The 144,179-nt window shown below is 37.0% G+C and overlaps 4 protein-coding genes, 3 long non-coding RNA genes and 4 pseudogenes across 8 annotated transcripts; 5 read left to right on the top strand and 6 right to left on the bottom strand.

The window, feature by feature from the left end:
• The first annotated feature begins 7,198 nt into the window (after positions 1-7,198).
• LOC147493307 (Zn-dependent exopeptidases superfamily protein) lies at positions 7,199-28,106 on the top strand. Its single transcript, XM_086563988.1, is given in 22 exon segments — positions 7,199-7,517; positions 7,586-7,671; positions 7,748-7,849; positions 9,435-9,541; positions 9,631-9,731; positions 10,591-10,678; positions 12,950-13,038; positions 13,731-13,870; positions 13,989-14,154; positions 14,300-14,435; positions 14,613-14,709; positions 15,210-15,339; positions 16,891-16,950; positions 17,806-17,924; positions 18,721-18,845; positions 20,336-20,560; positions 21,785-21,945; positions 24,502-24,665; positions 26,901-26,983; positions 27,070-27,155; positions 27,850-27,933; positions 27,935-28,106. Coding segments are annotated over 22 exon segments (2,631 nt in total). The 5' UTR covers positions 7,199-7,295; the 3' UTR covers positions 27,995-28,106.
• Positions 28,107-40,386: 12,280 nt separating this feature from the next.
• On the bottom strand, positions 40,387-40,481 carry LOC147493306 (small nucleolar RNA R71; annotated as a pseudogene).
• Positions 40,482-67,487: 27,006 nt separating this feature from the next.
• LOC147493305 (uncharacterized) lies at positions 67,488-67,934 on the bottom strand. The gene has a single exon (XM_086567811.1). It carries the CDS (start codon positions 67,932-67,934, stop codon positions 67,488-67,490), a length of 447 nt encoding a protein of 148 aa, XP_086423937.1.
• Positions 67,935-74,603: 6,669 nt separating this feature from the next.
• LOC147493304 (uncharacterized) lies at positions 74,604-77,321 on the top strand. The gene is made up of 2 exons (XR_015199392.1): positions 74,604-74,681; positions 77,104-77,321. It is a non-coding gene; the product is annotated as an uncharacterized LOC147493304 (long non-coding RNA).
• A 1,555-nt stretch (positions 77,322-78,876) lies between these two features.
• On the top strand, positions 78,877-81,549 carry LOC147493303 (uncharacterized). Its single transcript, XR_015197368.1, has 2 exons — positions 78,877-78,955; positions 81,332-81,549. It is a non-coding gene; the product is annotated as an uncharacterized LOC147493303 (long non-coding RNA).
• A 501-nt stretch (positions 81,550-82,050) lies between these two features.
• LOC147493302 (uncharacterized) lies at positions 82,051-82,692 on the bottom strand (annotated as a pseudogene).
• Positions 82,693-106,125: 23,433 nt separating this feature from the next.
• Positions 106,126-107,683, top strand: LOC147493301 (uncharacterized). The gene is made up of 3 exons (XR_015198979.1): positions 106,126-106,499; positions 107,048-107,156; positions 107,494-107,683. It is a non-coding gene; the product is annotated as an uncharacterized LOC147493301 (long non-coding RNA).
• Positions 107,684-114,893: 7,210 nt separating this feature from the next.
• LOC147493300 (protein MODIFIED TRANSPORT TO THE VACUOLE 1-like) lies at positions 114,894-117,355 on the bottom strand. Of its 2 annotated transcripts, none has more exons than XM_086567105.1 (3): positions 116,780-117,355; positions 116,569-116,621; positions 114,894-116,476 (listed from the first exon to the last, which is right to left on the bottom strand). In XM_086567105.1, the coding sequence occupies exons 1-3, from the start codon at positions 116,990-116,992 to the stop codon at positions 116,431-116,433; spliced, it is 312 nt and encodes a 103-aa protein (XP_086423231.1). In that variant the 5' UTR covers positions 116,993-117,355; the 3' UTR covers positions 114,894-116,430. The 2 variants fall into 2 exon arrangements, with proteins under 2 accessions (XP_086423231.1, XP_086423232.1); XM_086567106.1 differs by having other exon boundaries at positions 114,894-116,460.
• A 154-nt stretch (positions 117,356-117,509) lies between these two features.
• LOC147493299 (putative polyamine transporter At3g13620 pseudogene) lies at positions 117,510-119,047 on the bottom strand (annotated as a pseudogene).
• A 10,073-nt stretch (positions 119,048-129,120) lies between these two features.
• LOC147493298 (protein CLAVATA3 INSENSITIVE RECEPTOR KINASE 5-like) lies at positions 129,121-131,086 on the bottom strand (annotated as a pseudogene).
• A 2,618-nt stretch (positions 131,087-133,704) lies between these two features.
• LOC147493297 (uncharacterized) lies at positions 133,705-134,319 on the top strand. The gene has a single exon (XM_086567810.1). It carries the CDS (start codon positions 133,705-133,707, stop codon positions 134,317-134,319), a length of 615 nt encoding a protein of 204 aa, XP_086423936.1.
• The last annotated feature ends 9,860 nt before the right edge of the window (positions 134,320-144,179 follow it).

Below are 144,179 nucleotides of genomic sequence, written 5' to 3'. Positions count from 1 at the left end.
TCTCAACCAATCACTCTCACTCCTTCAATCCCGGTAGCGGTGCCATTTGAAGCTTTAATATTGTAGTGAGTATACTTCAAAAGAGTTTAGATTAAGAGTTGAGGTTCATCCTAAATTTTTTAGAGTTTGAATGAGAAAGATAGAAGAAGAAAGGTAGACTCTTGAATATTAGAATGGTTCTAAGCTAATGAACTTGAAACCTTTGATTGTTGATTGAAATAACTTGAAAACATGAAAGGAAGATTGATTAAAACATTGAAATGAAACAAGCAAACAAGATGAAGATTAAAACAAAGAACAAGTAACAAGTTGATTAAAATAAAGGAATTGAAATAACAAGTTGATTGAAATAAAATGAAATAAAACGACAAGAAATTAAAAACATGAATTGAAAAACAAGACAAGAAAATAAACAAACTAAATGGTTTTGATCCTAAGACAATGGATGAGTTCTCTCTCCTTTGCTTTTTGATTATATACCCCTACTTTTGCCATTTACAGATTTGCCCTCATTCATTTTAAACTTGACATCTCACCCCTTTCACTTTTGCTTTTGCTTTTTGGTGCCTTCTTGACCAAAATAGGTTTAGGGATAAGTCTTCATAATTTGAAATAAGGGCATCCATCTTTGATCATCTAGTTTAAGTCATTTGACTGTTAACTTTGACTTTTCAACACTTTTCCACAACAACTATTGGTCTTCATAATAAGCATGATTAATGCCCTTTTTGGTGCTAAGACGCAGCTTTTATGATAAGTGGTTTGAAATACTCCTTCACTTGAAAAATGCAGTAAAAGTTATGAGTTAAGCGTAAGAGGGACTGTAATGCAGCAATATACGAGTAATAAAATGCACATTTGGAAGTTGATCAATGATGTTGATGGTTCTGTCGTTGTCTCTATCGGAGGAATGTTTGCGGTGCTCATGGCGGGATCGATCCCTTGAACGTCCTCGGGGTTGAGAGCAAGCTCGGTTATTGTTGGCGCGAGTTAGAGTTCGGCTTCACTCTCTGCGAGCCATCAGTTTGAGGCGTAGATCGCCATTGGCAATATTAGTGTAATGTTTGATATGCCCTACTTCAATGAGGTCCTGAAGGTAATGCTTCAGCACCCGACATTCGTTGGTCTCGTGACACTTTGCTTTATGGAAAGCGCAGTACGGCCTTCCTGGAGTGTCTTATGGCTACTTCACCTCAGGTTGGTAATAAGCAGCTTTCCTGATCTTCTCTAGTATGTAACTGGGAGATCGTGTGAGCACAACGAACTCTCGCTTGGTGTGTTGTTTGAATCCAGGCTTTTGTCCTTGTTGCCTGGACCGCTTCTGAGAGGGCGGGGCATCATCTGAGATCGCTGCGACCTCTTGTTCTTCTATGAGGCCTTGGCATTTTAGGCCTTCCTGCAGTTTGATGTACTTGTCCACTCGAGCGTACAACTCTGTCAGCATTTCAAGATGCTCTTTCATGAGTGACCTGGATGGCCATGTGGGCTTTCAAGTCGCGTTGATAAAAGCCACTATGGCGAATGACTCCTTGAGGCCGCTCTCCATACACAGAAGATCTGTCTTGAACCTTCCTAAAAAAGAGCGGATGTCTTCATCTTTCCCCTGGGACAGCTGGAAGAGAGAGTCGAGGTCGGCCTTCTTATGTCTGTTGTGGACGTATTGGCAGCAGAACTGGTCATTGAGTTTTTCATAGCTCTGTATCGAGTTTGACTCTAGCGAGTAGAACCAATCGAGAGCTCCATCTTTCAGGCTTGCTAGGAACAAGTGGCAATGCTGATGGTCGAACTCCTGAGTGTTGTAGAGTGTGAGGCTCTAGAGGTAGCGAGCTATGTGCTGACCAAGACATGTACTACATTCATACATCGCGAACCTGGGTTGTATGAAATCCTAGGGAGAGGATTTGCTGAGCACATCAACAGTGAATGGGGATGCTCGGGCTTCAACATCTTTTGGACGATCTGAGAGGTGTCTCTCTTCACAGTATTTGGATCAATTTTCTGGGATAGTTCATTGATATGTTGGTTGACTTCGTTGATACCGTCCTCTGCGGTGGTACCATTTAGGTTATGGGTTGCGACCTGATTCTTCAGTGCAACGTTTTCTTGCCAGAGTAGGGTGATGTTGTCGCTCATCATACCAAGCTGGATGACAAGGTTCTTGACTTGCTCTTGTAGGTTTTCCATGCTCATGGGCTTGAGGTGTTTTTGTTTTGAAGATTTGTGGTTTCTCAAGATATCGAGCCACAGACGGCGCCATTGTAAAGGTTAAGATTCGTTTAGCCTTACAAATGTAGGCAATTTGGGGGAGAAAGGGTTGGTAGATTGGATTTGACCGAGTTCATGTGGATGAACTGCCTACGTATCAAGCTCTCTCAGGGGGAACTTGAATCAAGTCAGACGTAGTTCATCATCCTCTTTATATAAGTAAGGTGCCCACGCCTATTGCTCTCCCGCATCAGGTCAGATCCAGGTCTTCAGGTCACTTGCGAGCCATGATGGCAAGTTAAGGACATTTATTGTGAAGTGTGCTTGAATCTTCGGCCTTGATGGCTGTAATAAAGAAGTACGTTACGAGCCGTTGTGGAACGAGAGGAGTGAGCGCTATGGAGATCGCTTCTGGGCGAGATCGTCTACTTGACTCGAGTCACTTCGAAGCGAGCTCGCAAGACGAGTACGTGAGATCGGTTGGTGGTGACATCACTCTAGGCACGAGTTGAATAGGTTGCTTGCCTAAGTCGAGTCACTATGAAGTGAGATCAGAGGACGAGGACTTGAGATTGGTTGGTAGTTCTGTTTATGCTGGACACGTGTTAGATATTCATTGGATGTGAATATTATTACTCCCTCACAGTCGCGGCATCGATCTACTTTGGAGTCTGTGCTGCCTCCTTGTCCTGAGTAGGCTGGCCGACCTCTGAGGTCTTGGCCTCTGTGGTTGTTGTGTCTGTGCCCTGAACGGAGCCCCTTGCTATTTCCTTCACTAGATCGATACGAGGGGCATTGGTAAGAGTTTTGACTTCGGAAATGAAGTTTTTTGCCAGTTTGCTTTTGGCGATCTCTCCCTTGCTCTTGGCTAAAGCCCCAGTGGGCTTGTCTAATGAGAGTATCTAGTTACATTTGTGAGTATCGAGCTAGTTGCTCTGAAGCTCCATCATCCATCTAGGGCCAGGGAAGTGTAAGACCTGATGGAGTGTTGATAGTACTGCTTGCATCTTGTGGATTCAACGTCTTCCTAGAATGGTAGTGTAGGACGAGGTGACATCCAGAACACTGAAGCGCGTGTTGATGCTAACCTTGTCTTCACGCACTCCCACAGAGACAGGTAGAATGATGTCACCAATTGGGTAAGCTCTAAATCTGTTGAAGCCATATAGAGGGGCTATTGGATCTATCAAAATTGATTTGGGCAGGTGCATTTTTTTGACGGTCTAGTAGAACAGGATATCGCATGAACTGCCGTGGTTGATCAAGACGCGTTTGACTATCCAGTCGCTTGTTTTGACATGGACAACCAGAGCATCATTGTGTGGCAAACAAACTTTATTGAGGTTGGCCTCAGTGAAAGTTATGTCTCCTGAGCTATGGCTGGCCGTGGGACAAGGGTTGCTTGAGAAGATAACTGATAAACTTCTTGGAGAGTGCCTACTCTTTGCCTTTTCTCCCTAGAAGAAGCGATGGAATCGTCTTGGAATGTGATCATGTTGAAAGTTCGGTTGTTGTCTCTGTCAGATGAATGCTGGCGGTGTTCATGTCGAGATCCTTCCCTAGAGCACCCTCGAGCCTGAGAGCAACCTCAATGGTTGTTATCGTGAGCTGGGCTTCGACTTCGCTCTCTGCGAGCCATCAACTTATGGTGAAGGTCGCCATCTGCGATATCAGTGTAGTGCTTGATATGACCTGCGTCGATGAGGTCTTGGAGATAATGTTTTAGCCCCCAGCACTCATTGGTCTCATGACATTTGGCTTTATGAAAAGCGCATAACAGCTTGCTTGAGGTATCATTAGGCTGATTTACTTCAGGTCGGAAATAAGAAGCTTTCTTGATCTTTTCCACTATGTAACTGGGAGATTTGGTGAGCACTACGAACTCTTGCTTGGTGTGCGTTCTAGTGTTGGGCTTCTCTCCTTGTTGTCTAGGTCGATTCTTGGAGGATGGGATGGCATCTGAGATTGTCAAGATTTCTTTTTTTTCTTTCTCCCGATCTAGTACGTCCTTCCTGTAGCTTGATGTATTTATCTACCCAGATGTACAAGTCTTCCAGTTTCTTAGGACACTCTTTCATTATCGACCTGGCCAACAATGTGTATTTCTAAATGGCATTGGTGAAGGCTAAGGTGGCAAATGACTCTTTGAGACCACTTTCCATCAACAGTAACTCCGTCTTGAATCGTCCTAAGAAGGAGCGGATTGATTCATCACTTTTCTGGGATTGTTGAAATAGTGAATCGAGGTTGGCTTGTTTGCAACGGTTGTGAACGTACTGGCCTGGGAACTGATCTGTGAGTTTCTCAAAGTTTTCTATGCAGTTTGGTTCGAGGGTGTAGAACCAGTTGAGTGCTCCGTCCTTTAGGCTTGTAGGAAAAAGGCGACATTGTAGGTGGTCCCATTCTTGAGCACTATAAAGTGCAAGACTTTGGATGTAGTGAGCTATATACTGATCAGGGCACGTACTTCCGTCGTACATTGCAAACCTTGGCTGGATGAAGTCTTGGGGGGACGGTTTGCTGAGCACGTCAGCTGTGAATGGGGAAGCTCGGTATGTTTTTAGCATTTTCTGCACTATTTGAGTAGTGTCCCGTTTCATGGTACTCTGATCAATTTGTTGTGAGAGCTCATTGATCTGCTGGTTCACCTTGTTAAAGTCGTCCTCAACAGTGATGCCATTCGGGTTTTGAGTCGCGACATGGTTTTTCAATGCCAGGTTCTCCTATCGGAGGAGGGTGATGCTATCGTTCATCGTTCCAATATGGTTGACCATATTTTTTACTTGCTCTTATAGGTTTTCCATGCTTCGTGGGCTTAAGGGAAACTAGTTGGAAGAATGTGGTTTTTCTGAAGAGATTTGGACACCACAGACGATGCCAATGTAAAGGTACATTTTAGACACGACCTTACAATCTAGTAGATTTTGGTTTATGAGAGAAATTGGGGGATTGGTATAGGATTGACTGAGTTCGCTTGGATCTGCGAGCTGCCTACGTATCAAGTTCGTGGATGCAACTTGAATCAAGTCAAATGTAGTTCCTCTTCTATTTTGTAGAAATATATAAAGCGGAAATATTATTATACTTTAGTGTCATTACAAAGGGAATCACTCTCCTTATATAAGGAGAGAACACATATATACTTAGAATACTACCTACTTAATGTGGGACTAAACCACATACTAAAACTTATATATATCTCAACACTCCTCCTCAAGCTGAAATATACAGACTCTGTATATTTTAGGCTTGCAATTACAATGCCAACCCTAAAGAAATGATCCCCCTTAAGCAAATACAAAGATAAGAGTTAGATAGATTCTTCATCTCCAAGCTCCAGCCGCAAGAACAAAGGCTCCACGCACTTTATGCCTCGGTAGCTAGCTCTACAAATAAATGCTCCACAACTATAGGTAGCTCCACAAACAAATGCACCTCAACTAAAGGTAGCTCGAGAACCAGGGCAACGCACAATGGAAAAGCTTGACCAATAATATGACAAAAAATTGCTGAGTTGGATCCAAGAATCAATAACAAAGATCAATCATAACATTAAGGGAGATGTATCCAAACAATTCATAAACAACTAGGGGAGATGCAACCAAACCAACTAGAAACTCCCCTTCAAATCCAAAGACATATATCGCAAGTAACTCCCTATAAGCATCTTGTCACAACAAATAATGGCAATATAAAAAAAAAACAACGAATTACCTCAACAAGAGATAGTAAAAGTCTGTGAAACACCTGAATACTCAGCACCACTACGACATAAAAACGGGAATCAAACCCTGAAAAGTTTAACCATCAGCATACGATAAGCTCCTCAATCAGAGGGCTAAAACAAAAAATTAAAGTCGGTGAAATACCAGAGAAGTGGTCACCATGACATAAAAGGGAGTCAATCCCGACCCTAACAAGACATAAAAGGGAGTCAAACCCTTTAAAGTTGAACCATATGTCTATGAAAGTGCTTACCAACTAAACAACATAGTCAAATACCATCTTCAAGCGTCAAGTAACAACCACAACGAACCACGAGCTCTAGCACCCAACAACACACAAATAGCCTCAGACACATTTGCCTCGGGCAAACAATAGACCACTAGTATCATGTACTAGGGCAAACACAACCGATAACATTACTTACTAGGGCAGAAAAATGGCCCTCAATTTGATGAACCACTATGGTGCATAGAGAACATCGTGGAGATGAGACTTGATCAAAATATATCTAACATGGTGGTAGCTCCAACTCACTGAAGAAAAAATAACAAGCAAGTACACAATCACTTCGTCTCAATAATGCCGATGCATTAGGGAAGTATACCATAAAAAACCAAATGGATGTCAAAAACAGGTGAGTATCAATAATCACAATACTAACTCGCATAGTCCAGTAGCGCACACAGGTACGTGTCCACAAAGCTATAACTCACGTGTCAACAAAGCTCAACAAAGGCACACAAGAATCAATACCGACAGGCAAACTCAGCACCAATCTTTTGTTTTTTTTGTTTTTTTGGCGTTGCTTTCCACTATTCCTGAGACTTTAACCCCATTTGTACTGTCTTTTTTGTTATTCCTGTGATGTGTTTTTCAACTCTTTCTTTGATACTAGTATACTGCTAAGCAGTGGGGGTGAGCGGAGTGGGAGAGGAAGATGGAGGAGTGGAGATTTAGAGTGTCTGGAGAGGAAGAGGAAAATGGAGAGTGAGAGAGACGAAGAGAAAAAACAGAATGGAAGAGATGAGGACAGACAGACACCAACCAAGTTGGTTTTTGTCCGCATAACCCCCCCCCCTCTCCCAAAATGTTCGCATGCTTTGATAGGTCTAGAAATTGGGCTGGGCTCCTCGTTATAAAATGACGTCCAGACACATAGGCCCACAGTGGTGCTGCTGGACAAAGGACGCATTTTATCCGTGTCCGCACAGTTAAGACGACGTTAACGGGTGAATCTTCCAAGTACTTGAAGGTCAGAAGTTTCGATGCCACCTATGTTTCTGTTCCATTGACCAGTTGACCCACCTGACCCTATAAATACGGAAAACAAAAGCTTTCACTCTCTGAGTCCTGAAAACTGAAAAATGAGAATAGGGTTGATAAAATTAAATACCAGCGACATTTCGGCATTCAAATGTCTCATCTCACTTTCCATTCTTTACGGAACTATATCAATTCTAGTCTACTCTATACTTCACATGAACCACATCACTCCATTACTAATCGATGCACCACTTGATCAATTCTCTGAAGCTCGTGCTATCGAACATGTTCGGATTTTAGCTCAACAAATTGATGGTCGTCAAGTAAGTATTAAATGTTCAATTTTGACTTTTTACTTTTGACTTTTGATTGAAATGTTTTTGTTTTATAGGAAGGACGACCAGGTTTAAAGGAGGCAGCTAATTATATTAAGTCACAGCTGGAAATTATTGCAATGCGGGCCGGGTCGAATATTAGGTTGTTATTATTATTATTACTACTACTTATTTTTTAGTTATTTATTGCTGATGTGTTTATGTTTTTGTTGTTGCAGAATTGAGATTGAGGAGTCACTTGTTAGTGGTTCATTTAATATGATGTTTTTGAGACATAGTATATCTCTTGCTTACAGAAATCATACTAATATTCTTATGAGGTACGCGCATTCACTTGCATACATGAATTTGTTTGTTTGTTTGTACGAAATGTTGGAATCGTCTTTATAAATGCAGTGTCATAGTAGCTATTCATAATAATATCATAAAGACAACATTAGTACTATTGTTAGCATGGGCTCGTTTAGTGGGGAAATTTCTGTCTTCTATGACTGTCAAGTGTGGAAAGGTATTCGGAGAGGTTTCATGGAGTTCCAGAGTCGGATTAGATTTGGGAGGATAAGTGATTGGGGGAGAGACCTATTTTTGGAGTTCCTGAGACTAGCCAGCTTAATCATTAAGAATCACCCAATTAGTGATTTCATGTGCTTTGATAATGAACATCTTGGTTGAGGCATTGACATTCATACTACCGAGGCATAGGGGTATTGTGAGCCTTGCTGCACACTTGGGGACGTTCGAGAACATCCCTGCTGTGAGACCTAGTATAGATTGTCGACTTTTGTCTAGTGGCAAGGATGGATACATTTGTTCCAAATCCTTCTAATTTTTTATGTTCTCCCTTCTCCCGGCTACTCAGCAAGTCATTCCTTGTGCAATCATGTGGGGCCTTTGGTTGGAGCAGGACACTTTGATGATAGATCATTGTGTGTAAGAGGTCGTCATCTTGATAAGGGACATATCTTCCTTTGGTCAATGATATGTGAGGACTGGCATGATACTACTTTCGGTCTTTGATGGGACTTGTTTAGCAAGTAGTCAAGTTTTAGTGTACTTGTTTTTGTTTTGAGTTTGCTTTTGTATTCTTCTAATAGGATAATTGGATATGTTATCCTATTACTTTAAAATCCTTTTGATTATATCTTCTATATAATATAAGATGTGGTTTTTTCGTAGCACTAGAAGACAAAATAACAAAGAGGCAAAGACAAAGAATGGTCCAGATTAATTTCTAACACCATTGAATGGCTGATGTGTGTTGATCATCCTCAAGATGCGTGTTTATGGTTGTTTTACTTAATATTTGTCCATAGCATACCATATCACATAACCAGTTTGCCATGCTGGTTAAGCCAGTTGGTTCGTCAACATTTAGTCGTGGGTTCGAATCCTGCTAAAGACTTTCATTTCCTTGATTTTTTTTATTTTTGTTCTCATTAAAATAAAACAAAAAATGGAGGGTGCCACGTTAGTGACTCGAACCCTGAGTACTTCAGCATACTGGGATTATTTATTGTGCGGCGCTCCATTATGCAACTTCTTTTTATTATTTTTGAGACTAACACTATTGAACATACTATGACAGCTAGGTAACTAACAACATTCTGATATGTATTCTAAACGTACTGCCGAAGGCGCTGATGAGTGCCTTTAAGGCACGGGGCATTACCTAGTGTATAGTACAATATACCTTTATGGCTTTAACTTTACCAATAAAAAAAGTATATGCAGATTGGGTTATATACTTGTATTTACGCACTTGTGTGACATATATTCTGCTTTACGTATCAAAAACTATTTTTCTTGAGGAGTTATTTGCTTCCATATTTAATGCTTGTGTTATTACATTTGCTAGGACTTCGAAATACTTGTATTTTTCTTTTTTGAAAATTTATTAAATTACAGGATTTCATCAGCAGATTCAAAAGAAACAGACCCGTCGCTTTTAGTGAATGGACATTTTGATGGTCCACTTGGCTCTCCTGGTGCTGGTGATTGTGCTTCATGTGTGGGTGCGTTTTATGATCCAATTTTAGTCGATGCTCTTGGTTATATCTATTGGTTACTTGTAGCAGCTTCTGAATCACCCCCTTTCGTGCAGCATCAATGCTTGAAGTCGCTAGACTCACAATTGATTCTGAGTGGTCTCCACCTCGTCCAATTATATTTCTTTTCAATGGCGCAGAAGAACTTTTCCTCTTGGTAATAATTCCTTACTCCTCAATATAGAAATGAACTCTGCTCTCATCATTCATTAATATAAATTTGTTGTATACCTTAATCCTGGTCATATGCTCTTTCAGATTTCTTTCTTTCACAAATTTGTGGGTAATCCAGTTTCTTCATTGTACTTGGAAGATCCAAAACTTTCTGTAACATTACCCAATTACCTTTTCCCATTTTTTTTCTCGAGCAGTTGCTACCTTATCATATCTGAGGCACCCAGACCTACTAGTTGTAGTGTATGACATCTCCTATAAGAACTGGCTGCTTTCTTGTCTTGATCAAGTCTCTCTTCCTTTACTCCTCCTGCACTACTTGCATCCCCACTGCTTTCCTTGTGAGTATCTATCACTTTATCAATGTCACCTTTCCAATCACTAAATTGTCTAGAATATGTTTATTATTTTTTGAAAGGCGAAAGATATATTTCATTACTTCCAAAAAGATAAAATTCTCACTTAGCAAGATGCTACGTTCCGAGGTTTGGATTTGAATTTTACATTACAAGAGAATGCGAGCCCAATTGTATGGGGAGTCTTGAGATCTTAAGGCCCTCAAAGCCGCCACTTCCCTAGACCAATCGTAGAGGGTTTCTTTGTTCTCTTACAAGATTTTGAATGTCTCCTTTGTCTTGTTTTCGACATAATACTAAAAAGAATTGGTAGGATTGATATAACCCCTGTGGACTGATATAATTTTGGACATGCATATTGGACTGCTGGATCTATATAACTTTAGGATTAAGAGTTTTACTGTCTAAGCTGATAAGTACCTTTTGTACTTATTTGCTTCTTGAATTTTTCGACGTATTTGCTTCATAGTTATCTGAATATGCCAGGGTTCACATGGATTTATGAAGACAAATAAATGGAATGATACAATTGGAGCTTTTATTAACATTGAAGCATCTGGGACTGGTAGTCTTGGTAGGTTTCTTTCTGAGTTTCTTAATGAATTATATATTTAATTTATAACTGAACCTTTGTAAAAAGGATAAACCTGATTGAACAATAACATATTTAGGATATACCATTGACAAATTCTAATGGCAATGGAATACTTGAAACACTACACTACCCATCACAGGTCATCATATTTTAGACCCAAATATTTGTAATTTTAAAAAAAAATTGTTCTCCTCTTCTTGATTATCAAAATAAATAAATAAAATGTTCTCATCTTCTTTATTTAAAAAGACTCATTTAAAAATGGTGTGGCAGCTTTTGTACCTAGGTCTGTGATAATAACTCCCACAAACTTGACCAACTAAACTGTCTGGCACTTACTATGTTAAGTAAAGACAGTTGATAAGCAGAATGCATGTGAGATGGACACTTAATGTTACACCTGATTTAGGCCTCAATTATTTGATAGTTTGTCCACAAACTTTGCCAACTATACTTTGCTGGCACGTGCTATGTTAAGAAATGACATAGCTGATAAACAGAAGGAAGCCTAAACAGAATGCATGTGAAATATAGATTTAATCTCCCACCTTACTTGGGCCTCAATATTGTGATTGTGGCGAGATTCAGCCATTTGGGAAATATATACAAGTATTTCAATGACAAAAAAGGTAAGGAAGAACGACTAGTATGCATGCATTGTCTAATAGTGCATGTGTGTACATATTTTAGCAAATATAAATGTGGCCACCTTCTTAATGTTCGGATATGGTCTTGGTGTGGGTGGGAAGTAGGGCAGGGAATCAGGTCAGGTTGGACCTGAACCCGAATAGGCTGGGTTCGGGTTGATTTTCATATCAGTTTTTTAATTTGGGTCGAGTTCGGATTCAGGTCTATTGGGTTCGGGTTTGGATACAAGTTTTGGGTTTTTTTTTAAAAATTTTAGTGTTATCCGATCGGGTCTATCAGGTTTGGTTCGGGTTTGGCCATATCCGACCCGTTCCCTTCCCTAGTGGGAAGTACCAGAACACACTCGTGACTAGCCCACTTCCTAGGTACGGAAGTGAAACAAGAAGAGGAAGTGCTAGGTCTTTGGAACTAACTGGAGTAGTAAGTCCGGATGATCATTTCCTAACTAGTAACTCCAAATTCAGAAATCTACTGCCCACTTCGGAACTCCCACTCCTAATCTGAACCAAAGCATGTTTAAGTCAATTTAAAAGTCCTTAGACATATAAAGACCTATTGACTTGGGAATAATTATTCTAGTTAAACACTAATTACTTAGCTCACGAGTCACAAGTAATTATGGGAAACCCTAATCTATTTTGTTGATTCCTCTTCATAGGTTACGTAGCAATATTCTTTTTGGCCCATTGATCCTATACTTCTCTTTGTTCTTTGATCATCAACAAAATTACTTGTGTTTCTAGATTAAGGAAAATCATCACACAATGCATATCTAAGTAGGGAGATTCTTTGACTACCCATATTTAAAATGCCATAGTTATGAATCTGCGCCCTTGCTTTTATGTTGGAAAATGCTTGTTGTGATATTTCAAATGGCATCTATTGGAAAAAAGTGCAAGAAAAGAAAGATTTCAATTTTCTAGAGCCTTGTGCTGATGTGGACAGTAGGTGCGCTAGCAGGGCAATACATGTGTGATGCACGCAGTGCCAGACACCCGAGCAATTACTGAAACTTTTTTGTGCAACACCAACCACATTAAAGCTCGTCGCATGCATGTCAATTTGTGCACTGTGGTTGTACTGGGTGAATCTAGCAAGAATATCATTACGCTTAGGCAGTTACTAGTAACTGCATGAATAGAGAACTCTCCCAAATTTGTGAACATTTCGCCCGTCCGTCCTTCTTTTCATGTCATTGATGACACCATCACTTGTCTGAATTGGCCAACAAAATTAGTTTTTTTTTGTTAGTATCATTAATATTATTTCGTTGTCAACACTTTTGGTAATGATCTGATTTCTATTGAGTTTCAGTAAGTACATCTCTCTCAACCGAGTCTTCTGCCACTTGAAAGTTTAACTCTTGATTATACTTTTGAATGTTACCATTGATATCGGTAGTGGGCTGTGAAACAATCATCACATTATTACATTTGATAGTTCTCTGTCTTATCCATGCAGCTGGCAAACAGAAGGAATATGTGGGGTTAATAAAATTACAACTATGATTTGAAAAATAATGGACACCTTAGTTCTCTATGTAATTTATATGTCATAGGATGCTGTCTTATTCTTGTTTGACTTACATATTTCAAATTGCAGATCTAGTTTGCCAATCTGGACCTGGGTCTTGGCCGTCACTTGTCTATGCTCAGTCTGCCGTACATCCAATGGCACATAGTGCTGCACAGGTTCTCCTTTGGCTTGCTATGTCTTTCATATGCAATATCTCTTTTGACTTCAAGAACTCTTCTTAATATACTTGATCTCTTTTTATGTCTTTTTATCTGTAAAAGCTAAATATTGATATACTTAGAATTACCCAGCAGCTAATACTAGGAGTCTAGGACCAGGATTCGATTTAAAGACCCTCATACACCCGATACCCTACAAAATTACATCTTATATTTTGTGATAAGCAATTGAAGAATAAAGAAATAAGTGAAAGGAAAGGAAAGAGAGAGAGGAGAAGACGAAGGGGATGAGAAAGGAGGGTGCAAGGACGCACACACACACACACACACACACTATGACCACATTATAAGCCAAACAAAAAAATAACAAAATAAAAATAACAAAATGAAAAAACAAACTTGGGTGAGTCTGCATATTCATACGCAAAAATAAGGTCCTCATATTTCAAGGCTCACCCTCATATCAAACATTGACTAGACTCATTGGTTTTCCGTCCTATATAATCTGTTTAAAAGTACAGATCCAAGAAATGCATAATATATCCATACTTTCTCTTTCCCTTCGTTAGTATTTACATAGTTTGTTTGAACATTTCTGGTTAGTGTGGCTGTTGCTTAGTCGTTCTTCTTGATGTCTATCTAGTTCTGGATGGATGATGAGTCTACAAGTTATTATTTTCTCTTTGCAGGATGTTTTCCCTGTTATTCCTGGGGACACAGATTACAGAATATTTGCTGAGGATAGTGGGGACATTCCAGGACTGGACATTATTTTTCTCCTTGGTGGTTATTTCTATCATACCTCTTATGATACTGTGGAAAGAATATTGTATGCATTAAATGCTGTTCCGATACTCTTTTCTTCCTTATTTTATTTTATTTTATTTTTTTGAATTTTCATAACAGTGGCCTGGATCAGTTGCTTATACATGTGAGTTTTTTATTAGACCTGGAAGCATGCAAGCACGAGGAGATAATCTGTTCAGCTTAATCAGAGCCTTTGCAAATTCTTCTAAGCTGCAAAATGCGCACGAGCGCTCACTTGTTAAATTGGAACTGCATGAGATTAAAGATGATCGAGCTGTTTTCTTTGATTACTTATCTTTATTTATGGTATGTCTTAATCATATGTATTTCTATAGATATTTACCATGTTTCTTGAACACTTTTTTTCTATTTTTCTTGCTTGTTCATGTCAGATTAACAGTTGGATGTCTTTGGCATCTGTCAGATTGACGGCTATTATTATTTTTTCCAGATATTTTACCCAAGGAGCAAAGCTTTGTTGTTTCATAGTCTACCCTTTGTTATCTTCCTTCTCATGCCGTTCTATTTGCGCTATCCAAATATTGGTGTACAGTCTCTGTTTAGAACCTTCAGTGACGTTTTCAAAGGTATAATCTTTATGCAGTTTGGAAGTTAATCACATTTATCCTGTTGTCTTATTCACTATTGTTGACTTGAGGGTTAGAATGGCAATTATAATTAGTATCTTTTGTGTTACCCTTCTTTTCTTAAACTCAATAGTGGAAAACTGTGGAACTAACAATTTTTTACATGATACGTCTCAGGAATGCTTTTCCACATTATTGGAGTTATTCTGGGGATCATTATTCCCATCATCTTTTCCATCTTGAGGTTGCTTTTCTCAAGTTACACAATGAGCTGGTAAGAAGTCATTTCTCACTACAGTTGCTCTATCTTTATTACCGTCTTTACCTTTACGAATTATTGCAAGTTGGTAGACTTTAATTTTTCCATGTTGCACTAGCTCTTCTTGGCGTTTTCTGTTACAAGTGTGGTAACTTGAGCTTGGTCTCAGTTCACACCTTCAAATGTCATATATCTGTTCCCACTTAGTATCTGCCTCCCAAGCATTAGCTGACTTTTAGATTCTATTGTTATTCTTCTTATTACAATTAGGCCATAAAGCTGATAGAATAACAATTAATATTGAATTGTTCCTAAATATATGAGCCGATGGTGCTAGAAGACCTTATCTCAGGACCTATATTCTGGAAATGGGGATTCCTGGCCCTTGTTTAGTCTTTTATATATGAAAACCAATGATTCTTCTTTTACTGACTCAAAGCAGTTAACCGTGTATCTATATCTTCATGAAATAACATTATCTGCTAGATTTCTAGTGACATGATCATGCCATACAGGTTTGCTCACCCATATTTGGCATTCTTGATGTTTGTGCCCTCATCACTCCTTGGTCTGTTGATCCCAAGAACTGTGTGGAGTCACTTTCCCCTCTCTCAAGATGCTACAGTTCTGAAAATACCAAAGGAGGTATAACCTTTCGTCATTTTGCACCGTCTTCAATGCTTTGTGGCAGTGTTCATTGCCCCGCCCCATTTTTTAGGTTTGGACCCAGATGTCTGTTAACATACATTGTTTGTTCCTGATATGACATACATATCATGTGAAATGTAACTGGTTTGCTGATAAAGCCTGATATCTGTTATAGAATGGTTGCACTGTTTTTGCATACACGACACATAAAAGCTTGTTTTGCAAATTTGCCAGTGTATTTTTTATTTTATTACTATTATTTTAATCCACAACTTTGCCAGTGTATTGAATGTCAAAAGTATAATTTTTTTCTGTAAATATTTATTAATCTTGCCGCTCAGAATTTGCTTATCTTACAAAGTGCACTAAGTGTAGCAATTGAGCGAAAACATAATGAATAGACAAGTTTGTTCTTGTCTCTTTTCATTATTAGACTCTTGTGGTCTCTATTGACATGGCGCCATAAATCTAATCTTTGTTATTTTAATGATGATAGAGTTGAAGAAACTGTGAGTCCTTCCTACTCCTATAGCAAGTCACTAGGATGCATGCTTACACCACCAGCTATGTTTAGATTTATTTATATCCTAGAGGTTTGAATTTCGGTTAACACAATTAGTGAGAAACTCATAGTATTCGAGTATCATCAAAATGCACCCCACGCAAGTGGTCTGATCTACTTAGCGCTCGGCATAAGTAGTGGATGTAGATTGTTAAGTTCTTGTATAGCTCATTTTCCTCTGGTCAAGAATATGGCAGTTGTGAGATATCCCTTTTGGAGCACTTTGTTTCTAAATGGGAGATTATCAGGTAGGGTGAATCTGCGTTAGACCATGAGGCCTGACTACAGACATCAGACATGGGTATCAACACTGTGACACGGATTCAGGATACAAGACAGGATTTTAAGAAGTTGAAGGCACAGATATGATTACAGGATCCTAGATTGTTGTTTTTAGAATTCCTTAGGCTAGTCAAGCTGTAATATACTGAGAGGAAAGTACCTGCTTGGGATGTTTTGTTTTCACTTCTAATACCCTGGTTGTTCTTTTGAGTTTTGAAGAGCGTAGCTTCAAACCTAAGTAACCGTTTCTGAGAAAAAATACATTTAACATTATGTTTAGCATATTATCATAGTAGTATCTTATTGTAATTAAAATCACATTAGCTGTAAGGGTAGTGGCGATGGGCGTACTGAAGTATATGGGATAGATATTACTTGTACTTTTACTGGCTTTGTGCTTTATGTTCTTGTCTTTTTCCTTTTAGTGCACATCTTGTCCTACAAATCTATTTAATGAGATATTAATAGTTTGATACATTTCATTTTCACCCCATCATCTCCATTTTTGTGTGATGTCGAGTATTTGAGCTTTTGTCTGAACAAACACATGGTTTTAGTCAGTGTGAATCTCTTGCCTTTTCTGGCTATTCACATTTTAATTCGTCACTTTTTGTATGCCACTACTTATTTGTTTAAGATGGCTAGCACCATCCATCATGCACAATGAGTTAAAACTGAAATTTGCTTGTTCTTGGAATTTGTAGGTTCTATGTGATGAAGCAAGGTTTTGGGGAGCTTTTGGACTTTATGCCCTCATTACTTTGGTAAGTAATCTGATTATAAAGCATCAAGGAGCAATAATTGGAAAAGGTCTTAGATATTTCTTCTTTGTAGTGTATTATTAACTATTATTATTATTTTTGGTATCAGTAGAACCTAATATTTTTTGGGGACAACGGAAAGAGAATGCTGGAGATGTAACTAGTGGGAGACCCTTTTAATTCGCTAAGGCATTACACAACATCCAATTTCAGATGATTGAACCAGGCTTCCATCATCGAAGATTCTGTTGTTTGTCTCCAGCCGGCTGCTGCAAAAGTATAACGTATGCTGCTTTTTGAGACCTGGAAGAGGGGCACCTACCGAAAAAAAATAGAAGAAAAAAAATCACACAGCACTCATGTTGGGATTTGAACCACTTTTACATCTCAAGTGTCATCCGTCAAAATCTTTTTCGTTGCCAATTCCTTTAGAACTCAGGAACTTCATTATAGAAGGAATTGGTTGTCTCCAAATCAATGGGTGCTGACAGCTGAGGAATCACCCTCTCATGACATATCTTATCTTGGATTGGACAAAGATTTTATAGGGGAAGGGGGGTAGACATGTTAGTAACAGAACCTTGTAGAAAGGAAATAAAATAACAAAAATAAGGGATATGGGAAAGACACAAAGGCTTTGAAACTGGGGGCCGCATAGCTGTTCATGTTGTAGAGTTTCTTTGTTGGTTTTGTTGTATCTTCATCTCAATCCATGCTTTGATCCTTTTGAATTTTCCCCAAACGATATGATTTGAGCTGTATAGTCTTTATTCTTCTTGATTTAATGTATAATTACTTAATTAGAGGTATGAAAGACGTTTTACCATATCCAGTTTCTGTTGGAATGTTGTTGGGCAGGTTTATCTTGTAGCTGGGCTTAGTGGTGGTTTCTTGACTTTCGTCGTTGTGGTTTTTATGCTTCCTGCGAAGATATGCTTCTGTCTTCTGAACAAGTCGTTTGGTCATCAATCACTCAAGTACAGTCGGAACCTCTTACCTGTGATATTAATTCTTTGATATTCATGTTATACGTGTTGAGGGTTGTTCCAACTTTGAGGTTTTCTTCCTTGGCTCTGTATAATTTCAAAGAAGAAAGTTCTTGGTTGATTATCTGGTTTCCAGTTGTATGAATCGAATTTTAGACCTTTATATTCACTATATAATAGCTCAAAGGAAAGCCAATAGTTACTGATTTAAAGGTTTATTTTTTTTCCCTGTTATGAAAGATTGGGAAAAAATTGAATGGGGGCATGCGCTTTTCGCAACGGGAGATATTTTAGAAATTTCACATGGGACTGCCTATTAGTGACCCTATTTTATAGACACGGGTCACCTGCATTACTGCATAAGTACATAATGGACTCAAGGCAGGTTGCCACCACAAAATATTTGAGAAGTGTGGAGGGTGGATTCAGAAGTTTTGGTTTCTCTGACCTCTTTGATTTACAGTTGCCGAGTGAAATAAATTGAAACAATGTGAAGATTTTTTTTATTTGGTTTGAAATTGAAATCATAATTGCAAATTTATTGCAAAAGGGACTAACACACAAATAGTAGGGCAACCACTCACCTATCATTGAGTCACTCACCTTTGGTTGAGTGATTGTGCTACTATTGATGGCGAAGTCCCATTGGCTTTTGTAGTTTCAAATCAAACTCAACAAAGTTCATTGAGTGTCACTTCTCTTCATTTATTTACACCAATTGGCCAGTTAAAAGTAAGAAGCAATGTTTATTTGAACATTAAGAATTACCGATTGGAAAATCATGCAGGTCAACGGTGGGTTATGTTTTGCCTCTAATACCAAGCCTTGCATTCTCCGCCTACTTTGGTGGATTTCTTGTTCAGTTCTTGATTGAGAAGATGGGTATGATGGGTTCTCTTCCACAGCCCTATGGTGAGTCTCATAACTTTTTTGTTCCTTATGGGTAGCGGCCTTGATGAAATGTTGGACTTTATGTTCCAACCACTTTGTTTTGGGGTTTAGGGTTTGATGCCGTCATGTCGTAGTGGTGCTATTGATGGATGGATGAGTAAAATTATATTTAGGCTATTGAATATGCGAAGAAGACGAAAAAGTCTGGAGAAAAAGAGAGAAAAGACTAACAGCCTTAATTGGTTTCGGCCTTCTTTCACAATTCTTTATATAGAATTAATAGGGTTTACACCATAGAATTATCCCAACCTCTAGGAAGCATGGATACTGATACGCGACACGGATACGACCCGACATTTTTCAAAAATATAGGGCACGGATATGTCATGGACATGTTTGAATAATATATATATAAATATTATATAATTGAGCATTTTTCACTAAATTCAAATTAAAATGGCAATTCTATTTCATAAAATGACCAATTCAAATACATTAAGCAACAACTTACATGTATAACTTGGATTCACTTCATCTTTCTTCTCTTGCATCTCTTTTTAACTTTGATTTTATTTCACTTGTTTTTTTTTTGTTGAAGTTTCAAAAAAAATTCTTGTATGTGTGAGATTACTGTCCCTCGCGTGTCGGAAATTAAAAAATAAATTATAAAATCGGATACTCCAAATTACGTATCCGACACGTATTGGACGCGTATCGGGGCGTATCCGTGTCGGACACGGATACTTCACCCTTAGGGAGGTATCGGTGCTTCATAGATCCCAACTGTCCCTTAGAACTCTAACAGGATTCAGGATTGTATATATATACAATTATACATGTGGAGAAAGCATATGATCTTTTACTTGCAGCATTTTCAGTTGACCTGGCTTAACAATGGTATGTCGCCATTTAGAGATGAGCCATTATGTTGGTGTGGAGTGTGGACCCACCTCTTGGACAGAGCTTGTCCAAGAAGCCCAATGTATGGCGATTGGTATGCAGTCACCTAACAACAGTGTTTGAGCTGCATCGCAACAGTTAGTTATCCTCAATTTTTAGCCTGATTTACTCAACTCTAACTGAAAAGTTAAGAGGTGATCTGGTCAAGTAGTGGAGGGGTGAGATGTGCCTTATGTCTTGTAAAACGCCAAAGACTCGAAGTTGACTTAGACACAGCATTTAGTCCAATAGTTAGTGCAGTTCATTTATGAAGTGTTTCCATTGTAGGTATTGTGTCGCTAAGGAAGGTTGCAAACACAATGTGTGACGAATCTGCATTAGCATTTAGCAGTGTTGTATATAAGTTGCATCAATAGTTCTCTTTCTGATTGTTCTTTTTTCAACTGAGCTATACATCTGGAAGTTTCTTCCTGTAAACCCTATCACACTAAGAATTTTGAAAGACATTTAGAAATAAAGGGGACAGAAATTATGATGTTGGTTATTGCTGCTAATAAACACTGTTATTCCTTGTGGGATATCTCATACTTGATTTTATCATCTATCTGCAGGGTATTTCGTCCCTGACATTGTAGTGGCAGCAGTAGTTGGACTTGTGGTTGGATTTTGTGTAGGTCCGTTGCTACCTGTTGTCAGCCATTGGTTAGCCAGATCCTCTATTTTGCAATTCCTTCTGCATCTCTGTGTATTAGCTTTGGCATTGTCATCACAATTTTTCCCGTACCACACGGATGCACCTAAAAGGCTTGTACTTCAACATACGTTTGTGACATCAGGTAGTCTCTTATTCTGGAATACAACTCCTGAAGCACTAAAATTGTCAATTCTTTGCTGTTTGCTGGACCAGTTCTCTGGTCTTACTATTATAGTACACACTACCCACTGAAACAGATTGATTTCAATTTTGTACTTGTTCCTTTTATATGCGAGATTTTGACATGGGTCATAATTCTTTTTATGTTTGCACATACTAAATTTTAATAAACACCAAAATTAAAGCACCAAAAACTTGTTCCCAAGAGTAATTAGAGGGTTTTCAAATGTAGTGCCGCTGCAAATTTGTACCCACTTTTGACGGTGCTTATCTCGATATATCCAAGAATGTGCATCAAAATAAAACAAGCGAGCACAAGATATGTACAGTGCATATCTCGATCAAATGTGCTTTGACGGTGGATGAAAACGGTTGTAGAGGTTCAACTGCTGCAACTGTTATAAAAATGCTGAATTTACTGAATGTTTACTTCTCAAAAAAGAATTCCTTGTCATTACTGGGAATTGACGATATCTATCGGCACTCCAACATTCAAAAATACCCCAACGGTGCCCATGTTAATCCCTCGCCTTGTCACCAGTGCGTCCCTCAAGACACTGAAAATGTTTGTCGTTTTTTTACTTTAGCCTTAATTTTTCTTGCTTGACTTCAGTATCAGTTTTCTTTTAATATGCAAAACACCATTTTATAAATAAAACAAGATCAAGTAAAAGTTATAGGTTCCAACCTTGTCGATTTTCCCATCCCTTGGAACCTAGCCCCAGGCGCAATCCATAGTATGAGAGTATGAACGTGAGAGTATGCATTGTCAGATTATGGGTTTCATGATAAATCCTGTATACATTGTCAGATTCTGGGTTTCAACTTTTGCGCAAATTCATCTTCCATCAAAAGTGGGGACAATCTTTACCTCCTTTGGAGTTTTCAGATCTAAATTCTAAACAATTGTTTACCTGTGTAGCTTCAGGACCGATGTTGTCTACCTTCAATTTAAGTAACTTATATATGCCATTCCAAGGCTCTATATAACTGTAGGCTACTATACGAGATATTATACCAGCACAATTTCATGCATTGGTTTTTGTAAACTGTTTTTCTTTCAAAACTTTGCTAAAACGTAAGTCCAGGATGGGATTATCATATGTCTGCTCTATTACGTAACCTGTTCTGGAGCTTAGTCTATTATGTAACCAGTTCTGAAGCTGTCCTTTGATGAGATTTACAGATGCGGTTCAGATTCTAGACTCCAGCTTTGATCTTTCTGTAGTTGATTCCAATTCTTTACGCTTTGTTTTCAAGCATGCACCTGAAGTAGCTAAGGAGCTGCAGATTGGTTCAGAGCTGTCTCTTGAAAACATTAAACATTCTCATCAAGGAACTTGGATGGTACGTGCTAAACTACTAAAATAAATCTTCTACACACACACACACACACACACATTAGTGTGTATTCATTAGATACTTGTGTGCTTTCTGTACGCAGTAGTGTAATAGGGATGTCTGTTGCTCATGAACAAACAAAATTGCAATCAGAGTGTCTGACTATACTATTCCACTGATTATAGCGAAGACCTTCAAAAGAGTAGCCGACATTTTGGTTATCAGTGCGAAAATGTTTGCTGGTTTAAAATAACTTTTATAACAATATATCCCCATTTTGCGTTACCAAATCTAATCATCGGAGTGAAGGAAATCATTATTAAGTATTGAACGGGATATTATACTTGACACTTCAAATCACTCAAGAAAACAACCACACGATACTTGGAATCAAACGACTAAAAGGACCGTCAACATAGCAGGACAAAATCAAATCCCTTGTTTTTTTTGTGGTTCGCCTGAAGCCAAGCCACTGCAATAAATGCGTCTGCATCCATTTTTGTGTTGGTACTCTTGTTCTTCCTCTTCCTCTTCCTCTTGTTCTTCTTCACCTAAACAGTTTATGTGCATTTCTCAACCATCCAGTAGCAGCACAACCGACAACACACACCAATCGGTTAGAATGAAGTTTATGAGTTATCATAATCAAACTTAAACAAATCCAAGTAGTACTAATCTACTTTGAATTACCCTTTCATTTTGGTGACCCATATTTCGCCCCAGCCAATATAAACAATCCATCATCAAAATCAATAAAAGGAAAATTGATGCATGAGCATGGATTATTAATTAATTAGTAGTTTCTATTTTGTTTGGTTTCCTAATTCAATTAGGAATAGGATTTAGGATGGTTTCCTATTTGGAATCCAATTAGATTTAGTAGTTATTTTCTATATAAAGGTATCTAGGCCTTCATTGTTAGGTTGGTTGTTATTGAATATTATTTATTTCTTCATGTTTGAAGGTTTGAACCCTAGTTTTAGGTGTTTGATTTATTGATGTTTGAAGGTATCTAGGCCTTCATTGTTAGGTTAGTTGTTATTGAATATTATTTATTTCTTCATGTTTGAAGGTTTAAACCCTAGTTTTAGGTGTTTAAATCTTATTGATGTTCATCCATTGTTGAAGCTTCCGTCAACAAGATACATCAAAAATAGAGATCTGTCTTTGCTTTTGTTTTAGAGGAAAACTTGTATCCTTTTAGAGCTCGGGATATGGTGCTTGAGGGAATCTGGGTTTGAAGTGATAGATTTGCTGTTATGTTGGGAAGAAAAAAAGTACTTTGAGAACTAATATTGTTAAAGATTCAAGGTTTGGTTCCTTTGTATCAATTGATTAATTGAACTTTCGTGCTCACTTAGGAGGAGAAAATTGGAATTAGGTTGTTCGATTGAGAAGATGAAATCTCAGACATGTTGAAGGATAAAATTGTTGGTGAATGAAATCTGTGTACTGACCTGAAAAATTAGAAGAAAAAGGAAAAGGTAAACAAGAGGAAGAAGAAGAAATGATTGTCAAAGAAAAAAAGGTAAACAACAGGTGCTTTTAATGCAGTTGCTTGGCAACAACCGAATCACAAAAGAAACGATAAATTTTCTTTTGCCCTGCCACATTGACGGTCTTGTTAGTCTTTAATTTGCAGGGATCATGTGGTTGTCCTCTTGAATGATTCTAAGTGTCAAATATATATGTTCTGTGATCCCGTCCCTTTCAGTATTAACCAATAAAGATCATTAGCAAAACTGAAGTACAAGAAGCATTTATACCAATAAGGAAAAATAACTCAATTGTCAAATTCTAGAAGTAATGAAACAAGAACCAGAAAAAAATAATAATTAAAATCAAATAAAATGCTGTAGTCACAATGCCTCACATGAGAACGATCTGACTAGAAAGTGGTTCTAAAACCAGTCCGAAAAAGCTAACAGTCTCAGCGACTCAGCCTAAGTCGATATGGATAAAAACGGCTCTCAAGTATTTCAAGAGCATACTATGTAGTTGAGAAAGGAGGGTGTCTAGAGTGGATCCCAACTCCAGCATACTATTGTGAAATGGATTAGATTTATGAGCTTGCACATGAAGAATTTATATGAACTTAATGAAGATGATAAAATAGTGCAGCTCTTTTTTTTTTTTTTTTTTTTTTTTTTTTTTAAGAGAACACTAAGTAAAACAATTGGTAGAGCAGCAAATTAGTTGGGAGAGGCGAAACTCGAAAGCTACCCTGTAGAGCGAGTTCACTTTACCAGAATTTGTACTATATAAAGTTATCTCAATATGCATGATTTGTTATGATGTGCAATGCTAAAGAAATGGAAAACGATACAAGAAATGATGCATGACCTCACAACTATTACTTTCACCATAATATATACTCTCAAAAATTTTAGATCTGTTATTTGTTACTCTTGCTTGGAACTTTTAGTAATTTTGAAATATGCTCTCGTCTTTAATGAAGAAAACCTTGCTGTGAACGGAACAGGGTTTGGAAAAGTTGTATCTTTCAACAATGATTGCCAAACACTTGGATGCTTTAACATTTTCCAATTTTCTTTTCCGTAGGTGCTTTTTCCAGTATCCTTTTTGTTTTCAGGAAGCTTAAAGTTCCCTTCCAAGGGGGATGACATGTTGAGGCACTATAGCTATTTTCCTCTCTTGTTCAGTTACAAGCCGCATACAGTTTCCAGTTCTGGATTACGAAAAGTCTACTTGGAGCTTTCTCTAGGGTAGGCACGCTGAATACTCCAAACGAATAGATGAATTTACTTTCCTACACTATTATCGTGCTCTTGCGTTTATGTTTCAAACGATTTATTTTTTGATGTACGTTTTCTTGTCGTCTTTACTTGATCTCTTAAATATTGGAGCACCTAACTCAAATCCAAATGGCAATGAGTGCTCCTGGAACCAAAAAAAGAAAAGAAAAAATTGCTCGGGGAACTTATATATTAATATATCAATTAGCTAGGCTAAAGCTCGCTATGTAGGACTGGTAATCTCAACATGCACCCTCATGTAGTCATGTGTGGCGTGACTTGAGCCTAACTCATGGGCTTTGATTTTAGTGGGTGACGTGGGGCATGCATGGGAGCATAACATTTCAACTCCATGAGTTTAGATTCCAACATTTGGCTTTTCCAAAAATTGGAGCTTTGGTTGGTAATCTTGATGAATGGAAGACCTTCCACTCATATCTTACAGTGAGGTTTAGAACCTCAACCACATTAATCAGTTTATGATAACTGATGTGTTTCGTGAAGCGAACATGATGCAATTTTGATCAGGAAAGCACTTCAAGGTGTGCTGCTGTAGTTATTGCGAACTCTAGAGTTTAACTTTATAAACCTAATTCTCAGATATTCTTTTGGGATTGAGGTCTACAAACATGTTGCTGGGAAGAGTTACATGTTTCATTCTTATTGAATTATAACTGCTTACCAGAGTTGCTGGGAAGACAGTCTTCCTTTTGGAGGCAGACCAACAAACTGTGGGCCCTGATGATTGAAAACTTGGTGTTATGTTTGAGAATTGACAGAATTAGTTGTTCTCCTATGTTTATACTGTATAACCTTCCAGATACTTTCATATTTGTTTTTCATGATTAGAAAATGAATGTAGATTTAAGAAATCCTGAAGCGCTCACGTTTGGGAAAGTATCGCCTAGAAAATTCCTGTAAAACCTGGTAGAGTGGCAATTTTGAGGAAGATAAGGAGCCAGTTTTCTTCCTTCATTTGGCTAGTTGATAGGAAGTTAATTTCTTAGTAGAGATGTGGATTCTCGTAGAGGCTAGTGTACTCAGGGGGTTGACAAGTCAAAGGTAGCTGCAGCGTACACCGCTGCTGGGGATTACAATTGGACAACTTTCTTTACATTAGACATCGTACTTACAAGTTAGTAATAGCTTTTTCCTATATTTTTCTTTGTACCCATTCTACTTATTTTGGTCTTTTTTAGCTGTGCATACTACATACAGTCTCTATCTCTATCCCTGTTTTTATTTTTATTTATTTTTGTGAGTGTGTATGTGTGTTGGGGGGGGGGGGGAGGGGTGTGGTCTAAACCTGTACACACAATTATTCTTCTTTCGAGTATGCTGCATTATAATAATGTTCTGTTATACAACTTGATTCTCTTAGAAAGTGTAAGGAGTAGTGCAAAAGAGAGATAAGTTTTGAAGAGTATCTTAAAATTTAGTATTGTAGATGTTTCTACCCAATATGTGCAGTTTACTTCTCGATTTTGATCCATTATTCTCCAGAATCCTTTTTAAGATGATCAATGTTCCTTTTTATCCCTATAAGGAACCCTTGGCACGAGTCAGGCATCCTTGATTAGGACTACGTTTTTTTGATGCCACTGTAGTCGAGGTATCTCTATTTTGTTTGTATACGAGAGAAGGTTCATTTCGTTTGGTTGGTATTCTTAGTTGCTTCTTAAGGTCTCTTGCCACTTTGTTCAATATGTACATCTTGTAAGGAGACCCCCATTAGAAGAAGGAATTGACAATCTCATCTAGCCAAACATAGATCAAGAGACACAATCATTGTCTTTTTACCTCAAACATAATATTTCTCTTTTTTAAATATTTTGAATATGTGTCCGTTGCAAGTTAAGCACAGATGGAACGATGTTCTAATTTTTGTCAAAATTTTAAGGTTTAAAATATGGATAAGCAGCAACTTTTGGTAGTTTATTTCAAATGATAAATTCAGCAGATGAACTTTGGTATATTGCAAATTCAGAATGGAAACACTTTGAGTAAGCTTTTAGTTTTTTTGTACTGAAAATTGGTAGAGAAGAAGAGGATGCATGACTTACAACAGTTAGTTATGATAGTAGCTGAAATGGTTCACCAAAATCATTGCAATTATGCATGTCTGTTTAACTCCAGCTTACCTAGCTACCAGAAATCTACAAGTTATATGATCTCAACACATTTCGTTTGTATTCTCTGTTTCAGGTCTTTAGAGGAAGTTTGGGTTACAGTTTTAAACATTACTGGCCCATTATCCAATTGGTCATTTGCTGACAACCATCTTCCAGGTGCTCTAATATTTGCTTGGTTTTACTTGGCTAAGGTTTAGCTTTTGTCATTTTTCTGTACTGTAATTTTTGTTACTCTTTTGCAGCTCCGGAAACGGTCAAGGGAGGTCCACCTTCTCACATTTGTAGACTTAGCGGGAGTAGTCATCAGAATTGGAAGTTCTGGTTAGAGGTAAAGATTCATACACTTTTCACCTTGGCTCCTGACAGAAAATTTCTTCTTCCAACAAATAAATGTATAATTTTCCGCTTATTTCATCCTGTTACTTTGAAGACATATAATGCTTGGCATGTGGGAGAGTGTCATTATCATTCAGACATTACCTGTTGTTATCATAGAAGATGTTGGACAATCATTTTGCGTAGGCATATTTTGAGCAACACTGATCTGCTGTGTCTCTAGGAAATTTCGATGGTCCTTTTGAGTACAAACCCTGAGCTTAAAATTTGGCAAGGTTATATTCCCAATAAACTTTGGAACTGTGTGTGTGCTTCAAAGGAAGACTTGAACGTTTAACAGACCAATTTTCATACTGCTTTTGCCCTTTCAAGCTTCTTGCTGTATATTCCATTTTAGATTTATATGGTCCTGCCAAGCATATAAACTGGCCAAGAAGCTTACATTATTGTATTTCCACAAACTTGGATGTCTAAGTTTGTGTCATGTGTCTGAAAGGTGATGGTCCTATATTAAGATTTTTTTTATCCCTGGTCTTACTCTTCTTTTTCTTTTTCGTTTTGTTTCTTCATATTACTTGTGAGTAAACAGACAAAATCTTCTTGTTGTTCTAGTCTAATCAATTGCATGTTGAATACCGACTTACAGTGATGTTTATCTTTTGTTTGTATGTTTTTGTGGATGGCAGGTTAATAGTTCTGAAGCTATACGGGTGGATGTAGCAGTGCTAGATCAATATTTGGCTGACGATTTGAGGAAATTGAAAAGCCTTTTTCCCAAAATGGGTTGATGTTACTGCTTATTCAAGTTTCTTGTCAACTTACGTCTTCTAAGGCATTATTTATAGTGTGTTATTTAAATTTATACAAATTCAAAAGAAACTGTAAAAGAAAACAAAATTTTGATATTATTAATGAATGGCATTGGTTCATTTGCCTTTTGTTAGTTGTTGTCTGTCGTGTATCTTAATAGTGGATTCATGCAAACTGAATTGAAAGTTATCTTGCCGCTTAAGTGGGAATGTAAACGAAGTAATGAATGTAACTTGCCGGGCGTTAGGATTGATCCTTTTGTTTAGGTTTTTTTTTAGGTTTAGGTATGTATGTTTTTAATTTAGCAATATCAGTTGAACAAACATCGATTCGTTTGATTCCCCTACTCTACAGTGACTAAAACGTGGAGACGTTTAGGCGTTCAGCCGTAGAGTGAATTCTTTGTTTTCTTTATTTTGTTTTATCGTATATAAATGAGAGGATTAAGAAACAATCATTATAATCATCGGAGGTGTTCTAGGGACATAAGTTAAAAAAATACGAAAACAAACTCAAAATTGTTACAAAAAATTATTCAAATCCAAAACTTGTAATCTCATCAAATTGTACTCAACAAATTAAGAATGGTTAAGAATTGCAGACAGTTCATTTTTACAATTCTTGGTACTATATTTGACATGTATCATTATCATAGTGTATTATAATGGAAACCTTCTACATGTATCATTGCCATCTAATTGTGGTTTCCGATATAATACACTATGATAATGATTTAAAATTAGATTTAGCGACCTTCTACATTCTCAAGGGTAGACGATGGCTGAATGATAAGGTTTATAGTATTCCTAACTAATAAGTAATTATTCGTAGCTATATGTTAGGCTAAAATGTATCTAAATAACACTTTATTGTATTTAAAGTTGATTTCTACCTACCTGGAGTTGCATAGGCGGTGGATTACTTATAGAAGGAAATCTGTGGTATTGCCACATATAACACCCGGTTTTGTTACTTACACTTTTTTGCTTGAGACATTGTTCCCGATATTTGTTAAAATGAACACATCATTTGTTTTTTTAGTTTGAAATGCGTGAGAAGTGCTAAATATATGTTTGTTTCTTTGTTTTAATTCGAAAATAGGTACGTTTGCTGGACTTGTATGAACAAGTGGTGGGCATACTGGATGAGAAATGTCATACAATTGAAGAGAAGATTTCAAAATGTGGGTTGTTGTTCTCATTCAGTCAGAAGATGACATTCAAAGATTTAGTTCAAGAAAACATAGATGTGCCACATGTTTTGAAATCAAATGTGGGGGAGAACACACATTGAATCCTTGTTGTCTTCAACTTCTTGACATGGACATGTTATATGAACGATTCTTCGAAAATACCGGCAAGTGACCTAAATTCAAAGTTGAAAGCACTTGGTGTGCTGCTGCCTGTTGGCATATTGTTGCACGATACAAAGTGTATGCTGGATATACAGTTGGGAAAGGACTGGGAAATTGTGTTTGTAGAGTATGCTAAACAAAATGATACATGGAATTGCGGGGTGTTTGTACTTGCATTTGCCGATTGTGTTATCAGGCCTATGCCTGTTGTGTTTACAAAACAACCGTATTGCCTCCGAAAGGCCCTAGCGAAGGACTTAATAGACTGTGGGATAAATGAAGAGGAATTCAAGAAGGTCCAATTCAAGAAAGTGCAAGTTTGAAGGACTGACTTTTATGAGTGTTCACTTTTAGATTAACCATAATTGATTTTGTGGTTGAGTACTCTTTGTAGTTATGTTTTGTAGGTGTACCTATTTTTTTGGACAGTATAGTTTGTGGTTGAATTACTACATTGCGGATAGTACTGTGCTTCTTAGGAATTTTTGTCGAACCTAAATTTGTGTATTAACTATGGTGATAAGTTTTTCTCATCAGAAATAAGTTAAAGTAGGTAATAAACATTACTGACATAGAAAACATAAACATACAAAATATAAATTCCGAAGGTAACATGAACATCGACACTTGCATAAACTAGAAAGATTGATGTCACTCTAAATATATATAGTACATTACAAGATATTACTTAATTTTAAATAAAAATATAAGCTCCGATAAATATAAGATGAATGGTGACATCAACTACTGGTTAAACCAAGCTGCAGTAAAGTCTGACATGAATGGGAGAATGGAGTGATTGCCGATGGTTGGGATTTTTTTGACAAATACCAACTTGTCTACACTGAAATCGTACCAAAGGATCCTGTTGTTCCATTCAAAAAGTGCAATATTTTGTGTGAGTAGGTCGACGAAACATGGGTGACGGAAAGAGGAATAAAATTTGTCCAACGAATACGTACTCGGTTCACTCCACAATCTGTTGTCGTATTCATATAAAACCCTAAGTTCTAATTTCTCAGTAGCAATGTTGTCCTCACCCCATAACCTGAACATAATGACAATAGTACCATTAAACTTAAACAGTTTGTATGTACGATTTTGGTGGGAATTTAGTCTGCGGTAGCCCAATCCTAGTCCAAGATTCGAGGGCAATATTAAATATCAATATGCCTACATCATAAGGAGACCAGTGTTCATCATTAAATGACAACTCCAAGTCATTCAACCTTCTCCATTTTAAACTTCAGGAATCAAACAATTAAACATACATAATGATAGATTGCTTCGTTTCATTGGCTCAGGTGGGCCTTACATTTTCATCTTTTTCATGGTATTGGCTCATATTATCGCGAACACGCCTCATTTTCATGTTAGGAGCTTAGGACTTCGTAGGTTTTGATTTATGTTTGTAATGACCTTATGACTTTGATAGTTATTCTTGTTTTAGATATCGTTGGATTCTTTACTATATGAAATTATTCTATGCATGCATACATTGTTTCCATATTTTTTTAATGTTAGATTATAGGGTTTATTCGTAAAAACCCCCCCATTTTATGGCATGTTTTTGTGTTTACCCCCCAAATTTTGAATCATCACAAAAGTCCCCCCACTCCGTCCTGGCCCGTTCAGAAATCATCCATATTTGTTCTATTACCTAAAATACCCTTGGGGGTAAACACAAACTAAAATAAATCTGCCCAAGCCCAACTAAATAAACTAAACAACGACCGGGTCTATAGGATCACCCTCGCCCTCATCTTCTTCCTCATCCACCGAACCACCAAACCCTTCTTCCTCTAAAATTCTTGATAACCTTGTCGGTAATCGATCAATTGGTCAGCTGGTCTTTTCAGATCTATGTAGTTCTGTTGGATCAATTGGATCTAATGATGGGGTTATGCCAGTGGGCTTGATTCCTATCAACCAGTCCATTATGGAGAAGTTGGATTTGTTTCTTCTTGAAGTGGAGCCCAAGAAGGAATTGAAAGAGCACGGATTTGGAAAGACTAAGAGACATCATTGAGCTAATAGAAGGCATCATTTTCTTACCAATTTGGAGGACATGGAGGAAATACCCGAAAGTGCATGCACCCTCGAAAGTGAATACTTGAAGAAGGAACCAAATTTCAGCAGTGAGAAAATGATGAGGGCGAGGAAATCACTTTGTTGAAGGTGGGGTTGGGTACCAACAAAGTGCTTAGTGCTTAGGGTTGGGTACCAACAAAGGGCGAGGAAATCACTTGAAAAATATATGGAGACTCGAGAGAGCCCATTGGCTTGAAATTAAATTGAATATCGATGCTAAAAATTCCCTTTAATCCCCATTCATTTCACCCAAGTGGAACAAACAAAGAATCGGCTCCACCTAGTAATTCACATCACCCCAAAATTGCGATGCCTAAATTTCGCACCATTTGTCTACTCTGGAGTAAATGTCGCCATAGCTTCAGACTTTTGACAAAGTGTTGAACTCGCCGACATCGACATAGCGTAAGAATATCGCCTGGGACGATGACCAACTAACCAAGTATCCTTTGTAAGCTCTTTGTTGTTTACTAAGAGACTCGTGTGACTTCGGTGGAAGCAGATTAAGGCTATCAAAGGATGGGAAATCAAAAACAGGCAAAAGCATAAAAGCATCCGATCCATCACACCATAGTTTTCAGTGAAAGGACTGCCATTGACATCACCACAATCAAGAACGGAATAGACACGAGACCGTGAATCTCGAAGCTCACCGAATGGCAGAGAATCACTTTCAAAGAAGTCACCAAAATCAGAAAGAAGTTTTTCAGATATCAATTTCCATTGTATTTCATCATACCAATCCCAAGTGAGATCCAACCCGATCATTAGATACCCCTGCTGTGGACGAAATGTTAACTTCTATATTTGTATACGTCGCCATGCCGAGTCACCAAATGATGTTGTCCCTGCGGCGTTGACGCTTGGACATCTGTTTAAAGTACACCAAGCTTAATTTGATAGAACTCTAGTACATAAAATTGGAAAAGAAAGATAGCTCCTCCTTGCTACATGACATTCTCAATCAAAAGCTTTCCATTGAAAAATATAGTGACACTTGAGGCCATAAAATTGGAACCAAAGAAACCCTAAGCACTTTGTTGGTACCCAATCCCACCTTTCGCATGATGATTTCCTCGAGGGTTTCTGGTTCGGGGGTTGAGGAAGAAGATGAGGGCGAGGGTGATCCTATACACCCGGTTGTTGTTTAGTTTAGTTAGTTGGGCTTGGGCAGATTTATTTTAGTTTGTGTTTATCCCAAGGGTATTTTAGGCAATAGAACAAATATGGATGATTTCTGAACGGGGCCAAGACGGAGTGGGGGGACTTTTGTGATGATTCAAAATTTGGAGGGTAAATACAAAAACATGCCATAAAATGGGCGGTTTTTACGAATAAACCCTAGATTATATGGATATTCGTCATATGGCTTTGGTCGTTCACTCACACGGAGACCACTTTGGCACATGGAATGTGAGCAAAATGAGATATGAATGAATGAGTTAAAATCTTTTACCTAAGAAAGGTTGATACTTATAATATTTTGCCTAAGACATTGTTCCTGGTATTTGTTAAAATGAACACATTCTTTGTTTTTTTTATTGAAAGGCGTGAGAAATGCTAAATATATATTTGTTACTTTGTTTTAATTCAAAAATAGGTACGTTTGCTGGACTTGTATAAACAAGTGGTGGGCATACTGGATGAGAAATGTCTCACTATTGAAGAGAAGATTTCAGAATGTGGGTTGTTGTTCTCATTCGGTTAGAAGATGACATTCAAAGATTTAGTTAAAGAAAACGGAGATGTGGCACATGTTTTCAAAACAAACGTGGGGGAGAACACACATTGGGTCCTTGTTGTCTTCAACTTCTTGAAATGGAAATGTTATGTGTACGATTCTTCGAAGTTGAAGGCACATATCTGTTTTCTTGAACTCCTAAATTCGAAGTTGAAGGCACTTGGTGTGTTGCTGCCCGTTGGCATATTGCCACATACAACACCCGATTTTGATACTTGATCTTAGCACTTTTCAGTGTTTTCAAAAGTTGACTTACTACGTGCTAAAACTCAATAACTCCTTACTCACTGTTTTTCTTTTAGAATGTCAATCTAGTTCGAGTAGAGATTTCGTTCCAACTTCTAAGACAAGAATCTAAATTATCACAACTGAAATCTACACCTTGGAGAACTAAGTGAGAAGGATTTGATAGATAGATTTTTTTTTACACAAGTTATCTAAAATTTGTAAGTTTGTTTATAGTTAAATGAAAAAGAGAGAAAGATAGGGAAGGATTAATCTTACTCATGCAAGGCCTAGCTACAAGTCTTTTAGAAACAGGTCACTACCATCTCAAATCCCTAACATAATATACCTATCTCTAAACATATCATGCTAGCATGTAGAATTGAAATGATATTTCATCTCTGAAATATCCTTCCAACTCCTAGTTCTACTTTACAACAATTAATCAGATATTTGTCAATCTCTATCATTTTGGGACAGGATGAAAAATAGAACCTAAGTCTTTTAAGTAGTGATTTTGGAATCCTAAATTTGTAGCCTGATCCTCACATGAGCATCATTAACCCTCCCCTTGGGAGAGTTTTAGCTCATGATCCTAGGATTTGATTAAAACTACAAGTAAGATAAGTAAAAAGAGATAGAAAGAAGAAATGAATACAAAGCCAACTAATTACCTAAGGAAAACAGAAGTTTTTATTGAAGAACTAGAAGGTGTAGTCCTCCATTAACAAGTTACAAGCTTTTTTTTTCTTAAAACTAAAAACTAAAAACTAAAAGTAAAGACATGGAAGTAAATGAAAAGTAAAAGTCAAGGAAGTAAAAACTAGCTAACTCCCAAAATCATCCCCCCTTTACATAAGAGAGCCTTTTTCTCTTCTCCCACGTGAAACACTCTCCTCTCATTTATTTTTCACTTATCCACAACTAACCCCCATTTGACACCTTTCATTTTTTTAGATAATCATCACCTAAATCCAACCAACTCATTAACTTCATGCAAGGTGTCAAATTTGCACCAATTATTTGCACCTTTGTCTTGACTTGCATGATGATTCATCAAATCTTATAGGCCCGCCTAGTGGGTCCACGTGCAGTGTCCAGTGTCAGTCCGGTCTTTTGGTATTTTTACAACTTCCCGCCTATGCGTAGAGTTCATCGCACTGATCGTCAGAGCAGCTCACTCGTCGCATTCGGAGTCCTGGTTCAAGAGATATGAGCTTCGGAAGTTTGACGCTTCTGTGCACGTAATCCCGTTTCTGACTGGATTCTGTACTATTTGAGTCTTTGGGCTTTAGTCCGGATTTGTTGGGCTTCATATGGGATTGATCGAAAGGCATGTGTATACTCCCTATTCCGTGCTTAAATGCTGGCTTTATCATAATTTTTACATTAGTTGCTCCAACCTGCAAAAAGCACGAAGATGCAATTATTTCATGATTATTAAGCACAAAATTGACCGAAATGTTATGTCTCTACAGGTTTTTATAATACAGTTTGGGGTGCTTATCAATACTTACACAATTTTGCATGAGACATTGTTCCCGGTATTGGTTAAAATGAACACATCCTTTATATTTTTTGTTTGAAAGGCGTGAGAAGTGCTAAATATATGTTTCTTTCTTTGTTTTAATTCGAAAATAAGTATGTTTGTTGGACTTGTATGAACAAGTGGTGGGCATACTAGATGAGAAATGTCTTACTATTGAAGAGAAGATTTCAAAATGTGGGTTGTTGTTCTCATTCGATCAGAAGATGATATTCAAAGATTTAGTTCAAGAAAACAGAGATGTGCCACATGTTTTGAAATCAAACGTGGGGGAGAACACACATTGGGCCCTTGTTGTCTTCAACTTTTTGAAATGGACATGTTATGTGTACGATTCTTCGAAAACACCGGCAAGCGACCTAAATTCGAAGTTGAAGGCACTTGGTGTGCTGCTGCCTGTTAGCATATTGTTGCACGATACAAAGTGTATGTTGGTTATGCAGTTGGGAAAGGGCTGGGAAATTGTGTTTGTAGAGTGTGCTAAACAAAATAATACATGGAATTGCTGGGTGTTTGTACTTGCATTTGCCGATTGTGTTATCAGGCATATGCCTGTTGTATTTACAAAATAACCGTATTGCCTCTAAAAGGCCCTAGCGAAGGACTTAAAAGACTGTGGGATGAATGAAGAGGAATTCAAGAAGGTCCGATTCAAGAAAGTGCAAGTTTGAAGGACTGACTTTTATGAGTGTTCACTTTTTGATTAACCATAATTCACTTTGTAGTTGAGTACTCTTTGTAGTTATGTTTTGTAGGTGTACCTATTTTTTTGGACGGTATAGTTTGTGGTTGAATTACTACATTGGGGGTAGTACTGTGCCTCTTAGGAACTTTTGTCGAACCTAAATTTTTGTGTTAACTATGGTGATAAGTTTTTCTCATCAGAAATAAGTTAAAGTAGGTAATAAACATTACTGACATAGAAAGCATAAACCTACAAAGCATAAATTCCGAAGGTAACATGAACATCAACACTTGCATAAACTAGAAAGATTGATGTCACTCTAAATATATGTCACTTAATTTTAAATAAAAATATAAGCTCCGATAAATATAACATGAATGGTGACATCAACTACTGGCTAAAGCAAGCTGTAGTGAAGTCTAACATGAATGGTAGAATGGAGTGATTGCCGATGGTTGAGATTTTTTTGACAAATACAAATTTGTCTACACTGAAATCATACCAAAGGATCTTGGTGTTCCATTCAAAAAGTGCAATATTTTGTATGAGTAGGTCGACGAAACACGGGTGACGGAAAGAGGAATACAATTTGTCCAACGAATACGTACTCAGTTAACTCCATAATCTGTTGTCGTATTCATGTAAAACCCTAAGTTCTAATTTCTCAGTAGCAATGTTGTCCTCACCCCAGAACCTGAACATAATAGCAATAGTACCTTTAAACTGAAACAATTTGTATGTACGACTTTGGTGGGGATTTAGTCTGCGGTAGCCCAATCCTCGTCCAAGATTCGAGGGCAATATTAAATATCAATATGCCTACATCATAAGGAGACCAGTGTTCATCATTAAATGACAACTCCAAGTCATTCAACCTTCTCCATTTTAAACTTCAGGAATCAAACAATACAACATACATTATGACAGATTGCTTCGTTTTATTGGCTCGGGTAGGCCTTACATTTTCATCTTTTTCATGTTATTTGCTCATATTATCGCGGACACGCCTCATTTTCATGTTAGGAGCTTAGGACTTCGTAGGTTTTGATTTATGTTTGTAATGACCTTATGACTTTGATAGTTATTCATGTTTTAGATACCGTTGGATTCTTTACTACATGAAATTATTCTATGCACACATTATTTCCATATTTTTTTAATGGTAGATTATATGGATATTCGTCATATGGCTTTGGTTGTTCACGCACACGGAGACCACCTTGGCACATGGAATGTGAGCAAGATGAGATATGTATGAATGAGTTAATATCTTTTACCTAAGAAAGGTTGATAATTACACTATTTTGCTTGAGACATTGTTCTCGGTATTTGTTAAAATGAACACATTCTTTGTTTTTTTGGTTTGAAAGGCGTGAGAAGTGCTAAATATATATTTGTTACTTTGTTTTAATTCAAAAATAGGTACGTTTGCTGGACTTGTATGAACAAGTGGTGGGCATACTGGATGAGAAATGTCTTACTATTGAAGAGAAGATTTCAAAATGTGGGTTGTTGTTGTCATTCGGTCAGAAGATGACATTCAAAGATTTAGTTCAAGAAAACGGAGAAGTGCCACATGTTTTGAAATCAAATGTGGGGGAGAACACACATTAGGTCCTTGTTGTCTTCAACTTCTTGACATGGACATGTTATGTGTACGATTCTTCGAAAACACCGGCAAGCGACCTAAAATCGAAGTTGAAGGCACTTGGTGCGCTGCTGCCCGTTGGCATATTACCACATACAACACCCGGTTTTGATACTTACAAAATTTTACACTAGACATTGTTCCCGGTATTTGTTAAAATGCACACATCCTTTGTATTTTTTGTTTGAAAGGCATGAGAAGTGCTAAATATATCTTTGTTTCTTTGTTTTAATTCGAAAATAGGTACGTTTGCTGGACTTGTATGAACAAGTGGTTGGCATACTAGATGAGAAATGTCTTACTTTTGAAGATAAGATTTCAAAATGTGGGTTGTTGTTCTCATTCGGTCATAAGATGACATTCAAAGATTTAGTTCAAGAAAATGGAGATATGCCACATGTTTTGAAATCAAACATGGGGGAGAACACACATTGGGTCCTTGTTGTCTTCAACTTCTCGACATGAACATGTTATGTGTACGATTCTTCAAAAACACCGGCTAACGATCTAAATTCGAAGATGTAGGCACTTGGTGTGCTGCTGCCTTTTGGCATATTGTTGCACGATACAAAGTGTTTGCTGGTTATGTGATAAGAGCCCAAAACTGTAGTTTTAACCCTGTAACAGTCATACTTTTAGACCAATTATGGGAGTAAAATTAAGAGTTAACACTGATTACGTGTTTTTATGCATTTCAGGTTTCAAAGTCCATTATGTGCAGAAATGTGCCACTTTAGCGAGATAAAGGAGCAAAGGTCGGTTACTAAGTAGTTCCGTGATTAAAGGCCAAGATTCAAGAAGACAAAGCCTTCCTAAAGCCCGGTCAAAAGCTGAAAAGTCGACACGGGCAGAAACAGCACACAAGTCAGCAGAACTTCCGAAGGCCGTATCTTTGGACTCAGACCTCGGAATGGGGCCTACCTTATGTCAAAACGACCGGATCGGAAAGCGATTTCCAATGGTTTAAGCCTTGACCCAATCAGAGGAGCAGAAGTGGACGAAAAATCTATTGAAGCCAACTGCAGCTGAAGAGGCGTTTTTGGACTGAAAGAATTGGGTTTTGGGCCTGATTCTCTAGCCCAAAACATGGCTCCAAGCCCATGCACGATTTTTGGATCTGAAAGTATAAAAACCAAAGCTTAGCTCTTTGTTAATGGTAGCTAGTTAGACCTAAAACAATATAGATAATTCTAGATCTAGTTTTCAGTAGATTAATTAAGTTTTAGTTCCATTTTCAATTCTTGTTTTAGATTAAGTCTTTGAATCATTGTTCTTGATTGATTAGATAAATAAAATAGTTATTTTGTCAATTTCTATTCTTGTCATTTACATTGTGTTAGATTTGATTTCATTTATTACTTGGTATTCAATTCTTAGTTATTAATTCGATTTTAATTATTGTTTAATTTAGATTAGTAAATTTCAATTCTTTATATCATGTTTAGTTTTAATTTAATCAGAAATGATTGCGTAATGATTCTCGGCTAAACCTCCATTAGAGGGGGTTGAGAAGCCTTGATGAAAGCTTGATTCCGATTATCGTAGAGTCGTCGTAATTTCCCTTCTACTCTAGAAACGATTAGTTCACCATGAGAATGGGTTTGATCGTTCACATGCTAGTTATGAATTGGTAGGAATGCCAGGTGTAATTAGGGATTAGGAAGAACCAATTGTTCTGCGAAGCAGTTCAATTCGGATTATGACGATTCGTCGTTAATAGGATTAAGTTGAGTTACGGTGGAATCAATCCCCCTCTAACTCCTTATCATCGAATCAACGTAGTATTCCCATAGTTGTTCTGATAATCGACTAGTTGCATCTTGTGGGTAGTTGCATCGTAGTCTAGTTGCCCTTTTCGTAAATCTCTCATTAGACTTAGAGTAGAGTAATTAGACTTGAAAACACAACATGCGGAAGGACTAGGAGTGGAACGAACTTCCTACTCCATTATATCTCATAGGATTGAGAGTAGAAACTTTGATAAAAAATAGACACGTAGATAGTTTTAGTTTACTTACGTTTTGAGTTCATCGTTCATTTCGTAGGTAAACTATTCAATTTTATTTTATCAAATGGCGCCGCTGCCATCTTAGTTTCACTTTCGCATTGTTTTCATAGTGTAAGTACTTTTCTTTAAGTCCCATTTCACCCACCCACCCTTGTTTGATTCCTACTGTGGTTTTCCGATTCAGCGTTGAAAAGTTCCGGACAAAAATACACTTTGGAGCGACCGCGCTATTAAGGAGCGCACTGCTTCTATAACTGGAACACACGACCCGCCCCATGTGGGGGCGACCGCCCCTAAAAAACACTGTAATTTGAAAATTACACGGAGCGCGACCGCGCCCTATGAGAGCGCACCCGCGCCCTTTGCTAATTTTTTCGGAATTCAACAGTTTTGACTCGAACTTTGATTTTTCAAGTTTTTTAGTGTTCTAACTTGTTATATACACTGAACACACGTAAACAAGACGCTATTCATAAGCGAAGCAAGGACGCAATCAGGTATTCCTTTCTTCCACACCTCGCATCTCCTGTTAGAAGTTTATACTAGTATATCAGAATTGTTTGGAGTGTTGATGTGTTTAGCTAAGTTTGGTTTTAGCCTTGTATGAGATTAAGGTCTGGCCGAACAAAAACACCGAGCGTAATTACACAACAACGCGTCAACAAACAAGTCTATCTAGTATACCACCCACTACACCTCTAGCTACTATTTCACACACATCACGACACCTGATGCCCCCGAAGAAGAAGACTCCTCTCTCGACTTCTACAAAGCCTTGGCGATAGCCCCAAATCTTGCATCGTTCTAGCGGACCGATTGGGGGATTTCGAATCCCCAAATATTTATAATTTGTTACCCGTTTTTCATGGATTAGACCATGAAAAAACCTTATCGCTACATCGCGTAGGATTGAACAAGTCCTAACAACATTCCACCATCCTACGGTTGGTGCGGAACAAATTAAACTTCGGGTATTCCCCTTTCACCTTAGCCGATAAAGGCGGCGTCTTTGGTTAGCGCCCAAACGCCTAATTACGTGGACTCGTGGGCTAAACTTGTTCATTTGTTTATGGAACATTTTTACCCACCCCTAAAGACGGATGAGATGCTTTCCAAGATTCATTTCTTTTCGACAAAATCCTCATGAATCATTTTGAGAGGCTTGGAATCGTTTTACCGATCTCCTTATAGAGTGTCCACATCATAACTTAGCGAAAGACCGTTAGTTCGTGCCTTTTTCAAAGGACTTCTACACCACCATAAAGAAGTCCTAGACATAATGAATGGGGGTAGTTTCTTAAGCAAAGGAGCCGGGAGGCTTATAAATTTTTAGAGGATCAAACTAAGCGAAATAACAACTGGGGGGGTAGTGAAATACTGATTAAAACTCTAATCGAATCACTCACTAAAAAGGTAGAGGCCATTTCTGCTAGTTTTTGAATCATATGTTTGAAATATAGTCTGCTAGTTTTTCTAATACAGTTAAGGCCGCCAGTATGTTTGAAATTAAACACGACCCCGAGCTTAAAACTCTAATCGAATCACTCACTAAAAAGGTAGAGGCCATTTCTGTTCAACAAAAGCCTATCCCCATCATGAACGTAAATTCAAATCCATGTAGTTTCTGTTGGAGCCCTGAGCATCTCGACTCCCACTGTCCTATTGCCTATGAACAGGCTTGTTCCATTAATAGTGAACCTAACGCCCCTTGGAGACAAAATCCCAACTTCGGTTGGAGAAATAACCAACACGTCACACCTCCAGGGTACAATAATCAATATGTTAGGCCAACACAAAGTTTTAACCAAGCTCCACCACGACAAGGACAGGGTCAGGGTAATTTTAATAATTATAACAACCAAATGCAACCTCGACAAGGTCAAGCACAAAGTCAAGGTAATTATAATAATTATAATGCTAATAGAGGTATCGTTCCGGTAAATAATAACTATCAAAATCCACCCATAAATAATTCACGTGAAATAGTTCTAGTCACACCACCCGTGACTACTACACCCACACAATCGGATCATCTTGACACCTTCATACAAGTGAGCCAAAAACTTTTCCAAACCATGGCTCAATCTAACCAACTGATTCTACAATCCGTTAATAATTTAACCCAACGGTTGGCTCAAGATAAAGCCCAACCCAAAGGTGTGTTTCAGTCACAAAATACCTAATCCTAAAACAACAAATACAGCCTTTGAGGTAACCGATAATACTAGTAATGAATATGAAAATGTAGGTGAGCTAAAGGCCATCACCCTCTCCGTTCTGGCGAGAATGGTTGATAATGAGTAACTATGCCTATAGTTACCCCACGATCACCGCTATTTTACTAGATCTTGAAATAGAAACTTAAGAACCTACCACCGTAGAGGTACCGGTTACAACACAACCTAAGAAACAGAAAAGCCACGGTTAAACATCGGGTGATACCATTGCTAAATATAAAGAGAAACCACCGTTTCCACAAAAATTAGCCGTGTTAACTAGGGATACTAATTATGAGGAGATTAGGGACGTTTTCAAGAATCTAACTATAAACCTTCCTTTCCTCGAAGCTATTAAAAAGCTACCACACCATGCTAAGTTTCTTAAGGAATTGTGTACTATTAGGCATAAGACCAATATACCAAACGACGCCTTTTTAATAGAACAATTCCCAACTCTATCCGAACATAATGGAATTGTTAAGTACAAGGACCACGGTCGATCCTCTTGCACAATGCACCTTAGGAGATTCTTATAACGACGACCAGCGTTATTAGACCCGGGGCTAGTGTTAACTTACTCCCCGTTTTATTTGTATAGACAAATAGGTCTAGGCGAGATGCAACCCACTAAAATGGCGTTGCAATTAGTCGATCGGTCTATTAAGTATCCCAAAGGGAGTCGTCGAAAATGTTACGGTAAAAGTTCGGATTTTTACTATCCGGCTGATTTTGTCATCCTCGACCACGAAGTGGATTAACGACTCTGTCCGATCATCTTAGGGAAAGTCCTTTCACGGCAAACCGCCAATGTGCTCATTAATTGCGCGATGGTTCAATGTCCATGTCTATTGGCCATCTTGTCTGTTGAAGTCAATGTTTTTAAAACAAAGACCACGGTTACCCGATTTCTATGGATGGAGAGGTTAGCATGATCGAGAGCTTTGCTCGAGATTATTTCAACAACACGTTCCCTGATAATCATATGCCCAAATTTCTTTCCTTTGGAAGTTCAGACTCCAACATTTCCATCCCTACACTAGTCGATACACATATTAAGGATGAGGATGAGATAGGCGACTTTCTCAAAGATGTAGAGGACTATCATAGTAACGAGGATATGACCAATCTAGATGAGCAATTCGATGAGTTTCTTAGAGCAGGTGATAATTCACCTTATCAAGAACTACTTTCCACAACATCCACCTCGACTTCCCTCCTTCCACCCTTTCAAAGGAATCTCGAGTTTGCACTTTCGATCCTTTTTGTTTCTTACGTGCTTCATAATTTTTAAATCCACCTAGTAAACAAATACTTGAAGACAAAAGCGTTTGACACCTTCATTTTCAGACTTGAAGCAGTCCCTACACACACCATGAATGAGTTTTGTGCTAAAACCACATCCTCATTGTTTACATGTTGTCCTTCTACAACTTATCCATATCCACCATATTCTCCACAACCATTCACTTTTCCACACTTATTTACTAGAACACCCACTAGTTCAAAAATGAAAAGAAGGTGCATGCTAGGTTACGTAATAGGGTTATTTGACGGCTTTCATTTCACTAGGGTTGCGTCATAGGAAATCCACGGTGCTTGATTGTGTTTGGATATGTTTTCTGTGATATTTATTTATGGAATGATCCACAACTATTTCGGTTGTTGATATATGATAAACTGCATGTTCATACATATGTTTAGATAAATTCTCGAGTATCTGACTATAAACGACTCAACTTTTGTGTTTGGTGCATTTCCTTTCATTTCCATATATTGGTGAGTGCACCATTAAGGTAACCGGGCTCTCCCTACGGAGTGTGTGGCTGTAAGTACCGGATCCTAAGTCCACGATTAACATAATTCACGTTTTCCACGTACTCTTGCATGTTTTTCTCGGATTTTTGAGTCATGTTTCTCTATGGGGTGAATTATGTCTTTCTTGTTTATTGTTTTTCTTTTTTTAAAAAAAAAAAATAAATATATATATATATATATATATATATATATATATATATATATATATATATATATATATATATATATATATATTAAAGAATAAACATAGTAATCTAGGAAGTCTCGAATCGACTTTAAAAGACCCTTATCGCTAAAACAAATTTTCTAAGCTTCGTGGTAAAAAATTTGTTTGGGGGTGGGGTGTTCGTGTTTCCGTCCTAAAATGTTTTATGTCCCATTAGAATTGCTTAGGCCATTTAATTGTAGTCCGATTCGGGTTGACATAATCTATGAATTTAGAGTTCAGTCGTTCGCATAACGTACGTCATGCACGCACTTCGAGGCGTTTTCCACTATCTTATATGTCATCCACGGTCGGAATAGAGTGTTTTATAGATCATTGGATTGGAAATTCTCTCCTGATCATTTCCATATCTCATTCGCAAAAATCGGACCGGTAACGAAGCGGCAATTTTGATTTGAAGTTTCGCGAAAAAATCGAAAAATTCACAAATTTCGATTTGGGCCCAACCCGCGCCCACCAACAGCGCACCCGCGCCCTTACCTTCACCATCAGTTCATCGTTTTTTTACAAACCGCCATTAACAAAGCTTCAAACAAAACCTAAAAAAAATAAAAATAAAAAGAAAACCTAATTAACCAACGCCCACAATCAAGACCCAACCCAAATCGACTCCAACCGCACCGCCCCACAACCCCCACCAATTTACATCAACAAAAACCATCGGAAAATCAAAATAAAATAAAAATTTTAGTGCTACCGCGCCACCACACCACCACCACCATCGTTCTTTTCAGTGAGGTGTCCCTCATTGCTTCCCCTTACCTTCTACAAACCTCAAACCGTATTCAAACTTCCAATGGCTCAACAACGCCGAATTTTACCAGAGCAAGCTTTTACTGGCGACCACTTCGCGCCGTTTTACGGTGACGAAATGATCAGTAGAGACTGGAATAGCTTGTGGTACTCGACTGAAGCCTATTACCACGAAGACTTAGTCAGACGGTTCTACAATATGAGGGAGTTGGAAGGGACTAGGATTTTTGTTGTGGTGGTGAAGAGGAGGAAGGAAGTGACTACTGGGTTGTTGGCTGAGATTCTAGGCATTTCGCCTAGAATCCATATGGATTTCACATTGCAGGAGTCCCAATATAATGGGGTAGAGCCATTGATGAACGTGACAGTTACAGAAGGGAACTACAATGCGAGATCGCATTGTGTTCGCCAGGCATCCCTAAGGACCAACCCGACCGGCCGCACATTTCGATGGATTGGTCGGAACGTCTGGGAAGGAGAAGGTCGGCGACATCGGCCTGAAGCGCCTCCACATCTTATGGATACTCCGGGGAGTAGAAGTACCAGTTTCAGTATCTTGGAGTTTTTACTTAGCATGATTAGGGGAGTAGGGAAGTCTGTTGCACCTCTCCCTGTGTTGATAACCAAGATCATGTTGAAGTTGAGAGCAGCTCAGGCGTCTGATAGGTCTTACATCACCCTACACCGAAACCCTCGCATCTATAAGGAGTGTGTCCAACGGGTTTGGAGGCTGCCTGAGGATAGAGAAGAAGACGAGGAGGATGGTGGAAACGAGAATGCCTCGGAGGATGAGGAAGATTTGACTTGTTTTGATGCGGATGCCTTGGAGAGGTGTTGGTCAGACGTAGAACGCATGGCTGTGATTCATCGTGGCATGCGTTCGCTCAACACTATCTACGAAGACCTCGGACTCGACGGGACAACTATCCATCATAACCGAGATCCGCACCCAGAGAGGATGAGAGGGTGGGAATGATGAGGGCCGAGCTAGAAGCTCAGCGCCAGTTCCGGGCCGACATGCTTGCACGATTCCCACCTCACGGGGATTCTCCTTCTGAGGACACACCATCGAGGCACGAGCGTCGTCGCCGAAGGACGGATGGTGCTGGCCCATCGGGAGCTCAGGAGCCATCTCCGGACCGTGTGCCCTCCGCTACCAGTACAGGAGTGATTAGGGATAGTATCGTTTGATGCTCTATTTTTATTTGTAGTTTCATTATTGTCATTTATTTTCATGTAAGTTTTATTTCCGTAATTTGAATTTTGTAGTGAAATGTACTTCGAATGAAAATTTTAATATAATGTGGTTATTTTCATTATGCGTGGTTGTTTAATATTGATCCCACCTTCCCAAATTGTTTGGGGGTGGTTTTATCTATTCCAGCATGATTTTTATATGACCCTCGTCTTAGAATTTATTGCGGAGTCAAGGTGAAATATGGCCGTTTAGGCATATCTATGAATAAGTATCATGGTAGGATGAAATATCGATTAAATAGGTAGATTCTATCATAAATTCAACCTAAAAGATACTAGGTTTGTTTTAGAATCAAGAAAATGAGTTGTTTCCGTTTTGGGTTTGGAAATTTTAGTATTTCGAAACTGCCAGTAAAACCTTTTGGCAACTTCGATCCGTTTTAGCAACTTAAAACCTATATAAACTTCATACATTCTACACTCACAACTCACAATACACCTAACCTCCATCACTCACCGTTTCACTCCCACGAATCCCCGTTTCGTCTCATTTTCCGAAGTTTCAAGAACTCCGAAAGCTTTTCAAGGCGCTCACCTCTGAGGAGCGCTTTCGGCTTCGCAATTTTTTCAGTTTTTTGTCGAGCGCTTTTCAAGGCCAAACACTGGATTTCAATTCTTCGTGAGCGACTTTTCGCTACCGACTTCCGTGGACCTGAAAAATTCCAGTTTTTCGCGGGTAGTTTCGGATCATTCGCAGCTATTCCAGAGCATAATTTTGAGATGACATCTCCAACATTGATACCGGAACAGTCTTTCGAAAATTTGTTCCAAAGCACTACTTATGGTGCTTGGTTTCGTAAAGCGATCACATACGTTGGTTTTGGGAGCCGCTTATGGTAAGACCGATGCACTTTATTCTCCAACACTAGCATCTTATTTTTACGATAACTGCATTTTCTTTGAAAGACCAGATGGAGAACAAGTGTTCTCCATCAACATTGATAATGAACCAATGGAAATTACCAGGTTCTTGCTAGCATTTGTTCTTGGACTTGCTATGCCATTTGAAATACAAGACCCATGGTGTTATTGGGTAGATAATATGTATGTCTACACTTATGAGTTTTGCATGAGTCGTATGGAAGGGCATTTTCCGTATCGAGGACCAAGGGGAATATAACGCCGCTTTTGGTAGCCCCGTCCATGAACATAGGAACTGTTATGTTTTGGATCATGCTAAACATTTTAGGGGAATGGCGTTTTTCTTCTGTGAATGATGCCACTTGCAGCGTTTTCCTTGCTTTAGCCACGGGACGTATGTGTCATGACCTTCCCTAAACCTTGATGTCTAGTTTAGCTCGATCCCATTGCATGAGGCATAAGTTCCTTCTTATGCCTGTTCTAGTTTCCCGTATTATGCTATGTTTCTTTCCTGTTTTTTGTACACGTTTCATGGATTGGATTACGGCCGATTAATCGCATCGACCCACCAATAGTATTATTTGATCCTTCCGATGCAATGATTTGCAAAGGGTGGAGGATACAACCTCATCAGGTTGCACCCTACACCCTGTCAGACCAAGTGGCTCTTAATAGGTTAGCAATAATAGATGATAAATGGCGGGAAGCCTGGCAAATTATCATGGCATGGCAGGACGCAAAGGAACCTCACTTCTTTTTGGAAGAAGAGGATGAGGAAGATGATGAGTAATGCGGGAGATAAGGTAAGTTTTCATTCTAGTTAGTGTCTGCTTATGTCCCAAGCAATTTCATTCTTGTTAACCCCATAATGGGTAGAACTCGTATAGAGTTGCGTCAGTTTTTATTTCCTATATTAGTACGTTCTAACTTTGTTTTGCAGATGTCCCTGAATTTCACACGTTTCAATGGTATTTTTCCTACCCTTTTTATTTGGAATACTTTGAGGACAAAGCATGCTTCTTGTTTGGTGGGGGGGGGGGGGCATAGAAACACGTGTAATTAAGGCATCTGTTAGGATATAGCTATGTATAATATGCATTTGTTTTCTAGTTAAAATTTCAAAAATTTCAAAAATATAAATAAATAAGTTATGCTATACACTTAGGAATAGTGGTATTATTTTCTTTCTCTATGCTCTTAACAATCTAGAAGTCTCACGTAGATTTTGCATTAGAATAATTTTTAGAAACTTAGGTTAATATATAGGTAATAATCTTTGCATCTATCTATAAATATATTACATGAGTATCGATGATTGTTAGCAGTAAGTTTCTGAAATCTAGGTAGAGTACTTATTCTACAAATCCTGTGAGAATATAGCCTAAAGCCTTATATGAGCGAAACATTTGAGAAATGACACAAGGGAGAAGTAAATCCGGATAGAGAAATCACACGTCCACTTGCTTGATCACTATGCCATATCCTAAGCGAGAATTTAGGCCCTCTTTGGATCGATATAGCAAGAAATTCAAACCTATGAATTATTTTCCGTTAGTCGCCCCTCTGAGCCTTTCTTTAGCCTTTCATAAACCACAATTCCCTGTTACAAAAACAAAACAAAATAAAAAATTCAACTTACCCAATCTAGAATAAGTCTGAGAATAGAATGAGTGAAGAAAGAAGAAGAGAAAAACCTGTGTAAACAAAAGTTAGTTAATTGCTTCAAAAAATAAAGAAAAGAAGTTTCCATCCAAAGAAAAGAAAAATAGAAATAGAAATAAAATAGAAAAAAAAAAAAAAAAAATAGAATAAAAGGAGTCAAAAGCCAAAGAAAAGAAAAAGAAAATATGGCTAAGGATGGAAACAAAGTATAGAAGCAAAAGAAAATAACAAGGTTTTCTCTAAGTTATATAATATGAAAACTCTATTATCTTAGACTTGTCCTTTTTGAATATCCATTTCTTTCCTTCTTAAACCATCTCCTAATCCCCGTAACACCTAATAAAGACCTCTAGCTCAATTAGGAATATGTTAGTGTGATAGTAAGTGGCAGATGTGTTTGATTGACTCCGGCTTCCTTGTCGTCATTGAGATTGTAAGGTAAAGTGTGCCCATCGCATTAATCGGAGTAAATGCTGAACTTGAGTGGAAAAATCGAGTGTTGTATCTTGACTATTATTGTGAGAACCTACTTAAGGACGCTTATTCGAAGTTTGAGAAACTAACTGCTAGGCATTTCATAGTATTACTCATTGTATATATGTTTATTGTAGATGATTGATTATTATGCATATATTAGCTTAGGTTTCGACTTGATTACTCTATATGCATTGCTAGTGAGAGGAATAGTTAATTTAGAGCATGAATAAGGAAACAATAGTTTTATTTCTTAGTCGTTGTAGTATAGATGAAGTTTGTGAGTACCTTTCTTTGGAAAACTCTCACGAGGCTATAACTCGCCCACTAGGGAATTCCTAGTGGTTTAAGGCCTTGTTGATATGGTCAATGCAATCGACTCAAGTAAACGAGTAGATAAAACTCCATTTTCGGTCACTTATTCTAATTTCTCATCTTTGCTTGAGGACAAGCAAAATGCTGTTTGGGGGTGGTTTGATAAGAGCCCAAAACTATAGTTTTAACCCTGTAACAGTCATACTTTTAGATCAATTATGTGAGTAATAATTAAGAGTTAACACTAATTACGTGTTTTTATGCATTTCAGGTTTCAAAGTCCATTATGTGCAGAAATGTGCCACTTTAGCGAGATAAATGAGCAAAGGTCGGTTACTAAGTAGTTCCATGATTAAAGGCCAAGATTCAAGAAGACAAAGCCTTCCTAAAGCCCGGTCAAAAGCTGAAAAGTCGACACGGCGTAAAACAAAGACACAAGTCAGCAGAACTTCCGAAGGCCGTATCTTTGGACTCAGACCTCGGAATGGGACCTACCTTATGTCAAAACGATCGGCTCGGAAAGAGCTTTCCAATGGTTTAAGCCTTGACCCAATCAAAGGAGCAAAAATGGACGAACAGTCTGTTGAAGCCAACTGCAGCTGAAGAGGCCTTTTGGACTGAAAGAATTGGGTTTTGGGCCTGATTCTCTGGCCCAAAACATGGCTCCAAGCCCATGCACGATTTTTGGATCTGAAAGTATAAAAACCAAAGCTTAGCTCTTTGTTAATGGTAGCTAGTTAGACCTAAAATAATATAGATAATTCTAGATCTAGTTTTCAGTAGATTAATTAAGTTTTAGTTCCATTTTCAATTCTTGTTTTAGATTAAGTCTTTGAATCATTGTTCTTGATTGATTAGATAAATAAAATAGTTATTTTGTCAATTTCTATTCTTGTCATTTACATTGTGTTAGATTTGATTTCATTTATTACTTGGTATTCAATTCTTAGTTATTAATTCGATTTTAATTATTGTTTAATTTAGATTAGTAAATTTCAATTCTTTATATCATGTTTAGTTTTAATTTAATCAGAAATGATTGCGTAATGATTCTCGGCTAAACCTCCATTAGAGGGGTTGAGAAGCCTTGATGAAAGCTTGATTCCGATTATCGTAGAGTCGTCATAATTTCCCTTCCACTCTAGAAACGATTAGTTCACCATGAGAATGGGTTTGATCATTCACATGCTAGTTATGAATTGGTAGGAATGCCAGGTGTAATTAGGGATTAGGAAGAACCAATTGTTCTGCGAAGCAGTTCAATTCGGATTACGACGATTCGTCGTTAATAGGATTAAGTTGAGTTACGGTGGAATCAATCCCCCTCTAACTCCTTATCATCGAATCAACGTAGCATTCCCATAGTTGTTCTGATAATCGACTAGTTGCATCTTGTGGGTAGTTGCATCGTAGTCTAGTTGCCCTTTTCATAAATCTCTCATTAGACTTAGAGTAGAGTAATTAGACTTGAAAACGTAACATGCGGAAGGACTAGGAGTGGAACGATCTTCCTACTCCATTATATCTCATAGGATTGAGAGTAGAAACTTTGATAAAAAATAGACACGTAGATAGTTTTAGTTTACTTACATTTTGAGTTCATCGTTCATTTCGTAGGTAAACTATTCAATTTTATTTTATCATTATGCAGTTGGGAAAGGACTGGGAAATTATGTTTGTAGAGTATGTTAAACAAAATGATACATGGAATTGCGGGGTGTTTGTACTTGCATTTGCCAATTGTGTTATCAGGCATATGCCTGTTGTATTTACAAAACAACCGTATTGCTTCCGAAAGGCCCTAGCGAAGGACTTAATAGACTGTGGGATGAATGAAGAGGAATTCAAGAAGGTCTGATTCAAGAAAGTGCAAGTTTGAAGGACTGACTTTTATGAGTGTTCACTTTTAGATTAACCATAATTGACTTTGTAGTTGAGTACTCTTTGTAGTTATGTTTTGTAAGTGTACCAATTTTTTTGGACGGTATAGTTTCTGGTTGAATTACTACATTACGGGTAGTATTGTGCTTCTTAGGAACTTTTGTCGAACCTAAATTTGTTTGTTAGCTATGGTGATAAGTTTTTCTCATCAGAAATAGGTTAAAGTAGGTAATAAACATTACTGACATAGAAAGCATAAACCTACAAAGCATAAATTCCAAAGGTAACATGAACATCAACAATTGCATAAACCAGAAAGTTTGATATCTCTAAATATATGTAGTACATTACAAGATATTACTTAATTTTAAATAAAAATATAAGCTCTGATAAATATAACATGAATGGTGACTTCAACTACTAGTTCACCAAGCTGCAGTGAAGTCTGACATGAATGGGAGAATAGAGTGATTGCCGATGGTTGGGATTTTTTTGACAAATACCAACTTGTCTACACTGAAATCGTACCGAAGGATCCTATTGTTCCATTCAAAAAGTGCAATATTTTGTGTGAGTAGGTCGACGAAACACGGATGACGGAAAGAGGAATACAATTTGTCCAACGAATACGTACTCGGTTCACTCCACAATCTGTTGTCGTATTCATGTAAAACCCTAAGTTCTAATTTCTCAGTAGCAATGTTGTCCTCACCCCAGAACCTGAACATAATAGCAATAGTACCCTTAAACAGAAACAGTTTATATGTACGACTTCTGTGGGGATTTAGTTTGCGGTAGCCCAATCCTAGTCCAAGATTTGAGGGCAATATTAAATACCAATATGCCTATATCATAATGAGACCTATATTCATAATTAAATGACAACTCCAAGTTGTTCAACCTTCTCCATTTTAAACTTCAAGAATCAAACAATTCAACATACATGATGATAGATTGCTTCGTTTTATTGGCTCGGGTGGGCCTTACATTTTCATCTTTTTCATGTTATTGGCTCATATTATCGCGGCTACGCCTCATTTTCATGTTAGGAGCTTAGGACTTCGTATGTTTTGATTTATATTTGTAATGACCTTATGACTTTGATAGTTATTCATGTTTTTTTCTTAAAATGAACACATTCTTTGTTTTTTTGGTTTGAAAAGTGTGAGAAATGCTAAATATATATTTGTTACTTTGTTTTAATTCAAAAATAGGTATGTTTGCTGGACTTGTATGAACAAGTGGTGGGCATACTGGATGAGAAATGTCTCACTATTGAAGAGAAGATTTCAAAATGTGGGTTGTTGTCATCATTCGGTCAGAAGAAGACATTCAAAGATTTAGTTCAAGAAAACAGAGATGTGCCACATGTTTTGAAATCAAACGTGGGGGAGAACACACATTGGGTCCTTATTGTCTTCAACTTCTTGACATGGACATGTTATGTGTACGATTCTTCAAAAATACCGGCAAGCGACCTAAATTCGAAGTTGAAGGCACTTGGTGTGCTGCTGCCTGTTAGCAGATTGTTGCACGATACAAAGTGTATGCTGGTTATGTAGTTGGGAAAGGGCTAGGAAATTGTGTTTGTAGAGTGTGCTAAACAAAATAATACACGGAATTGCGGGTGTTTGTACTTGCATTTGCCGATTGTGTTATCAGGCATATGCCTATTGTATTTACAAAACAACCGTATTGCCTCCGAAAGGCCCTAGCGAAGGACTTAAAAAACTGTGGGATGAATGAAGAGGAATTCAAGAAGGTCCGATTCAAGAAAGTGCAAGTTTGAAGGATTGACTTTTATGAGTGTTCACTTTTTGATTAACCATAATTCACTTTGTAGTTGAGTACACTTTGTAGTTATGTTTTGTAGGTGTACCAATTTTTTTGGGCGGTATAGTTTCTGGTTAAATTACTACATTGGGGGTAGTACTGTGCCTCTTAGGAACTTTTGTCGAACCTAAATTTGTGTGTGAACTATGGTGATAAGTTTTTCTCATCAGAAATAAGTTAAAGTAGGTAATAAACATTACTGACATAGAAAGCATAAACCTACAAAGCATAAATTCCGAAGGTAACATGAACATCAACACTTGCATAAACTAGAAAGATTGATGTCACTCTAAATATATGTAGTACATTACAAGATATTACTTAATTTTAAATAAAAATATAAGCTCCGATAAATATAACATGAATGGTGACATCAACTACTGATTAAAGCAAGCTGTAGTGAAGTCTGACATGAATGGGAGAATGGAGTGATTGCCGATGGTTGGGATTTTTTTGACAAATACCAACTTGTCTACACTGAAATCGGACCAAAGGATCTTGTTGTTTCATTCAAAAAGTGCAATATTTTGTGTTAGTAGGTCGATGAAACACGGGTGACGGAAAGAGAAATGCAATTTGTCCAACAAATACGTACTCGGTTCACTCCACAATCTGTTGTCGTATTCAAGTAAAACCCTAAGTTATAATTTCTCAGTTGCAATGTTGTCCTCACCCCAGAACCTTAACATAATAGTAATAGTACCATTAAACTAAAACAGTTTGTATGTACGACTTTGGTGGGGATTTAGTTTGTGGTAGCCCAATCCTCGTCCAAGATTCGAGGGCAATGTTAAATACAAATATGCGTACATCATAAAGAGACTAGTGTTCATCATTAAATGACAACTCCAAGTCATTCAACCTTCTCCATTTTAATCTTCGGGAATCAAACAATTCAACATACATGATGATAGATTGCTTCATTTTATTGGCTCGGGTGGGCCTTACATTTTCATCTTTTTCATGTTATTGGCTCATATATATTGGACACGCCTCATTTTCATATTAGGAGTTTAGGACTTCATAGGTTTTGATTTATATTTGTAATGACCTTATGACTTTGATAGTTATTCATGTTTTAGATATCGTTGGATTCTTTACTACATGAAATTATTCTATGCACACATTGTTTCCATATTTTTTTAATGTTAGATTATATGGATATTCGTCATAAGGCTTTGGTCGTTCACTCACACGGAGACCACCTTGGCACATGGAATGTGAGGAAGATGAGATATGTATGAATGAGTTAAAATCTTTTACCTAAGAAAGGTTGATTTGATTTTAATAATCCCATGGCACAATGGATGTGAGCTTGGTACATACAAATTATCGCCTCAAAATAGTTGAGATGAGTTATTAATTTTACAAATTATAACAAAAGCCTCTTAGCCGGATGTGAGATTTTAATCGATTTCTTTGGTAAGAAATTAAATTGAAAGGCTCAAGTGAGGCGCTTAGTGAGTGACTTGACTAAGATTCGTACAGTGTGGAAGCAGACGACTTCTTATTAGAGCTCCACTGTAGCATGTAATCATATTGCTACATGTACTTAGATGACCTAATATGATTAAGTAATTGATCCTTGTTTACTTACTGTGTGAGCATATTCTTGTTTTATGCCCTCAGTGACTAATGACTATGTCATAAAGTAGATTTTAATGTATGTCATAAAGTAGATTTTGATGTATCCTATGGCTAAGCATGATTAAGCCTATGGAACATGTCTGGGAAAGCAATTAATCTGAAACTGAATGACATGAGGAATTGAGGATGACTCTTTGGTAACACATTCTGGAGGCAATATATACGCATTGACTTTGAGTTCCTACCGGCAAAACTACTTCATTATTTCATGATTTTTAATTCTAGTATGATATCCATATCTATAATGATTTATATGATCTATTTTTATTTTTTAGAAACTCAAATATGCGTACTGGGTTGAATATTAATCTGAGTTAAGACTCTTGAGGGATTAGAAAATATTCAATCAAATGTGACCAAATATGTCTAGGGCAATTATGAGTTGTTAGAGTTGTGATATGCCATTTCAGTCGGGGAATGACTTGATTTGAAACTCTCTCATGAAAGCAAGCTCTCGTTGGTTGCACACTTTATCTCTCTGTATGAAGTTTGCAATGTTGTAATTGGATAAGAGAATGGTATTGTAGTACCACCATGGACGAGTGGGATATGTAAGACATGGGCTATGTGTGTACGTCCAAGTTGGATAAAGACTCAAGTCTCCAAGTAAAGCAAAACTCTACTTGTTGAGATTGAGATAAATATCACTTTGGATACGTATATATCATTCTCTCCCTATAAGAAGGGAAGAGTAAAACCAACGTAGGTAATCACAAATATTCTCATTCTCATCTTAATTCTTTGAATTCAATTATTGGCAAGCTCTTGAGGGTTTTACTATGTAAAAACAAAACCATTATTTTAGTAATTGTGGCAACGACAACGAGACAAGACGTGTCTTTAATCGATTCCGATTCCGCTGCCATTGCCGAGCTTATTGATTTGTTTCAACAAAAGGTATGTGCAATATTTTGTCTACAATTATCATGCATTAATATAAAAATCATATGTTTTTCTGTAAGATATATAAGTGTGATAATTAGAATAATAAGAGTAAATGTACTTATGTACACCATATTATCACAAGTAGTGGTAAAAATGATGTGATGTTGGAGCCTGACTGCCCGAGACATAGACATACTAGACTTTGATGTTTTGTGGGATAAAGCGTAAATTGCTGTTTTGACTTTGATGATTTGAAGAATATGAAATGTACAAGCGCGCGTACTTAGTTTACATATTAGACATTTAGATATCCAGACCTTCTCTTAGACGGATAATCCGTTAGCGGACATCTTGAAAGTCAAAGCTCCTCACGTGTTTTCTCTCTTATCCCACTTTGCTCTCTAATATTAAATGAATACTAGATTTTTGGACCCGTTCAACGAATGGGGACCGTTTTTATATAATTATTTTTTTCATTTTATTATTATTTATCAAAAATCTTACTTCCAAACTATATTGAAACTCAAACAATAAATTAATTGATCAAAGTTCCCAGCGCCAATATATAAGTGGTGCGTTGAAGTTAACTCAACATGTTACATAAAATATTTACACATAATATATCATTCTTAACCTAACTTTGTAAAGTTTTTTTTTTCCAAATAAACTAGGGTTAGGCCGACCCCCACCTGTATTAATCTAACTTTTCCTTACATATATAGTTCCACTCGCATCCTCGTTTACAATGTTCTGTACAACAAAATCCAGAGGATAAGCAAAATGTACAGTAGAAAATTTAGCATTTTCAACACTTCTATGTAAACTAGCAAAATAATCAGCTACCCTATTCACTTCTCGAAAAGCATGTGAGAAAGATATGAAACTGAATCCTTCCTTCTTCCTTTTAATAGCCTCCACAACATCTCGACAATACCAGGGAGGTTCCTCAATTTTGTTGATTGCATTAACGGCTCTTATTGTAAAGTTGGCACTTATCCAAACGACGTTTTGCTTCTCAATCTTGTATTGACTCCTCAAAGAGTCGGTTATCAAAAACATATGCCCATGATGCCCTTTCATCATCTACTTCTATCCACTTCATTGAAGTGTTTGCACATCTTCTATTTCATTGAAGCTTTTTATCCTTTGAAGTTCTTACAATTTCGCTCTTGCAACGTTGTGAACAACAACACATTATCATTTCCACTTTACAAATAACATTAAACTTCAAGCACCAAAGTGTCTATATTGACATCATTGTCCATTACAACCTGCGAACAACATAGAGCAACATAAATATATACAAAGAAAAAAAAAATTGTAGCCTTTTTCCAACTTAAATCAATGATTCAGTCCAGAAAAAAGGGAACTAACCATTTTTCACAACAAAATTCTTTTTACAACCAATATGCTTGATCATATTACTTTATAAGAAACTTAAAGAACTTAGACACACTTGAAACCATTCAAAAACAATTAAAAACTATTTTGAATTAAAAACTTAAAAAGAAAGAAAAAAAAATGTAATTAAACACCTAAACCATTCAGAAGCAATTAAAGTCTTGGTACTCGGGGGGGCTGTTATTGAATATATAATATGACATCACTTGAATCTGCTCAACCACCTTATAGCTATTGTGCACAATGAGACACATAACTTCCCAAAATGACGAAGACCATACTTAGTATATGTAAACAATTCAACCATATCTAATTCTATGGCGATATGATATGTTTAACAATAGCACTACCCGAAGATAATTACATTCTACTTATGCTAAAATCAAGTTTGATGCTTTCATCATTTTTATCAAATAGTAAAAACAATCCAAATTAAACCAAAAGTAGCATTCTAACTTTTTGTAACTCTATGAAACGTAAGCTTACAAAGATTGAATGATGGGCCAATTGCATTTCTTGAGCTCAAAGAAAACTCTTTGATGACAAATTCAAGTTGAGATATCACACATGAAATAATTAAAATTTGCAAACTCTGCAACACAAATCATTAGGGACATGACAAATAAGCAGATTGTGTAGGCAATGTTTGTATGGGCGGTAGATAAATAAATGCTTACAAAGAATAAGTCAAGGACGGAATGCTTACTAAAACGTACAATAGAAATGTGGTTAAGGTTAAGAAACAAATAACCTTTTCAACCTTTTATGACTGAGTAGTGATAGAGCTTCTGACCATTTTGTCATAAAGCAAGAAGCTAAATCCATGGGTTTATACTAAGTCCTGTTAATATCTATATTATCAACATTGAGAACTTTGAACGTCTACGCTTCACATATTAGAAAATAGTAAACATAATCTTAGCATTTAACCTTAATCTATAAAATCCATCTAACAAAGAAGAGTGTCAACATTGACCTTAAATTATTGTTATCCAGTAAATTTGCCTTTACAAATAGATTTTTTGCAATGGTGGTTGGTGTTGGCATACTGACCTTAAGTGTCTTTATGGAGTGCCCAACGTGTTAGTTTTACTTTGGTGGTTGTGAAGGATAGGCAATACAGATTGTGGGAGATGTATGCCAAATCATATCATGATAATGATATAGGCTAGAGGTTGGGTGTTAGCGACTTCTTACAAAGGTTGTTTTTGCATGCATCCATCCCTACTTTACTTGGAATATGATGATGAAGCGTTCATATAGAACATATTTCCTAAGTCAAACGATAATTACACATAGAGCGAGGAGACCATGAAATAAAAAGTGAATAAACAAAATCATACATCAACATGGGTATTTTTTTCTTATGGGTATTAAAAGAGAATAAATAGAAACATACGAAAAGTACACATATAAAATCGAAGAAGAAGAATAGAGGAGTACGTTTGTGACCTGGTCACCAGAGAACATGACGAATTGAATATGCCTTATTGGATACTTTGGTAGATTTCTTTGTGAAGAAACTAAAAAAGTAGAACGCATAAGATTTCATTTAACGACTCAATTTTCTTTTACCAATAGTATAAGCATGTTAATTGGAACAATTGTTACTTCCTGTCTACCTGATAGGCACATATATAAACATTTCCATTGCTTGATACATGTTCATGCAGTCATATCCAATACAAAATACGCAAGGTTTAAAGCCGTAATAATAGTATAAAGGTGATACTATGCAAGGTCTTACTACATAAAGCATGGTTGAATAAGGAAAATATTGTAGCATATATAGATACCTTTTACCCCAAAGAAAATTCCATTGAATATAGATATCTAAATTTCATGCTTGCTACTGATGGATATAATCTAAGTCCCAATAATTTTTCAAATTATAACAGGGCAACATGGTTTAATTCCAAGACGATGAATGGTGTAGCCATGAGCACTTATTTAAGGGGTGCTCATAATATGTTACTTACAGTCAATCAATGTATCATCAACCACTGTACTCAATTGGCAAAATTGAAATAGTAAATTGAAATTTAACTCTTTTCTCATTAATTAAATCAAAATAATAATAATAATAAATAAATAAATAAAGAAAACAAAATATTAGAAGAAGCACATAGAGAAAGCACCTGTGATGGAGAGAGACGTCAAGGTCGCAGAAGACTCATGAGGAGGATTGGTGGGAAGAAAATCGCTAAAAAAAGTAAAAAAATATAATGAGGGGGATCAATGCAAAACACAAAAAGTAAAAAATGAATTACAATAAGGGGGAAAGATTAGTCCGCCTAGAAGTCAGCTAGCTAGGCACTGCCTAGCGTCTAGCCATCGCCTAAGTCGTTTTTTTAGAATACTGCATTGTATCACAAATTAAATCACTAATTTGAGTTGGTTTGGAGCAACAATACACTCATGCATATTCAACAACCAATTGAGAATTTTGTCTTTCAAAAAGTGAATAGATAAAAGAAAGTGAAACTATCATAATTAAAAATACTCCTCATTATTGGAATCGTTCAATCATAAATATATGACAATACAATTTGACACAACAATCAGAACAATCAGTAAAAGGAATTTTTCTAAGTCAGCCAATAACAATACCTATGCAATGATCATAACAATACAATACCTACGAACGGGTGTCGTTATATAAATTATTCAGAAAAATATTTGCTACTATGTAGACTATGAGATATGAATATTATATTGATTGCTCATTCAAATTTCTTGTAACGTAAAAACTCCACTTTCCATCAAAAGAAAAAACACTCATTGTATGAACCTAAAATCTCAACTTACAATAGCTCACTCTAACTTTCTCACTCTCCTCTCTTTCTCTTTCGTCTTTCTTATTCTTTCTTCCCCCTTTCTTTCTTGCGGCCCTCCTTCTCTATCTCTATCCTCTACTTCTTATACCCCTTCCCCTTTGGATCTCAATCGTCCATTTGTCCTCTCATCTAATGACTACCTTTTATGCCGTACATATGCCACGTCCGCGGTATAGGGTTCTGCGGCTAGATTTCCCTGCTCTCCGAGTTATTTTATTAAGCTGCATACCATTCTTGGTCTCCTTCCCTTTTCTGGATTGCCCAACCCGGATCGTCCATCTCTCCTTCCATCCATCGGTGCATCTTATAGCCGTACCAGTGCCACATCCGTGGTCTAGGGTTTTGCAAACATGATCCCATACTCCCCAGCCTTCCCTGTTATACTACATCCCCCTTTTGTCTTTGACCCAGTCCACTATTCTATAACGGGCTACTACAAATGCCCCTTCTCGATTTCGTGGCCATATAATTGGCCCGAGATCGAGAACTTCCACCGCTGTCTCCTTTCCATCTAATATTTGTCCTCATTGATATACGTGTGATGTGACAAGTACTCATCACGCGCGTTTTTCGGTGGCTCTTCGTTTCCTGTGTTCTTACGTGTCACCCTTCAGCTGGAGCCCCTGTCGATGCTTCGATTTCACCACCACCCTGAAATTACCCTTTTACCTTCGGCCTATCTAAACCCCACTCCTTCTTCTTCTTCCCTCACTTTATTTTCTTTTTCGTTGTCTCTTCTTCTTCCCTCACCTTGCTCCAGCCCTCCATTTCCCTCTCCTCCGATCCTTCACCAGTTTGCTTGCGCTTCATAATTGTGGTCTCTCCGGCACCTCTCTTTGCTTCTGGACACCTTCCACGAGCTCACCATCTCTCTCTCCCCTTGATTGGTATGTTTTCTAGGCCCTCTCTCCTTTAGTTTGAATTGTTTTTTTCTTTTCTTTTCTTTTTTTGTTTTGAAGTAGTTCAACCTCAAGAATCTGTTCATCTTCCTTTCCGATGTCAGACCGCGAATCCGGCGACTCTTCCTTTTCCCGATCCGCGGGTGTAGCATCTCCCCCTCCTCCTGCCTCCACTGCGGTACCCTCCACTTCCAGTCGTCTCGCCCCTTTATTAAACCCCCCCCCCTCGGTCTCATAGACCTAATTTAAATGCAATTAGAGCTGCCTACGGCGTCCCAGCCGATGTAATGTTGGAGCACGTGTTCTCTGTCACACACTACCCACACTTAGTTCCCCACCGTCCGGGCTCCCTTGTTATTACTGTAGGCCAAATTGTTGCCGGTCTACAACTTCCCCTCACTCTCCTGGATGTCGAAGTTTGTAACCATTTTAACATTCTCCCTTACCAAGGCATAGAAAATTTCTGGCGAATAATGTATGCCGCGAACTCTTATAATAGGACAGGGGAACCCAAAATCACAAGCCGCAATATCTACTCTCACTATTACCTCAAAACCAGCACCAAAGACGTCATCATAGGGTACCAGTCTTTCTGTGTACGCCCCAAGAAACAATCTTTTGTCCTCAGGGTTACCACTTCAGACAAATTATGGCACCACTATCCGCTATATGTATCAGGAAACTTTCTGTCCGCAGACATTCCCTCCTCCCTTACTCTTAATCACCTCGCCTTCTGACTTCGTGGTGAGTATCGCAGTTCTTTCCTCATTTCTTGATGTGTTTTCCATTTTGTCCACTAAACTGCGATTGTTCTTATTTGCAAGTTGGCGGCTAGACTCTAAATCCAGGATCTATTCTAGCATCTCTTGTCCTATCTTTGCCCAACTCCGCGACCTTGGTTCTACCCAGGCTGATCTCCTAGGTATACATCCCACCACCGCTACTCCCTTATTGCCCATCCCCGATCTCAATACTTTTCGCGGCTTATCAGGTCCCTTTTTCCATCCTCCCCCTCCCAAGGAGCGAAAACCCCGAGTGTCTCCTCCTCCAAAGAAAAGGTCTCGCACACATATTTCTCATCGCCATCCTCCCCGAACCTCCTCACACTCGCCCACCTCCCTTGACTCTCAAGATCCTCTCCCCTCCTCCGTTCCTGAAGACGTCCCTTCTTACCACTCTATCTCTCATAAGGACGATCAGTACGCCTCTCCCCGCTCCCCTCCTGAAGACATGGATGTCCACAAGCAAAAGTTGTTTGACAGTGATTCCGACGATGATGTGAGGGAGGTTCCTTCCACAAAAATGTGGGCACCTGTCGACCAGCCACCATCCAAAAAGCCGCAGACCTCAACATCTGAAGAGCCCGCCCCTATCTGAGGAACAAGCCCCTAACTCTTCACCCCCTCACCCTGCTGTCTCTTTCCCCCGCACATGCTGGCCTGGCAAAGAACCAACTCAGTCTACCGCCCCAACATCCGCACTTGTAACTGTAGAGGACTTCTGTCCCATATTCAAGGTGCGCGACTGTAGGGTGAATACAACAGACTCCACTCTGGACAATGCCACCGTACCTCCTCCTAGTTTTACAACGCTCACCTGCCCAAGGACATAGCCTACGCCGACGGAGATTCGTTCGACCAGCGCCACACTTCGTTGTACACCAACTGGGAAAGGGTACAACTTTCTCTTTCTTTTTTTTTTATCCATATTCCTCTTTGACCCCAGGTGAGCCTGGACATCTCCTTTATGATCCACGGCCTATTTAGCGCCAAGACTAAGGTGACAGCCTTGGAGCAAGAACTTAACGGCCCAACTGGCTTAAGAGTTGCCTATGCCGGACTTCAATCAGATCTGGCCACTGCCAATTTGGCCAAAGTCAAGGCACAGGATGAACTCAGGTCCGCGGAGTCATCTCATGAACGATACATGGATACGGTCAACGAGCGCCTGAGCCGTCAAAGGGTCACGCTCCTCCAACAACACCAACTCAACTTGGATGCCCTCACCCTACATCACCAGAAGATCGTGGACGCCCTCAGGCAGACCTATAAGGATGATACCGCCAAGCTGCTGGAGCAGCACCAATCAGACATGACGGTTCTTCGCGACCGCTTCAAGGCCCTGGCTGATAAGAGGGTGGCCAAGAAGGTCCAGGAAGAGCTTGAGCGGCTCACATAGGAAGGCCGCCTTCTCCCCGAAAGACTTGCCACCCCGATGATCGAATCCCTTGAGATCGCCAGGGAAGGAGTCTCGGCCCCTGATGTCACTCCCACAAACCCTGTGATGGGCAAAGACCCTCCCCGCGGCAGCCACTGAGGAGACCCCCGCTGCCACTGCTGAAAAACTACCGAGGAGATGATTGTTGATGAGTCCACCTAGGGAATGCCCTAGACTTCTTTTGTATTAAAACCTTGTTACTAACTCGCGATTTGATTCGCCCCATGTTTAGTGATTTTGACATTTGATTACGCTTGACATGTATGTTGTCTTTTTTATCTTCGAGCTTTATCTACTTGTTTGACTTGCAAAGTATACCCACATGTACTTCTCCACATCTCTGGTCAGTCCCTTGCCCTCTCCTTAGTGCATTCCTAAGATTTTCACCCCGAAGCTTTCCTCATCTCATTAAGGCACTCCGCCGACTCTACTGAGTTGTGCGGCGTGCCCAGTCAGGCGGTGTAGTCAGACATAGGCCAATTTCTTTACCCCATGTACCTCTTGCATCTTTGATCCGTGGAGGTCCCATCCCGCTCTGTGGGCTCAATCACGCCATGACATGCTGGAACAACTCATCTTGTTCCAGGCTCCCTCCAGCTCTAGTGTCAGCGAATGGCTCATCCCCTCCGCTGCTTCTCCCTTTGATGAGCGTAGCTCTAGTGTCAGCGAAGGGCTCATCCCCTCCGCTGCTTCTCCCTCTAATGGGCGTAGAAGCCCGATGGGGTCACTCTCATTGCCCCATATGTCTCTTGCATCTCTGATCGACGGAGGGCTCATCCCGCTCCACGAGCTCAATCATGTCATAACTTGCTGGAACAACTCATCTTGTTCCAGGCTTCCTCCAGCTCTAGTGTCAGTGAATGGCTCATCCCCTCTGCTGCTTCTCCCTTTGATGGACGTAGAAGCCCGATGGGGTCACTCTTATTACCCCATGTATCTCTTGCATCTCTGATCCGCGAAAGGCTCATCCTGCTCCGCGGGCTCGGTCATGCCATGACCTGCCGGAACAACTCATCTTGTTCCAGGCTCCCTCCAGCTCTAGTGTCAGCGAAGGGCTCATTCCCTCCACTGCTTCTCCTTCTGACGGGCGTAGCTCTAGTGTTAGCGAAGGGTTCATCCCCTCCGCTGCTGCTCCATCTGATGGGCGTAGAAGCCCGATGGGTCACTCTCATTGCCCCATGTGTCTCTTGCATCTCTGATCTGCGGAGGGCTCATCCCGCTCCACGGGTTGGTCATGCCATGACCTGCTGGAACAACTCATCTTGTTCCAGGCTCCCTCCAACTCTAGTGTCAGCGAAGGGCTCATCCCCTCAGCTGCTTCTCCCTCTTATGGGTGTAGAAGCCTGATGGGGTCGCTCTCATTGCCCCATGTGTCTTTTACATCTCTGATCCGTGGAGGGCTTATCCCGCTCTGTGGGCTCGATCATGTCATGATCTGCTGGAACAACTCATCTTGTTCCAGGCTCTCTCCAGCTCTATTGTCAGCGAAGGGCTCATCCCCTCCGCTGCTTCTCCCTCTGATGGGCGAAAAAGCCTGATGGGGTCACTCTCATTGCCCCATGTGTCTCTTATATCTCTAGTTCTCTATCCGCATTACTACTTAGACATCACACATAACAACAAATTTCGTTTCACAAAAGTGCTATGATTTTATATTTACATACAGCTCTAGTCCTTAGCTCTGGACTTTCCTTACATTGCACGACAACTTCATTACATTCAATTGTAAAAGAAATTCAATATTCTTATATTCCAAGGTTTCTCTATCAGTTTCCCCTCCATTGTTTGTAGCTTATAAGTACCAGACCCTCCTACATCCACCACGGTGTATGGCCCTTCCCAGTTCAGACCCAACTTCCCATCCTTTTCATTTTTTATACTTGGAGTCACTCAACGGAGCACCAATTCTCCCATCTTGAATTGCCGCGGTCTGACCCGCTTGTTATATTGCCTCTGTAACCGCCTATGATACTCTTCTAACTGGATGCATGCTAAGTTTCTTCTCTCTTCCGCCATATTCAAGTCCCTTGCCAAGATACGCCAGTTCGACCCCTCCTCCACGGCCTTAGTTCGCATGGTGGCTGCCACCATCTCTGATGGAATTACGACCTCGACGCCGTAGGCCAAGGCAAATGGTGTTTCCTTGGTGGTGGTCCGGGATGTAGTTCTATAAGCCCAAAGAACATGGTTCAACTCGTCTGCCCACGCGCCCTTCTTGTCTTCCAACTTTTTATTAAGGTTGTTCATTATCGTTTTGTTGGAAGATTCTGCCTGTCCATTGTCCTCAAGGTTGTAGGGGGCCGAGAACCCCTGTTTCACCTTGTACACCTGCAGGAACTTAGTCACCTTTGCTCCTGTGAACTGTGTCCCATTGTCTGCAATAATGGCATATGGCAGTCCAAACCGGCATATGATGTTTTTCCATAGAAACTTAATCACATGTAGCTCCTTCACCTGTTGCAAAGGTACAACCTCTACCATTTAGTGAAGTAGTCCATGGCTGCTAGCATATATCTCCTTTTACCGCTAGCCATGGGTAATGGTCCTACGATATCCATCGCCCACATAGCAAAAGGCCACGGACTTGAGACATTATGCAGGGGTTCCGCGGGGGCGAATATTAGTTGTGAAAATCTCTGGCACTTGTCACACTTCTTAGTGAACTCCACCGCATCTTTTTTCATATCGGGCTAGAAGTAGCCCTGTGTCAGCAGTCGGTGTGCCGTAGTCATCCCGGTGGAGTGGCTCCCACAATCCCCCTCATGCAATTCTGCCAGCACCTCCAAGGCTAACCGCGGTCCCAAACATTTCAACAATGGTCCATTGGAGTTCTTTCGATACAACTCCCTTTCCAACAAAACATATCTCTAAGAGGCCTGTTCCAACCTTCTTCTTTCTTTCTTGTCCGTCACCTCCTTTCCCTCCAAGAAATACTTAATAGGGTCCATCCATCCCCCTTCCTCTTCAATAATCTGACACACCTCTATCAATTCCTCCGTGCTTGGCTTCTCCAATCTTTCTACCCGTATTGTTCTTTCCTCTGACCCAGGCATGGCTGCAGCCACGTACGCCAGAGCGTCTACGTGTCTATTCTCACCGCGCCCTAAGTGTACAAACCAGAGCTTTGCAAACTTGTTGGCCCTTTAGTGCACTACCTTTAAGTACTTCACCATTCGCGGACATCGAGCAGTGAACCCACCATTTGCCTGACATACCACTAGGTTCGAGTCGGAATACACAGTCAATTCCTTCACTCCCAAGTCCTCAGCCATTCTCAATCCCGCTATAACTGCCTCATACTCTGCTTCGTTACTAGATGTCGCAAATCCTAGTTTCATGGTAAGTTCTATTATATTATTGTCAGGTGTAACCAGCACAACCCCTATGCCGCTGCATGCGTCCGTGGTAGATCCATCTGCGAATACTCTCCACTCATTCTTCTTATCCCAGGGGTCTAGTAGATCGGGCTCTACATACTTCTCTGATTCCATGACCATCTCCTCTCCCCATGTGGGATCCTCGGTGGGGAATTCTGCCAAAAACTCTGCTACTGCCTACGCCTTCTCCGTTGTTCTTATCTGATATTGTATTTCGTATGAGCTAAGCATCACTGCCCATTTCAACAATCGGCTTGACTTCTCTGTCCTTAATGCTTGCTTGAGAGGCAGGTTCGTCACCACCACCGAGTGTGACTCGAAGTAAGATTTTAGTTTCAGGACTGAGAAGATTAAAGCAATGGCATACTTCTCCATTCTGCTGTACCGCGTCTCGGCATCTAATAATGTTTTGCTTTGAAAATACACCGGCTTCTCCACTCGATCGACTAGCCGGACAAGAACCGAACTAACTGCATACTCGGTGGCTCCCAAATATAGGTATAACTTCTACCCCTGCTTTGGTCGTGACAGCAAGGGAGCCTTGCCCAAATATCTCTTCAACTCTTGAAACACCTCCTCACATTCTGATGTCCACAAGAAATCAAGGGTGCTTCTCAATAACCGATACAGCGGTTTACATTTGTCAGAAGACTTGGAAATAAATCTATTCAATGTCGCGACCCTTTTGCCAAGCCGCTGCACCTCTATGACATTCTGCGGTGACGGCATCTCCACCAATGCTCTCATCTATTCTGGATTGGCCTCTATTCCCCGATGAGTAACAATGTAGCCCAAGAACTTACCCGTGGTCACTCCAAATGTATACTTCTCTGGATTCAACTTCAAATTATATTTTCCCAGTATCCCGAACGTTTCCCTTAATCCCTTTAAGTGTTCTATCTCAGACATACTTTTTCCACCATGTCATCTATATATATTTCTATCCCCTTCTGAATCTTGCTTTCGAACATTTTCTCCCCCAACCGCTGAAAAGTGGCTCCTACATTCTTCAATCCAAATAGCATCCTCGTATAGCAATATGTGCCGCCTTCTACGACAAATGTCGTCTTCTCCTGATCTGGCTCGTACATTGCGACCTGATTGTACCCCATAGATGCATCCATGAACGAAAATATCTTGAATTCTACGGTCCTATCCACCAATTCATCCACCCACGGCATGGGATAGCTATCCTTCGGGCACTCTACATTCACATCTGTAAAGTCGACGCACATCCGGACTTTGCCATTCTTCTTTGGTACCACGACCACATTGGATAACCAATATGTAAATTCCACTTCTCGTATTATTCCAACTCTTTTCAACCGTGCAATCTCTTCGCGGATGCCCTCCGCATATTTCGGTCTAATGCTCCACATTCGCTGCCTCACTGGCTTGGCATCTTCCTTCATGTGTAACTTATGACACGCAAACTCTGGATCTAATCCTGTAACATCTTCTATTACCCATGCAAACACATTTTTGTTTTCTAACAAGAATTGTATTAACTTATTTTTCCATTCCTCCGACAAACTGGACCCTACCGATGTGAACTTCTCTTCCTCCCCCTCCTTATATTTATTACTTCAATCTCATCAAGTGTCTTCGGCCCCACCGCTGACTCCTTTTCCCTTTCCCCAGTGGTACACTGTAATTGTTATACTTGCCTCTTCCTAGGGTTTGAGTTCTCCTCTTCTGGTCTGAGGATTAACCATTTCACTGTACCCCGATAGATGTTCTTGGCTGTCACCTGATCTCCGCAAACTTCACACATGCCTGTCAGGGTGGGAAACCGTATCACTTGGTAGTATGTCGACGGGACAACCTTCATCTCATGAATCCACCGTCTCTCTAAAATCGCGTTGTACTGAGAAGAAGAATCTACCACCATAAACCGCGCAATAACCGTCACTGGTCCCATGGTTACCGGCAATAAGAGTTCTCCCATGGGCTCCGTCATACTCCCATTGAACCCATATAAATTGGTTCGCGGCGGCCTCAATTGCCTAGGATCAATCCCCATTTCTTCCAAAGCTCCTTTAAACAGCAAATCCACTGCACTACCACAATCGATCAACACCCTCTTCACCATATAATTGCCCATTGCTACTGTGATGACCAACGCGTCTTCATGGGGGGAATCCACTACCGTAGATCCGCACTGCTAAAAACAATCATGTCTCTGTCTTCCGCTGACCCTACCCTAGGTCGCGGCCTGTCTGACCCATCATTGATTTGCTGGATGCTCGCGGTCCTCCTCATTCTGTCTCTATGGGAATTATGACTTAGTATCTCTCCACTGAAAATCACATTAATCTAGGTTACATGGACACGGCAATATCTAAAATAAATATGTGTCGACACAGCTAAATGCATCGAAATTTGGCAGAGCACGAGTAAAGAACACACAAACAACTATAAAAAGTAGTAAATGATGAAGAACCTGTTTTCAACAATCTGGTTTTCTTTGATGAAGAAGACACGATCTGGTTTTCTTTGATGATGACGATCTGTTTTCGATGATGAAGAAGAACCTGGTTTTCTTCTTTCTTTGGTAGGTGTGGTTGGCGGCTACCAGATCTATTTTTGAGAAGAGGTAAGGTTTGTATGTTGGGAGAGAAGTTTACTGGGCTTGGGCCTTGTTTAATTGAGTTTTCACTTTTCTGTTTTTCAGGTAATGAAACATCTACACGTGGATGGAAGGAGTTTTGTGAAGACAGAAAAAGGACCCGTGATATCTAATTTATCTTGATTTTGTACAATAAAATAAAATAAATAAAGAAATGGCAACTTATTGATGTCATATTGCATTTTTCAGTTACTTACTTCCATCTTTGTTTTACTTCCATCTTAATTACAATTAAGTGGCATTTATAGTAGTTTTGGTTTAATACCGTACTAAATTTTAGTAATTTATAAATTTGATATCTATTAAAAAATTAATTAATTATTCCTACCCGTGTCCCCGTGTCGAACTCCACATTTCGCCAGATCCGACACTTCAGATCCGTTAATGGACACCGACACGCCGCGTCTGCGTGTCAATGTAACCTAGACATTAATAGTTCCTAGTATACAATCCTAGCGCGGCACACGCTCCTCATTCTGTGCTCCCCTTACAAACTCTCTCATCCTCCCTTTTTCCACCAAACGTTGAACCATCCACTTTAGTGCATAACAGTCGTCGGTCTCATGATTGTGTATCTGGTGATAGGCGCAGAAAGGTTTATTAGGTAGTTCTCCTGGGGTGTTCCACGGCCCTTCATATCCCTGTAGGTTCTTGATCAACGGTAATATTTTGCTCAGGGGTCTATTCAACGGCATCACTTCTATCTCGCGGTATGGCTTCCTTTCTCTATTTTCCCTTCGAATCCCCTCCCGGCTTCTCTCTGTCCTTGGTGGGTATCCGCGGTACCCCCCGCATTCCTTTTCGGTTGCGCCTGCCTTTCGGTGTTCCCTGTCTTTCTCCAACGATAGCACTGCTTTCCCTGACCTCTTAGATTCCTTCTGCATACTATCCTCATATCTGATATATTTTTCCATTCGTGGATATAGTTCATGCAAGGTTGCAATCTCGTTCTTCGCCACCAACTGGTGTACTCCTGTTCCTGGCCGCAGCCCTCTTTCAAAGGTGACCACTGCGGTTCTCTCATCCAAATTTTCAACCTTCAATGTCTCGACCTTGAATCGACACAGATACTCCCTTACTGACTCCGCTGGTTTATGTCGAACATTGAATAGTGTCGCGATATCCACCACACACTTTTTCTGGTGTATGAAGTGATCTATAAACGCCTGTTCCAATTCTTGAAAATTTCTTATGCTTCCCACTGGCAACCGGTAATACCAGTCCAACGCCCCTCCTTTTAGACTAGTCGGGAACATCATACACCGCAGCCCGTCATACCGAGACTCCTGCCATAGTGGCATCTGCTGCCGAAAATGAAGGATGTGATCCGCTGGGTCTCCTTTACAGTCAGTACCTCTCGAACCTAGGCTGGTTGAAACGCTTTGGGACCTCAGAAGCCCAAATACCGTCTGCTAGCGGGTTGCAATTTAGCCTGGCCATCACCTGACTGGCGGCTCCCCCACGACCCTTCATCTGTCAAACCAGTCACTAGATTTTCAACTAGATTTGGCCCATCCTCTTCCTCTTCCGAACCCTCACTTGCCTCTCCGCCTACTTTTTCTTCTCTTTCTCTCTCTTCTCAACTCCTCATTCTCTTCTCTTAACCTCCCAATCTCTTCTTTCATAAGCCGTGTCTCTTCTGTTTCCTGCTCCTCTCTTCTGTCTCCTTCTTTATCAATCACCGCCTCTGGCATCGGTTCTTGCACCGCCACCCTCTTCGGTCTACCTACCTGTTTCTTGGGTGCCATTTCTAACTTGCTTTTATCTCTCCCCACAGACGACGCCAAATGTATTAACCTAAAATCTCAACTTACAATAGCTCACTCTCCTCTCTTTCTCTTCTCGTCTTTCTTTTTCTTTCTTCCCCCTTTCTCTCTTGCGACCCTCCTTCTCTACCTCTATCCTCTTCTTCTTATACCCCTTCCCCTTTGGATCTCGATCGTCCATCTGTCTTCTCATCTGATGACTACCTTTTATGTCGTACATATGCCACGTCTGCAGTCTAGGGTTTCGCAGCTAGGTTTCCCTGCTCTCTGAGTTATTTTATTAAGTTGCATACCATTTTTTGTCCCGCTGACTTGGTCTCCTTCCCTTTATTGGGTCACCCAATCCGGATTGTCCATCTCTCCTTCCATCCATCGGTGCATCTTATAGCCGTACCAGTGCCATACATGATCCCATACTCCCCAGCCTTCCCTATTATACTACATCCCCCTTTTATCTTTGACCCAGTCCACTATTCTATAACGGGCTACTACACTCATCAATGAAAAAAACATTTGATTTCTTTTTGTTGTTGGAAAATAGAAGTTTTATTGAAGTCTTGTGTGAATGCCCAATGAGGCAATGATTATATTGAAGCTACTTCAATAGGAAGCATTCCCAATTATATGAAAATAGATATGATAAACACCATTTTCAATGTGAAACTATACATGTCGAGACATTTCGACTACATATAATATAATTATGTTTTGTGGTTAGTTTAATTCGTTTGGGCATGCATTCAGTTTCTGATTTCCCATTAATAATTCTTTGAGGTTAGTTCAATGCAGTTTCTTCAAGTTTTCGATTTTTTGCTAATTATCTTTTGAGGTTAGTTCAATGCATTTGAATCTAGTTTCTGATTTTCCGTTATTTATTCATTGAGATTAGTTCAATGTAGTTGCATCGAGTTGGTACTAACTTAATACACACGGAATCATTTTTCCACTTTTTTTTCCTACAAACAGGTGTGGTTATATTAAATTACTTCAAAATATATTAGCAACTATGCAGAGCTAGATATGAGATATGAATATTATATTGATCACTCATCCAAATTTCTTGCAACGTGAAAAACCGCACTCTCCATAAGAAGAAAAACCCCACCTTTGTTAAAACCTTTCAACTTCTTTTTGTTGTTTGATAATAGAAGTTTGATTGAAGTTTGTGAAAATGCCTAATGATACGAAGATCATATCGAAACTACTTGAATAGCAGGGTTTGCCAATCACACAAAAAGATATATGATAAACACCATTTTAAATGCAAAACTATATATGTCGACACATTTCCACCATAATACAACTTTGTTTTGAGGTTAGTTCAATGTATTTGCATCTAGTTACTGATTTCCCATTAATTATTTTTTGAGGTTAGTTCAATGCATTTGCATCCAGTTGCCGATTTATCGTTAATTATTTTTTGAGGTTAGTTCAATGCATTTTATGTAGTTTCTTCTTTCCTGTTAATTATTTTTTGAGGTTAATTCGATGTATTTGCATCTAGTTTTTGATTTTCCGTTAATTATTCATTGAGGTTAGTTCAATGGAATTGTATCCAATTTTCGATTTCTCGTTAATTATTCTTTAAGATTAGGTCAATGCATTTGGGTTAAGTTTCTGATTTCTTGATAATAATTCCTTGAGATTATTAGTCCAATGCATTTATACATCTAGTTTTCATTTTCTCGTTAATTATTTCTTGAGGTTAGTTCAATGCATTGACGTCCAATTTTCGATTTCACGTTCATTAATCTTTGAGGTTAGTTCAATTTAACATTAGTTCAATGCATTGACATCCAGTTTCCGATTTTCCGTTAATTATTCTTTTTAGTTTAGTTCAATACAATTGTATCCAGTTTATAATTTCTCATTAATTATTTTTTGAGGTTAGTTCAATCCATTGACATCCAGTTTCCGATTAAACATGACATTAAAAAAAATTATATATAAATGATTAACTATATGCGATCATCAAAGATTATTCAGTTTATAATTTCTTGTTAACTTGTAAAAACTAACATTCTTATATGCTTTGATAGATTTGTATACCTTCATATAGTTGCAAATTATTAAATGGAATTGTGGTGATTTAGTGATATATGGTCGGGTTCTTTTAGATATTTTCATTGATGGAAAAGTCTTCATTCTTATACAAAATATACTTATACAACTATAACTCTTTGAGTTGTATTGGGAAATTAATGACCTCACTTCTATGAGAATAAATATCTATGAGTTCATAAAATGGTAGTGGTTCGTCTTTACCAACAATTTCTCCATGCTCGTCTTGCGTTATTTTCTATCCATTTTGTAAGCATTTATGAAGCACCATTACAATTCATAGAGTTGAAAAGATGGGACCTTAGTGGATTTGAAGCACCCTCTCTTGAGATGTACTTTTACACTCAAGTGCTCTTCCATTGAGCTAAAAATCCAATTCGAGATACATATATAAGCATAACATGCAGCATAAATAATAATGGTTTCCTTTAATTGAAAAAGTGTTTAAAAAATCTTGGATAAAGAAGAAAGTGAACACCAGCCACCAAGTTATGGTTTCTTGCTCTATAGCACATAGAAAACTACGTAATAAAAGAACCCCCACAACTGCTTTAAAGCACAGGGTAACAATTCTACGTTGATTTAAACCAACTGAAATTTTCAAGCTTGAATTCAAAACTCAAGTTTATACCAAATTCAATAGACTACTTACTACTGTCTCTTGTTGAAGCAATTGAATTGAGTTCTAAATATATGCAAGTACCAAGTACCTTGATAACCATGGGTCATCATTAGATCTTCCATTGAATGTACTTGAACTCTCACCACTATCTGTAGCAAACAAAAAATAGTAGATCATAAACTTTGGCGTAACAATAGTTATAGATCTTCACTTGACATGCCTAAAGTTCTTAGCATAAAAAATAGTTTTAGGCATCCACATATGACATTGTCAATATCTTTGACCACCTGACACACCTTCTGCACTCAAAGGGTCAATAAATATATTCCCATTGAAGCTTTCTAGCTAGTGTTTTCAAGGATCAATAAGTCTTCTATTGCTTCAAAAACTTATAGACTAATTATACAAATCTAATAAATGAATCAAATCAAACAAAAATAAAGACTTGCGCAGTCAAAAATCTCACCTCACTACCAAGATAACCACCAATTAAGTTCCGAACATATTCGATAACCACTTTCATATGTATATATATATATATATATCCAAGGCGTGTTTTGTCGAGAAAATAGGTGCCTAAGTTTGATTTTTACATATTGTCATGTCCAAGGCACTAAATCAAATGAAAATGCTATATACATGCAGATCTGGCTCACTCAATTTTTTTTTTAAAGTAATTGTTGAAGCACAAACCACCTCTTGGGTATCCCGACTGTTTGTCGCAGGCTTGTTATTATTGTTTTCAAGAGTAATGTGCTTCAACAAACTGTTGGGTACATCCTTTACAATGTGCCACTTGACAGGGAAGCATCCATTCCACTTATCTTGCTGCCAATACTCTACGCCTCTTGTTAAAATCAATTGGACCCATCATCTCTGCGAGATCCACAAATTGCCCACTGGTGTTTACCTACAAATTGGAGAAGAGACCTAATTAAACCAAAATGTTGAACAGGGAACATAGGAAGCTGTCCTTAGAATATGAAGCACAAAACTTACAGAGAACAGCAGTAGCACAGGGCAATCACCCGACTTTTCCTGAGCCTCCGGCCTGGTATCCAACATTCAATTTCTTGTTTCCAATGGGAGTGCTAGCCCACGCACACTATACTTAATGCTCTTGTGCACATCATCTTCACTATATGATTTTATAATGAATTTTTTTGCATTTGTGTACTTAACAGAAAATTCTTCCTTGTTGTACTGTCTAGCATCGCATATATTATATATCCTTGTTCTCACCAGTAGCATTTGAAGAGAGTTTGTCCATTAATAGCTAATGTGCCGGTAGTAACCCCCCTTTCGATTAGATCTTTCGGAATACATGAAGACAGATCAGTTGGCTACACAGGTGGGAGAGCCTAATTCAGCACATCAGAGATTTTCTTAACTTGTATAGCTGTTGTACTGATGCTTTGAAAAATTGGGGCAGAAGTATACTTGTTACCCTCCCTAATATATATTCTTATTATAACACCCCGTGTTTTATTCTTTTATTTTCCTAATAATAATAATAATAATAATAGATAATAAATAAAATAAAATAGGATAAATGTTAGTGGAAATAGGAGACGTGGGTTTATGGGATAAACTTTCTTCCTTATTTCGGGGGTTTTGTTTTTAACAGAAAGGAAACAGAATAGAGTTTTCTCACGTAGAGTTTTTGGGAAAAAAAAACACAGCGAAGGGTTTTAGAAAAAAATGGGAGTTTTACTGAAGGAAGGAAAGGAAGGTTTTTCCTGGTAGCTGGTTGATAATCGGAGAGCGCTACAGGTGAGTAGAGTTTATCTCTCACCACTACTAAAACTATGATTTTCGTCTGTTTAATATTTACGTATTTTACTGTCGAGTGTTTCCGACCAGTTTTGTTATAATTTTTAGTTCTGTCGATATGTTTAGATTTGATTTGAACTGTTGATCTCTGAAATTGGTTTTTGGAACTGTTGGAACTCGGAAGTCGTCAATGGCGGCGTCGCGAGTCCAGGAGCAAGAAATCGTCACTTTTCTTTGTTTCTCTGTTGAACTATTAGAAATTTGTGGATTGATGTCGGGGGTTAAGTACTGGAGGTTGGTGGTCGGTGATGGGATGAGCTATTCAAGCTCTGTAGCAGGTCGTTAATGGCAGCGCCATCTAGTGTGGAGGAAGGGTTCGATCAAATGTGGATGGTCGTTGTTTTGGGTTGTATGCGAATTGATTGTCGCGAGGGATTGAGTGTAGATTCATGGGGAGGGCTGTGAGTGTTGTGGAAAGCTCCAAGCAGCCATTAATGGCGGCACGCCCATTCCTCAGTAATAATTCGAACTGTTTTGTTTAATGGATTGTGTTGGTTTATTTAGGATGGATTGTTGCGATATTGGTGGAGTGATGAGGGCTGTCGAGTGGAGCTTGAAGCACCATTAATGGTGGCCGAAAATTGTAGATCTAGGTTGAGAAGAGTTTTGGATTTACTAATATTTGTTGTTTTCATTTTCATTAAAGTTGTATGGGTTGGTATGGGGATCGAAACCGTGGGGTCAAAATGGGTGGTCGATCGGAATTGGTGGTGGCCGGTTTTGGTGGTGGCTGTTGGAAAAGATGACACTGTTTATCTTAGTTGGGCCTTGGGCCTTGGTTGGTTTTGTTTTGGGCTGGCTATTTTGTTTGGTTGGGCCGGTTTGTTTTGTTTTGATTGGGCCCGATTAGGTTCTAAATTGTTGGGCCAGTTCTAATATTTGTTTTGTTGGGTCAGTTTCATTTGTTTTGATTGGGCCGGTTTCAGTTTAATTTTCAGGCCGAATCCAATTATGTTTTGGGCCAGTTCATTATAAGTTTTTGGGCCAGTTTCTAATATTGCTTGGGGCCAGTCCATTGGACTTAATATAGATCTAATTGGGTCTTTCAACATTTAAACTTTCGGGTTTTAAGGTTTGGGCTTGGCCAGTTGGGTCCGAACCATGACCTTAGTCACGAGCCCATGAGCCATGCATTTTGACCTTAGCCATGAACCATGGCTATGACTCCGAACCTGTTGAACATGGAAACGACAGTTTGACTTCGACCATGATGGTTGACTTTGACTTTGACCAGGGTTGACTTTGACCAGAGTTGACTATTGACCAGGGTTGACTTTGACCTGTTGACCCAATTTGACCTTTTAACTCGGATTATGATTTGGGTTATTAAGATAGGTCTAGGACTATTAGCATACTTGACTTTAGGCTAAGACCTCTATATATACGTGTGTATGTGTATTAACTACTATGTGATTTTGCAGTATTTTATGATATGCAACGTTATGACACTAAGACATCCCTGAAATTAATAATGTGTAAATCAAAAATACAAGAATCAAGATACTCATTCGTTCTCTAAAATTATATATAAAATAAAGTTCAATAATGCGTAAACAAATTTACCGCACTCTTTTAGAACTCTCCACGCCTCATGTTTTGGAATTTAGTTTTATGACTGTTGATGTCATATGTTAGGTGGGCATTTATTGAATGTGCCATAAATGGCCCGTTAGCGTTATCTATGGGTATTCATTGAATGTGCCATGAATGACCCGGGTATTCATTGAATGTGCCATGAATGACCAGATTGTTTGGACTACCCTAGAGAGGAACTAAGGTATTCACCTTGCGGGTTAGTTGTATTCCTTGAGTGTACGGGAATGTAGGGTTGGGTATTCCTTGAATGTGGCAGGAATGACCTAAGGTACATAGGTTGTGAAATATGTGTATAAGAAAAGTAATTGATTATTTGATAAGAGAAATTGAATTGATTGTGCGAGTGTGTTTGGGTTTACTTCTGAATACCTATAGGATATCTACACATATTATATAAAAGTTCTAACTTTCTTTTGCAGGAGGGTAGGACTTAATAACATTTTGTGCAGGGACGCGGTCCTACCCTTATACAGCAGTGGATATCGGTAAGTGTTAATGCAATGATTTAGATATTAAAATGAGTGATTTGAATGAGTTAATATAATGGAAGTCTTGCTTGGGAAGACCCTATGCCGGTTGAAATGACGGAACTACCTGTCTTCCAAGCTGATAATGATTAAGTTATGGGAAAATATAAAGTGATTGTTTGGATAATTAAAGTATGATAATGTTTATATGTGGTTAGTCTACTCATACCAGCAAATTCCATTTTGCTGACCCATGTTTGCTTTGTTTTGGCAACGTGGGTGTGTTCTTGGGAACATAGGTGGAAGGCAGTGGAACCATGGCGTGTGATTGGGATTCTCGCCTGGAGCAGTCTGGGAGTTTAGTTTATTAGGTCTGATCTTTTGGAAGGATGTAATAACGTAGGTTACATTTTTATATGACATGAGAATAAGATGTTGGAAATTGTTATTCTTAAAGTTTGTTTATGTTTGTATTGGGATGGAAGAAAGTTTTTAATAAAGTGATAGTTGAGGAATTTGGAGATTTTTGTTGTTAAGTTGATCCTGTTGTGATGTGGGTTTTAGGTTTTGACATGTGTTGTATCCACCCGCCATAGCCGGGTTTTAGACAATTGAACCAAGTGATGTTTGAGATATTTATATTTCAAATATTCATTTTTTTTAATTGTTTAGAAATTCGGGCTGTGACATTTTGGTATCAGAGCCAAGTTAGCCTAGATAGTGAAGGTCTAGGTGATCCTCGGATTGTGGTGAATGGGTAGTAGGAGTGTTTCTTTGTGGTATTTGGTTTGGCTTGTTGTTTTGTGTGTACTTTTATAGTGGAATGTTTGGATATGATTAGGAAAAATAAAATGCTGGTTGTTTTAACGGTTAGTTTCTTATGAAATTTATAATCGAAATTGTTCAGCATGTTATAGTGTTGTTTTCCTAACAGAGTTTTCGATTTTAAGTAAGTATTGGCTAAAGAAGAAATTGTTATTTTAAAATTTCATATTTGAGTAAATTGGAATTATCCAAGGAATAAAGAAACCCTTTTGATAAAGGTTAGATTTGAAATATTTGATATTGTCCAAGTTATGTATATCGTTGGTGTGTGATCCAATATACATAACATCTCTCTGTATGCATCATTGGAGTTTGATTCAGTGTGTACATGTACATCGTTGGAGTGTGATCCAGTGTGCATACCACACATTATTGGTGTTTGATCCTATGTGATGGTAAAGAGTTAGTATGCATCGTTGGTGTGTGAACCAGTGTATACTTGCATATCGTTGGTGTGTGAGCCAGTATGCATGCCTCACATTGTAGGTGTTTGATCCTATGTGATGGTGGACATAGTGTAGGCCGTTGATAATATGAATCAGTCTATACGTTTTATATTTTTATTTTCGAACATGTGGTGTTTGTGAGACACTGAGAGAAATGTTGATATATGTGTAAACACTAAGGTGGTGGATAAAACATATGAGTTTTTAAACAAATAGTTTTGACAGGAAAGATCGTTAAAAAGGAAATTATAATATGTATATTTTTTAAACGCTTTGGATTAGTTGGGAAATACTAAGAATGGAACTAACTGCCTCGGTGTGAGAGGAACTACATTGCCTTCTTAGTATGATTTAACTTGAAGAATATGGGTTTTGCTAAATTGTGAAATAATGATTTTAATTAAGTGTTGGCAATTGAAGAAAACTAATTACGTTTATTCCTTTTAAGGTGTGTATACTTGCGTATACACGTATGTCTCATTTTTTTTATATTGGTTGACGTACTATTTGTTTGGTTAATCTACACTCTACCTTGAATCTCGGGACGAGATCCTTTTAAGGTGTGTATATTATATCACCCCGTGTTTTATTCTTTTATTTTCCTAATAATAATAATAATAATAATAATAATAGATAATAGATAAAATAAAATAGGATAAATGTTAGTGGAAATAGGAGACGTGGGTTTATGGGATAAACTTTCTTCCTTATTTCGGGGGTTTTGTTTTTAACAGAAAGGAAACAGAATAGAGTTTTCTCACGTAGAGTTTTTGGGAAAAAAAACACAGCGAAGGGTTTTAGAAAAAAAATGGGAGTTTTACTGAAGGAAGGAAAGGAAGGTTTTTCCTGGTAGCTGGTTGATAATCGGAGAGCGCTACAGGTGAGTAGAGTTTATCTCTCACCACTACTAAAACTATGATTTTCGTCTGTTTAATATTTACGTATTTTACTGTCGAGTGTTTTCGACCAGTTTTGTTATAATTTTTAGTTTTGTCGATATGTTTAGATTTGATTTGAACTGTTGATCTCTGAAATCAGTTTTGAACCTATTGGAACCGAAGTCGCCAATGGCGGCGAGCGAGTCGGCACAAGAAATCGCCACTTTTCTTTGTTTCTCTGTTGAACTATTGGAAATTTGTGGATTGATGTCGGGGTTAAATCTTGGAGGTTGGTGGTCGGTGATGGGATGAGCTATTCAAGCTCAGAAGAAGTCGTTAATGGCAGCGCCATCTAGTGTGGAGGAAGCGGTTCGATCAAATGTGGATGGTCGTTGTTTTGGGTTGTATCTTGAATTGATTGTCGCGAGGGATTGAGTGTAGATTCGCGGGGGGAGGCTGTGAGTCTTTGTGGAAAGCTCCAAGCAGCGACCATTAATGGCGCACGCCCATTCCTCAGTAATAATTCGAACTGTTTTGTTTAATGGATTGTGTTGGTTTATTTAGGATGGATTGTTGCGATATTGGTGGAGTGATGAGGGCTGTCGAGTGGAGCTTGAAGCACCATTAATGGTGGCCGAAAATTGTAGATCTAGGTTGAGAAGAGTTTTGGATTTACTAATATTTGTTGTTTTCGTTTTCATTAAAGTTGTATGGGTTGGTATGGGGATCGAAACCGTGGGGTCAAAATGGGTGGTCGATCGGAATTGGTGGTGGCCGGTTTTGGTGGTGGTCATTGGAAAAGAGATGACATTTATTTATCTTAGTTGGGCCTTGGGCCTTGGTTGGTTTTGTTTTGGGCTGGCTATTTTGTTTGGTTGGGCCGGTTTGTTTTGTTTTGATTGGGCCCGATTAGGTTCTAAATTGTTGGGCCAGTTCTAATATTTGTTTTGTTGGGTCAGTTTCATTTGTTTTGATTGGGCCGGTTTCAGTTTAATTTTCAGGCCGAATCCAATTATGTTTTGGGCCAGTTCATTATAAGTTTTTGGGCCAGTTTCTAATATTGCTTGGGGCCAGTCCATTGGACTTAATATAGATCTAATTGGGTATTTCAACATTTAAACTTTCGGGTTTTAAGGTTTGGGCTTGGCCAGTTGGGTCCGAACCATGACCTTAGTCACGAGCCCATGAGCGATGCATTTTGACCTTAGCCATGAACCATGGCTATGACTCCGAACCTGTTGAACATGGAAACAACAGTTTGACTTCGACCATGATGGTTGACTTTGACTTTGACCAGTTGACCCAATTTGACCTTTTAACTCGGATTATGATTTGGGTTATTAAGATAGGTCTAGGACTATTAGCATACTTGACTTTAGGCTAAGACCTCTATATATCGTGTGTATGTGTATTAACTACTATGTGATTTTTGCGGTATTTTATGATATGCAACGTTATGACACTAAGACATCCCCGAAATTAATAATGTGTAAATAAAAAAAATACAAGAATCAAGATACTCATTCGTTCTCTAAAATTATATATAAAATAAAGTTCAATAATGCGTAAACAAATTTACCGCACTCTTTTAGAACTCTCCACGCCTCATGTTTTGGAATTTAGTTTTATGACTGTTGATGTCATATGTTAGGTGGGCATTTATTGAATGTGCCATAAATGGCCCGTTAGCATTATCTATGGGTATTCATTGAATGTGCCATGAATGACCCGGGTATTCATTGAATGTGCCATGAATAACCAGATTGTTTGGACTACCCTAGAGAGGAACTAAGGTATTCACCTTGCGGGTTAGTTGTATTCCTTGAGTGTACGGGAATGTAGGGTTGGGTATTCCTTGAATGTGGCAGGAATGACCTAAGGTACATAGGTTGTGAAATATGTGTATAAGAAAAGTAATTGATTATTTGATAAGAGAAATTGAATTGATTGTGCGAGTGTGTTTGGGTTTACTTCTGAATACCTATAGGATATCTACACATATTATATAAAAGTTCTAACTTTCTTTTGCAGGAGGGTAGGACTTAATAACATTTTGTGCAGGGACGCGGTCCTACCCTTATACAGCAGTGGATATCGGTAAGTGTTAATGCAATGATTTAGATATTAAAATGAGTGATTTGAATGAGTTAATATAATGGAAGTCTTGCTTGGGAAGACCCTATGCGGTTGAAATGACGGAACTACACATGCCTTCAAGCCGATAATGATTAAGTTATGGGAAAATATAAAGTGATTGTTTGGATAATTAAAGTATGATAATGTTTATATGTGGTTAGTCTACTCATACCAGCAAATTCCATTTTGCTGACCCATGTTTGCTTTGTTTTGGCAACGTGGGTGTGTTCTTGGGAACATAGGTGGAAGGCAGTGGAACCATGGCGTGTGATTGGGATTCTCGCCTGGAGCAGTCTGGGAGTTTAGTTTATTAGGTCTGATCTTTTGGAAGGATGTAATAACGTAGGTTACATTTTTATATGACATGAGAATAAGATGTTGGAAATTGTTATTCTTAAAGTTTGTTTATGTTTGTATTGGGATGGAAGAAAGTTTTTAATAAAGTGATAGTTGAGGAATTTGGAGATTTTTGTTGTTAAGTTGATCATGTTGTGATGTGGGTTTTAGGTTTTGACATGTGTTGTATCCACCCCGTCATAGCCTGGGTTTTTAGACAATTGAACCAAGTGATGTTTGAGATATTTATATTTCAAATATTCATTTTTTTTAATTGTTTAGAAATTCGGGCTGTGACACTTATCCTTCTCCTTTATATGTTAGGCTAACAGTCAGCCCACTTCATGCAACAAACATCATGCTTTAGGCCCATCTCGTATGAAACTTGTGACTGTCTTAAGCCAGCCAGGCCATAATTGGTGCTCTTAAGCCAGTCAGGCCTTTTGATTCAAATCCCTAGGCTATACTACTGTTTCATGCTGTATGCAGTCTGGGACTTCTTTCGCCTAGCCCGTGGAAAACTCTAATATGCATGCGACATGCATTATTCAAAATGATGTAAAGATAACTACTACTCGGCTAGTATATGCATGGCTTTAGTGTTAATGGTAATAGAGTAAGCCAATTATAGGTACAAAGCATAAAAAGCAAGCAAACTATAGGTGCAAAACAGAACCCAAAAAGAAAGAAAAGGACTCAGGTACTCTCCACCAGTCTCCACCAGCTCAATGGGGATCATGATTTCGTTAGTCCTCAAAGGAGGCAATGCCCAAGGTGTACCTTGCTATAAAATATTCTCCAATCACCTTGTACCCATCTTTTTCCAAGCTCTTCATCAGTTTCTCAACCTTCTCTTCTACTACAGCTTCTGTTGCCACTCCTGAAAAACTTATCACACCATGAATTCTCCATCCTCCCTCCTTTATAACCACCTTCTCATTAATCGGTTTTGGTGCTTCTTCAAACTTGGTATACTTAGATGGAAGCACAAACTGCATTGTCACCAACTTCTTCTGATCAGATTGGCCACTACTTGCGCTCTTCATGACCACAGGTGCTATCATGGCTATCTTTTCAGGTTTGGTATTTTGGGGTTGTCCAATGACACCAATGTAATTGGCCAGGATACTAAAGCCACCGTCTCGATTTCCTTTAGTCTGGGAAGGATCATAGGTGACTTGGGCTACTACAGATCTGAAGGGAAATACTTACGGATCTAATATTCAGTGGTGGATTTCGGAAGTTGATATTTTGGAGTTTCGACCATGATCAATCTTTCCAAGTTAAGTGTAACTAGGCAATCCCATGAGTTATGAATCCCACACTAAGAGTAGTAACAATGGGCACCTTAGTAAATGTTTGCATTTCTTTTCAAAACGGAATGTCAATACTGAGTTACTGACTAAGATTTGATGTTTTGTGTTAAGAGTTTATTATCCCTTCACTACTTAACACACAGCCCACAAATTCCCTACCAATTGGCTAATACAATGTCGTAACTAACAATGATATTAACTTAAAAGAATTCATAATCCGAGTTAATCACAATCTACATACTAATAGAAATCCCCCGAATACAATTAATTAATTGTGTCAAACAATGAACATGTCGTTAAAGTAGAATATTCAGTATTTTTAAATATATGTAATCAAATAAAATGATAATATGGCTAGGGGCAAGGAACCAAATCAAAATTTATCTCCTCATTTCATCCAAGGGCTTATTCCACTCTCTTAATTACATAATGATATATCTCACTTATAGATCTTATATTATAAAGAGGTTCATTTAAATGCATTTGGCTTGAAATTCAGATTGAATTATATTCCTTTATGACATTCCAAGCATAATTTTATCATCAAGATAGAGGGTACACGCACACTCATTACTAACAATTCATTTACGCAGTCATTGTCAAAGATAGACGGGTCGGTGAATGAATACACATTAGGATCCATTCAAAACTCACATATATAAAATCATACTTAACAATACTACCTTACACTTGCAGCATACCATTTCCCATACATTATTTCTAACTATATTTCATCAATAATAATCTAAGACTTAACATGCACCCAGAGAAGAAAGAAGAGCGGTACCTTTGAGGGAATATAAGAGTTGCACAGTCCTTTGCTCACAGTACAAAATCCACCTTTCACTTTTCTTCATAGAGACTATGAAACCACAAAAATGAATAAAGTATAAGAATAATAAGAATTATAAAATCAACATTTGCTAACAATTGTAAATCGTGCAACTATGCCTAACTGGAACAAAAGAGAGTCTGAATGCTAGAAAACAAAAAATAGACGACTCATTCATAAATAACTAATTAATCGTGATTAAAACCCCAATCTATTTAGAATACATTAACGAATAATAATATATTATGGAACTCATAATACAAAACTAATGAATCACGTGAAATTTTACCTTTTCTATTTATTTATATTTACATAAATTCTTGCCGACCTTCAGAGCGAAAAACAACCACATCAACCTGAAGGGATTGAAATGCTTATTTTAAATCAACGAAAGAGGCTTTGTGAATATAAACAATAAATCAATTAGCATTGGCATCACTATCATGCAGTAAAAAAAGAAATTGTCGTAAAATATGCATTACAATTACAGTGTAGAGTCTAAATTAATACAATAGCAAGTTCAAATATTAATAACTTCATTTTTGGAACCATTGTGTAGCTTGAACTAACATCATTTTACACATGGAAGCTATAGAATGAGGAGCTGATATTAGCTTTGAATGTCAAGAATTATAGTGCCCTCAATTCATTATAATTATTAACATTATCTATGGGTTACCTATTACATATCCATCACACAACGACATAATTAGCAATGATATTAACTTAAAAGAATTCATAATCCGAGTTAATCACAATCTACATACTAATAGAAATACCCGAATACAATTAATTGTGTCAAACAATGAACATGTTGTTAAAGTAGAATATTCATTATTTTTAAATATATGTAATCAAATAAAATGATAATATGGCGAGGGGTAAGGAACCAAATCACCAAATCAAAATTTATCTCCTCATTTCATCCAAGGGCTTATTCCACTCTCTTAGTTATAGAATGATATATCTCACTTATAGATCTTATATTGTAAAGAGGTTCATTTAAATGCATTTGGCTTGAAATTTAGATTGAATTATATTCCTTTATGACATTCCAAGCATAATTTTATCATCAAGATAGAGGGTACACACTCATTACTAACAATTCATTTACGCGGTCATTGTCAAAGATATATACATATGTAAATGTGGTAGTTTAATAGGGAAAAGGCCATAAGGTTTAACTCTATTAAAATGTTAAAGCTAACCAGCCAAGGACTCAAGGAATAACTTCAATGTTATAGATATGCTAAACTAGATGAACATGAAGGGGACGCATATTGAAAATCAACATAGTATATTATCTAAATGAATTTTGGAATTTCTGTGGTTTTTAGAATTTAAATTTTTCCTCCTTGTACACCTAGAAGATTGATAAGTAGATGTGAGAATAACTTGCAGTCTATGATAAAGTTGCTCATCATAGACAAAGAAATAATAAACTAAAACGCAGCAAGTACACCAATAAGAAACCTGGAGATATGAAAATAACTAAATGATAATGCTCCTTAACTAAATGACTGGAGTTGTTGGCAATACCGCTTAAGTTCCAGGAATAATAGCCTCATTGGGCATTATTTTGTTAGCGACAAAATAACACCGTCTGCGTAGTAGGGTAATCTATAAAACTTATAAGGTATGAGAAGATCATAATAAATAGAAATGAACCTTTCATCCCTTTCACAACCTTCAAAATCAAAATTAACTTTCATCTCCACCGTCTGACATATAAAAAACACGTCAAATATTTAGAACAAATAGATATACCATCTGGAACTATATGCAAACAAAACAACTCTAACCAAAAAAAAAAAAAAAAAAAAAAAAAAAAAAAAGTGAGTACCTACAATTGCTTGCGTTTGTTGTGATGATGACTACCATGAGAAAAATCAAGAAATTAAAGTTAGCCAAATAATCCATGATACCCATTTCCATTGCACTCTCTAAAGCTCACTTAGTTTAGAAAATTTCAAGACAATTAAACACTTTCTTTCCAAAAAAGACAGACTTGAAGAAAATATGAAGCAGAGTAGTTAGGCTACGTACAATGCATGAATACTTTGAGTTAAATTGAGAAAATTGGATCAAACTCCTCAGATGTAAGGGACTCGCTGCCTCATTTGCCCTTTTATGGTTCATTGCGTAAAATATTTGCTATTATAAGGTCAAATAAAATAGATCGGATTTTCTCTTGATGTGCGGAGAATCTAGGAGAGAACAAAGAAATATATAGAATAAGGAAATAACTATTATAAAGCTTATATAAAAGAAAAGAAGAAGAAGAATGATTGACAAACATGTTGCAATCCCGACATGATAGAGATTGATAGGCCAATAGAATGAAGTGTACCAAAATGAAGGAATCAAAGATATGGTATTTTCAACATTTAGCCAGATATATTATCTGGCTATACATTGAGCCTCCTTGTGCGACGTTTGACATTTTAGTAACATAAAAACGTGAACAACTCAATCCAAACTCTTTAAAATACCTCTTCAACATCACACCTACACCAATTCTCTTTCTTGTCTAAAAGTCCAATATTTCATTAGAGGGAAAATAGAGAGATTAAAGGTTCGGGTTTACATACTATAAAATATTAAGGAAATTATTAGAGAATGAACACATAAATACTAATTCTATAGTGAAACTCAAAGCATTAACTCCAAAACTATCGCTCAATCAAGTGTGAAACACTCAAATCAACTATTTCTATGAGAGGATTACCCTAAATTTAATCTACAGTTATTGGGAAATCTTACAGAGGCATTAGGGCATGATGGAATGGCATTGAAGATTATACATGGCTAAATGAAAAATAAGTATTGGAATTCTAGCTGGGATCATACAAATTTTAAAGCAAAAGCAATCAGCCAGTAACTTATTAACTTATTAGCGTAAATGGAAAACCACGGGAAGAGAGAAAACGCATCATGACATGCCATGCTTTACTCTAATGATTCCTGCTTGAAAAATCATCCATCTAACACTACTTGAAAACAAATAATCGAACTAACAATTAATCAAGTGTGAAACACTGTCATAGAATTGAGTTACTACCTTTTTTGAAACACTCAAGTGTCAAGGAGAGTGTGTAAGATATAGTCGATGAGCTGCCCAACAATTTAAGAAGGCAGTGGCCAGTGGCTACTACAATGCTTTGGAAATAACACTTAAACCTAATAATAATATACTAATAAACCTAAAAATATTCGAATGGATATCACAGCCCCAATCCATTGAATGAAAACTATTTTTTACTTTAAAAATATTCATTTCAAGATGATCTACATTGCCGACTTCCAACAGCCCAACACAAGCATGAATATGCACACAGAAGGTTTCATTGGTTTTGAGAGCTTGAATGAAAATTTTAAATAGAAATTGCAATCACTTGCATCAAAAGGTGTTGGTAGCAATACAGAAGTACTAATATCACTACTTCTATTTGCTTAAATAGTAAGATTTTTAATGTCAAAATATTTCTCCGTTCTTAAATGTTTGAACTGCTGAAAACCGAACCGAACTGACTTAGGCTTAGTTAGAAAAGAAGTCCTATTTCTGTCCATTAGATCTAAATGTTTCAACGGCCAGATCTACAACTAATAAAGAAAACTATCCCTAATCTACTATCTCCTCTCTCAAACACACTGCCTCTTTTTTTTCTTTATCAACAAATCAACAACCATCCTCTCCTCTCTAACAATTCTTCTACCCACTCTTTCTCTCCCTCAACCACCCTCAATTAAACAACCATCTTCTTCTTTTCTCTCACCCTATCTCTTGTACTACAAATCTACAATAACCCATAATTGATTCTTTCAATTCTCTCTCTCTCTTCTAGTTGTTTAAATTGGACTAATAGTGTGGAAATTTGATGTATAAGAGAAGAGCTACTTTTGATTGTCGATAAATTTGTCCAAAACGTTATTTTTTACTTTGATTTAGTTTTTTTAGTTTTGATTTTGTTTATTTTATTATTTTTTTGTATTAATAAAGAACAGAAAAAACTTCGGGCCGGTTTTGGATCGGGTTATACATTTGTAACAGTTCGGTTCGGTTAGTTATACTCAAAAATCGAGAACATCGGTTCGGTGGTCGGTTTGGTGTCAAACCCGACCCGTGCAAACCCCTACCTGTAGTGATGCTAAATGTCTAAAAAGTTGGGAACAACCCAAAGAGCAAGGCTTTTGTTACTGACATGGGCACCAACGCTTCAAGTGGCCAATCTATTAAAAATCTACGCTACCTTTCGACAATCGGCAGATCAAGTAGATCTAGATTAGAATCCATAAGAAATAAATGCTATAATTCAGCAGTTCACAAGTAAAAATTTAGTGAAGTTATAAGTAGTGGCCACAGAACTTGTTGCCCTCATATGTGAAGTTATAAGCAAAAATTTTAGAACTATAAAACATACTAAAGAAGAAACCTAATGTGGCGAGTATCACATAAACTAAAAACATATGTGTCTTATGTTTGAACTTTAATATTGCAACTTCCAAGTGCTACCAACAACAACATATTAATCATAGGCGCGATCAAGAATTCTATTAGAAATGGCAATGCTTCATATAATTTATACGTGATTATTAGCTCAATATTACCTGTTTCATTGAGAAGTTCTCATGGAGTAACTGCTTCCGGAATTTATCCACCAACCACCTGGACTTGATCAGCCACTAATGGTATGCTCAGATTTGATGAAATCACGAAGAACAATGGAATGGATACCATATATGGTCTGTCACAACCCTTTCATAATTCAAATAAAACTCAATTGCCAATTGGAAAAATTATGCCATCAGTTACTCCAACCCTTGTCCTTTTGGGATTTTTCTTTTATGCCAATAGAATATGTTACCATTGACGCCCTACAACTTTCAAGTTCATCTACCTATAAGGTTACATACTTACATGTACTCTAAAGTTCAAAAAGTTGGAATGGAGATAAGCTAATTAAAACAATAATTTGATGAAACAGGGTACCGCGTATTCAAAGAAATTTGATAGTGGATAAGTGAAACAGATTAAACTTTAAGAATGAACATATCATCTCTAGCATTTGTTCAAACAACATATACCCCTATATTAAAACTCGTTTAGGATCAACTATCACAATCAGTCATCAAATAACTAATACCCACAAATATAAGATTTCTCTTATTTTTTACATAATGTTAAATAGGTACAACACAAACAAGAAAGAGGTCTTCATAAGAATAGGAAGTGTGATTTGCACTATTGACAACAAAGATAAAAATTCCAGTGATTTAAACAAAAATAATATTTATAATTAAATGCAAGCTAGGTTATTTTCATAAGTTAAAAATTCTGTCAAAATCAGATTCAATTGGCTAAAATAAATGCATTAGAAGCATTGTAATGGCAAAAAAAACATATAAAAAAGAGTAAACAATGAAAAAATGATACATGGTTAAGAAACTTTGGAGCAAATACCAAGCCGCCAACTTCATACTGAATACATTTGTGTTACAGAAGATAATGCACTTACCACTGGCTAGCGTGGAAAAATTGTCATAGCGCGTCGACTGAAAACGTGTGAATTAACCTGTCTGAGATCTGAAGATTAGGGTGCTGCCATGCCACTCAATCTTATGGTTTCATACCCAAGCAATGATGAATCCAATATAATAATGAAATTTAAAAAGAATTTTAACTCACAGACATTTCTAAAGAGGAAGAGATAGAGAAGTAAAAATGAGACGCAGTGTAGGAGATGAAATAGGTTTACATGTGCGTTGGTTCTCCGACTTCCCGCCTTTCAACTTCATATTAAAAAGAAACGAACCGATGGAGTACCGATAACTAATGCTCTAATCAGTTAATCCGCAATTTAATCAAACTATAACAGACAAACCAAAGAATATCCTTTATCAAATGCTCACCTACTTTTGTTGCAATCTCTTTGCTTTTCCAAATTTCCAGTGAGAGAGACATGCAAAAAAAAGCCTGCGAGATTGAAGTTAATCAAGATAGTGAACGATTTGGTCAGAAGGGAGCTTGGTCATTTTAATAGATTCGCGGAAGCGTGAGAAAATACACAGTGAAGAAGTAGTTTGGAGAAGGTGAAGTGTCGAAGTGGTTTTTTATCCTAATAATTGGCCTTCCAAGTTCCAATTCCACTATTCGGTCTGAAAGTTTCTTGGTTCTGTTTTTCTTCGGAGAGATGAAGGGTTTTGTAACTGGGTGTAACTGCCCTAAGCAATAATTATTCCCCCTAATTAATAATAAACTTTATTAAGGTATTAATTCTGATAGTGCTAATTTAATTACTAATCTTTCCCACATTGTGATCGAGAGCATCCTAACCACTACTCAGTCCACCGTAGGATGGAATCCTAGCCGTAGGTCATAAACTTCCTTCCCTTGTTATACTGATAGTTTCAATCCTTCAAGATTTCTAGCTTCTCAAACCATATAAATATAACGTAGCACCCATGTAGAGAGTATAGAAAAACATATTGACTCGCACCATATAAATATAACGTGGCACCCATGTAGAGAGTATAGAAAAACATATTGACTCGCACGGAAAGTAAAACAGGACCACTTGACATTATATAATAGCTGAAAATAAAAAATCGTACCTTCAAGCCATTGCTCACTTCGTAAACTAATCAAATAATTTCAATAGATAATAACCAATAAAAAAACTAAAAAAATAACTGGTCTGAGGTTTCCAAACCTAGAACACTCACTGAATACTACTGTTGGCGAAAAATAGCTTCATTGCCAAGACTGATAAATCCCAGAATAACTTACGGTGACATTCCCCAACATTATTGCAAGTTCAGTTGCTGGCAATCATGTTTGTGGAGGAGGCATCATAAGTATAAGGCTTCAGATATAAACAACATCATATTTAATTCAATTGAAAAACATGAATGACTTCATTCCTGCAAAATTCATGAAGAAGACCCTCACTTGAATCAAAACCCTAACTTCTTAAACCCAAACCTCGTTTTTCAATTGGGAACTTGCAAAAAACCAAAACTTCTAAATATTTGTGTGATTGATTGTCCCTAATATTTGTGTCGATAGTTTGTTTATCGACAGAGAAGATGAGTGTTGAGACGATAGGGTAGATTATGTAGTGTTGCAGTTGTGGGTTTTTTGTTTCCAAAATAAGTAAAATACATCAGAGTTGGGGTCTCTTTTCGAAGGGTTCGCACAATGTTGTAAAGAATCAACATTGTAGTGAATAGATTGATATAAGGAAAAGAGGCATGCCAAGCTGAGTGTGAATTCCACGGAGGTCTTATCTTCAATTGCAAATCCATTGTGTATTCACCCAAACTCTACGATTATCAAAGTTTATTTTCTCAAAGAAACAAAGTTTGAGGTTGAAAGATGAATCATATCTCTCTTTAAGTAGATCGAGTAATACATAAGCACAAATGGACCACACTCAAACTGATCATATTGAAATCAATTAAGAATTTACATCTAGTATTATTTTTTTTACCAACCAAGTGAAGGTATTGATTCATTGAACCAATTTGTTGCATAAGTATACGATCAATAAGGCATGTCAAGGACACAAAACATCATAAGATGTTCAGCCTATTCTAACATGTTGTCTAATATATTTGGTGCCCCGTCATTTTATAACATGTTGTCTAACGTATTATGAATGATAGAGATTGTTCCTATAGTTTAAATCCCAATGAAAAAGTCAATTAACATACAGTTTAGTTGAGCTAACTCTGACCTTCTAACCATTTCCTACGTACGACATGAGGCCATGCCAACGATAGAATGGTCTATCATGTCAAAGGTTGGTATACAATTATACTTGAAGTTCAGATGCCCCTCTGATCGTACAAAAGTTCATATAAGAAAAATAAACATTAATGTGTACAAATTAATACCAAAACTACCTAAAATTAGACATACCTTGATAAAGTCACTCCATATGCCATCTATTTTAGCTCTATTACAGTCTACAAATTTCTAGTCTCCATAAGTAGAAGATGTGGTGTTTGGTTTAATATAGTGTATCCATTCTTTAAGTGAAGAAAGACCATGAAGTTGAAAGAGCCAACACCTAAAAGAACCAAAATCACAAAATCATTAGAAAAACAAAAAAGAAGGAAAAAAAGAAAAAGAAAAAGAAAAAATTAATGGAGTAGAGTGAGGGTTTTGTAGTAGCATAGTTGCAAACATTCCCATTTAAGTGTATAAGATTTATAACTGAGAACGGCATAATAAGATGTGTACCTTACTGAGTAATGTTTCGAGGGAGCTACTACTCCCATAATTAGACTCCTTCCCTATAACAGAGATTTGAAAGAGATCAATACAAATTTAGACTTGTGAAATATATGTATGGTTTTTCATAGCTAAAATATCTAAATATAGGTAAGACTAATGATTTCGTGCTAACTTGAAGATAAAATCAAACAGTACCTAAAGCCCCAAATGAGAAAACAAACAAAGAACATTTCAATAAAAGCAATACAACATTAATATAGAGATAGGATTTTTTTTTTTATCGTGATGGCACAAACTATACAACAATCTGTATTGTCTAAAGTATTAAATCACTAACAAAAATAATGTACCTTGATCGATACTGATTTCATCTCAATGGGTAAGGATACAGGGCCGGTCCTAGACCTATGTTGTCTAAGCCCATGCATAGGGCCCCCAAAAAAAATAAAAAAAACAAAGGCCCCATTTTGCTTACAAAAGCCTACTATAGTGTTAAAAAACCAATAGAAATCCATTACAAAAGCCCAATCCACGAAAAATAAATAAAAAAAAAAGGCCCATATTTAGAGAACTTGCATAGGGCCTATTGGAAGTTAGGGACCCTGTAAGGGCTGTAACGATGAAGAATCTTTTGCAGCAGCAAAGAACACGTGGAATTTAATATTAATAGATGAAGAAAGGGGGGATAACTAAAAAGATAAAACCAAAAGGAGGTTATAGCGTTATACCTCTTCTTCGTAGAACTTAAGAGACACACTATATAGCATTTTAAAAAGTTTTTAATTGGTCCATACACAATCACTCAAAATCTAAGAAAGTATTATTGAATAACTTGATATCCCCTACCGATTATTCAATGTTACTTTGTTGATTCCTGATAAAAAATCATAAACTTAAATACATGCATCATTATCACCTATGCTAGTACATCACGCTCAATATATTTATGGTTTGAGGATGTGACACCCAACCCATCTATGCTCTTCTTTTCCCATGCCTATGAGAAAACTATATATCAAGGTGCTAAATTATTAACCTACGAAAATTAGTAGTAGTAGAATTTAAAGCTTTCACATATTTTGCATTATCATTGGTATCAATCCACCGTCATTCACTTTACTGATTCCATAATGTATCCAATTGCATGCATGCACAAAATTTTACTAATTGTGCATATTTCGAATATACGAATTGTATTATCAGAGCAAACATGTAAGTACTCCTACTACCTAAAATTAAATCATTTAATCGAGCGGGATTTGCATAAAATAGGACTGAGACAACAGAGAAAACAATTGGGGCCATAACAAACACGTAAATGCCAATAGGAAAGATAAAGGCATTTCATCTAGCCAAGCCTAATCAAGGTGAACATAGAGAAATGAAATGACCACACATTTTTTGAAAAAAAAAAGAATCAAAACGCACTTGTTATGGAATGAAATCTTCTTAAAAATATAAAGGCCTGAAAGTCTAAATTCAATGCAAGTAGAACAGCAAAATCATTAGAAAGAAGTTACCAGATTTGCAGACTCGAGTACTCACAAGCTAGAAATTGCATCGAAACTGAAAGAGGGTTCAGAAATTTCTCTCATTGTCCATTAGAATATTTCCGCCAACTCCTAATTAATTTCACACACTAAAGCAAGAATTAGTTTCTAATTAAGGACCTCGTAAGGAAGTAAGCAAACATTAGGCAAATGACACGCTTACATTAAATAGAGCAAATAGCATAAGAAAATATTGGTGGAAATATTTGGAGGCAACAGATTTTAGAAATTGAAGATGATCATTAAATCCGAAAAAAATACTTTTGCCATACAAAAATTATTGATGAACTTTGTGATTAAAAAAACTTGTACAAAATGCAAATGGAAGCAGTAAAATAAATTACCTTTTCATTGTCTTCGTTGATAGGATAAACTTGACCTTCAAATAATGACAAAGTTGTATTGTACATTAACACTCTTCATTCTCATATATGTCACATCCATCCATTACCTTTACATCAACAAAACCATAATAAAGAAATAACTTGTCTATAGTCAACAAATTAAGAAATAACTCTAAATGGGAACAAATTAAAATCTGAATAACAAAACCCCAAATACAAAAAAAAAAAAACTCATTTCCTCAATAGATTTGCAGAAACAATTTCACTAAATTGTCATATAAAATGACCAATAAAAAACGAAACTAACATGTCAAAGTTCTATGGTAAAAGAAAAACTAAGTTAGGATGAGTACTGCTTCTAAAAAGCGAAACTTTAATAAAAAAGGAGGGGGAATACATTAGGTTCTATAAATCTCATATACTGGCATAACTCATAAAACTCATTGGGCATTAAAAAATTCGATTAGAATTTAAGTTGTAGCATTTGATAGTGGCAACACAATTCGATTTAATTTTGTATAATCTTCATGTTTCTTACTTGATTCCACCAACCGAGATAGTCAAGTCCCTATGACATTATTCTATCTAGAATTTTGCGAAACAAACTTTGTTATACTGAAGCCTATTAGTGTATGAATTGTATATTCATTGGGAAATTTCTAGTATGTCTTACGTGTATCAGTGTATGCTCACTTATGCAAAACAACATAACCAATTGACGACCAAAGTGACAATCCAATACAACTTGTTCTCAATAACTGACCTCTATTTTCTTGATTTCTCAGCCACAATCTTAAAATTGGAGGAATTCTCGATAGCAGCGTAGCCGCGGCACACATTCTCCTCTAAAACTTAATTCCAATTGAACTATTCGCAATAGCTTTGAATATCAGTACTCGAGCAAGCTGTGCAACATTAATCATATTAATAATAACAATAATTAATAATAAAGCGTACAATAAGTTAATAGAAGTAATTACCTCTTGCCATGAAGCTCTGTAAGTTGTTCTCCTTCGATGAGGAAAGAGATAAAAAGAAGAAGAAAGAAAGAAGAATGAGATAGAAAACAAAAATCGTACCTGATGGTTGCTTTGAGAGCATAACTTCGTATTATAAACTTAGAGCATCTTTAGCAGTGATATCAACCTAGCATCAAACACCAAATTCTCAAACACCAAGAATTTGGTGTTTTTTCAACTTCAGAAGAACTACATGTTGATGAAAACACCAAAAAAAACCAAATCGACCAATATTTGGTTCCAGGTTTGGTGTTGTATCAAATCACTCACGCGGTTTTGGCAAAACCGCATGGGTTTGGGCTGCTAAATGGGCTTCTATGGCGCGGTTTTGGCAAAACTGCGTGGGCTTGGGCTTCAATGGGTGCGGTTTTGCCAAAACCGCGTGCATTTTTTCTGAAAATTAGAACTGTGGTGCATAGAACTTGAAAAATTATGAGTTGTGCATAGAAGTTAAGAAATTAACAATTGTGCAATTGAAGAAATTAAGAATTGTAATTCAAAATCGAAAAAATTAAAGAAATTAAAACCTATGATTATGATTATGCAGTTCCAAAATCTATGATTATGATATAATCATATAATATCCAAAATAATCCAAAACCTATCATATTACATCAAATTTATTTAGCTCTCTTCTTACGCCCCTTACCACTCGATCCCTCTCCTCTCTCTATTTGGACGTTCCGAAGCTGCTCCTCTAAGTTCCTAATCTGAGACTGATGATCTTCTCTGTCTGCACGGAGGTTAACTACTTCAGCCTGAAGTTCCTCATATCCCTGATGTTGCTGCGTGTACACTTGTTGCATATCCTCATACGCTTTCCGAGTCTCGTCATACGCACATTGGGATTGCTGATATGTCTGAGAATATGCCTCCTCTCTTTCTTGGCTATAATGATACAGGGCAGTCCTCATCCCATCAAACATAAGAACCTGGTTCTCATATCTTTCCGAACCTCAGCCTAAAAATCCAAGAAAATACAGTGTGAGTACATATTATATATATAATGAAGAAGATAAATAAAACAATTAAACTCACCATGGTATAATGATCAATCTGCGGCTCTAACTCAGAGAAACGAGCATGAGGCACCTCAGGAATGGAAATATAAGTAGGCTCCCCATCATGTCCACACACGGCAAACATCTGAGGATTACTGGCAGACACAGGAGTTGGCTGATATGCATTCAAAGGTTGTGGGTTGTAAACAGGCTGTGGCGGATAAGGAATACGTAGCTCACGTCTCATCCCTTCCAGGCCCACAAACTCGAAGTTGCTAGCCCGACCAACAGGAGGCAACAACGGACCCATGGAGACACGGTTCCACCATCTATAATACTGATCAGCAGTCTGCTCAACAACAAAAGAAGACGCATCTGGCCAAGGACCACCACTGGCATGAACTTCATGAACTTGAATTCTACCCCACGACTTTGCATCACTAACATCTGGCATGGGAGCACATGGAACTCCATAACGTCCAGTCATCTGCCTCCAACATCTGTCGCCACAATACCAAATCTGACAGTCACGTGCGGCAAAAACAACTTTGTGACGTGACAACACACAAGCATGTTGTACAGCTGGATCGTCAAAGGAAGTAGACAAACGCCAAGGTCTCTACTCAATAGATGACAATGATCTAATATCAATCTGAGCATGAGCCATACAGATATTATTCCTAATCTGCCCTCTGTTACGAGTCAAGTGAGGCCCTGACCAACTAGCAAATCTAGGGCGAGTATCAGCAATCATGTCTATGTTAGGACAAAGACATCGAAAGTACTCATAAAACCAAATCTCTAAAAGTCCCATGAATCCTGCAATCTGAGGACTTCTACTTCCGAATGTCTTTGAAGCTTGATCTAACGCCGATATCAATGTGGCATATACTGAGCTACCCAGGTCATAATGTTTTATAGTATGCAAATCAGATACATAAGCATAATATCTCAGTCGTACCGTAGAATGACCATTGGGAAACAAAACATGCCCAATAAAAAACATAAAAAAAACCCTAACATACTGATCAGCACCCTCACTACCCGGTTGAACAGTCAAAGCTAACTCCGCTCGTGTATCAGGATGCAAGAGGGGTTCCATATATGCAATCTTAATATGAGATAGCTTAATCCCAGAAGAATCATAAGCATCCGCACCCAAACGAGGAAAACTCATAAGCATACTATCCATATTCTCATAATTTGTATGAAAAGGTATCGGTTGGCCTATACCGATACTCAACCCATAAATCATAATGAAGTCTAGTGGTGTGAACCCTAACTCCGCACAAAGAAAATGAAATGTATGAGTTCTACTCCACCATCTTTCTACTAAAGCTATGACCACTGCCCAATCAGCCTTCTCATAATCCGTATCAATCAAAATACCCAAAGGTGTATACAAAATACTAATTCTAATATGTACAAACTCATCCAAACTCCTAATAATCTTCCACCACTCTCTAACACCAAGTAAAGCCGATCTAACTCGGTAGTCAACAACATGCTGATATTATAAAAAAAAAATAATGCGTATATGACAAATAATTAATTGGTCCAACTCAACTAATTAATATTCAAAATATTTAATCAAAACTAATTAATTACCTGAGTATTAGCCACTGCACTCGACACGTGTTTTGTATTACATGTAGAAGACACAACTTCCATATCAAGTGCTTCTCCAGGTGCAAATTGCCAATCAAAGTCGTTCATCTGATACTCCAGTACATAGGGTTGTCTATCAGTCGGCGCAACATCCTCGGGTTCTTCTTCCCCACTGTCTTCTCCCCCACTGTATTCTACTTCCTCATCGCCAATGTCGTCTGTTTACTGTCAATCATCACCGTCGAAAGGTTCAAAAGGATCCATATCAAATTTTAAGAGTTTAGGTAGGTTTTTTTTTTTTTTAACTAAAGAGAGGATTTGATAATTGTGAGAAGAGGTGAAAGTGACTGAACCGCGCGGCTTTAGAGCTGTATATATAGAAGTAGCACGCGGCTTTGAGAACACCGCACGGTTTTGCCAAAACCACGTGGGCTTGGGCCTGTCAGTTGGGCTTTAGTGGCGCGGTTTTGGCAAAACCGCGTGGGCTATATGGCGCGGTTTTGGCAAAACCGTGTAGTTGCTAGGTGTTTTTTTGATATTGCTCCTAAAGTTGCTTGGTGTTTTTTTGGTTTGGTGTTTGGTTTGGTTCAAAATTTTAGTGTTTTTTGGTTGCTATGCTAAAGATGCTCTTAGAAGTTAGATTTTGATTTATCCAATGTACGATGGTTGGAGGCCGCGTGAACTCCTTTCAACACCATCTGTCTCTTGATAGTTGTCTTGTTATTGTTAGTTATTGATCAAAGAATAAGAGGGAGAGAGAAAAATATCGTGCCTATTGGAGAAGAATGAGAGAGTTAATTGATTTTTTTTGGGGAAATTTTGTGGAGGTTGTTCGTCTTTCTAAGAGAAGAATATTTTGATGGTTTATTGAATTGTGAAGAACATATTTCGATGGGAAATGTTTCGATTGATTATATTTTTGTTTTTATTTCGAAATTTCATTTGATTTTTTTACTAAAACACAGGCGAGATATAGAAATTGAGGAGGTCATAGTAATTTAAGAATAGAGTAAGGAGAATTAAGCAAATGCAGGGAGGTGTTTCTAATTATTAGCAATTCCTTTTTGTTAGCCACTAATATTGCTCGGTTTGGAAAATAGAGCGATTTGGTGAGGAGAGAGAATATGCGTGAACTTATATATATATATATATATATATATATATATATATATATATATATATATATATATATATATATATATATTAGTAGTCCTACAAAAAAACATTTCTGAAAAACTTAATACATAACTTAATAACTCCCCTCACGTGTTTCTTTTTCGTCTCTCTTCTCTCTTTCTCCTCACACTTTCACCTTAGGAGTTCCTCAAATTCTTCTCTTGCCTCTTAAATTAGCTGAACAACAACACCTGAACGAAATTTGAAGAATTGAAACAGAAGGAGGGTAATAATGTTCAACTTCATTTTAGCTAGTTACTAATTTTCTTTTCTAATGGTGTATCTTTGTTTGAATTATGCTATATTTTTGCAGTAATTTGGTATGGGTTTTGCTTCATTTTAATTTGTTTTATCATATTTTTTTAACTGTTTGAGTCAATAATTGTCTCATGTTGGTAAAGTATATATATGTTTTTGTTGTTACCCAATCTCTCTTATATTGTTTGGAAAATCATTAAATTTTATCGTTGTTTTTTTTTTTTAATATTGCATTTATATTGCTTATTTATATTTTACATACATTTTAGGTTATTTTCAAATGGAAGATGAGGAATTAAAAGTAGAGAGTGGGATTGAGGGAGAAGAGCATACTGAGCTTAACAATCTTCAACTAGTTCATTTCGCCAATATTTTTTTGTATAGACCCATCCGTCTCATATGAAAATTCATGAAAGGAAAACAAGTCCATTTCTAAGCATCAACTTAGATTTTGAGACCCCTTAATCAAATAGGGTGCATAACAATCGGTACACCATAAGTTAGCTCAAACTAGTCCTCTTGTACACCTCACTCGATTATTCTTGAAAAAATACTTATTAATGGTTTGTATATCGTCTATAAAATGTCATATTCTAGGTTTTGGATGTGCATGAGAATGTAGCATCTACAAGACACTATAGAATTTCAATACGACACTATAATTCTATAAGGGTATTCCAACAACACTATACGATACTATAGAAGTTCAATAATACGACACTATAACTCTATAAGGGAATTCCAACAACACTGTACGACACTATAGAAGTTCAATACGACACTATAACTCTATAAGGGAATTCCAACAACACTCTACGACACTATAGAAGTTCAATACGACACTATAACTCTATAAGGGTATTCCAACAACATTGTATGACACTATAGAAGTTCAATACAACACTATAACTCTATAGTATAATCCAAGATTATACTACTAAGATTATACTATGATTTTCTAATACGGCATTATATAACACTATTAACGTTGTATGTTTGGAATCCATTAACTAGAGAACCACGTCTGTTTCTTAGGGACACTCCCTTAATAAGTATAAGTAAGAGGACCAACGGTTGTGGTTTAATTTGGGTTACAATCCTGTTCTTAATGAGTACAAAGTGGTAGTAATTTCTACAAAACCTACTTTGGAAGCTCAGGTGTGCAGTCTTGGTTCTGGCCCATGGAGAGCAATCAGGGAGGTAGTCCCATGTTACAGTCCTTGTATGCTAAATATTTGTGTATAGGATGGATGCCTTTACTGGTTAGCACATTTAATACATGGTTCAGGTCAAAGGCTTAGTATTCTTGCTTTTGATATTTGCAGTGAGGAGTTTCATTTAGTTCCATTTCCACCCCAACTTGAGCAGCACCCCACAATATTGGACATAATGTGTTGGGAGGTTGTTTGTCAGTAACAAACGATTATTGTTCTCCAAATGTTGTTGTGTGGGTATTGAGGTGCTGTGGAGGAGAAAAGACTTGGACCAAACAATATGTAATTCTACGACCTAAAAAGGATATCATTAAGGTGCAGCCGTTGTGTATCATGAAGACTGGAGAGATTTTACTAGTATGTGATAAAAAGAAGTTTGTTTGTTTTGACCCGAGCATGAGAAGATTTAGGGATCTTAAATTTAGGGATATAGGGCAGATCAGTAGTACATTTGTTCACGTAGGAAGCATTGTTTCACCTAAGCAGTGAAATTCAGTGGCAGAGGTAAAAGAATGAATGTTATATATCAATATCATGGATGCTTACTTGAATGTTTTGTGGTTTGTGCTTACACTCTTTTAATAAAGAAGATCATTGTTCTATAATTGCATGAGTTGTTTAGATTTTAGAGTATATTATTATCTATTATTTCGTGGTAAAATAGATTATTGATTCACAAGTTTGAAAATAACGAACTACTCTTGCAGTCTATGTGTAGGAAACTTATTCCAAAGATATACTTATTGTTAAGTAAACAAGAAATCAAATTGATATAACAAATATATCATGAACAAACTTTTAATTTCAACAAACAAACATACATTTTTGTTCAACGAATGAACTTAATTTACCAATGATTAAATCCGAGCCTAGTGATGATCACCATGTCCTTAAGACAAATTTTCCCCCTCACGGTGCTTGAAGGTTGATGGGAAGCTGTCTCCCAAGATAGAACGGATTTCCTTCTATAGAAAGCTAGCACTTCAATTCTATAGAATTAGTTAACACAACATAGTATTTGACTAAGAACAGAGGGAGAAGAGAAAGATCAGAATCCTATGTGATCTGGTGTTTCTTTCTCTCCAAATTCATCCACTATTTATAGGTGAGTAGTGCCTCTTCGAAACAACACAGTGACTCTTGGGAAAAAGTAAACAACTCTTTGAAATGTCACATGTTTCGAAAAGATAAACTATTTTGACATAAAGCACTGTTTCGAACCAATGCCTATTTCAAAAGATCACACCTTTTCGGCATGATGCACTGTTTCAAACCAGTGCACATTTCGAAAAGGTTTTTCTCACTTTACATACTCTTTCAAAAGAAACTCATTTCATCTCAAGTGGGGTAACTTGGAAGACAAATTACTCATTCATATCTTAATGGATTTGTGCAAAACAAATCCATTTTTCTAACAATCCCCCACATGAATGAAAATTTGACTTCTTCTATCATAAACATTAGATTTCTGTTCTTTTACAAATGAAAAGATACCGCATCAGGTCAAGTAGCATGGGAGGCCTTAAACTTGCCTTAATTAGTAAAAGACGATCGGATTTAATTGGACAATCAGTTGACTTAAATTAATGTCCTTGAACTGTCAGCCGTTTGTATAAACCTAGACAATCATCTTCACACAGTACCTTCTCAAATATTGTTGGTTCTCACGCTTGTGTTCATTTTGGCCTTGAACACTTCTTGGTTTCAAAGAGTTCTTTTGAGACATTTGCCTTAAAATTCTCATAGAAGCGGCCCCACTTCACACCCACATAGGTGATTTCTAGAAAGAGTATTCTACAATACTCTACTTGGATAACATAACTTTCCAAGATATAGTAAATCAATAAAAGCTTAACTTATCCTGGGTTTCGCGGCAGATATGCACTGTCTTATATAGGAATGGGTTAGAGTATATTATTACTCTCTAGTGCTAACTGAGTCACAGACATAATTCAGTTTGCCCTTTAAACCTAGATCTTGGGATCTCCAGTCAACTAGGTTGGTTTTTTCATTATGAGGACTCTTTGTTGATTATCTCAAAGGCTTTAAGCCCATTCCCCTTGATAATATTTCCACTTGCTCTTTTGTTAAACCTTTTATAAGTGGATCCGCAATGTTATCTTTTAACCTTACATAGTCGATTGAGATAGCTCCATTTGAGAGCAATTGTCTACCGGTGTTATGTCTATGACGTATATGTCGAGACTTCCCGTTATACATGTTACTCTGTATTCTACCAATAGCAGATTGGCTGTCACAGTGTATACACATTGCTGGCACAGGTTTAACCCAGTTTGGAATATCCTCTAAGAAATTTCGAAACCACTCTGTTTCTTCTCTAGCCTTGTCCAATGCTATAAATTTTGATTTCATAGTAGACCTTGTTATGCACGTTTGCTATGAGGATTTCCTTGAAATTTTATGCATCTCTCCTATAGTAAAACACCAGATTTGATGTCTTTTGAGTAATGCTTCAACAAATTTCCAATTTTGAATTGATTAATTCAAGGAGGTACATAATCCCCTATATTTTCCCAATTTCTCATGACAAAGTCAATAAATTGAAAAAACCATTTAGATATATGTTTTTCAAGTGAGGCATCTTGTTAAAGAATGTCATATATCATTCATATAGTGTCGATACACTTCTAAAACCTTAATTTTTGCTTACAAGTATGCTTACAAAACAATATCTTAAGCAATTTTCTTTATTGGCACTCTTTGGTGCAATAGTAAAACACATACATCTTACAAATAATAAAATCCTTTTAGGAACCTTTTAGCACCCGCCATTCCTAACATCTGGAATGAAGCAAGGATTCTCAGAATCTTGGATCATAATCCCCCAAGTGTGGCATTACCACCACCTTGTTTACTTTCAAGAAGTCCATTCCAAGAATGACTTGAAAATGGTCTGAGCGAGCTACCATCATGTCCACTTTTCCTCGCCAGTTGTGCATCTTAATGTCAACTTCCAAAGCGAGTCCTATCACCGGTTTGGCTTCTTGGTTCAAGCCTCTCATAGAGCAATATTGTTAAAGGGTTAAAACTACAGTTTTGGGTTCTTATCATGTTGTCATTTCTATTCTGAAATAGAAACACACTTTGTTATTCCTCTGGTAAAATGAGTGGGCGTCGAATGTACATTGTTGTTAAGTTTCCTTTGTGTCTGTTCAATTTGGAACCAACACCATGCCTGTTCACTAAACACCGATAGATTCACCAATGAATGACTTCAGTTCTGCCAAACTAATCAGCGTCTCATCCTTGATCAAATCTTTAACTTTTGCCTTTTACAAGTGTGAATTACGGAAGTGTCAAGAAACTCTTTGTTTTGAACGTCACCTGTAGACTTGCAAAACTAACAAATCGATCTCCATGTGAGTCAAACTTATATATACTAAACACATGTCATATGTTAAGTAAGTCTATGCTTAAACCTTGAACCGTCTTATGCACAACAGCAATATAACTGCCAACACAACGGGCTTTTAAAAAAAATTGCACCTGTTCGCAACTTTCCACAATTTTAAAGTGAATTAATTAACGAACCCCACTTTAACCAACGATGAGAAACTGCCCTATGGTTATGCAAATACCATTTTGGTGCTATCAAAGAAATCCAATTCACATATGACATTCTACTATATCAATAAGATTATGCTCATTAGGGAATGGATTTCTAAGACCAAGACATAACTCATGTACAACTATCTAAGCAATAAAATTACTTAACAAAGTCATATCCAGACGTTTCTTCTTTTTGGTCTCCTTTCTTAATGGTGCGCTTCAAGTAAAAGGAAATTGAAACTTTCAAGAGAAGTAAACTTATCTTTTTCTGTATTTGTTTTTTTTTTTTTTTTTTTAACAAAGTCATGTCCAATTCTATAAATCTGTCTTAAGTTGTAGGAAACTTATTCCAAAAATATGCTTATTGTTAAGTAAACAAGAAATCAAATTGATATAACAAATATATCATGAACAAACCTTTAATTTCAACAAACAAACAAACCTTTTAGTTCAACGAATGAACTTAATTTATCAATGATTAAATCTGAGCTTAGTGATGATCACTATGTCCTTAAGATAGAATTTCCCCCTCACAGTGCTTGAAGGTTGATGGGAAACTGTCTCCCAAGATAGAACGGATTTCCTTCTATAGAAAGCTAGCACTTCAATTCTATAGAATCAGTGAACACAACATAGTATTGACTAAGAACAGAGGGAGAAGAGAAATATCAGAATCCTGTGTGATCTGGTGTTTCTTTCCACTACTAAAAAAATGACATATTATGACGCTTGTTTTTTATCTATCTTGACGGCTTTGTTACAAACCGTCAAGATAGGTGTTTTTTTTATGACGGCTATTGTAACATTATGTCGTGTATGACACAAGCGTCAAGAAAATATAATAAATTTATGATGGCTATTGCAACATTATGTCGTGTATGACACAAGCGTCAAGAAAATATAATAAATTTATGACGGCTGTTGCAACATTATGTCGTGTATGAGACAAGCGTCAAGAAAATATAATAATTTTATGACGGCTGTTGCAACATTATGTCGTGTATGAGACAAGCGTCAAGAAAATATAATAATTTTATGACGGCTGTTGCAACCTTATGTCGTGTATGACACAGGCGTCAAGAAAATATTATGATTTTATGACGGCTGTTGTAACATTATGTCGTGTGTGACACATGTGTCAAGAAAATATTATGATTTTATGGTCAAATTAGCAGTATATTAAACCGTTCCAATTTTTTTTGGTGCAAGTTTTCGGACCATATTCAACCGTCAAGAACGAAAGAAAAACTATCGTGAGTACAAAAAGTGAACCGTCAACATTAATGAGACCTAGCACTGGGATAAAGGGCAAAAAAGTAGATCGTTTTTATCTTATTCAAAATATCGAATAAATCTTGAGGTGAAATTTCAAAAACACCTCTCAGCTTATCGGCTTAATTCCTTTTCCGGGCTTCCTTCTTCCTGAAAAACTTTATTGTTTCAATCATCTCCTTTTCAGTCCATCTTCATCTTCTTACACTCGACCATATTCCTCTCTGAAGACCTAGCAAAGTTTGTCAAGGAAGGATTCCTTAATTAATTTTCTATGAATGACTAAACCATAACTATTTTTCTTCAATTCGTGAATCTGAAGCTTTTTAATTCGAGAATGGGCGGGATGAGTGCATTTGGTGGAGAAATGTCGAATTCTGAAATTGATCGAAAAGTTTGAAAAGTGGATGCTTTTGTGCAGTTCGCTTCCATTAATGAAGTTGAGAAAAACTACAAAATTTGTTCTAATCTCTCGAGCAGAAATAACAAGGTATTTTGTATTCACTCGCTTAATTGGGGGTTCTGAATTGAGTTTGTTGGGCAGCCTATATAAGACAAAGGTTCTGGATTTTTTTTAATACTCTTATTATCTACCTTGAGGTTGTTATATTGATTTCTGTTTTCTTAAATTCTTGCTTTTGACTTCAATAGTTCTATATATTTTTGATGTCTTCTTCATTAAACAATTTAGATTTTCTAATTTCCCCATTTATATTAGCATTACTGGCCTTAAATTTGATGATATTGTTATTATGTTTGGTGCAAAGCTTGAGAAGAAAAAGGGTATAAATAGAACCAAATTGAACATCACGGTGTGTTTGCGAATTTGGAAAAGTGGAAGTTTGTAAAACCCGCAACTTCAATATAATATGGAAGATAGATGGGAAAGGTGGGATCTTGTGCCTTAGTCTTTCGTGTGATTTTTTATAGGGGTTTTAGTTTGATCTTGGCTTGAGTCTGTTTCACAATTTAATTCACATTGTCGTGGGTAATATATGTGGCAGCAAGCCAGTAGCCAACAATAAGCATTACATAAAGGCTATTGTCTCATATATTGCTATGAAAATGCTATTGGAGTTTCTCTAACCCAGTTGGTGCTGTAGAATATCAGTAGCCACTATGGTTTTCTCTAACCCATTTGCATCATAGCTTAAGAATGTTCTCCATCTGCACTAGGCATCCATGCTAATATCTAATGGTTTGTTAGGTTGTTTAGTAACGGTTATTTGACTTGGTATTGGTTCTCTTTGTGCATGTTAGTTGACATGTTGAATGTTAATAGCTTGTTTCCATTTTCTAAATTAGGTTTGTTGTAGATTTTAATGGGTTAGAATCCAATCCCTATACATTATCTAATGTTGGCTCATTTATTGCTCAGTGCCTCTGGTAAAGTTCAGTGTGCTGGCTGTGCATAGCCATCAAAATATTTTTTCAGTTACTTTGTTTTTTAGGTTGGTTTGTGATAGTTTTAAAGTATATATGCCAATTTTTTACTTTGCCAATGTTGTGCAGAACTGGCCTGCTTTTATTTATGCTGAAATTAAGTCCAACAATTGTTATATGAACTCAATAAAATGTTGAGTTTTTTATCTGTCTTTTGAAGATGCAGTTGTTTATCCTATGGTTCAGTATGCACTAGGAGAACCAAAACTTGGAAATAGTCCTGACGAAGAAGGTACTATTAAATGAACCAATACTTTCCGTTTTCCTTTGTATTTGGGAATACTTTATTACGCATTTTTTAACATCTCTTTAATTATTCTATGAGCTTGTAGCTTATTGGATGTGTAGGTAGTGGTATTTTCCAATATTGCATAAATATAAGTAGTGGTTCCCTTCCCCTGATTCATAATTCAGCTCATTGGTTTTTTCCTCATTATCTATACCAATTTTGTTCCTCATTTGCTTAGGTGTTGGGTCCAACAAGGGTTTTTTGCCAAGCCATACGTCTTACCTTGCTTCTTCCCTTAATTTGTTTGAAAATATCTCTTCAACCTCACTTACATCCACGGATTTGGTTGCTCATCGAATTAAAATGGATGCTCTAGATTTAGGGGTACGTGCTTAATTGTATCCATTTGATGTTCTTGTACTCAAGAAGGCTTCTAATTGCTCAAGGTATGTTCTGTGTCTAATTTCGCTAACCTTATTGCAAATTAAACTTAATCTAATTCATTATAATATATTATACTATGGGACTATAAAATAGTTTCTCTCTTCCAGGTTTTGTAAGCTAGTCAAAGGAATTCCAAGGTGGGAATTCCGAGGTGATAATGGCAGTTGGCAGGCTCAAATTGGATCTAACAAGAAAGCGAAAGAAATTATAAAAGAGGTGCACTCTTTGCTCTAATCTTTGGTATCTAATTATATTGAACTTAACTTTGATGATCGATGAATTGTAACTTTGTTTTGAAATGCTTGATGCATGATAGTTTGAACTATAACCTAGCAATTACTTGTTAAAATATGGTTTTGCCAGTGACAACTCTTAAGAACTTTGGGTTATATATATGCTACCATAAATAATCTAAGTCGTACATTCAAAGTTTATATAGACTAAAGCACAAAGAAAAGATCAAGAACATCTTATCCCTTCATTTTTTCATGTTAATATTTGATGATACTATTCTTATTATTGTTTTTCTTTTTTCGACTTTGATTTTTGCGAGGTTAATAAGTTTGATGAGATGAATGAAAGTCGAACCATGCAAACCGATCTTGTTAATACATATTATGTGGATATTTTTTTATTAAATGTATGTAAATTTTGGAGATGATTGAATGTAATGGATTATGTTTTGTGAATGGATCATGAATTGGCTAGTTTGTTACATTGATAATGTTAAGTTGCTCGTAGTGGAGCTGGATTGTATAAATGGTAAATTATTTATGCAATTTTCAGGGTATAAAATAAATATTATAAAATATTTTTTTTTCCAGAAAATGTATCTTTTTATGACGGCTTAGCCAAAACCAACACAAACCAAACATGTTTCTTGACAGTTTTTACAAAAAATTATGACGGTTGTACGAAACTTAATGACGGTTTCCATATAGCAGTCAAGATTTTTTTCTCCTATTATGACGGTTTTAGCTCTATCTTTTGACATAAAATATATTAAGTACATAACGGTTTTGGCAAAACCGTCATAGGTTTAATGACGGTTTTTGTAAACTTTTATTACGGGCTTTATAATGACAGTTGTGTTTTTAACAAACAAACGTCATGAAAGTCATGAAACTTGTTTCATGACAGTTTTTAGCCGTCATTACAAGTCTTTTTTTTAGTAGTGTTCTCTCCAAATTCATCCATTATTTATAGGTGAGTGGTGCCTCTTCGAAACAACACAGTGACTCTTGGGAAAAAATAAGCAACTCTTTGAAAATTCACATGTTTCGAAAGGACACACCATTTCGGCATAAAACATTGTTTCGAACCAGTGCCTATTTCGAAAGGTCACACTTTTCAGCATGGTGCACTATTTCGAACTAGTGCACATTCTGAAAAGGTTTTTCTCACTTTACGTACTCTTTCAAGAGAAATCCATTTCATCTCAAGTGGGGTAACTTGGGAGACAAATTACTCATTCATATCTCAATGGATTTGTACAAAGCAAATCCATTTTTCTAACACTATGTTGATACAAAGTTACATCTAAATGTTTTTTTTTTTTTTTTTTTTTTTGAAATAGCTAGGGTTTAAGGATACCCCAACCTTTTGTTTAAATCAAGAACGTAGGTACACTTTTCCTTCCTTATCCCCTTTAATCAATATATTGAGTTTTTTTATCCATAGGGGGATAAAGTACAAAATATCATTACACAAGGACCTCCTAACTTTTGATAGGTAATCATCCACCTGATTTCCTTCTCTGAAAATATGCTTAAAAATTACTTCATCAAACTTCATTCTCAAAGCCCATATCTTTGCCACTAAATTTCTACAATACCTCGGTGGTTCCTCGTTATTATTCATAATTTGGATCACTCTTATAGAATCTGACTGAACTTCAACTCTCTGTACATTCAGTTCTCTCACTCTTATAGTCGAACTTTCACTGTATGTAAGTAAAACCTCTCCATTACAATCCTGCAAAGCTCCTCCAAACCCTGCTCTCTCACCTTGCAGAGACCCATCAGAATTAAGAGTAGGGATTTACTTTTCTGATTTCTGCCATCGAATCCACTGCTCATCCTTTTGTTTGAATTTGGCTCCTATTCCCAATTTTAGCAACAGTGCTCTCAAAACTGCATCCTCTTTCACTATTTCCAACATCTTACCCAAATAGAGCTTCATTCTATTAAGTGGTCGTAAACTGACTACGTCAGGTGTTCTGTACCGTTGCTTCTTTAATCTTCAGTTTCTCTCATTCCAAATAGCTAATTGTATTACGGCACATATCAGAGCTCTTATTACTTCAAATGTCATTGTATTTGCTCTACAAATACGCATGAGCTGGTACCACTCTGCATGAGAACTTCGAACCAGTTCTGATAAGCTCATAGCTTTTTAAACACCTTGCCACACTAGTTTCAAATAAGGACAATTGAAGAATAAGTGGGCCGAGCTCTCCTCATGAGAATCATATAAGCAGCATCTAGATTGTTCAATCACCTTCTTTGTCTTTAGTCTATTTTTGTGTAGGAAGGGCCCCTGAAAATAACTATCACATTATGAAGGAATGTTTAGGGACCGAGAGCTTTCCCCACACAATCTTGTACCACTTGACCTTACTTCGCACATTCTTGAGAGCTGCATAAGCAGAGGAAATATAGAAATCTCTAGAGCTTAATTGTCGGAATCCAAATGACCTGATCTAACTTTAAGTAGGAATTAATTTCAGTTCCCATGATCCACTTCTTTACTTCACTATCAGGTAGATCTGTGATACTCCTCGACCAGCAGCCATACGAGATCACTGCAGCTACTTTTGCATCTTGAGTGACCGTATCAGCAAGCAAAGTTTTAGCTTTCTCATTTAGAAAGAGAGGTCCCGAGCACCAGGGGTCATGCCAGAAGCTTGTATCATTTCCATTTGCAATGATGTACCTCACATACTTCCATGAAACTTCACGATGATTCAAGATCCCTCTCCAGACCCAGGAGTAGTCCTGAGGTATCTTCATTGTCCAAAAAAATTTGTGCTTGATGCGATGTTCCCATGACCATTTAACCTACAAGTTCTCTGATCTTTGTGCCAGTTTGAATACTAGTCCACAGTACGCTGCTTGATTCCAAAATTTTGGGTCAATCAACCCAAGGCCTCCTTGTTTTTTATCCATCCTGAGAGTTGCGCAACTTGAGTGGTGCATCTTCTTGCCATGTTTGGTCCTGCCCAGATAAATTCGTTACATATCTTTCCCACCTTTTACAAGACTGCTTTAGGCAAAACAAATGTCTTAGCCCAGTATGTTTGAAAAGAGGACAGGATTGACTTCGCTAGTTGTACTCTACCAGCTCTATTCAAATCTTTATCCTTCCAGTTTGAGATACGACTTGTGATCTTTTCAATGAGAGGCAGACAGTCTTTTACACCCAGTCTTGATGATGCAGTAAGGGGAAGGCCTAGGTAGGTGACTGGTGGAGTGACAATCGAGATTTCATTTCAACTGCTAATTATAAACCTTCCTCTTTAGTCATGCTTCCTGTTAAAATAGTGGTATTTTCATTACTTGAGAGAAGGAGGCTAAGATGTCTTTGATTGCTAAGATAGACTCCATGTTTCAAATGCAAAAGAGAAGAACATCGTCTGCAAAGCAGAGGTGAGAAATAGCCAGCTTTTTACATTTTGAGTGAGTTTGTATCATATTTAACTGAAGCCCTTGTTGAAGAAGCGAACTCAAGACTTCCATAATAAGCACAAACAAATAAGGTGAAACTGGGTCACCTTGTCGAAGTCCTCGTTTCTCTTGAAAGTAACCTTTCGGTGTCCCATTTACCATCACAGAGAAATTAGGAGATGCATAACACATGTACAACCATTCAATGAATATTGGGGGAAACTTGAATTTCTGTAGAATAGCTTTAAGTGCTTGCCATGAGATTGAATCATAAGCTTTCTTGATGTCAAGCTTAATAGCACATCTTTTCTGCCCTTTCTTCCTTGTGTATCCTCTGAGAAGTTCATGAGCTAGAAGAATGTTGTCCTGAATAGATCTCCCAAGAATGAATGCAGATTGAGAGCTAGAGATATGATCATCCTATTTGTTAGTACTTTTGATACACATTTGTATATGATATTACAGCAGATAATGGGTCTAAAAGCACTAACATTTAAAGCATTTTTCATTTTAGGAATAAGACAAAGGAGAGTGGAGTTGATACCTCTAGTCAACTATTTATGCATGAATATATGCTTTATAGCTTTAATGAAGTCCTCACCAATAGTAGCCCAACACTTCTTAAAGAAACAAGCATTAAACCCATCAGGTCCCGGTGACTTATTGTCCTCCATACCAAATAAGGCCTCCTTTATCTCTGTTTCACTGATTGGGGACTCTGAGAACTGGCTTGAAGCATTGCTAACCTCCACAACATTCAATCTGTTCAGGAAATTTGTATCACATGAAGCACTAGATGGCACCCCAAGCAAGTCTGTATAATAACTCAAGAAAGCTTCTGCTACTGGCTCCTTTCCTTCTCTTCTGATTCCTTGTATATCTATGACCTCCCATATTTGGCTTCTTTTCTTTTTTTCCTTCAATGAATTAAAGAAGAAATTACTACATTTATCCCCAAAAGCCATCCAATCAATATCTATTTTTTGGAGAATGTCAGCCTCCTCCAATTTGAGCAAATCACGCAACTTCATTCTAATGAGATATTCTTGAGCACTGAGAGAACAATCTAGAGGGTTCTGTTGCATTCTTGCTTGAATAGATTCCAATTTAGCTCTTGTATCTGTAACTAGCCTCTGAGTATCATGACAAAATGATCGTGCCCACCCTTTCAAAACTCCCTTCAAACTATTCAGTTTTCTAGCTAACATAAAGGGTGGACTTCCATGATCTGTTATGTCCCAACAATCTTTTAGTGTAGCCTCAAAATCTTGGTGAAGCATCCAAAAGTTACATAAACAAAATGGGGGATGACTTCTGAAGGTAGATAGAAAAGTCATAACCAGAGGATAGTGATCTGAGATTCCTTGAGTTAGGAATTCCACATTTGTAGCCAATCTTATAGAAGCCCATGCAACATTTACTAGGCATCTGTCTATTTTTTACCATTTTCTTACACTATCCCCTCCACTATTCCATGTATAAAAACATCCTGACGTAGAGTGATTAAAGAGTCCAGCTATATTCAAACAATTTGCAAAAGAGAGTGTTTCCCTAGGGTGCACAGCCGTATCGATCACCAATTCTTTCATGAGAGAATAGCACATTGTTCCCATTACACACCATGGTCCTTGCAAACTAGCACTTAGGATCTTCAATTCCTCCCACAGGATCAGTCTTTCATTTCTGTGGTTGCTAGTATATACAGTGGTAACAAAAAAAGAGACCATACTGCAAGAGTGTAACCTTACAATGGATGAATTGACTTCCTTCCACCTCCTTATGCACATCCAAATAACTCCTATCCCAAGCAAACCATATTCTATCATATTCATTGCTTGAATAATTATGTTCCACTGCCCATGAAGGGCAGACCAACTCTGATATACTACTAAATTTCTCCATCTTTACCTTTGTTTCCAGTTCCCCATACAACTTATCTTATTCTCTGAAATAAACTTATTTATCACTGTTGCCTTTGTACTATCATTCAATCCCCTTACATTCCAACTGCACACTTTAATCATTTGGAATGTTTAGTGGTTTTTCCTCTTTCTGCTTCCTTTGGGTCTTCCCCTGCCTTTCTTTCTAGATTTTGTTTGTTGGGTTGTGTTATGTTTCTTTTGGGCTCTAGTCTGTACAGAGGAACTTTTTATAGTCACTCTAGTAGGAGTTGGAGTTGAATCTTTATCTCCAAATAATTCTGGCTCTGCATCAGATAAGTCATCATCTTCCAAGTCAACTAGTTCCTCAAAAATATTTCTCTCAGCCTGGAACAATTCAGTATCTAGATGAGACGGCCTGATTTGTTGCAGTGGAGTTTGCATAACTACTTGCAAATGCTCTTCAGTTCCTTGGTTTTCTTCAGAGTACATGTGTTCAACTCTTCCAAGGGAAACCATATTAACATGCCTTGATGCTACTTCCTCATTTTCTCCCAACTGTGACCACGTTAGTAGCTGGGTGGTGCTCACTTCTGTACCCGATGCTGGTAAGTTAGCTTCAACTTGGTTTCCTTCAGTACTGATAATTATCTCTTGCTCAATAGCAGGAGCAACCACTACTGCAAGGGTATCTACACCGTCCCCCTCTTCTTGAGTACTCCTGATTTCTTCTTCTTCTTGGCTTTCTATGTTGCTCTCAATTGCATCTTCAAGATTTTGCACCTCAACATTTTGATGTGTTGTTCATCTAGTCCACACCCTAGTGGTTCTGCTTGTGCACTTGTCACTTGTATGCCCAAATTTGTTGCATTTATTACAGGACACGGGCTTCCATAGGTATTCTAGAGGAATGACCATCTCTTGATTTCTAGCTTTCACTTTTATTGTTTCCTTATAAACATGGTTCACAGGGAATTCAATGCAATACGGAGCAAAAGATAACCTTTTCCGTTTTGCGGTAGCATCATCCATAAACATTGGTGTTCCTCCTACCAAACTCGCTAGATAAGACAGACCATCAAAGGTCCACATCTCCTTTGGTACATCCATCAACTTTACCTAGACCGGAGCTGAAGCCACCTTATTTCTGTAGTTATCTACTTCAACAGTCCATGGTAAAACACTCTTCCAGCAATGAAAACAGGCCCATCCTTCTAACACCATTTGACGGTCTTCCGAGCTCGTGAAACTCATGTAAAACAACTCCTTATCAGTGGTAATATCAAAGGAACCTTTGAGTTTCCACTTTTTTTCCAAGAAGTCCTTAACCATAGGAAAAGAGAGTCTGGAACCTAAAAAACAACCCACCACATATTCATCCCATTGCTGTATTCCCTGTTCTAGCAGATCTTGTGGAATTTAGCTACTCCATCAACAATGATAGGAGAGAAAGCTTTGAAAGCAATAGTTGCTTCCTATGACCCATTTCTACTAAAAAGAGCACTCCACGAATTAGTTCGTGTTCCAGAGTTTCTATTTGAAGTTGTTGACTGAGGAGGGGGGTTGCTTGTTGAAGCCATATGGAAGGAGATCGAAAAAGGTTTGAGCTTGAAAAAACGGGAGAAGCAAAAACTTACTTCTTTAGGAAATAAAAACTAAGCGGAAAGGATAGGGAGGTTAGTTATTTCGTAGACAAGTTCTCTTATTTAGTGTATACACGGCTACAGTCAGTGGCGAAGCCAGGGGGGTCAGGGTACACCCTGGCGTACCCTCACTTTCCAGAAGAAGAAAAAAAAAAACTTTTCATGCATACTATTCACTCGCACCAAAAAACTCAAGACAAATAGGAAAAGTCGAAAAAAAAATAGACAAACCAACCAAAAACAGAAACCTTCTCCAAAAATAAAAGAAAATATCCTCAAATATTCTCATAGCCTCTCCCCCAAATATTCCACACGTACTCTCTCCTTTCTACTCAAAATGTGAAAATGAAAATTGGAAAAAATATATATTTAAAGTAGTAGTGTAAGGAACTTAAATCACAATTCGTATTCGGTTTTCCCTCAATTATTTACTCTAACACATGACATGTTCATGATAATCTCATTACTTGCTAATTCTAGACAATACACCTAGATCCCGAGTTCTCACGAAAGATTGGGCAGACTGTTCTTCTTAAAACAAAAATTAAAAAAAATAAAACCCAAAACCCAAAAACCCCTCACCTACTATCTCGGTCTCACCCTTTTTAGTCTCTACTTCTTCACTAATTTTTTTTCCAAACAAAAAAAAAAATCTTCTTTATACTTAAGTAATCACTTTATCCTATAGTCAATACTATAATACAAGATTTCTTATGGACGCGTGGTAAGTTTCAAGTAAATTTTCTAAATCATTGGCTTATTTAATTTTTTTTTTTTTTCTACTTTTTGGATTCTTTTATTCTTTTTTCTAATACACTTATTGCAATCATTTTATATATTTTTTGACGTTCATTATATACTAATCGGGTTTCAAATATTAGTTAAACTCAATTAGTTTTTTTTTTTTTTTTTTTTTTTTTAATGGTTGTCTGGGTAGCTCACCATCACTCAATTTCCTGGCTCCGCCACTGGCTATAGTACACCAACATAAATAAGTCAGATGAAATTTCGATATGCTTTTCACAAATTGTTTTCTTATAACACCAAATTGTATATCATTGTCTAGTCTATTGCAAATTGTATATGTTCTTTTGTATAGAGAAGTTATCGGTTCACAATAGCACTAAGGGTTTGATTGTTTGAATCTATTTGACGCCTTTTGTTCAGTATGTGGAAATCCGAAAGTGTTAAAAACGTGTTTCACTGGTGCGGTACCAACTACCAAGTCGAGTCTCACCCTCAACCTTGTTACTTTACAATTTATTTTTGATAAAGAAGCAACGTTGTGCGAGTAAGTGTGCGATTTTTTGTTAATTGTGCTATTTTTCTTGTTAGCTTATTTATCTAAGGCCATAGGACATGCCAAATAAATCATATAGTTTGGCTCGAGCAGTTCACTTGTTACTTAAAATATAGCTTACTAGCACTGGAGTCATACTCTGACAGTATGTACTGAATAATTTGATCTCAAGACTTTCAATCAGCTTATTATCTAGGTTAATCTCGCAGCCGTTTTCTTCTTGAAGAATGACAATTATTCCAAACAATGCTGCTCTAAGGAGTTCTGCAAACACACCCTTTCAAGGTACCTAAGTGGAGTAGTAGACAGATCACTTTGCCAAACAAGCAACTGAAGAAATTCTCCAGATCAAAACATGTAATAAACCCTACAAGAAGAAGTGGAGCAGGGATACTCTTACAAGCGACTGTGCAAGATATTCTCCAGATCAAAACATGTATTAAACCCTACAAGGAGACTTGCCTCATCAATGGAGGGGGAAAAGGCTATAATAAGCTAAGAGCACGACCTCTCGAAAGATAATCATTCCCACCTGAAAGCTAAGAGCTCAAAAAAAATCTTACTCAAATTTCCAAAAAAGTTTAAATCGACCAAAAAAGAAAAGTTCATTAATAAGCATCTACGGGCTTGATCCACCACCACAAACAATAAAATGTGTCTCTAAACTCCAGTGAAGAGAACGAAATTAAAGAAGAGAAATAAGTTGAAGAATAGGTTCCACCCAACCCCTAATTCACCAATGAAAACATACAAAACAACTTCTCATTCCCTCACTCTCAGAACTACCTTTTTTATCTAAGAGCATGACCCTTACCCTACGACCTGTGGTAGCTCTAGGTTTGTGTCTCTTACCAGTTACCATTATATCTACACACAATTGGCCTCCGAAGGACCACTGCATTGTACTTTCTCCTTGCTACAACCCACAATCAGTATGAAATCAACCATAGTGATTTTTTCATCTATGTAACACTATTGCCTCCCTAGAGATCTCACTAAAGATCAATCCAAACCTAGAGCATCACGAATAACCTGAGAAAAATCTCCGCTGTTACAGCACAAAATAAGTATAAACTTGTATAACTCAGAGATAAAGAAGAGCACAAGACAACAGTCGGTTTTTAAGGAGAGAATTCACACCGTGTTGTGGGCGCTGATACCTCATAAACATCTAGGTTAAGAAACCAAGTTACCTGTGAGTTAAGATATATATTTACTTATTAGGAAAGGAAACATTTACTTGCGGGTTAAGAAACCCAATACAAGTCCAAGAAAACACCTTCCAACTAGAATACACATTAATACAAAAATATAGCCAACATTGAAAAGCCACATATATAATTGGACATACCTGCCAAAGGTGAGATTGGAGTTTCAAGTCAATAGCACGGCTTAATGCCACAGCATTCAGCTTTGAAGCCTCCACAATGAAAACCTGCAAGGCATCACAACTGGGTTGTAGTCTCACACCACCAGAAGTAACAACAGTCTCTAATAACCTCTCCTCACGACTTTTACTTGCTGCAGCATGACTAGAACTCGATCCTCCATTACTCACTTCCATAACATTCACTCTCAAATCCTGCCCCCAAGTTCCACCACCACCACCACCACTCACATTCTTCAAATTCTCAGAAGAAGAACTCCGTGTCTCATTATGACTTTCAAATCTTTCATATCTATCTTGTCCGTCACTCTCCGTTGTCAACGACTTTCTAAGTAAAACCGGACCCTTATAACTCCCCCCACTATTCTTATCAGCTAATTTTGTTAATCATTCCCTATAAAGGAATTTTGTAGCTAACCAAGTCTTTGGGCTTAATAACTAACTCCTTATTCTGTGTTGTTAGTTCAAAAATTTAACTCCTCCAGGCACCTAATATAGAGATTTTAGGCTGGTGTTTGACTAGATTTAGATTTACCGAAAGAGTATATAGGAGAGAGACTCACAAGAGATTCCTTGCCATTTTGATTCGTTTATTCATGGAGTACGTTATTGTTGCAATCAATTATAAACTCATTATAAAATATCTTTACTGGCTAGAATTAAAACATCACAATTCATAACTAAGTATTCACTCTAGCCTAAAAAAAACAACTAATATTCACTAAAATTAATTCATAATCAAATAAGAGAATATAACTCCTTTGGCTAGAACTAAAAGGAAGAAAAACACATAAACATCTCTCAATTATTTCGCTTCTTGTTCCACTTCAGTATCATCATTCTTCTTTGTGAACTCAATCCAACCTTTAGACTTGATTACAGTCATTAACCAGTACAAAACAACACCCAAAAGAATTAGTGAACCACTAATCAAATAAACCATCCTAGTGGCAATACAACACACGTAGATAATAAACCCAGTTGGTATCAAACACACAATAGTTAACGCTGGGATTCCCAATGGCACCTTGTAAGGCCTATTCATGGTTGGATACTTCTTTCTCAACCATAAAAATGAAGCAAACTCCAAAATCATTCCAAAACTATATAAGAAATTTGCGGAAGATACTATATCAGTGAAGTTCAAATAAGATACACCAATGGTAAAAATAGTACAAACCAAGATCCCAACCCAAGGTGTATTGAAATAACGCGCTCTCCACCCAAAAAATCGAGGCAAAGTTCCCAAATCAGCCATATCCAAGAGCTGATATGAACTACAACTCAACTGTGCTTCAAATAATCCAATTGAAGACAACACCAAACCAACTTCTATCCAAATTTTTAACCAGTTACCTGCAATCAGATTACCTGCTTCTGCTAAATACCCATCGTCCCACAAGCTCTGATTCACACTGAATGACCCAGTTGCTGCTAAAAGAGGAATTAGATATCCAAGACATGTTATAATCCCAGCTGAAAACAATGCCTTAGGAAACGTACTTTGGGGTTTATCAACTTCACCAGCTAAAGTACTTGCATTATCCCAGAAATTCAAGTTCCAGAACAAAGTATTAAAATATAGAGTCCAATCTGTTTTTCTTCCTTTTTCGCCCAATGTAAGCCCCGTCGAGGCTGAAGTTTGGGTATTGAAATAAAAGCCATAAGAACAAATGGCAAAAGAGAAATAATACCCATAGAAACAGCACCATAATCAGCAACGGTTAAGCCCATATAATTAAAAAAGATCACGTGATTGAGAGTGTTCGAGGCATACCACTTTTGAGAATTGGGAAAAGATGCTTCATATAATCAGCACAGAGAACAGGATAAGCAGCATTGTTAATAACACCACTAAGGAATTTTAAAGAACCCATCTCTGAAAACCCCAAAAGGGACCGAAACAACATAACCACCATTATCAGGAAAAGTAGTAGCAAGTTCAGCAGTTATTAAGGCTTCTGGTACACTCCAAATGAATGGGAAAACAAGAAAACCAATAATAGCTAAAAGAGGACCTGCTGCTTTAACTGTTGATTCTTCACCAAAAGGACCACCAGAAACTGCAAAATAAATTAGAAACATAAGAGGTAACATTGTTAGCTTCTTAGATTTCGCCCCCGAATCAGGTTGATTTGCTTCTAATTTGCTTTCATCAAGATAAGTGTCCATGTTTTTGGAACCTTGTTCTTCAATTCCTGGGTTTTGAGAGTGGATTTCAAGCGCATGCATTGTGGGAAGAGAAGTTCAATTTATGTCACTGGAACTGGAAAAGAGTCGTGTGACTTGTTAATCCGTAATTCCTGATTATCTTTAACTAATAGAATCGTGTTTCGGTAAGGATGTTCTCACCATCGGTTACACTGAGAATTCACTTTCACCATCAGATTTTCATCTGAACATAAGAGCAACGGGTAGTGTTGAACCCCTTCAGGGCTTTTGCTGAGGGGTCATAACCAAGGTTCAAAATATCGATATCGATGAATATATCGGTGTACCCAAAAACCGATATATATCGGATATATCGGATATATCCATTTTTTTGGTGATCAGTCCAAACTATTTAAAATATCGGATATATCGGAAATATCGAAAATATATTGGAAATATCGGATTTATATTAAAAAATGGTCAAAAAGTCAAACGATATATATCGTAAATATCGGATATATCGATTATATCAGCGATATAAACTTTTATATCAGAAATTCCAATATATATCGGAAAAAAGAGGGTACTATATTCGGTGGATATATATTGGAAATATCGATATCGGTGTACTAAAATACCAATATATATCGGCAATATATCGGATATATCGTCGATATTTTGAACCTTGGTCATAACTTCATATATCTAGTTCACAAAAGTCCACTCAAAGTGTTACCTGTAGTATATCTAAAGTAGGTCAAATTAGTTAACTCATATAATCCTAACTTATTTGGAATCTAAACAATATTTAGGAATCAAAAGAAACAATCTATATAGTGGAAGGACATTATTATGAAGATTCTTTATCCAATTTTATCCAATTACAAGTATGCGAACCGTGGCTCTAACATCTTTTAAAAAACAGGAAATTGGTCCCAAGGCCCAATTTTGGGGAAAATGAAGTCTAAAGGACACGGTTTTTTATAAGTAGCTCACAAGGACAAATTTTGGAGGGAAATAACTCACGAACCCACTATTTCAAAATTAGTAACCCCAAGGACAAAATAAGTTGGCCCCGCCTTTTTACATTTTTTAAAATGTCAGTTATACCCTTCTGTGAAAATAACCCTCAAGGACAAATGACCCGAATTTAAAAATAAATATTTTCCAATTTTACCCTTTTTGTCATTTTACTATGAACAATAAGTGTTCATACCTTCTGCTGGTGTATGAACAATGATTGTTCATATCCAAATAGGTGAATGTACCTTATACAATATATTGATGTATGAACATTGAATGTTCATACCCAAAGACTAAACATTCAATGTTCATACCCAAAGGACCAAGGACTATGAACATTGAATGTTCACTATGAACATCAAATGTTCAAACCCAATCAATGTTCATACCCAAGGACTATGAACATTGAATGTTCACTATGAACATCGAATGTTCATACCCACAGGACTATGTTCATACCCAATCAATGTTCATACCCAAGGACTATGGACATTGAATGTTCATACCCAAAAGACTATGAACATTGAATGTTCATACCCAATCAATGTTCATACCCAAGGACTATGAACATTCAATGTTCATACTAAATACACCGGGTCGTTTCGTCTAGCTAACATTTCAATATTTCATTTATTTTGTTTTTAATACAATTACCCTTTAAGGAAAAATAACCATGAGCTTGACACAGGTTATACATACAAGATACAACCTAACAACCATGAGCATACTACCAAACAGTGTAACATTTGAGAGCCTCTAATCAATAATAATTGGTTCTTATAAATAAACCCTAAATAAATTATTGTTGATGAAATGATGAGTCTAAATGAAGAATCGCAATCCAATCAAATTTCGGAAAATGCTTAGGGATCGGACGCCGAGAAATGAGAAATGAGAAACGGCCCGATTGAAATGTAGGGACAACTTTTTTATTCCATCGGACGTGGCCCCACTTGAAGATAGTGTTATGGGTATGAACAACACTTTCCTAGTGCCTACCCAATATAAAGATGAACTACCCTTGTACTGATAAACGCCGCGCATCCTCAATATCAGAATAAGTACTATGAGTAACAAAGTTATTATTGAATTTGCAACATCAGTCACTACTAAAAAAAAGGGTTTTTTGTGTCACTTTTTTTTTAGGTCTCGTGTCACTCACTACCAAAAAGTGACACACAAAAGTTTGATGTGTCACTTTTATATGGAATGAAGGTTGACATGTTGCTTCTAAGAAAAGTGACACAAATACTTCAATTTTTTAGGTCATGTTATTTGAAAGTGACACTGGGATTTTGTCTTGTTGTGTCAGTTTTGAGTAAAGAGAAAACAAATAAAAAAACAACTACTATAAAAGAAAAAATAAAAATGACACAAGTAACTGCTGGACCAAAATACAAAACTATACTCGAAGTCTGAAATTCATGATTTGTGCCGCTATATGTTTCAATTTAGGTTCCTTCCAAAAGAATCAACAAACTAAAAAAATAAAAAATAAAAAATAATAAAAATAAAAAAAGATAAATAAATTCAAGTCCGTTGGATTAAGACTAGTCCTCACATCGTCTGTCATTGTCTTCTCCCTCCCAACTTTGTCACTTCTCTTCTCACCGGTCTGTCTCTTCCTCTCCCTCATAGAGCTCTCTCCTACTCAGAGAAACTTTCAACCCAAAGCACTCCCAAATACCCACCTCTACATGCTACACCTCTGACCTCTCTCTCGCTATTTCTCTATAACTTATTTTGTTTAATTTAAATCCACCAATCGACACTGGGAAGAAAGCGGATCGCAAATGGTTAGTTATTTATCATGCATCAATCAATCGACCCAGGTTAGTTATTCTTATCTTATGTCCTCTCTTCCCATCTTCCTTGTTACAATTTCTTTTTTGCTCCTTTTATTTTGCTAGTTCTAATTTTTAGTTTTTTTTTTTTGTGCTGTTATATTTAGTTTTTTTATTTTTTATTTGATCTATAATCCTTCGTTCAATTGCAGTCAACAATTACTCTCGCTCTGTTCATTTCTTCTTCCGATTTCAAGCATGGCAGGCGAGAATTATGGTTGTTTAGAAAGCTTAGCATTGTGATTCTACAGATTATGCCTAGCCAAAGCCTCAGGCTTGAATGTGAATCATTTTGTGAGAAGGTTTTGTGATTATGTTAATTTAACCACTACTTAAAATGTAGGTTTTGTTAGAAGGCACAATCCCTTATACATGGAGATCTCCACACTGGTTCTATCATGGTTGCCCATATATCTAGGTCACTGTTGCATCAACTAATACTTACTAAGAAAAATAAGTCTGTGAGAGAAGACTACATATGCGGTGGAGTAACTAAGTCATGGAACTTCCGCTTTGATGCTGTCTCAGTAATATAATTAGGAACTCACTTAAACATTTTGTTTGATATATATACTATTGAGTGTCCTTATTTCTGAGACAAAACAAAAACCAACAAATACTTGGGTAATATCCTAAACAAGGCAAGAAAAGTGCCATTTTTTCTCAATCCAGCCAAAACACTCAATTTTGACCAATTCAACAAAAATTTGACACTTTTGCCCTTGCCCATGTCTAGACAAACAATTCTCTCTCCAACAAAAAAAGCATTTCTCTCTCCTCTCTCCTTGTCTCCTTTGATGTGACATTGTCTCTTACTCATCACCACATAATTTTGTTGAGATATTTGTGGTCGTTTGGAACCGTTGGATCTCAACAAATTCAAAATAAAACCACAACTCTCTCTTCCCCAACACTCTTTCTTCTCCTTCTCTAACACTCTTCACGCACAGTCCATTAAGTAGCAATACATTAAAACAACGTCAGCAACTTTGAACAAATTTTGATGTGAATTGTTTTTATGAAAAATCACTAGAATTTCTTAAAAGCAACTAAATTAAAGACTTTTATGAACATTGATTTATGTAATATCAAACTTAATTACAATCATTTATATAATATCAAACTCTAAATACACTGGAATTCAATTGAAAATAAAATAAAACAGAGAAGATTTAGGGGAATCAGGATTTAAAGCCTTAATAAACTAAACTAGGATCTAAGAGTGTATTGAAACTAAGTACAAAATGTATTGAAAAATTACATCTAACAAAGATTTAAAGTAAAAAACTACCACCACCGGATTAGTACCAATCAAAAACCATAAAAGTAGCTGACTTATAGTTTCAAAGTAGCTACAGTATTAACACGTATATAACATACAAAAGAAACTTAGCAAAAAATTAACTAAAAAAACACAAGCTAATTGCTTAACAAATATCATCTGTAAGTGAGAAACAAATTCTTCAGTATGTAACTCACATATCAAAAAATTACAATTCGGTAAAAATATATATATCATCTATATGTGAGAAACAAATTCCTCAATATATATATAACTCACATATCAATAAATTACATTTCAGTAAAATTTAACAAAACAAATATAAAACAATGAAATAAGATAAAACAATGAAAATTAATAAAATCATATCACCACCAGTTCAGTACCATATTAACACATTTCTTCTAAGAGAAACTTAGTTCAACATATACTGAAAAATCACACTTTTGTTCAACAAACATCATGTGTAAGTGACAAACAGTTCCTCAATATATAACTTACAGATTAAAAAATCACCAATAATTGGGTTACAAAAACTACTAAAGTAGCTGACATAAAGTTTGAAAGTAACTACCACTTTAAACATTACATCTAAGCGAAATTTACTCCAAAATATATTTAAAAAATACAAGTTTATTTTTAACTATATATCATATGAAAGTGACAGATATATTCTTTAATATGTAACTCACAATTTAAAATTTTACATTTCAATTAAACTTAATAAATTTTTAAAAATGAACAGTAAAATAAAATTAAAAAAAAATATATATATCACCAAAGGTTGAGTACCAAAAGCTATTAAAGTAGTTGACAAATGGTTTGAAAGAAACTACCATATCAATAAATTGTATCTGAGAGAACCTTAGCCCCAAATGTACTGAAAAAGAACAAGTTCATCATTTAACCAATATCATATATGAATGACAAACAAGTTCCTTAGTATGTAACTCACAAATCAACAAACTACATTTTAGATAAACTTAATACAAAATCAAAAGAATAAAAGACATATAAGTTCACTAAGTACCAAATATACAATTAAAGTAGCAAACATGTGGTTTGAAAGTCATTACCATATTAATACATTACATCCAAAAGAAATTTAGCCCAAAATATCTTTAAAAAGTATAAGTTTATTTTTCATATATCATATATCAAATGGAAGTGACAAACATATTCTTTAATTCATAACTCACAGTTTAAAAAATTACATTTAAGTGAAACTTAGTAATTTAAAAAAAAAATAGTAACATAAAAAATAATAATATCACCAATGATTGAGTACCAAAACCTACTAAAGTAGATGACATATAGTTTGAAAGAAACTACCATATCAGTACATTGTATCTAAGGGAAACTTAGCCCCAAATGTACTGAAAAAGAACACGTTCATCATTTAACCCATATCATATATGAATGACAAACAAATTCCGTAATATGGAACTACTAATCAACAAGAAAAACATATCTCAAAATATATTTGGTAAAAAAAACACGTTCAACAAATATTTCAAAAATACCCAAAAAAAAATATACTTCCTGTATTTGTTTAAAAAGACAAAAATTTAACGAAGCAAGCAAAAGTTGCAGATAGAATACATTGGAATACCTTTTTTCCTTTTGACATAATCTTTTAGGTGACATACGATAACCATTTTGCATACATTTGTAATTCTGTTTACTTCCATTTGACCGGCCACTTCTTACTGATTTAGTAGACCAACTAGAACTTTTATCACATTCATATTAAAGTCTTACACATGGTAATAACCATGACCAATTTCAACATTCTTCTTGTTGAACTAAGATTTTCATATTTCTAACAAAAATTGGTTTTTTGAAAATGAATAATGAAGAGACGAATTGTACAAAATAACCAACCACACAACTAAACCAAATGGGACAAAGTCGTCGCCGTTGATTGTTACATTAGTGTATTTCATGTGAAATACGAGCACAAACTAAAAAAAAAAAAAAAAATAATGGGTTTTGACAAATGAATTGTTGAAATGAAATAGAGAAATAAAGAGAAAATGAAAAATGCAAAGTGGTAAGGTGAGTGGTAGGAGAATGATAATTAAAAAATTGTAAAAAAGTGAGAGAACTGATGAGGAGAAGTATAAGAAAAATGAGAGATATAGCTGTTTTCCCGCTAATAGTTTTTCTCGCCAAATTATTTTCCTGCCTAACCGTTTTTCGCCCAAACTGTTATGTCCATTGTCATCTTTCATGTGAGATCGAGATTGACAAACTCGAGTGCACTGTATGTTAGCAACTGTACTGTATATTAACAACTGTACTATATGCACTTTGACTTTATTATTATACGATTAGCTAATGAAGATTGGAAACAAAGTGGCTTTATTTATGAAGGGAAACTTTATTTAGTGTAATAAAATATATGACGTAAAATAGCTAAATTGTTTATTCGTGTGTTACATATTGAAAATTTTGTTTGTCATTTAGAAGTTATTTATTGAATGCTGATGTTGTGGTTTTTTCAATACATTTTGTAATTAGTTTCAATACATTCTTAGATCCTAATTTAGTTCATTTATTAAGGTTTTAAATCCTGGTTCCCCTAAATCTTGTCTGTTTTATTTTGTTTTCAATTGGATTCCAGTATATTTAGAGTTTTATATTATATAAATGATTATAATTAAGTTTGATATTATATAAATAGTGTTCAGAAAAGTCCTTAACTTTAGTTGCTCTTTAGAAATTTCAATGATTTTTCAAAAAAAATTCACATCAAAATTTGTTCAAAGTTGCTGACGTTGTTTTAATGTATTACTAATTAATGGACTGTGCGCGAAGAGTGTTAAAGAAGGAGAAGAAAGAGTGTTGGAGAAAAGAGAGTTGTAGTTTTATTTTGAATTTGTTGAGATCCAACGGTTCCAAACGACCACACATATCTCAACAAAATCATGTGGTGATGATCAAGAGACAAGATCACATTAAAGGAGATAAGGAGAAAGGAGAGAGAATTGTTTGTCTGGACATGGGCAAGGGCAAAAGTGTCAAATTTCCGTTGAATTTGTCAAAATTGAGTGTTTTGCCTGGATTGAGAAGAAATTAGGATATTACCCCAAATACTTTATAGGTGGTTATGTGGTGTTGTTATTCAAGCGGGAAATATCCTAAACAAGGCAAGAAAAGTGCCCTTTCTTCTCAATCTAGGCAAAACACTCAATTTTGACCAATTTAATGGAAATTTGACACTTTTGCCCTTGTCCATGTCTAGACAAACAATTCTCTCTCCAACAAAAAAAAAACATTTTTCTCTCCTCTCTCCTTGTCTCATTTGATGTGACATTGCTTATTGCTCATCACCACACGATTTTGTTGAGATATGTGTGGTCGCTTGGAACCGTTAGATCTCAACAAATTCAAAATAAAACCACACCTATCTCTTCTCCAACATTCTTTCTTCTCATTCTCTAACACTCTTCACGCACAATCCATTAAGTAGCAATACATTAAAGCAACATCAACAACTTTGAACAAGTTTTTATGTGAATTGCTTTTATGAAAAATCACAAGAATTTCTTAAAAGCAACTAAATTAAGGACTTTTCTGAACACTGATTTATATAATATCCAACTTAATTACAATCATTTATATAATATCAAACTTTAAATACACTGAAATCCAATTGAAAACAAAATAAAACATAAAAAATTTAGGGGAACCAGGATTTAAAGTCTTAATAAACTAAACTAGGATCTAAGAATGTATTGAAACTAAGTACAAAATGTATTGAAAAATTTCATCTTACAAAGATTTAAATTAAAAAACTACCACCACCAGATCAGTACCAAAAACCATAAAAGTAGCTGACTTATGGTTTCAAGGTAACTACCGTATTAACACGTATGTTACATACAAGAGAAACTTAGCCCAAAATTAATTGAAAAAACACAAGCTAATTGTTTAACAAATATCATCTGTAAGTGAGAAACGAATTCTTCAGTGTGTAACTCACATATCAAAAAATTACAATTTGGTAAAATTTAACAAAATAAATAGAAAACAATGAAATAAGATAAAACAATAAAATTAAAATTAATAAAATCATCATCAATTCAGTACCATATTAACACATTTCTTCTAAGAGCAACTTAGTTCAACATTTATTTAAAAATCACACCTTTGGTCAACAAAAATCATATGTAAGTGACAAACAGTTTCTCATTATATAACTCACAGATTAAAAAATCACCAACAGTTTGGATTACAAAAACTACTCAAGTAGCTGACATAAAGTTTAAAAGTAACTACCACTTTAAACATTACATCCAATCGAAATTTACTCCAAAATATATTTAAAAAATATAAGTTTATTTTTCACTATATATCATATAAAAGTGACAGATATATTCTTCAATCTATAACTCACAGTTTAAAATTTTACATTTCAGTTAAACTTAATAAATTTTTAAAAACGAACAGTAAAATAAAAAATAATAATAATAATAATAATAATAAAATAATAAATATATATATATATATATATATATGGGGTGGGATAGAGGCACAGTCACTGTAGGCACATTCTAGGCACAGTGACTCCAATCCACCGATGTTTTCCAATCCTACGGATATTGGGTAGTCTCAATTAGCCAAATATGAAATACAAAATTTCGGGAAAAACAAAATTTCGAAACAAAAAAAACGAAAAATCTCTAAAACAAAAAAACAAAAGATTTCTCTACTTCTCTCTTAAACCTTCTTCTCCAGTTATACAGTTTCTAAGACCGCTACTAATTTTTAAGACCCTTGTGGTTCTATTATATGTTTGGAGAAGAGGACTATTCCGAGGTTATCACTAGTACGAGTTTTAATCTCAAATGCTATTGTTGTGGAAGATTACAAATTGGCTACTTTGTTACGTATTTCTGAGAAGAACTTTTTGAGGAAGTATGTCACCAAATTTGAAGGCAAAGTTCCTGAGCTTTTCAATGTGTATCAAGGAAAGACAAATGGTTTATGACCTTGTTGCTACAGCATCAGACGACCTTAGTGCGAGTTAACAAGAGTTGTCTATCCAGTTGGAACCAATTATGAGGATTTAGGTTAACCTTAAACAGTTGAGTTTAAACATTTGGGTGAAAACTGAAATTAAACTTTTTCCTTATCCTACCAACCTTTTAGAAGGACATAAATTTCAAGGAGGTAGCATTTTTTTCATGGTGAAGTGAATCTAATAATTTGCAGGTGATCCTGATTTATTTTATACGCCAGGATGGCTACATTCAGAAGTTTGGTAGTAGAGACAGGTACTTGGAAGAGCGATCAGAACGCGTGCTTCATTCTTTTGTAAGAGGTGGAGAGGGAAAATGGCCAGCTGCTTTGAAAGACAAAGGAGGGACCCTTTTGATCGGAAGTAGTAGGAGATTGTTTCTAACGAGTCACAGAGGATTGCTGCAAATGTCTAAGGGCTCGTTAGCTGATATGAAAGTAATATCGGATGAATTGGAGGAAGCATTTATGCAGAAGGGCAGGGAACTCATTGAAGCTTGAAACATCATTAATTGCCTAGTTTAGGTGTGGAACTTACTAGGAATGACATGGTCATATTTTTTTGGCTCTTCAGTCAAGCTTTTGATTGGTGCATTATGGAGTATGGACTAATTGTTCTGAATGTAGGTGTGGTACTCTTTTGTAAGAGTTGTGTTCAAGTTTAGGATTGTTAAGGATATGATTTATCTACCAGTCCAAAAGTTTCCACTTTTGCAGAGAACTAAGCTAAATAAAAGCTGTCAGGAGAGCTAAGCTAAATAAAACTTGGCAGAGAACTAAGCTAAATAAATACAAACATTGAGAAAGGCTCGGCATTTCTTCAATTTCCTACAATAGTTCCAACAAGTTTTGCTCTGACTTCAAAAAAATTAATAGATGGTACAGTTCAACAACTACAACTTCAAGAAACATAAACAAATAACTCTTCATTCTAAAGAAGATTTAGTTACAAGGCATGGAAGAAAACTAAAACCGAACTTTCACTTTCCAACCAATCCTTTAAGGGAGGATCCAACTTTGTTTCCTTGTGCCTTGTAAAATGTGAAGATCATTCCTCCACCCAATAGCAGAATATCAACTTTCTCTAACAATGATTCTATCACACCAATCTTGGATGAGACTTTTGAGCCTCCTATAATAGCAGCAAACAGCCTTTTTGGATTATTGGACACAGCTCCAATGAGATAGTCAAGTTCCTGAAACAGAGCAGAGGGGAAAATGTCATAGTACATGCCACATTTTTAAGAAAAAAATTCCCAGAAGTTGGCATTTACTAACTCTCAATCCCTCTTCAAGCTTGTGAATGAACAATACGAACAGTTTTAATTTTCTTCATCTCTCTCCTTGAGGTGAAGATAAGTAGAAATGTCTTCATCTGAAGTCATCTCCTTCTCAATTTTTCTGTAACTCACAACTTCGTTGACACATCCAGCTAGCCTTGTATCATTCTCATTCACAACCTCCAACGATGACAGAGGCAAGAGTTGAGATGTCCATGGCTCTTTAAAATTCCTAGAATCAAATCAGTCCAACAAACCACCATTGCTGGTCGTTTTTTACATCTATCATTTGGAGGTACCTTCAACAAGATTCATCTTGCAACCTTCCAAAAGAATGAGATGCCTCACTAGGCATACTGACCAAGCAAACACTTTGAGTGGTACAATGCTTACTCATAAATGTCATTCCAAACACTAAGGCAACACTAATATCAAGTTTTAAGCTTACAACTTGGTCTAAAATCTAAACCATCGAATCTTATATAACATTTTCAAAGGCAAGGGACTATGATCACACAATTCATATAGAAAACAGTTCCAGAGAAAAAAAAAACATAAGTAAATAAAAATATTAAATTCCATACTTTGTGAACTACTCAAGTTGAAGGAAAGTGGCAGTGGTGTTGTTCCAGAGCACTCTTGCTCCTTCCCAGTAGCACAAATCATAGGATTTCCTACAATGCTAAACAACAGAGAAACAGAATGATAAATGTTCAATACATTTTGCTTAAAAAATAGAAAAATCGTTCTCAAGTGTAACTCACTTAAATATTCTGGCAGGAAATCTTGGTGTAGGGCCACTTAAATTATTGTAAGAGAAGTCCCTAAAACAAAAATAAAATAACCAAATCAAACCTCACATATATTCAAATTTCTATAAGAGAAATAACAATTACAGAAAAGCAACTGGTCCTGAAACCACAGTGGAGGTCAACTGGTCATAACACTTACAAAAAAGCAAGCTGTGACATGTTTACTAAGGACAAAGGGACTGGCCCAGACATACTATTATTGTTAAGCCTCATGTTTCCAATTAAAAAACATGAAAAACAGTACGTTAAGTAATAATCCAAACTAAAAACTAGAACATTAAAACTTCAAATAAGATAACATTAGTTTTTCTATGCATTCATACTTACAAGTATTGTAGATTTTTCAAGTGGTCTAGAGAACTGGGAACTTCTCCAGTTAGAACAATATTAGAGATATCAAAAGTATGCAGATTCGCAAGCCTTCCGATCTCTTTTGGAATTGGTCCTGTAATGTTATTGTTCTGTAATAACCTGGAAAAAAAATTCATCAAAACCAAGTAAGGAAATTAACCATATACTTAAAAACTCACGGTCAGCTAATTTTTAATGCTTACAAAATTTGGAGATTTGTCAAGTTGCCAATGCTGGAGAAAGAGTTCCAGAGAAGTTCTGGCTTGGAGTTGTTCTACAAAGTAGACCATTAAAGCAATTTCAGTCTGAGAGTTTGAAAGAAACCATTAGAAGAATAGCTATTCTTATGCACTTCGAGCTTACAGTCCAATTACTAGATTCTCAGGTGAACAAGTAACCATAGCCCAACTACATGGATCAACTGAGTCTCTATCCCATTTTCCAAGAACATTTCTAGGATCTATCAGAGATTCTTTTATGTTCACCAAACCTTGCACTGCAAACAATTAAAACCATATATTAGCTAAATTGAATGCAATGTATAAAAATAACACAAACAGGTGGATTCAAACTTACCTTCAAAGTTTGGAGCGAAGAAGAGAAGAGTGTTTCACTCGAGAAGATTGATCTAATTTTGGAGAAGAAGGTTTAAGAGAGAAATAGAGAAATAGATTGATCTTTTGTTTTTTTTTGTTTCGGAGATTTTTCGTTTTTTTGTTTTGAAATTTTGTTTTTCCCGAAATTTTGTATTTTATATTTGGCTAATTGAGACTACCCATATCCGTAGGATTGGAAAAGATCGGTGGATTAGAGTCACTGTGCCTAGAATGTGGCTACAGTGATCTCGGCTCTATCCCACCCCTATATATATATATATATATATATATATATATATATATATATATATATATATATATATCACCAATGGTTGAGTACCAAAAGCTATTAAAGTAGCTGACAAATGGTTTGAAAGAAACTGCCATATCAATAAATTGTATCCAAAAAAAACTTAGCCCCAAATTTACTGAAAAAGAGCAAGTTCATAATTTAAACAATATCATTTATGAATGACAAACAAGTTCTGTTGTATGTAACTCACAAATCAACAAACTATATTTTAGATAAACTTAATATAAAATTAAAAGAACAAAAGACACACAAGGTCACTAAGTACCAAATATACAATTAAAATAGCAAACATGTGGTTTGAAAGTCACTACCATATTAATACATTACATCCAAATGAAATTTAGCCTAAAATATCTTTAAAAAGTATAAATTTATTCTTTTATATATCATATATCAAATGGAAGTGACAAACATATTCTTCAATTCGTAACTCATAGTTCAAAAAATTACATTTCAGTGCAACTTAGTAAAAAAAAATTGTAACATAAAAAATAATAATATCACCAATTATTGAGTACCAAAAACTACTAAAGTAGCTGACATATAGTTTGAACGAAACTACCATATCAGTACAATATTGTATCAAAGAGAAACTTAGCCTCATATGTACTGAAAAAGAACAAGTGCACCATTTAACCCATATCATATATGAATGACAAACAAATTTCACAGTATGGAACTCACCAATCAATAAGAAAAATATATCTCAAAATATATTTGGTAAAAAAAAACGTTCAACAAATATTTCAAAAATACCCAAAAAAATATACTTTTTGTATTTGTTTAACAAGACAAAAATTTAACGAAGCAAACAAAAGTTGCAGATATAATGCATTGGAATACCTTTTTCCTTTTGATATAATCTTTTAGCTGACACACGATAACCATTTTGCATTCTTTTGTAATTCTGCTTACTTCCATTTGACTGGCCACTTCTTGCTGATTTAGTAGACCAACTAGAACTTTCATCACATTCATATTAAAGTCTTACACATGGTAATAACCATAACCAATTTCAACTTTCTTCTTGTTTTCATATTTCTAACAAAAATTGGTTTTTTGGAAATGAATAATGAAGAGACGAATTGTACAAAATAACCAACCAACACGACCAAACCAAATGGGACAAAGTCGTCGCCGTTGATTGTTACATTAGTTTATTTCATGTGAAACATGAGCACAAACTGAAAAAGGAAAAAAATAAGGGGTTTTGACAAATGAATTCTTGAAATGAAATAGAAAAATAAAGAGAAAATGAAAAATGCAAAGTGATAAGGTGAGTGGTAGGAGAATAATAATTAAAAAGTTGTAAAAAAGTGAGAGAACTGATGAAGATAGTGAACTGATGAGGAGAAGTGTAAGAAAAATGTAAGATATAGCTGTTTTCCCGCTAATAGTTTTTCCCGCCAAATTATTTTCCCGCCTAACCATTTTCCCGCCCAAACTGTTATGTCTATTGTCATCTTTCATGTGAGAGATTGACAAACTCGAGTGCACTGTATGTCAACAATTGTACTATATGCACTTTGACTTTTGTAGTGGCATAATGTGGGGAAGATGACTAGGTCAGTGGTGCAGGTGATAGGATGCAAAATACTGAAGAAAAAGGGGGAGCACGGAATCGCGACTACGGAACCCTAGATTGCTGACGTGGCACATGTACGGATGGGAGGCGAACCATAAGATGGGAGGACAGATGGACAACTCAACTAGAAAGGGGGAGATATAAAAGGAACAGTGTGAGAAGAGAAAAGGAGGAGGAAAAAAGAGAGAAAAAAGAGGGGGGAAAAGTGGAGAGAAAGAGAAAGAGAACTAGGGTGTTAGATTGAGGTGTTTCGTGCTCATACATTTGGCGCCGTCTGTGGGGAACAACAAAAACAAGATAGGAATGGCACCGAAGAGGAGAGTAGGTAGACCTAGAAAGGTGGCGGTGGAGAACGCAACGCCGGATCGAGCGCCGGATGGTGTGATCGACGGAGAAGGAGACCGAAGAGAGGAACATGAAACAGAAGAAATGAGGCTGATGAGAGAGGAGATCGCGAGGCTAAGGGAAGAGAATGAAGAACTGAGAAGGGAGAGAGAAAGGGCGGAGGATGAGACCGAGGAAGAAGGGAATGAGGGATCTGAAGGGGAGAGAGCTGAGGAAGAGATGGTTGGACCAGATCTGGTGGAAAACCCGGTAGCAAGGTTGACTATGGAGCAAGTCTAGGAGATGATAGACAACGATAGGGAAGCAAACCGACAACAAGAGAAGAGTCAAGGAGGAGCGGCCAGTCAGGTGGTGGCTGGGTTGAACCGCAACCCATTGGCAGATAAAATATGGACATCAGAGGTCTTGAAGCGGTTCGCTCAGCCTAGATTCGAAAGGTATGATGGCAAAGGAGATCCGGCGGACCACATCCATCATTTCCGGCAACAGATGCCTCTATGGCAGGAGGCGCGGTATGATGGTCTGCGATGCATGATGTTCTCGGCTAGTCTAAAGGGAGGAGCGTCAGATTGGTATTACAGGTTACCAGCGGGGAGCATAACCAATTTCCAAGAGTTGGAGCAAGCATTTATAGATCACTTCATACACCAGAAGAGGTGGGTGGTAGATATCGCGGCCCTATTCAATGTGAGACAACGATCCGCGGAGTCATTTAGAGAATTTTTATGTCGATTCAAGGCAGAGACATTGAAAGTTGAAAATCTGGATGAACGGACTGCGGTGATAGCATTTGAGAGAGGGTTGCACCCGAGAACAGGAGTACATCAATCTGTGGCAAAGAATGAGATCGCGACCTTACATGAACTTTATCCACGGGTGGAGAAATACATAAAGTAAGAGGATACGATGCAGAAGGATTCCAGAAAGTCGGGAAAAGCAGTGTTGTCATTGGAAAAGGAAAGGGAGCCTAGGAGGGCGGAAACTGTCGGGAAAGAAGGCGGGGGATACCGTGGAGACCGCACATGGGTAGCGGGAACTGACCTCACCTCTTTTTTGTGTATGTAGATGGTGTATGGTCGTTGAACAAAACAGAAGCGTATCAAAACCTAATTATCCCTCAATAAATAAAAGATGAATAGGATATCGTTCCACTTTTAAGTGCATGTTATGTGAAGGACAGGACTGGAAAGGGTTTAAGGGATTAAAAACTATGATTGTAGAGATTTTAGATTCTAATGCTAAACTAAACTAAATTAACTAAACTATTGAGAATTTATAAGAGAGGGAATTCAAGAGATTAGAATCCACCAATACTTTTAATCTATGACCTTCTACTTCATGGTTGTTCTTACAAGTAGACTACAATTAGGCAATCGAGCGAGTGTCGATGCCCTCTTGGACGAAACATCATTAACAATTAACTTTACATAAGGTTGTTCCTATGTTTATGCTATTAATATCTTCTTTCCTTTTATGTAAGCTCGGGCAGCCATTCAATGTATTACCGAGAGCAACCTCAAGGAGTACTTCCTAATAGGGCGGCCATTCAATGAATCACCGCTTAAGGCAAACACAAAGAATACTTCCCCTAGGCAGCCACTCCCTGAGCTATCCCTTCTAAGGCAACACAAAGAATACTTCCCTAACTCTAAAGAACTATACTATTAGAAGAAAAGTAAAAAACACTAGCATGATATTAATATTGCAAAACATAAACCCTATTCTATACTTCCATCCCCTGGTGTGGGCAATGGAACTAATAACTAAAAACATAAAGAACTAACCTGATTGAAGAACACCATGAACCAGAAGAATCATTAAACCTTAAGCACTGGCTTCATCTCATCCCTTGAAGGAGAAGATTAGCCTTCCATATAGAAGGAAGAACACGAAGAATGAGAAGAAGAAGAAGAGTCGAAGAACATAAGACTAGAAAGACTAATTTATTAAGACTCCGCTAGTTAAAACCGATATTTTATTATTAATCTCTCTCTGCCTCAAGTTTTGGAGACAAGAATATAAGTGAATTGGCAAATTACATGAGGCACTTAGGTCCTCTATTTATAGAGGTTACAATCAGCTCTAGAAGCATTCCAAACCGTCATTTGTTTCCTAATACAAATAGACTTCTTTCAGAGTCCAATTTCGTCTCCGAAACTAAGAAGGAATTGGCTACAGTGTCGATCTATGCGTCTGGACGCACTATTCATGCGTCTCAGATGCAAGCAATGCGTCTGGATGCTCGATCCATGCATCCCAGATGTAAGCAATGCATCTAGACGCGCGATCCATGTGTCCCAGACGCGTAAGCCTATTTTGCCTCTTCGGCTCTATCATTCTATCCTCTTTTGCGGGCTTTGGTCCAAGCAACGAATCCTTTGGCCTTGGGCTTCCAAATAGGCTTTAAAATAGGTCCAAGTCGCATCTTTAATAGCTCCAATTCCTTGGCCTTCTCCATGATTGTCCACGTGCTTCCCATGTGATCCTTAATGCTCCGAATTGCTCCATTTTACCCCATTTTCTCTAATATTCCACAAAAAATCTCTCTTTGACCTGTAGAATCATAAAACATAACTTACAAATACTATTAGTCCACTAAGATGGCTAAACAAGAGGCATAATCGAGGGTTAAATAGCACTTTTTGAGCACTTATCACAACTCCCAACTAGCCTTTTCCTAGTCTCTTAGCAAATAAGATAAAAAATAGATAAGTGATAAAAATCACATCCTAATAACAAAAATAAAATCCTAACTCATTTTCACAGGCATCGCGATTGCATTTACCATATGCAACAAGGCTTTAAACCTTTAAGTTCCCCAAAAAGGACGAGTTATAGTCTCGTGAGGGTTTTCAGGTGATATACCCACAAAATCAATCAATAGCATGTTCAAGAATGATAGTATTTTTCAGAGAGAGAAATTCTTTACCCACTTAGTGCTTACTCCAACGGACAATCTCCATTACTAACTACATTGCTGCAAAGACTCATAGATTATGATGGGAGATAGTAAAAATTGACAAAATTCTCAATCAAGGTTTATGTGTGTACTTAGTCAATCTTCTATACTCTCCTATCCAAGAAACAAAATCCCTAGTTTACCATAGGTAGATAATCTTGACTTTCAATTCTCACCGGTCATACTCTCAGAAAAGAATCTCTCAGAAGATGGTCTACTATTTTACCTCATGTATGTGGGGAAAAGAATAATGCATACGAACATCCCACATACTACCTTGAAAAATAGACTTCTGAATAAAAGTAGTCTTATAGAAAGAATGTTAATCACATATGAAGTGTCGGGTCCTTCACTTTAGCATCCTCTCACCTATTCTAGACTTCGTATCATACTGTAGTGATAAGTCATGGGTTGAAACTTGGCTTGGGTATTGGTTTATGAAGGAAAGGTAAAAAGGATTCTAAGGTTGTTTCTGAAAACACTAAGGGTTTTGCTTCATTCTTTGGAAGATTTCTTCAAATTCTGTATTGCAGAGAAAATTCTTCCTTTGTCTTAGCTTTTCCATCCATTCTGTTCAACATTTTTTTTTTTAAACTCAATGGTATATCCTTGATTAGTACTGGATATGCTTGTATTCCACTAGCTTCTTTCACTTAGAACAGAATGATGGTCTTCATTGTATCTCTCTAGTATTTCCTTGTAATCTTCCTTTTGTGCTATTTCTTCCGCTTTGTGCCCCTCGTATTCTCATAAACATATGGGTATGGCTGATAAAGATTTTGGCTATACTCCTTGTCTGGAGTTGGGTAAAGGATAAAGAGTTTTATAAAAGAAAATGGCTTACTGTAAGGCTCAAAAAGGGTTAACATGATGGTCCTACTGGGTGGGATAAATGCTTAATGGGTTCACTACTTGACTTATCAGTATGATACTCTGTTTCGAATAGACTACAAGACCTAATGGCTACCTCCCCAGTTGATGTCACTTCGTGATTAACCAAATCAACAAAATAATGAGACTATATTACAACGACATAAAGAACTGAAATATGGTGAGTCACTAAGACTCGGATTTTTCGTAAGAACTCTCCAAAGAATGGGTATAAAGCTCAAGTCTCACGGGCTAAGTCAAAAAATTCTACTTCCAGTTTACTAGGGGTTTAAATCTCTCTTCTAGCAAAAGTACACAAAATTGACCAAGTATTATGGTGGTGTCTTGATAAAGAATTCTATCAACAAGAACTATGTCCGAGCATAATAAATAGTCTAAGCGGTAATGAAATCAATAATATCAACTATCTATCAAACTCAACATTCAGCGGTATAGAATATATATCCCAGACTCATCATTAAAATTTATTTTTCTCATGCTACTGATATAGAAACAAAAATATTTTTGTTTTTGAAAACTAATTTTCGAAATTCATTTCTCAAGTACACCCTCCCCCTACTTATGCATGCATTGACCTCAATGTATAAAGAAGTAAATGAAATGGGTGAGAAAAAGGTAGGATATTACCATTGATGCCGAATATCAGAATTAGTTCAAGAAACAATTTTTTTGGTCTTTTTACGTCAGATCCCCAAGGCGTAATGTGAGTCTGTTAAAGTCAGATTCTTAAGACTTTTGAGTCCTTTATAGTCAGATCCTCAAGACTTGTATTCCCACTCACTAGGTTCCACTTTGTAGGAATTCTTCTGATCTCTCTCAGCATGTGATTGACAAAAGTATACCTTGTACCAACAATTTTCTCTTAATGGCTGTAACCTAGGACAAGTTTCAGAATGGCAATTCTTGCAGCAACCTAGCTTACTTCCTGTAGACATTTTCGCTTGATCTACTAGAATTCTTTCCTTTGAAATTTGGTGACCCAGCACTATCCCTTCCTTTACCATGAAGTGACACTTTTCCCAGTTCAGAACTAAGTTGGTATCACAACAACGTTTAAGGACTAAGGAGAGATGATGCAAACAATCCTCAAAAGGACATGTGAATGTGGTCTTCTCTTGGTCCTCAGGGTGAATATGGATCTGAAAATATCCTGAGTAACCATAAAGAAAGCAGTAGTAAGCTTGTCCAGCTAATATTTCTAACATCTGATCAATGAAAGGCAATGGAAAATGATCTTTCCTCGATGTGCTATTCAATTTCTTGTAATCAATGCAAACTCTCCATCTAGTCTGAATCCTGGTTGGAATCAACTCATTGTTCTTGTTCTCGATCACTGTGGTTCCGGACTTCTTCAGAACAACTTGAACTGGACTAACCCATTGACTATCAAAAATAGGGTAGATAATGCCGGCGTCAAGGAGTTTGACGTCCTCTTCTCGAACTACTTCCTTCATCTTTGGATTAAGCCTCCTCTGTGGTTGCTTAGGAGTCTTGGAATCCTCTTCCAAATGAATCCTATGTTGAACTATCATAGGGTTGATCCCCTTGATATAATCAATTGTCCAATCTATAGCTGACTTGTGTTCCTTTAAAAGTGCTACTAACCTAGATTCCTGCTCCTCAGTCCAATCTGATGCAATGACTACTGGGTAGGTTCCCAAATCTCCCAAGAAAACATACTTGAGTGTAGATGGCAAAGGCTTAGGCAGCTCCTTCTTAAGCTCTTTAGATGGTCCATCAAGCATTGGCGATTCAAACTTTTCTCTGAACTAGCTGTCATCCATGATAGGTGATGAATCCAAAATTGCATTGATTTCCTCGACACTAAGTTCCTCATAGTATGAGTCTGTCTGAGCTTTCAATAACTCGTCAGCAGGATATGAATGAGTCAGATAATCCTGTGCTAACGCTTCAATCATGCATACCTTGTTCACAAAGCACACACCTCCTGTGGTTGCTGTAACGTATGGAAAATATTGGTTTCGACTCTCATATTACCAAAGGATAACGTCATATTATCGTTTCGACAGTTGATGAGTGCATTTGCAGTAGCCAAGAATGGTCTGCCTAGAATGATTGGTAGCCTACCAGATGTAGGTTCTGTGTCTAGTACTATGAAATCAATCGGATAATAGAAATCTTTGATCTTGACTATGACGTCTTCAATGAGTCCTCTATGTATCTTCACTGATCTATCTGCTAATTGTAAAGTAACATCAGTCGGTTTAAGATCTTTCAAGCCTAATTTCTCGTAGACAAAATATGGTAGAAGATTCACACTGGCACCCAAATCTAATAAAGCTTGCTCCTCCAAAGAATCTCCAATTCTGCATGTAACAGTTGAACTTCCAGGATCTTTCAGTTTCACAACCGATAGATTCTGTAGGTATGATGAACATCTTTGAGCGAGAAAAGCTTCTTTTGGAATGTTGGTCTTCTTCTTCACTAGATCTTTCACGAACTCGGCATACGAGGGAACTTGCTTGATGGCGGTCAGAAACGGGATATTAATATGCAAATTCTGAAATACATCACAAATCTCCTTGTACTGGTCATCCTTCCTGGTATTCACTAGTTTCGAAGGAAACGGTACTTGCGGATTCTTCAATATCGATTCTCTTCTTTCGGCTTCGGTTGGCTTGGTAACAGATAGTGGAATGACAAGTGGAGTTACTCGTGATGGCTTCTTCTTACTTACGTCCACAGTAGTTCCTTCAACTTCTTTTGCAACAGTTTCTTCAGCAGGTGGCACAACACTAGATATATCTGGAATGTTAGAGCTGGGTGGGATGGTGAAGACATAAGTTACCTTAGGCTCCGCAGAATCTTTTCCTAGTTCATAGATAATCTTATTATCAGCTTTCTTGCCTGACATCAGAGTGGTGATAATATTAACTTGGTCATTCGACTGAGTAATCTCCAGGTTATCCACCTGCAGGACACCTCTTCCTTTCGGATTTGGCTTCGGCTGGCTTGGTAATGCTCCTTTCGATCTTTCCGTTAAGGCGGCACCGATTTGCCCTATCTAGCCTTGAATGACACTAAAGTTACTCTCCAACTTCTGGGTTCTTTGATTTGTCTGTTTTAGCTCATTGACAATGGTGGTGATAGCTTCTTCCAGATGTGGGATAATTGCTTTGCTCGACTGAGGCGTAGGGGCAATATCTCCACTCATAAGATCTGGTACTAACTCTCTGTTTGTGTTGGCTTGGTATTGCTGGTTCTGGTATGAGTGTTGATTTCTGTATGGTTGCTGGCGGTTTTGGAACCGATCATCGGGTTATTCGGGTGCTCGATTTGGTGATTTTGGAATCCTGGAGGAAAATTCCTCTGAGTTATATTTTGTGGCTTCCAATAATTCTATCCCTGATTGAACTGGTTATTTCTTCCTAAAGAGTTGATACTACATGCCTCTGCATTAGTATACAGATAGTACGAACACTCTTCAGTGGTGTGGCCTTCATCAGAACATAGCTCACAAATGGCATAACAAGGCTTGGTTGGCTGAGGTTTAGCTTGGAAAGTGTTTGCTTTTGGAGGATTCATAGAGAACTAGTCAAACTTCTTGTTCAGAGTTTCAAGTCCTGTTGATAGGCTTGCCATAATTGATAGCATTGCTTGATTTGGGTCTTCTTGAATTTGGTTGCCAAATTGCTTCGGCACCCCCTCCACTCTAGCTACGTCCTCATTGCTAGTACTCCATTGTTGAGTGTCTTCAACTAAATTCTCGAGAAAGTTGTAGGCTTCCTCTCCATCCAATGATGTAAACTTACCTTGATGCATTGACTGTATCATCTGCTTGTTCATAGTAGAAAGTCCTTGAAAGAAAAAATGAGCCAATATGCTCTTATCAAAACCATGATGTGGACATGAGACTAGCAAATTATTGAATTTCTCCCAGCTTTGATGATATTCTTGAGTCACCTTCCCTTTGAAATTGCTGATGGCTTGCTGCATGACATCTGTCTTCTGGGGTGGGTAGAACTTGTTCATAAACTTTGTTCTCAACTTCTCCCAGTTGTTGCTTGAATTGATCGGCTGTGCAGTTAACTATTCGGATGCTTTACCTTCGAGTGAGAGTGGAAAAGAATTAACTTGATACTCTCATCCCTGATATTATGGTTCTTGAAAGTTCTTAGGATTGATAGAAATTTGTTCATGTGAACATAAGGCTGAACATTGTCTGAACCATTGAACTTTAGAAGCATAGAGATTACTGATGCTCTAAGTTCAAACTGGTTAGCTTCTGTCTCTGGAAAACAATAATGCTGGGCGGGTCTCCAATGATTGGTGAATAGAAATCACTCAGCTTCTTCCTCTGTTGTGTTTGCATGGGTGGGATAGCTTCAGGATTATTGGTGTCCAAAACACCTCCATCATTGCGTGCGGCCATTGTATCAATCTCGTCTAGTATTCTTATGAGTCGGTTGTTAAACCTTGTCCACTGTTGTGTTCTTACTAGACGATGATATGGACTACGGGGCATACACTAAAAATGCTATACGAAAATAAAGAAAAACTATCCTGCTATACTTGTATGCAATTAAACTAATATGCAACTAAAATGCAAAACTACTTTCCTTCAACTGGGTTAGGCTTTGCAGCTAGTATCTCGCCCATTGTCTAAAGCTGTCTCTTCTTGGGTTATGGTGAATCACTTGGATTGCTTAAGTACCACTGCCCACAGACGATAGTCCGTTTGTCAAGATTCAAACAAAAAACACTAGAGTTTGATGTTTCGCTATGTTGGCTTACAACTTCAATTGTTGAAAAGGTCCTAAATGCAATTATACTAGAAAACAATAAAACTAAACTACGATGCAACTATACTAAGAATGCAATAAAAATAATGAAGATTCGACTAACCTGAATGGTAGATCTTGTCTTCGAGATGTCCTTCAAGCTTATTTCTTTCCTAAAAGGATGGATGATGTGGCTAAAATTACCTCAATATCCAAAGTTCTAATCTTGAAAGAAAATGTTAAACATAAACAACTTAAAATGGCAGCGGCGCCATTTGACCTTGCCTCTTTTTTGTGTATGTAGATGGTGTATGGTCGTTGAACAAAACATAAGCGTATCAAAACCTAATTATCCCTCAATAAATAAAGGATGAGTAGGATATCGTTCTACTTTTAAGTACATATTATGTGAAGGACAAGACTGGAAAAGGGGTTTAAGGGATTAAAAACTATGATTGTAGAGATTTTAGATTCTAATGCTAAACTAAACTAAATTAACTAAACTATTGAGAATTTATAAGAGAGGGAATTCAAGATATTAGAATCCACCAATACTTTTAATCTATGACCTTCTGCTTCATGGTTGTTCTTACAAGTAGACTACAATTAGGTAATCGAGCGAGTGTCGATGCCCTCTTGGACGAAACATTGTTAACAATTAACTCTACTTAAGGTTGTTCCTATGTTTATGCTATTAATATCTTCTTTCCTTTTATGTAAGCTCGGGAAGCCATTTAATGTATTACCGAGAGCAACCTCAAGGAGTATTTCCTAATAGGGCGGCCATTCAATGAATCACCACTTAAGGCAAACACAAAGAATACTTCCCCTAGGCAGCCACTCCCTGAGCTACCCCTTCTAAGGCAGCTCAAAGAATACTTCCCTAACTCTAAAGAACTATACTATTAGAAGAAAAGTAAAAAACACTAGCATGATATTAATATTGCAAAACATAAACCCTATTCTATACTTCCATCCCCTGGTGTGGGCAATGGAACTAATAACTAAAAACATAAAGAACTAACCTGATTGAAGAACACCATGAACCGGAAGAATCATTAAACCTTAAGCACTGGCTTCATCTCCTCCCTTGAAGGAGAAGATTAGCCTTCCATATAGAAGGAAGAACACGAAGAATGAGAAGAAGAAGATTCGAAGAACATAAGACTAGAAAGACTAATTTATTAAGACTTAGCTAGTTAAAACCGATCTTTTATTATTAATCTCTTTCTACCTTAAGTTTTGGAGACAAGAATATAAGTGAATTGACAAATTACATGAGGCACTTAGGACCTCTATTTATAGAGGTTACAATGAGCTCTAGAAGCATTCCAAACCGTTATTTGTTTCCTAATACAAATAGACTTCTTTCAGAGTCCAACTTCGTCTCCAAAACTGAGAAGGAATTGGCTACATTGTCGATCCATGCGTCTAGATGCACTATTCATGCATCTCAGACGCAAGCAATGCATCTGGATGCTCAATCCATACGTCCCAGATGCAAGCAATGCGTTTGGATGCGCGATCCATGCGTCCCAGACGCGTAAGCCTATTTTGTCTCTTCTGCTCTATCCTTCTATCCTCTTTTGCGGGCTTTGGTCAAAGCAACAAATCCTTTATCCTTGGGCTTCTAAATAGGCTTTAAAATAGGTCCAAGTCACATCTTTAATAGCTCCAATTCCTTGGCCTTCTCCATGATTGTCCACGTGCTTCCCATGTGATCCTTAATGCTCCGAATTGCTCCGTTTTATCCCATTTTCTCTAATATTCCACAAAACTCTCTCCTTGACCTGTAGAATCATTAAACATAACTTACAAACACTATTAGTCCACTAAGATGGCTAAACAAGAGGCATAATCGAAGGTCAAATAGCACTTTTTGAGCACTTATCAGGAACGCGGGAGGTTGCCCGAAAAGAGTATCGGGAGAGAAAACCGTACAGAGAGACAGAGCAGACACCGCTGAATAAGCCATTGAGCGATATCTTACCCTTAATCAAGAATTTTCCGGGGTACGAGGGACCGCGGAGTACTGATAGGGTTATATACTAAAAGCATTACTTTTGTATTAACTCTAATTCTTCATTTTTTGAATAAGAATCATATGGTCAAATGTTATGCATATTAGTTATATGCATGTGTCTAATACTTTATGTTGTAGATGA

This window comes from Coptis chinensis, chromosome 6 (assembly GCF_015680905.1).
Source record: "Coptis chinensis isolate HL-2020 chromosome 6, ASM1568090v1, whole genome shotgun sequence".
Taxonomy (NCBI): Eukaryota; Viridiplantae; Streptophyta; class Magnoliopsida; order Ranunculales; family Ranunculaceae; genus Coptis; species Coptis chinensis.
This window is presented reverse-complemented; position numbering and strand designations above follow the sequence as displayed.

Bases quoted from the DNA above. Each gene is read 5' to 3' on its own strand.
- LOC147493305 (XM_086567811.1), bottom strand. From the start codon at position 67,934: ATGGGCAATTATATGGTGAAGAGGGTGTTGATCGATTGTGGTAGTGCA.
- LOC147493300 (XM_086567105.1), bottom strand. From the start codon at position 116,992: ATGGAAGTGAGTAATGGAGGATCGAGTTCTAGTCATGCTGCAGCAAGT. The intron at 116,622-116,779 runs GTATGTCCAATT...CTTAACTCACAG, and splicing joins TCCAATCTCACCTTTGGCAG to GTAACTTGGTTTCTTAACCT. The intron at 116,477-116,568 runs GTGTGAATTCTC...GTGCTGTAACAG, and splicing joins GTATCAGCGCCCACAACACG to CGGAGATTTTTCTCAGGTTA.
- LOC147493297 (XM_086567810.1), top strand. From the start codon at position 133,705: ATGATAGACAACGATAGGGAAGCAAACCGACAACAAGAGAAGAGTCAA.